The sequence below is a fragment of the Taudactylus pleione genome, unplaced genomic scaffold (genome assembly GCF_031769625.1).
Source record: "Taudactylus pleione unplaced genomic scaffold, aTauple2 ptg000244l, whole genome shotgun sequence".
Taxonomy (NCBI): Eukaryota; Metazoa; Chordata; class Amphibia; order Anura; family Myobatrachidae; genus Taudactylus; species Taudactylus pleione.
Window position 1 is genome coordinate 300,052 of NW_028284646.1, and position 144,179 is coordinate 444,230.

Below are 144,179 nucleotides of genomic sequence, written 5' to 3' on the forward strand. Positions count from 1 at the left end.
TTAGACTAAAAAAACTCTTACGATTTAAAGTCTCATTCAGATGTTTTTCCATTTTGAAGATAAAACTAGACCAATGAGAGAGTTTACTGCTAAACTCTCATCCTATTACATTTGGCCCTTTGTGTAGTGTAGGGCATTATTTGTATGATGATCACTGCTAATCAAGAACATTGCTTGAGAGAAGGGATGCCCATTTTACAAACAAGGGTGCCCATGAGTATGTGCCAGAATAGGAGAGATTGGGAGCTTTTACTGTCCTCAATTTTCTGACTCTACTAGTGTTTTTGTAATGCAGGGATTATATGCAATCACCAAACAATAACCACTTAATGGTATATTTATTAAAGTGCAGGTTGGAGATGTTGCCCACAGCAACCAATCAGATTCTAATTATCATTCATCTAACCTTCTAGAACACAGGTTCTCAAACTCAGTCCTCAGGACCCCAAACAGTGCATGTCTTCCAGATCTCCTCACAGAACCAAAAGTGAAATAATTAGCTCCACCTGTGGATCTTTTAAAATGTCAGTGAGTAATGAATACACCTTTGCACCTGCTGGGTGACCTAGAAAATGTGACCTGTGTGGGGTCCTGAGGACCGAGTTTGAGAACCACTGTTCTAGAAGATACTACCTAGAATCTGATTGGTTGCTATGGGTAACATCTCCACGTCTAACAACCCACACTTTAGTAAATATACACCTTAGAGTCTGCATCATTTAAAAGAGAGAGCTTCCCTCATTTAAATTAAGGTGGCAAAGTTTTTTTGAAGCCAGCATGAGGGAGATCATTCCCCATCCCTGGACTTCATAATTGTCAGGAATCCTCTAGCAAACAGTCAAGCAAAAACAGGAGTAGCGAAATAATAAAGGTGTTTATTGAAAAACACACAGTTGAGTTGAAACATATGGAAGTAAAAAAATAAGCAGGAATTTAATACAGCAAATGATTTCTCCAGCACACAGAAGAAAATAAACCTATAATAATAATATTAATAATATAAGATGGTAATGATGACATTGGTGCAAGGAGCTACTGTAACAAACTGCAGTAACAGATCTGGGTTTGAAGATGAGTATAAGACAATATAACAATTACAAAGCAGAAGAATCCAAATGATAACTGAACTATGCAAAAGTCTCTGGAGAATGCTTTAATGTTACAGAGTACTCAATGTAAAGTCACACAGCAGGTAAATGCAAATGGTAAGTGAAGCAAATGATCCAGGAAATAAATGAACAAGGCAAGAGTGCAGACAGCTGGCAGTGCTGAAGAATTGCACAGCAGACCGAAAAACATGAAACTATGACCAGCACATGTCATTAAGTGACAAATAGTTCAAGCACATACGCAGCAATCAGGAACTGGTGATCTAAGGAATAAAAACTTGAGAAACCTGATCAGTTTGGAAGTCATACAATCAGATGTCATCATCCCATTAGGTTGACCCAAACACTTTGCGTGTTCTGCAGGTATAATAGAAACAGAGAGTGGTAGATCAATTTTAATAAAGAATATACTTCATTGTATTAAAGTATTGGGAGAAAAGTTGTCTATGGTTTACTACTGATTTTAATATATAAAGTTGTTATGTTTCAGTTAGCAGTTAAAGTAAAAAGCAATGGGTTATAATGGTCAATTTTATTATTTATTTATTTTAAAATGTAATACAGGATGATCTGCGAAAGGTATTATTATGTAACTATGAGCCTGATTTAGCAAGGAACACAACTGCAAATGCAATAGTGATTATGCATGCAGTTCTACTGCTATAGTATGCTAATCCATTGCGATCGCAATGCCGTCGCTGCACTACACAAGGATGCCCACTTTACTTAGCACACATCCGTAATGTTTAGCAGGACTGCGAAACTATTGGTACAATCGAGTACCATCGCAGCCTCACGCACACTTGCACAAGCTCTGACCTTAGTCAGAAATTGCTAACTTCCTGCGTTTTCCAGACCACCCCCCATTACCACCCACAAATGGCACATCCTGTCAATCACTCTGCGATGGGTCTGCGTAGTCACAGAGATCACAGTGGCTAGTTCCCGCTAGCCAGTGGCAGGCTGGGCTGGGGGGCAGAGTGCCACGTGCCCCCCGGGCCGCAGCGTCATGCGGGCCGCGGGCAGTCTGTGTCACTGTGACACAGACTGCACCGCGTGTGTAGCGCTGACCGGACGGAGTTCGGTCAGCGCTACACAAGTGACAAACACACAGCCGCCGACTCCGGCAGCTGTGTGTTTGTTGTGATCAGCAGCCAATGAGAGTCTGACAGACTCTCATCAGCTGCTGCTCCCACTGCCAGAGCCGGACATCTTCCAGCTCCAGCAGTGGGTAATGGGAGTGACGCGTCAAGGGGGGGACTACTACTACTGGGGGCACTACAAGGGGGGGACTACTACTACTGGGGGCACTACAAGGGGGGGACTACTACTGGGGGCACTACAAAGGGGGTACTACTACTGGGGGGGACTACTACTAGGGGCATTGCATAGGGGGAGGGGACTACTACTAGGGGAACTACATAGGGGGGAGTGGATTACCACTGAGGGACCACTGCTGGGGGCTCTATATAAAGGGCAATAGTGGGGGTACTGCATAGGGGGAAGACTACAACTGGGGCCACTATTTAAGGGGCACTGCATAAGGGTTACCACTACTGGGGGCACTATATAAGGGGCTTACTACTGGGGTCACAAGGGGCACTGCATAGGGGGGATCACTACTGGGGGCACTACTCGAGGCCTGCATAAGGGTGTCCTCTCCTGAGGGGGGGGCGCCGGAGCACGCACGTTCTTTCGGGCACCCTGGCTACATGCTACTCCTCTGCCAGGGCCGCCTGCATGCATTTTCCCCCCAGGCTAAAAGTTGCCAGCCAGCCCCTGCCGCTAGCGCATTGCGATGCATACGCAAACGCAGTACGCAACAAATGGCCGATTGCGTGCATATTATCAACTGCGTTCCTTGCTGAATCAGGCCCTATGAGAGTTAATTAGATCATGGCATACATTAACATATCACATGTATCATTGCGCAATGCATTAATCGTTTCTATATCCAGTATTCAACAAAAAAAAATAGAATTCTTTGCAAAACCAAAACAATGAGATTCTACATAAACTAAAAAAATCAGTAAGATACCTTTAATAACTGACTTTACATTTTCACTGATTTTAATTAATTTATTGTAGTCATTAGATAAAGTTGAATTTAGCTTCAGAATTGCCAATAAACCATAGTCTTCAATTAGACACTTGCTTTTGATTATCTGATAATGAATATACCCCTAAATATAAATAATGAATAAGACCTCAAAAGCTAGGGTTTAGTGATCAGTAGCTGTATTAACTCGAAAAAAGTTAAATGAATGCATTCAATAAAATAGCCTTTTTCCCACACCGAAAAATCAGGAATGTGTTTTTTCCCTTCCTGCGAGCCCGATTTGGTGTTTTTTATGCAGATTTTACCCTACCCTCCATGGGTAAACCCTGCGGCTAATTGAATATGCCCCTTAGTGATTAGAGGGCCTGATTCAGAGCCGCTCGTTCGCTCTGAGCGATGTTCGCACATCTGCGCGAGCGTATGAGTCGTAATGCGCATGCGCCAACCAGTCATTGTGGTCGAAAATCGAGAGCTCGCAAAATAGCGAGTGTCTGCTAATTTGAGTGACAGGATGAGGCATTTGTGGGTGGTAACAGGGGAAGGTGCTTGAAAACGGGGAGTGGTAATCCGAATGCAGGCGTGCCAAACGGTCAAAACGGGCGTTTTAAGGGTGTGCATAATTAACAAAGCAGCATCATCGACCACGTCACTTGGTTGTTTCTTAGCCTGAACTGTTCGCATGATTGCAGTAGGAAACTCCTACCACAAGCACTGCGAGCAGTTCAGATGCCTTTCGATGTACTCGATTAATCAAATAAATAGCGGAGATGACGTAGGATGCGAGCGGCCAGGGGGCGTCTTTACAAAATAGCGAGCGCATGTTTCGTTCACTCGCTCAGACATAGAGGTGTCAACAGACCACAAAGAGCGAGCGCTCAATTTAAATAGCCGGCCCCTTTTTCTGAACGAGCGAGCACAAATAGCGTCCGGGTCTGAATCAGGCCCAGAGTTAGGACCACTCCTAGCAGTAACATCATGAAGTGGTGAATGTTTGCAAACAGGGCCGCCATCAGGGACAGAGAGGGGGCCCGGTGAAGGGTGACAGCGGCACCAGAAATATGGAGCCGGCCGCGAGCCAATCACATCTCGCAAAACAGCATCCAATCCGGAGCGGCTGCTGTTCCGTGAGCTGTGATTGGCTCACGCCCGGCTCCATATTTCAAATGCCGTTGCCACGCTGCGTCCGGCGCTCCTTCTCCCTGCCGCCTGTATATTCCCCACCACTGCCACCTGGGCCCCCTCTAAGAAGATGTTGGAGCCTGTGTTCAATTGTAGGAAACTACAGGTTTGCTGACTCCTGTTGTCCAGCCAGCATTTTCCTGCTGTGCCCCAAGCCCAGCCATCCTGACTTCTGCTGCCCGCGCCCCCAATCTAGTCAGCCTTCCCTTCCCCAGTCCAGCTAATCTTCCATGCACCCTACCCCTAGACCAGCCAGCATGTCTTTCCTGCCCTGCCCCAGTCCAGCCAGCCTTCCCTGTGCTCCCTCCCAGTCCAGCCAGCAAGCCCTGTGCATTACCTCTAGTTCAGCCAGCCTGTCTTCCTTGCTCAACCCCAGTCCAGCCAGCCTTCCCTGTGCCCCCCCAGTCCAGCCAGCCAGCCTTCCTTGTGCCCTGCCCCTAAACCAGCCAGCCTGTCTTCCCTTCACTGCTCCAGTCCAGCCAGCCTGTCTTCCCTGCCCTGCCCCAGTCCAGCCTGTCTTCCCTGCCTGCGCTAGTCCAGCCAGCCTTCCTTGTGCCACCCCTAGTCTGGCCAGCTTGCCTGCCCTGCCCCTAACCCAGTGCAGCCGGCCTTCCATGCCCTTTGCCCCCCCCTAGTCCAACCAGCCTTCTCTAACAACTGCCCCCACAGCCTAAACTTTGAGAATTTTTAAACTGGTTTACGCACCAATTGATGCCCCACCCCTGAAATAGCTCCACCTGCTGCAATTTTTGTGTATTTCTGTGTAATTTGAAAAACTTCCAATCTGTGTATCATTGTCTGAGATTAGTAGCTACTATGGAGTGCTGGTCCTTGTAGTGCCCACATTGGAGGCTTTTTGGATACCTTCTTGTGAGTTAATTAACAATTTATTATTTATGAACAGTTTGACGCATTCCAGTCTGGCTTCCATCCTCTCCACTCCACTGAAACTGTCCTCACAAAACTTCAGCAATGGCCTCCTTGCTGCCAAATCCAAGGGCCACTACTCTATATTTATTCTCTGTAACCTCTCTGTTGCTTTTGAGATTGTAAACCACCCTCTTCTCATGCAGATCCTACACTTCCTTGGTCTATGTGACACCACCCTCTCCTGGCTGTCCTCCTACATCTCTGACCGTTCCTTCTCTGTCTCCTCTCATGACTCCACTTCTCCACTCTCCCAAGGTTCTGTTCTTGGACCTCTCCTATTCTCCAACTATAAGTCCTCTTTAGTTGAACTCTACAGCTCTTTTGGCCTCCAATATTATCTCTTTGCTGATGCTTCAATATAATCTCTACGCTGATGATATACAGATCTACCTTTCCTACCCCTGATGTCACCCACTCTCTTCTCACTCGACTCATAGATTCAACTGTCTCTCTGCTATCTCTTTCTTAAACTGAACATGTCTAAGACTGAGATGATCCTACCCTCCTGCATATTCTCACTTCACACATTTGTTTTTATCTATTGATGGCACAACCACCTCCTCTAGCCCAAAAGGGCACTGTCTTGGAGTTATCCTTGACTTATCCCTCTCCTTCAAACCGCACATTCAGTACCTATCACAGTCCTGGCATTTCCATCTCAAAAATATTTCCAGAATCAGACTCTTTCTTACCTGGGATACTACTAATGCCCTAATACACTCACTGGTCATCTCAAGATTGGTCTACTATAACTTGCACCAACAGTATTTGGCCTTCCTGACTTCCACCTTTCTCCACTCCAAAATTTTCTCAATGTTCCTGCTCAGTTCATCTTCCTCTTCAAATGTTCTACAACTGCATCCCCTCTCCTACAAGACCTACATTGGTTCTACTTCAGAACCCAATTCATGTTACTTACACTCACTTACAAAGCCCTCTCCCACACCTGCCCACCAACTTTGCTCCACAAATGTATGTTGCCTCTCCTGCCAACTGATTACTTCCTCCCACTCTCATCTCCATGATTTTGCCTGTGCTGCTCCCCATCTTTGAAATTTTCTCTCTTAAGCTTCAAAAGGGCTCTCAAGATCCATTTCTTCATCAAAGCTTTCCACCTCCTACCCTAATCCACTGCTCTATGCGCCTTCCTCACTGTCTACCCCATCTGTGTCACCCCTGTCTTTGTGCCCCTACCCTTTAGAAAGTTAGCTCCCATAGGTAGGGCTTTACAGCCTGATACTTTGTAAATAAACTCCTTTATTCTTATAGTGTAAATTAGACACAGAATGTAAACAGGTACTATGATTCAGTTGTATCACCGAAATGCAATGCAAGTAATTAAGTTTTGCTTTTTTTATCAGTAGTTAGTAATAATATTCTTATAGGAAAGTACTCTTTAAAACATGGTGTAAGATTGGTTGAATTGGACACACTTTGATAATTTGTTTATTTGGTAGGAAATTGGAAAAACTTTCAATTTATAATCTAGAAATGTCGGTACAATGTTGGAGTGTAAGTGAATTCAATATCATTTAGAAAATGCAAAATTCAGTACTGTTGTTTTATCTTTTAATTTTTTGTTATGGCCTGTCTGTTTAGAAACAGAAACTTATTAAAAAGGAGCAAACCTTACAATTGTTAATTGGATCCCATTAGAAGGATCCCATTAGAAGATGCGGTATCAGGGTGATTCCATTTAAATTAGCGCCTAAGGTCACAGGATTTTATTTATTTGTTTGCTTGGAAAGCTGAGTGGAATTCAGACACTTTAATGAATACGATTATCACCTTTAGGGATGTTCTAGAGTGGTATTGTGTCATTCACAATAAAAACCCCAAGTACAATAGCACTGACTGGCACAACCTCATCAGAGTTAAAAACATAAGCAATTATACAATGATTTCTATCACAGTAATTAGCTCATACAAAACTATATAATAACATATCAGGTCATTTATTAAGTACATTTTTGTTTCGTTTTATTGCTTGTCTTACTGCAACCGAGAATACACTCTACCCATTATTAATGCAAAAAGTCTTGCTTTCTCATTTATCTGAATGGCTTTAAAATGGGTGTTCCCCTGAAGTCTATTATAGACAATTATAATTGTGCATTTTTAGCCCTATTAAATAAAAACTTTATTCTTGTAGACTTATATCACTGTAAATGTGTACAATATATATATATATATATATATATATGCATACACATACACCAGAAGTGTTGTAGGATTATGATTGGCACTCCGCATATTTTAGTACACAAAAAACAATTAATTCTCTCTCTCTCTCTCTCTCTCTCTCTCGTATGTGCGTGGTGCATTTTCTGTTGCTTGGAATGACAGAAAAAAAAAACTGATGTATTAAATGAAAAAAGTTAAATACTATTCTCCAACTGGTCAATTGTATACTGTTTATTAAATAATAAATGATGAAATTATTTAATAGATTAAATGGCTACACAATGAAACAACTCAAAAAGAAGATGAAATTGGATCATCCATGAAAATAATATTAATGTAACTACAGCAGGCTAGAATTTCATTTGGACATTCATATTTGTAAGGCTCTGCCTTTTCTGCCCTTTCACATCATGACACTGTCGATGTCACATGCACAATCACCTGAATGGACAGGAAAATATTTTCCACAAGATCAACACGAGCAAATACTCAGCACTCTTGTGAGCATGCTGCAGATGTTATTGGCTGAAGGTTGTTCTATATTTCAATCACTTCAAGCATGATGACATTCAGATGAACAGAAAATGAAGACTTACAATAATAAGATGCTCAAACCTGACTGAAATGCATAAAAAAGTAAATAAAAATAAATAGTTTTAGCAGCATCAATTAAAAAAATAACACATTATATTATATATATATATATACATATATGATTTACAGTATACTGTATAGTGACAGCATATTCCATTGTGCTTTACAATTGGGAACAAACTGTAATTAAATGGTAAAAACAGAAATAGAGGTATAGGCCCTGCTCACAAGCTTATATATATATATATATACAGTACCAGTCAAAAGTTTGGACACACCTTCTCATTCAATGTTTTTGGTTTATTTTAATTATTTTCAACATAGTAGATTAATACTGAAGACATCAAAACTATGAAAGAACACATATGGAATTATGTTGTAAACAAAAAAGTGTTAAATCAAAGTATGTTTTATATTTTAGATTCCTCAAAGTAGCCCCTTTTTGCTTGGATGACAGCTTTGCACACACTTGGCATTCCCCAACAGTCTTGAAGAAGTTCCCAGAGGTGCTGAGCACTTGTTGGCTGCTTTTCCTTCACTGCAGTCCAACTCATCCCAAACCAGCTCAATTGGGTTTAGGTCGGGTGATTGTGGAGGCCAGGTCATCTGATGCAGCACTCCATCACTTTCCTTCTTGGTCAAGTAGCCCATACATGGCCTTGAGGTGTGTTTGGGATCATTGTCTTGTTGAAAAACAAATGATGGTCCCAGTAAGCGCAAACCAGATGGGATGGCATGGCGCTGCAGAATGTTGTGGTAGCCATGCTGGTTAAGTGTTCCTTGAATTTTGAATAAATCACCAACAGTGTCACCAGCAAAGCACCCCCACACCATCACACCACCTCCTCCATGCTTCACAGTGGGAACCACACATGCAGAAACCATCCGCTCACCTTCTCTGCGTCTCACAAAGACATGGCGGTTGGAACCAAACGTCTCAAATTTGGACTCATCAGACCAAAGTACAGATTTCCACTGGTCTAATGTCCATTCCATGTGTTTCTTGGCCCAAACAATTCTCTTTCTCTTGTTGTTCATCCTCGGTAGTGGCTTCTTCGCAGTAATGCAACCATGAAGGCCTGATTCACACAGTCTCCTCTGAACAGTTGATGTTGAGATTTGTCATTATCAAGACACATCAGCAGTGACAAATATCCAGCATGTTGACAAAATGCCTTTTGTCAACATGCTGGATATTTGTCACTGGCGATGTGTCTTGATAATGACCCCCGGGGGTCGAAACGTTGACTATATTTATGGTGGAATACCATTATTTGAATAAATCTGATTGATTCATCAATTTTTAGTGCGGTGAGTGCCCTCATTTGGCTATTTATTTAGCCTTCCTGGATATTTACTGGAGTACCTGTGTGTTTTTTCTCCCTAGTGGAGCACCCTGCTGAATGACTATATCAATGGATGTGAGTGCTGTATTTCTCATATTTTGTAATATATATATATATATATATATATATATATATATACACTGTATATAAACAAAATTGTGAGTACTTGGTTTGAGTATTATTTTCTATTAATATGATCTGTATAATTTTTGATCTATTTAGTATGTGAGTAATCATTTTGAATAATTTCAATAACTAATAATGGCTTTGTGTATTAATATTTAAATATTTCTTAATACTAAAATATCAATGTGGCATTTAATATTTGGTTATATAACCTCAGCTGGATCCATTCATCCCTTTACATTATATAGTTTTTTTTTAATCTCTCTGTCTTCACAATACTGTTTATGTTGGGTGGTGGTTCATGGTTTGTGTAAATAGACATGCTATGCCATCAAGTTAAAAAAAAAAAAAACTTACCACTTAGAAAGTTGTAAATGATTGGATTAGCCGCACTATTTGCATACACCAACCAATGAGAAAATGTAAACCAGGCATATACCGTCTCCCTGTCATTCGTCTGGTCAAACATTCCAAAAACTCTGTAAAAGCATTACAGTATATACTTAATATAATTATTTAAAAACACATTCATAGATAATCCTAGTTCATTATATAACTTTTTATAGTGATTTAGGTCTCATCTCAGAAATATACTGTATCTGTGACACAGAGAAATTGATTTTCTCTTAATTGTATAAGTCTTATATGAAGTGCTACCACTTACTCTAAAATATGAACAAAACAAACAAAGAAGAAAAGAAAAGTTATTAAGTGGTGCACTATTGAGACCTAATATTTGTATTTACTTTATTATAACATTTTTATATCTTTATTGATATGCATTAAATATCTCCACACTATGGAAATCTTCATAAAAGGTGAAGTTTTGTTTTTATAAAAAGGATAGTATAGAAATGTATAAGAAGATAAAGAAAAGCGTATTATTAAAATTGATTCAATATATTTAGTATCTATAGTTTTGTAATTATATTAATATTTCCAATGCTGTCTTAAATGATTTCCTTGCTGTATGTAGGAATATGTGGATATATTTTAATATTCTGGATTTATTATCAGTATAACAAGATTATCAACTCACAAAGTGTCACAAATGACACTAGTGATACCCAATTCACACATAAAATGTAATTTGCTTATCAACACGGGTCATTTTTCTGTATCAATTGTGTATGTACATTTTACAGAGATGTATAAATAGCCTCATAGTATATTGTATAAATATTGTATATTCTTTGTTAATTGTAATTAAGTTTTTAGTTATTCACACCTCATCCACAATCATAATCAGACTCTGTTCAGGCTCTCTATTATAGTATTATTAACTGAGTCATATAGTATATCAACTCAGCACGCTTTATAGTTAGCCTACTCATGAGTTTTAACAAATAATCACTGATAACTCTATTATATCCTGATGCTAATCTTATAAAACGAAAAAAAAAAAATTGTTAAAACTCGCGAGCAGGCTAAATATAAGGGATGCTATATGACTCAGCTAATGATACTGTAATATAGAGGCTGCAAGTAGATGTTTCTAATGCAAGCAGGCTAATTAGAAAGGACACTGAGCTGACACATAATAAGGCTCAGCTAATAATATTGTAGCAGAGATCCTGCGTGCACATGCTTGTTGGCTGGGTTATTTACAATGTTACAAATTGTATAAAATCACAGTGTGACTAATGCTGGCCATACACTCTGCAATTATCGGGACGATCCGCCCGATATCAGCGGATCGCCGCGATAATTGCAGCGTGTATGCGGGCGACCGAGGGTTAAATATTGCTCGTCGGGCATGCTGGATTGTCCAGCATGCCCGTCCGATGCGATATTTACCCGGGAAACTGTCGGCCGCATCGGGCAGTGTATGCCCAGCGCGGCAGACAGACAGACATTTCCTGTGTTCCTTCCTACGGAAGGAACAGGGAAATGTCTCCTCCCCCGGGGGCGGAGCGCGGATGTCGGGCTATACACTGTGAGATTTCTCTCACAGTGTATGCCGGTGACATCTGCGGCTGGAAGGCAGCCAGATAAAATGTCTGTCGGTCTGACAGACATTTTATCTGGCAGTGTATGCCCAGCATAAGTTACCACTTTTTATTAAAATCAAAGCAGCAATATTTGTTGTGGTTATATAAGTTACATTGTTCACAGCTTGTATCTAGCTACCACATTGAATAAAAAAGAGCTCTCAGGAGGTAAAAAAAAAAAAACCTATTGTCCTCTGGTATACAAACCCCTAAGATAACTCATAAAGTACAATTGAGAAATACAAGTGAAAAACAAATATATGTTTAAGAGAAACAACCTAATTAAATTACTAGCTGGCAATATATGTATGTATATTCCTCACAATACGAATACCAAAAGGCACCACTTTATTTTTCTTTTGTAACAAAAGAAAAATACTTTTTTCAATGTTTCGCATTCATAAAATAATTATAATTAATACAATAATAAGCTTAAATGCACATTATGGAATTTCCCCTGAACAGAGCCTGATTATGAATGTGAATGAGGTGTGAATAGCCACTTACTTATTAAGAATTAAAAGGGAATATATACAATATACTATAAGGCTATGTGCACATCTCTAAAAATTGATACCTTTACCATGCTGATGTCATAAAGTCCAGAATATTAAAATATTCCCACATATGCAAAGGAAAAAAGAGGAAGAAGTCTATAGAAACCTAGTACCATGCAGTATATTTAATACAAGTATATTAAATAGTGACCATAGTGTATGAATTTTAATATATTTTTCTTTAGCTTCTTACACATTTCTTTACTATATTTTTTTCTATAAATGTTTTGCCTATTATTAATATTTTCAAAGTGGGCAATATGTTAATGCATATTAATAAAAATATAAAAATGTTGTAATAAAGTAAATAAAAATGACAGGGCCATAACTAGGGGTGTACAAATATTAGCCCTATTATGGTGCTAGGTCTCAATAGTGCACCACATTAAGAACATCTATTCTTCTTTATTTATAAAGTTAATGTCATTATTGCCTGTTATTAACTAGATAAATTGGTCCAACACCTTATTACAATTAAATCACAGCAAAATAAAAATAAAAATATTATTAATGTTAAAAAAGGATATTCCTCCTACATTATTTTCTCAGTGCTTTAAAAGTATGAAATACATGAAAAACAAGTACAAATACATGTAGTGTGTTCACACAGTTCCAGGAAGGCACCCTTAAAATAATATTTATCACCTTATGCAATACGTTCTAATGTAATATTTAGAATCATCATAGATAAAGAAGATGTACAGTACTATTGACAGTCCAGTTTTACAAGGAAGTGTTCACCAAATAAGGTGCTACTACTGTATGCTTCACTTAATTATTTAAAAATTATAGATCTGCAGTTATAAGATATACAGGGCCTCAAAGACACAATCTGTCAGGCCTCAGTGCTAGATAGGGGATTGGCCATGTACAGGGGAAAAAAAAATATAGACTGGTGATCGCATAAAGGAAATAAATGTGGGAAATTACAATGGTGGATTTAGATCCATTGGTACTACATACCAATGTATATTTACTTTCATTTTTTTACATACACAAGTTTTATTTCTTTAAGGTAATATAAATGATAAACCCTAAAGAAAAAGCTTTGAACCTGCACCCTATAAGTAAGCCGCTACACTAACAATTCTTATACATAAACTACATACAATTATATCTACAAATAATCTCAAAGATTAATAATTAGTCATTCTTATAGTTACAAGGAAGTCTGAACTCTACCTTTTCAAAATATTAAGGATACTAATTGGTAAATAGCAAATTGAAAAGACCAGTAGAACAACCATCAGCATACGAGCAGTTTTCCTCCTGGCACGAATCTGTTTTATTTCTGCATTAACTCTTGATTTAAATGCTTGTTGCCCTTGACCTTTAGCTTGGATTGGACATTGTAAAGGTTTCCATTTTCTCTGAACTATAGATGATGTTCCTGGGATCTGTCATGTAAAGAAGGGTTTTTTAAAGGTAAAGATATAATGTATTACTCATAAAAATAGAAGTCCTAATTGGTGTGAAAAATGGTTCATATTATTATACATATATACACCATATTCATCCAGTACACACAGTTCATAATGACATAGGACACAAAACACGCTGCTTTCCAATAGAACATACATTTCACAGCTTTTTTAATAAAATGAGAGAAACATTTTATTGCTCTAAATATATGTATATGATGTTAAACATAAAGGGCTTCATACTGTGATTTGAATGTACGCCTGTTTCATGAGCATATGATGCTTGTTTTCACACTACTCATAATCCAAAGCAAATTTAGTATGGGCAATGCACCGTCACACGCTTATCAATTGCATTTCCAATTATGACTGAGGAGGCATAACTGGGCTGTAATGGGGTGTTCTCACAAAGGAAATGTTCAGGGAGGACTTGTCCATACACTTATGCAAAGTAGGGTGGAAGTATACATATGCATGTTTTCTGATCTTTTGCACCTTGTACAGTATATAGCGGTGTAAGCATGCATTGATAACCATGATAAATATCAGACTAATCATACACATTGGGGGGGAGTGCTGCATGAGAAATGTTGTACTTGCACTTCCAAAACAACAGAAATATAAGTTTAGTTTTGCAGTCTCTCCTAACATTTCAGTCTTTGCAGGTAATTCAATTCTAGCATGGAAACATCTTTAATAGAATAACTGCATACAGAATGTTGCCAATTATTCTTCCTGAATTTGTGACATAATCTGCCTCAGAAGCAGTTAATTTCTGCTAGCTGGCTACAAAGAAGTTCTTTATGTACATTCTTGCCACATACCAAACCACATTGACCATTAAGCAGCATTTAGATTGTCATTTAATAAGGACTGTAAATCATTTACCATGTAAGATGTTGGCTATACCATCTTCAGCCGCTGCCTGTAAACTTTCTAAAAGGGCCCAACATGGGAAGCAGTAATGAGTAACGTGACACATTTTGGGTTCATAGTAAACACATAGGCCCTCATTTAGACCCGCTCACAAGCGCTATGGGCTCGCAAGCGGGTCGATGGTGGGGCACTGTGCACGTGATGCGCTTGCCGCGTGCAAGCCCCGAAGCGAGTGAGAAAATCACTCGCTGCGGGGCTCGCTACAAACTGGGTGGCTGTCAATGTTGATCCACAGCTCGCCCCGTTTTGTAGGCAGGGAGGGGGGTGGCTGGACAAACGGAGGCCTACCATTTGTGGGCGTGATGTCAGTAGTGAGCTTCCTGCTCTATTAGAGCAGGAAGCTCACTGGGGCTTGCAGCAGACGAGACCCTACCACAAGGGTCTCGTCGCAAGCCCGATGGTCGCAACCATCGTGACCATCACCTGGCCGCTCGCAAAAGCTGTGTGTGGTCACCCATAGCTTAGCGAGCGGCTAGGAGGCTGGCTAAAAGAAAAAAAGCAGCCACCCTCATTCAGAGCGAGCACTCGCTTTTTGCGAGCGGCTCTGAATTAGGTCCATAGTGTATAACTTTGCCAAAATCAATTCAATCCTGACATTGCTTGATGTGAATTTGAAAAACAAGAGTAGTGTCTAACATCAAGTTCATAAGTTCTCCATGTATCTATTTGACCTATTTCGTCTAACAATGTTTCAAATCCAATCTGGATAAGCTGCAAAAGTCCAGTTGTCAAAGGTTATTATTGAAGTTATCTATTCTGATAATGGGGGATGATGAATAATGGAAGCAACATACAGTACTTTATAAGGGCTTAAAAACTGCAAAGGTGATAGAAGGTACAATAAAATAAAATAAATATGAATATTAACAATTGACACAATAGGTAAAAAAAATATCTTACTTGGTGGTCTAGCATTTGTTAATGACCTATATGTAATACTTAAAATAAATACCCTTCAATATACATACTAAAGGAAAACCCCACCCATAGAAGTTTAAGGTATTTATGTCACCCCCTACCAGCCAGACTTTTTAACAACTGTAGAAAATTAATATTACAGTCTTTAGAAAATTTTAAATCAACTTTATTTTGTAGCTTATCACCTAACTCCCTAACTAAGCAAGGTACTATTGAATGGTACTTAATAAACACATTCCATTAAAAATGTCTTAGAAAAGCAGTTTAAATAATTTCGGCAAGTGGGTTTCCATATACTGTATGTGCTGATTCAGACTTTTCAGCCTGCTTGGATAACCAGACAAACCTAAAATTATTTATGCAGAGACACAGGGTCAAAAGAAAAAAAGAAAAATGAAATAAAAGTTTGTTTGGGGAAAGAAGCAATCATTTATCATCCAGTGCCCCTACTACTGCTATTCTGCAATAGTCTAGTTGCTTTGCAAATCATTACAAATGAGCCCAGTAACTGGCATGTATTGCAGTCCTGCATTCTCAACGCAGCTGAAGAGCCACTACTTGCTTAAGTAATATAATAGTATACAAATCAGAGTTACAAATCTCTGGGCCTGCAGCTTCGCAAACCACTTCTATCACTGACCATTGCCAGCTTCAAACAGAAGCTGAATCGTTTCCTGCTCTCAACTTCCATAAGCAGCAAGTGGCAGCAATGTGGTAGTGGGAAGGCAGATGGGCAGAGCAACCAAGGACAGCACCTGATAGCAGCAAAACTCATTACTACAGTGATGGTTTCTAATGATTTGAATCACACTGTTGGAGAAAAAAACAAGTTTAGAACCATCCTCATTAAAATACTGTAAATATTTCTAAAATTGTAGAAAGAAAATATGTAACCTATTTACCAATAAAACTGTGTAAAATTAGAGAGAGAGAGAGAGAGAGAGAGAGAGAGAGAGAAATGGTATAACAATTTATATTTCCAAAGATTTTAGTCTTCTGTAACAGTCCTTGGGGTAGATTTACAAAAGCTTCTGAAAATGAAAAGTGGAGGTGTTGCCCATAGCAACCAATCAGGTTGTAGCTGCCATTTCTCTATTGCATTCTTGAAAATGAAAATGACAGAATCTGATTAGTTGCTATTGGCAACACCTCCACTTTTCATTTTTAGAAGCTTTAGTAAATTTAGTAAAGATTGGGGAAGCGGAACAGTGGTGTAGTTGCCCATAGCAAAAAATTAGCATTGAAGTAGCATTTATCAAGTACATTCTATAAAATGATAGTTAGAAGCTGTTTGGTTGCTATTGGCAATATTTCCAGTGGTCCACTTTTCCACTCTTCTCACTGCTTGATACATCTCCCCCACAGGTTTAAGCCTTTCCTTTGACCAGTGGATTTCAGCCAGTATGTGGTGCATACAAGCAGTGTACCTGCCACTAAACTGACACATTCTGGGTGTCTACACTAAAGATGGGATCTCACCAGTTTGCATGTGTATGTAGAGCTGTAAGACATATCTGAAACCCAAAGTTGTTAATTAATATTCATTATTAATTGCTTGTTTTCATTATCAGATATTTGTATCAATTAAACTGTATTTTCACTTTTTTACATATTTTACTAATGCCCTTCAATATAAGAGTTTGAAAGAGAAGATGATGATCAACAGCTTCATAGACAGTTGGGAGGGGTGTGGTACAAGGGGAATGATGTGAAGAGATGTTGTGACAAATGTATTCTATTTTGGACGTGAGCTGCAACAGGAGGAGAAAGAGAGGAGGCTGGAGAAGATAGTTGAAGGTTGCAAAAAATTTTCGGTGGTTGGGGGAATGTTAAGAAAATGAAAGCCTCAAATTATGGGTCTTTAGAGAGTGACAGGAGAACTGTAAATGAGTATGAAGTGGCAGAAATTAGCATGAGATTGTGTCTTGCTGCAGAGGCATTCAGAGGCACATGACATAGGTATCAGGTAAGTGAGGTGAGCCATAGTTTGGGTGGGTGGAGACTGACAAAGGTTAATGGTTTGTAACAGAATTAGGAGAAGAAGAAGGGTATAGCTTTTTTTGGTGGCAAGAAATTGAGGTATTGAGCAATAGAAGAAAGTCCAGTGAAGATAACAATGTGGTAGGGTCAATTATATTCAGTTTATGTCTGGTGAGGGTAGATTATGGGGAAGAAGGAAGTAAGAGATGTGGGGAGATGGCAAAAGAAAGGATATGGATTTCACACAGAGGGAATGATCAGTTTTTGAAGGTCCATTGAATGAGACTAAGGGGTAAATTTACTAAGATTGTTTTTGGTCCCGATTTGTCCTGTTTTCCAACTCGGATAGGATAGATTAAAAACAGAATTTTTTTTTCCCTTTAAAAATCGTGAATTTACCAAGCTTCTGGTTTTGACAGGATCATTTTGTTTGATGGTGTATTTGATCGAACCTGTCCGTGTTGAAGCCCCGAGTTCCCTGCCCGACTTTCTCTCCCGAACAACCAGCCTGCACATATCAGTGAAATACTGTATGTGCTTGTTTGTTTTTTATATGTTAATGTTTAATTTTTATGAAAAATTTGACATGGGGTCCCCCCGCAAAAGCATAACCAGCCCCGGACTGGTCAGCCAGTTCTTTTTCCGAAAATTACAGGGGACAAAACGTTTGGGTTCCACCATAATTTAAGAACCAGCACCTGGCTTCAGGGTCAGTCCTGAATTTAAATATAGGGGGGTCCCCCTATATTTAAAACAAGCACCGGACCCAATCCGACCAGGGTGTAATGCCACAGCCAGGAGACCCTATTACCGGGTCTCCATGGCCAAAGCATTCACACCCCAAGCCAGTTGGGCCAAGCCGGGGATCTCAGGGGAGGTTGGGACCCCCCCAAAAAAGTGTTCCCCCCTCTCCTGAGCACCCCAGGCTTGGTCTGAAGCCCGGGGCTCTTCCCGCACCCATGGAGCAGTAGGTACAGGGGTAATAATGTGTTGAATAGTTGAAAACTATTGTATTTTACAGTGGAACTACAGGTTCCAGCATGCCTGCCCTTTGGCACTTGTGGAACTACAAGTGCCAGCAGGCAGTAGGCACCTGTACCCCCACTGAACTCTTTACTGAAGCATTGCACAGAATGGTACAAAAATAAAACTTTACATAGATTAAGATTTTAAGAAGCAACACAATAATCCATGTACAATAATCCATGTACATATTGGCCTTATATAAATAGCAAGTTTAGTTAAAAACATAATAGGCAATAAGGAAGTATAGAAAGAATTAGAAATGCACCCAGGGGCCACAAAACGAAGTTACGATTGGAAGTTATGAATGGATTACTCCACCAGAATTGGATGATCACCATCTAAAGTCCGGAATGCATACCAAGAAGTACATCTCAAACATCGATACATTCTAATTTGTAAATCCCTAAGAACAATATTAATAATCCCACTGTTAGGATCTGCGGTTAGTAGATCATCTTGGTGGCAGTTTCCAGTCATAGTTGCTACTGGGATATTGCATCTTGTCCTGATCCATTTTCTGGCTGTTGCAGGCAGCTGGATTTTTGTCTTGTCTGTGTTTAGCTCATTGCCTGTTATTCCTGTCTGTCTGTGTGTTTTGTCTCAGGTGCTCACTAATCACCATCTGTCTGTGTGCAGCTCAAGTGCACATTAACCTGTCATTAAGGAGGCTTGCAGGGTTTTCTCTGATTAGATCTGCATCTCTTAAGTTTCAGCCAGCCCTGCACTCAGTGCCGGTTATATTATCTGATGTCCAAAGTATGTTTATCCGGTGCTCAGAAGTCTGAGTTTTAGCCGGTCTACCTACAGTTCTGTTGTTTCAGTACCCAGAGCCTGTCTGTCTGATTTGGATCTGCCTGTGTGACATCCAGCCTGCATTCCTGCTGTGTCTGAGTGCTCCCGTCTGCCACATGGTTCCTGCATTTCAGCCTGCTAGGCCACATAACAGCCTGCATATCCACTGATTATCAGCCGTCACTGTTTATGTTCACCAGAGTCAATTTTGCAGTGTTCTCATCCACGCTGCTTCCAGTCAGGTGTTCCTGCCATGTCTCACTTCATCTCCTGTGTTCAAGTAATCAGTTCATCACCTATGTTCAAGTATCAAGTTCATCTCCAGTGTTCAAGTAATCAGTTCATCACCTGTGTTTAAGTTTTCAATTCCCATCAGCTCTTAAAGCTGCATCTCTGCTTAGTGCACATCAGCTCTCAAGCAGCAACTTTGCCAAGTATATCAGCTCTTAAAGCTGCACCACAGCCACCAGGCCACATCGAAGTCTGTCTTTACCATCACGGCTCACTAGATGCACTGGCTATCTAAGCCATATCACAACCTCTAAGGCCGCATTGTCCTTTGATGTTACCATTATTGCCTAGTAGCTATTTCACAGCTGTAGTGCTGCACCTTGGCCCTCAAGGCCACATGCAGTATCTTGTCCTTCTTTGTTGTGTCTGTCCTGTCTTTGTTTTGTCTTTGTCCAGTCCTTGTCTAGTCCTTGCCAGTATTGTCTTTTTGTGATATCCTGCTATACTACAGCTCAGATCACTCCTGCTCCACAGCCTGGATTAATTCTCTAGCCATTCCCTGTCTGATGACCCAGCTGCATCACAGTCCCTAGACAATCTATATCTAAGACAATTTCAATCTGTGCTAGTACCTACATTCTACATCCTCACTCCAATTAGCCCTAGTAGTAAAAGGACTGCCACTCTTCTATCATACCTTGCCCTGGTCAGCAGTCCTGCTGTCTCATCTCCGTGTGAGATCGTAACACCCACATTTCAAAAAAGGAATATACAGTAGTGTCCACCCAAGCCACAGTACATATGGAAAAGATTATCCAGGTATAATTTAAAGATACTGTAGGAGAAGTTGGCTGTATCCAATATGTAAAGTTATTTTTTTAGTAGCCAAAATAACAGCCAATAGGTGCTTATGGCAATCTCTGGCTACACTTTGGTCACATGGTGCTCACCTGGAGATCACCCAATCTGGCATAAGTGGGATAGAATTTATAAAGTGCTGTATAGCATGTGTAAATGTGTAATTACAAGAGGACATTCCCAGAAGCAGTGGGAAAAGGTGGTTTCTACATGAGCACATTTAGGAGAATTGTGAATTGCAAGAGTCCCATCAAAAAGCTTCTGCAGGGAGACAAATATGTATTGCGAAAAATATTTTAAAATAATTCTGTATATGTGTTAGCATTGAGTAAGTGACAAGAGTGATTAAAGATGTTAAGAAAGTTTGTGAGACGAAGGGCCTGATTCAGACCTGGTCGCTAAGCCACGATTGCACGCTATGGCCTATAGTCACCCATCTGCCTATGCATCGCAGTGCATGAGCCAGTCAATGCGAATGTGCTTCGTGCACTTGTAACACAAAGGCTGAGCTCTGCTTTGAGAGACAGATAGTGCCGTTTGTGATTGGTGTCAGGGGAAGCGCAACGGAATATGCTGCGCTATATAAGAAACTGTTAATAAATAAATAAATAAAGATGGGGGTGTAGATGTGAGAACACAGGCATGCCTGTGTGTTCTAATGACGTTTCATGGGTGTGCATACTTAGCATGGAGGCATCATTGTAGGTGTCATGGGGGTGTGGATTTGTGAACGCAGGCATGCCTGTGTGTTCTAATGTCGTTTCATGTGTGTGCATAATTAGCATGGAGGCGTCATTGTACACCTGGTTGTATTTCAACCTGCAGTGACTGCAGTGCTTGCGGCAGTGTAGGGTCTACCTCAAGGGCTAAGAGCAGCTCCGATGGCACTCGATGTTACTGATATTGCATACACTTCCTAGAGATGACATGTGCTGCAAAAGAAAAGGGGGTGTCTTTAGACTGGCGTGCGTTCGCTCTGCCGCCGCTCTCTAAGACATAGAGGATGTCCTTAAGCCTTGCTGTGTAATCGCTGAATTTTCTCATCCTGCCCCTGACGGCTATGAAAGTGCCTGCGTTGCATCCGGGTCTGAATGAGCTCCTAAGGGCCTGATTCAGAGATAGACGCAGTTGCGTTCCATCTTGTGTCTATTGCCGGGGTCGCGTTTGCGAGAATATGTGAATGGTACACAGGAGACCCAACTAAGCATGAAGATAAAAATAAGTAGATTTATATTAAGTGCATTGTATGTTTTTACTTTAGGACCTTAGCTACACTGCAGCTAATGCGGCCACTAGGCCCTGCTTCAAAGAACATTATGTACTATTCACAAGTTTAGTCTGTATAAAACAGAGTATGATGCTAGGACATAGTTAATTTCAAGACTGTTTTACCAGCGCAATTTCTCTTGTACGTCATAGTTTCTTAGAAACTGGGCAGTTAAATGCACCTTTAAGTAATGAGATTTTTAGTCATTTTAGCAGAAAACAAAATGTGGAATTTGTCTTCCGAAAAAGGAAAATTTGCTTTTCAATACTGTAGGCAGTTACAGTATAACATTTATTTAGGCTAAAATACTAGGAATTGTGCTAACTGTACATAATAAAAGGGGCATTCATCTAGATGGTATGTAGTCAGGAAGCTGTCGGAAATTGTACTGTTTGTTGAATTGCCTTTGTTTTTTTTGTATTCTTTATATGTGTTTTGGGCTACTCTACCACATGATTTTTTGACAGACTATTTCCTAAATTTACCTAACAGTTTTCAGCTATTAGCTACATTATGTTTGCTTTATGGGCCTAGTCCACAGGTGGCCATCTTTCTTCTGAAGAAAATAGTTTAACTTTCTATATCATTAGAGTGCACAAAACACAATATAAACTATTTTTTTTAAAGTAAGTTAAATGACAAAATTATTTTGCAACATCTTCAGCCACAGAGCAAAAAACTCAGAATGTAATATCAATATAAATTCCTGTGAGCTCTGATTTGCTTCAGATACAGTATATACTGTAGTAACATATTCCAAATTGTATACCTCCATTTCCACAGAATATATCTAAAAAAATCTGATTGGCTGGAATTTCCATACAGAGATGACTTATCACCTCTGGTTTTGTTTGATGAATTAAACTGCAATAATGGATGAGTAGTTTTATGTTTATTAAGTAGACTTATGAATACTTTATCTGAAACTAATTTAAAGTGTGAAAAAATAAATGTAAAATATTTATAATATTGACTGTTAACATAGTTCTAACAGATCTCGGGAGCAGAGAATGATTTGGTGCAAGTTTCAATAATATTGAAATCCCTACAATACTGGGGAATCAAATCACATGATAGCTTAAAAATGATGAAATATGAAATTATAAGATAAAAATAACATAGGATTGAATGCATTATAAAATTATATTAGAAGTTACCGAGGTCTGTAGCCATATAAATTCCTTCATACAGTTTCTTAGTAAATGTCTAATATCTGTCACTTTTTCATCTTAATTTCTGCCGCCCATAATACAATTAGTCCCACTGTTTCCATCAGCAAATACACAAATGTAGAGACGTACTGTACATGAAATGCTCTGCTGTACAGATGGCTCAATTCTGCTCATGAAGAGCATGTAACAGTAATATATAAATCATAAAATGATGCACAATAAACAGCACAAAAAGAATTGCTGCTAGGATTGCAAATAAAGAAGATCACATACCAGACTCCTCAGAAATAGAACAGTAAAAGGAAGTCTTTAAATGGGGATGTAGTTTATATCATGGCTGATGGCATGCTGGGGCAGGAATCCTGACAACAGTCAGAATCCCGGCACCAGCAGACCAACCGCCGGCATCCCGATGGTAAGTATTGGGGTAAGGGGGAGGGTTAGGGTTGGGCTGTGGGGGGTGGGGAAGGGATAGGTTTAGGCTGTGGAGAGGGAGGGTTAGGTGTAGGGTTAGAGTTAGGATACTTATCTGCAGGTTTCGGTATCCTAACCCTGTCAGGATTTCGGCTTTGGGTTTTTGACTGGCAGGATCCTGAGCACTGGTATCCCGTATCCAACCCCTTAAATTATGTAATCCTCATACAATTTCCATTGGTAACCAGAAGGATTCATGCAATTAGTTCATTTGTCCTCATATCTTCAGAAATGTTTAACTGTACTTTCTCCTCATGAAAGGGTCTGAAACACGTTAAGCGTTGCATTTATATGGACTCCTGATGACTAACAGTAGGGAATTTCCAATGGCTGGTGCTTCCTATGGCAGACTCTGTGTCTGGGACTGTGATCTGCTGGTTCCTAATTAACATCAAGGTAGAAGAGTGGTAGGCACTTTAGCAACCCTGTGAAGTCATACTATGGAGTATTTATATGACTGTTTACATTTTCAAATTGTGAGTGCATTTGTTTATTAAATTGATTTTATGTGCCAAAAAGTCTCTGTGCTACTATTCTGTTCTTGGGGTGTTCTCCCTATCCTATGTGTGAGCAAAGGATGAGAGGAGACATGTGTTCATTTTAGAATACTTAAAATTTAAGAGGAGAAAGTTGAGTTACCATTTCTGAAAATATCTATGAGGACAAATGAACTAATTACACCAATCCTTCTGGTTACCAAGAGAAATCCTATGAGGATTACATAATTTAAAGACTTGGTTTTTAAAAAGGGTGATTCATTCCAGATTTATTTTGTACTGTGAAAGGCACTGTGGTACATTGCATTGCTCACTTGGGTGTCTTTAGGATACGTTTCTGATTGTGTTCTAAGTTATCATTTTAATTAGATAAGGGCTGAGGTATTGCACAATATTTTATTAACCATGAAGAATATGTGTCAGTTGGAGTCAAATTAACTGTACCCAGGCGAGCATGCATTTAATTGTCATGTACTGAAGTCATACCTTTGCTCAAAATGTATTACTCACTTTGTTTAATAATTATTAAAATGACAGTAACAGTGGTGCACAAGTACATTAAATGGTATTGACGTTAATAACATTCAACATGTAGCATGGGAATCAGCAGTGTTATAAAGATCAGAATAACAGTAGTAAACGGTAATATTCATATCACTATGTATAGGCAAAAATAAATATCTATCTAAGAAATAAAGTATTTTACCCTTTTTGTTCTTCAAAATCATGACAGAAAGACTTTGATTAATGAACTTAAATAAAACCAGAATTATGCTGACGTCTAGTCTCTATACTGATTTTGGCCACACATAACACATCTTTAAATGCAATCCCAGTAGTTTACATGATAATAGTTCAACAATAAAACATAATTTAGAAATAATTAAATTAATATTGAAATAAATTATACAAAATAGATCTTACCTGGCGACACCACAATTTACGAAAAATTTGCAAATATGCTAAAATCATCAGGCACAATGGAACCATATAAGTTATGAAGAAGAAACATATGTGATATACTTTAGAGTATATGTCACCTAAAATAAAAACATAAACATTCTAATGAATTACACAATAGAATAAAGCAATAAGCAAAGACATCTGAACTTAACATACTTCAGTTGCAACATTAAAATTGTGCACATTGCATAAAACATTTTGTTGCTAATGTCCATTAGTTTATACCCTTTTACAAACATTTTCCTCCCACATAACTGTAGTAATAAATGGAGCAAGAAGGAAACAACTTTTAAAGATAAAAGGCCTGATGCACAGTTGGATGTCATTACCCAAAAAAACATACAGTAGGTGTAAATTGTGCCCATTAAAATTAGCATAGGAACCACCACTAGGCTATGTCAGCCAGGGTTGGTGGCATTTTAACAGGGAAACACACAATGTGAAGTACCCCAGCAGTAATAACAACACATTCTATGCCTGTCAGCATGTGGTTCTATTCCCAGAAGGATGAGGTCCACAAATAAAAGATGGGTCTCTCAGCCCTAGGATATCACTAGGTCTCTTCACAAACCTTAGATTGTTGGGTTTGGGAGAATTACATAAATTAAAGTTATAGTCACTGGTCCAACAAGCCCTGGTCACCTAAAAGTGGTTAGGTACTGGTGCTTGCACTACTACAATTTCCAATACACCCATGGCTATCAGGGCATGCTGGCATTTGAAGAACTACAAGTGCCAGTATCTCAATTATCAAGAGCCCATTGGCACCAGCAGTGCATCTTGGAAATGATGGAACAAAACACATACCTTGTGAAAAATAAATAAACTATAAACGCACACCGTCAAACTCTAATTTAGTTCTTAACTGATTCCTTTGGTATCTTACTTCAGAATATGTGAAATCCTCACAGCAAGGCTATCACTCCTTTGTTTGCATCGGGACTCAGCAACAAACAAGTTGATTAGCATTTTATGAGAGATTATTTTTTTAACCCCAGCAATGCCTGGTTGACCCCTGAAAAAATTAAGTCATGCCAAAGGAAATTGGAATGAAATTAATTCAAGAATGATGGTTGGGTCCACAAACAGTGCAGAGTGCAATTTGACCACTGGATCCATGCAGAAGGAAAAATAGTAAAAGCCCATATACATTGAGAACATATTTACTTATAGGTAGGAACTGTGGCCAAGAATCTGAAAATATTCTTCCAGAGCTCATAGACAAGCCTGCATTATTCTATCCATTGAGACTATTTTGAGTCTCTTTTGACAAATACTTCACAATCCAAGGGTTCTCCAGCTACTTCATTATAGAGATAGGACTATGCCTCACTTCGTAGATTATAATGAAATTGATCAATCCTACACTGCCACCTTCACCCTGACATCATCCCAATAGTAGCAAGTAGCCAACCACCATCTTCAGACATGCAGCCTTAAGTGTATGAATCTGCACATATCAGGCAAGTTTTGTAGACTATTTCTGCCAGGAAGACCTTTTCTTAGACATAAATAAATGCAAAAACAAATCACTTTCGAAAGCCATTTTGTTAAGGTGATACCGGGCTGTTCACTCAGTACACTATTTATGATTCATAACTCACACTAGACTGTACATTATCAGATCAGTTGATTTTCAGAGCCTGCATGATATTGAAACCTAGCTAACTCAACACAACTCAACTCTGTCACGATCCTGATTAATTTCTCTCATATGCTATTAGTTTGTATTGTGATTTACCTACGCCACCTGTCCTGTGTGTCAGGATATTCTGATTTGCCTGGGAATTCTGTTCAGTATGCAGGCTGCAACACCTCCCGTGTGAGCATGAGACTCTGCTATTCCTTCCAGGCTGATTATTCACCTGAGTTCTTCTGTCTGTGAAGCCTGCAGATTACTGATTAGAACAGTGTTTGCAGTCCAATTAGTAGTGCTGGTCTTGAGCTGCAAAGATTATTTAGATGCATTTGCTCTCAGTGCCTGTTATTCTCTACACTTCCACAGTTTACTAGAACTCAGACTGCACACCAGAGCTCCGTCCACAACTCAGTATGGGTGCAACCATGTTGGACTCAGTCACCTGACTCTCCATCACCATTCAGAGTGCTGCTCCCAGACCAACTGACCTCAGCAGCCTAATCCCAATGGTCCAGGAGTATATAAGGAACTTCTTGGTAGTCTGCTGGTGCCAGTGCTTTGTTTTCTGTATCCTGCAGCAGGATGTTAGATTATTTCTTCGGATTCTTCAACACAGTGACTACCAGCGTAGTTCCCATCACCAGCGCTCCTGGCCTCAGCTGTTCCGAGGCAATCCCGGTGTTCAGTATTCCAGTTCAATCCCGGTGTCTAGCATTCTGGTTCAATCCTGGTGTCCAGCATTCTGGTTCAATCCCAGTGTTCAGCATTCCTGTTCAATCCCGGTGTCCAGTATTCTGGTTCAATCCCAGTGTCCAGTATTCTGGTTCAATCCAAGTGTCCAGTATTCCGGTTCAATCCCACACTTCCTTTCTAAAATTTCCTGGCGCTTTCCTGCAAATAAAGCCCTTTATGTCAACAGAAAACACTGGAATAATTTCCACCTTCCAGCCCGACTCCTTGGAAATATATAAAGCTAGGTGTAGAAGCACACCTGATTATCACCATGCTAGATGATGGAGAGGCTGTGCAGCACCTAGGTCCTTGCTACAGGTGGGTATGAAATACCGGCGGCTGACTAGCCGCTGGAAGCCCAAAGGAGCTGAATCCTGACAGTGGCGGTAAGTAATCCCCCCTTCCCACAACCAAAACCTAACTCTCCAGGGTGCCTAACCCTAACATCCCCCCCAGTGGTGCCTAACCCTAATTTCCCCCGAATGAGTGACAGGATGCCAGCGTTTGGGGGTGGTGATGGGGGAGTGGTCAAAGAAATGCAGGCGTGTCTGTCCATTTGAACACTGTTTCCTGGACATGCATAAATTAGCCACTGCAGCGACATTCGCAGTACTCACTCCGTGCGACAAGAGTTGCAAATTCTTAGTCAGGTCAGATTTGCTGTAATTCTGCGTAAGGGTCTGATGTTACTAGATGTTACTGATGTATCCTGTGTTTGTGTCTTTCATGACTCTCTTTGCTACTCCTTAGATTTCTTGCTATTTACCATATGCTGCTGTGTATCATCACCTGTCAGTGCTGCAGCTTCCCAGCTGCATATAGACCTGCTCTAACCACGTCAGTCAGCCAGCAAGTATACCATTACCTGCTTACCATCTGCCACTGTGTATTATCACCTGTCAGCGCCACAGCATCCACACTGCATACGGATCTACTCCTAACAATTCATTCAGTCGGCAAGACTACAGTTACCTGCTTACCATCTACCCCTCTGTATCCTCACCTGTCAGCGTGACAACTACAACACTGCATACCAACTAGTTACTCCTTAGTGGAGAGCCGGCAAGTGCAGCCGCAGTCTTCATTTCATCATTCTGCTGGCACAGTGCATGCAAGTTACCAATTCAGTGGTTTCCCTGTGCTGTGCTATTGTCTTGGGCTGGTTCAGAGAAGGGTGCTGGTTCCAGGGCTATGGTTCATTTTGCAATATACAGTCTGTAAATTGAGGTATTCAGTAACCTGTATTACTTATCCTGACTCTCAGTTTCTGAGTTCCTGTTTGGGTTCCAGTTACAGATCTTGCATCAGAGCAGTACCAGAGTTACAGCTTCCTCAAGCTGTACTCTGACTACATTAGTCTCAGATTCCTGGCCTCAATTCTGAGTTCCTATCTACCAGTACTATATTGTTCTGAGTCCTGGAGTTCACCATTGTCTCAGGAGTATATAGCTGGTCTTGCTGGCCTTCGCAGGTCACTAGGCAAAGGGTTGCCCAGTGGAACTGATCTGTTCACTCCAGTTCCAGTTCGGTATCCATGCATATCACTAGCCTGTGGTTCCTACATTGTAACTAGTGTGCCTACTCTCCTGTTTATACCCATGAACCAAAGTATTATTAAGCCGCCTCATTCCTATGCACATTCGTCATACCTAAGGGTCCCTGATCGGATCTACAGAATACCAAGATGGTGACAGTATCTGTATAATATGTGCATATATTCACAGCTCAGTTGCCAATTTTTCTCTGTGGTGACTTTTTCTCACAGCCGGGGGTCTACTTAGTGGCTTCACGTTCAGGAATGCTATTGTCTTTATTTGTAATGCATTTGTAAATCAATTATTAAAGTATTTTCATATGTACTGAACTAAAAGATATTCCAATGATTTCTTTAATCCAGGGATAACTAGGTGAGTTATTTTAAATTGTCTGATACTGTATTTTACAAATATTTCAAAAACATATACAGTATATTTGTGTCTATGAAAGTACTTTTATACCTTCACATGATCTCACATATTCCCTGCAATTATATATAATTGTTGTGTATCACATAGTGATGCATCTCTGAATAATTGCTATACCTAAATTGGATCTGCTGGGGTTCCATTCTATAAAATACAGAATTATCTTAAATGCTACAGCAGCTGTTAAAACTGTTGGACTCATGCAAGGCATTGTATAAAGCAAGTGAACCTTGCAACACTGCAGGGAAAAAAGTTATAACTTTTTTAAATATACTCAACAAAAAGATTTTTATCATCCATTCTAAACAGCTAGAAGAGACAATGGGCCTGATTCAGACACACTCGCAAGCGGCTGTCCGCTCGCAAGTGGGTCGATGTTGTGCACTGCGCACGCGCACGACGGCGGGAGCTCCGTCGTGCGCATGCGCCAGACGCGACGAGCGAAGGACTTTCCTTCGCTCGTTGTGTCTGATCAAAGTGGGCGTGCTGTCGATGTTGATTGACAGCAGGCCCCCTTTGGTGGGCGTGCCGGGGGCATGCCTCCCTGACGGGGGCGTTCCCAAGGTAACGCCTACCGTCAAAAGCCGGCCCACTGATATCACTAGTGATGTCAGTGGGAGTGATTTTGCCTCTGATAGAGCCAAAATCACTCCGGGCCTTGCGGTTGAAAAACTCAACCGCAGGCTCCGGCTCGCAGTGGCGATGGTCGCGATGGTCAAGACCATCGCGGCCATCAAACTGCACGCTCGTATAGGCTGTGGGTGGAGGGCGGCCCTCATTCAGAGCGTGCGCTCTGCTCAGAGCGTACGGCTCTGAATGAGGGCCCATGTTGTCATCAGGCTACCGTATTCTTTACAGAATGGAGCTATTCTCTGAAGTGAATTAATAACTGACTTCATTGACGACAGCATGCACAGTGTGTGCCCCATTATAGATTAATGCTTAGCATTAACTCCAAATTCTTCAAGGCTAAAGAGTCATGTAGTCATGCAATTTTACAGACTGTGGGCCTGATGCAGAACTGAACGTATGCCAGTTTGTAGAGCATATAGTTTGTTTTGGTACCGCTCATTCTCCAGAATCAAGTGTTTTCAAGTATGAATGATGCAGACTCATGCGCTTCACTTGCACCTTAGGGCTGCAGCCGGTCTCTAATAGGGTCTTCTCACATAAAGTTCAAAGGACATTTTGATGCAACTGTGAGTTGATGTTTGCAGAGTTGGCTGGAGCCATAAATACTGTTTGCCTGTTTAAATGAATATCATTTTCAACAAGCATTGGCTGGTTCAAGTACACATTAGTGATGATGATGACTACCAAACCAAGGGCCTGATTCAGAGATGTTTAGGGGTCTGCGCATGTGCAGATCTCACTGAAATTTGGGGGGCAGAGTGTGAGCGTGGCTGGCCACCATTCCCTGAAACAGAGGAGTGTTGCTCCTGTTATCTGCGAGGGACAGGTGGACGCCGATTTCCTTGCCAATGGAGCAACCATTATGACCATCGGTCACAGTGGTTACGATGGTGATCCAAGGAACTCAGATTGGAAATGCAGCAAGGAGGTGTCTATTTCATACAGGCACCTACTGCTGCATTTATATTTTGTTGGACGGTATTGCACAGTCGCTGATTCTGTGCAATGCTGTCTATCTCTAAATCATGTTCCAAAAGTAGAGATAAGTGCAACTTTTCCATAAACTAATTATTTCTGTGCCTACAAAGAGGGGGCATCTATATCCGATTTGCTTTCAACTAATATTTGAATCATATATTGTGGATACTTTAGTGTATTTAGTATAAAAATAATAAAAACCTTAATTTAATTTTATTGTGGATAATTTAGCTTATATTGAATAAAATATTATGTTATCATTGTTTAACATAAAAATAAATATTTTCCTGTAAGAATGTTATACTATTTGTTTAGTTATTTCCATTAATTTAAAATACACTTTAATCAGGTGAGATGCATTTGCTGCATAGTCTGTCTTATGTGCTTTGACACCCTTGATATTTAATTGTATATTCAAGTCCATTAACTAATAATTAGCGTTAAAGTCATTGCACTTGACAAGCATTTATCTTACACATTACATTGATTTTTATATTTGGCTGCTTTTGTAAGTTTTGACTACAATTTTAATATAATACACAGCAAATAATATGCATTACCAATAGAAAAAATACTTAATGGGTGTAATGTAGGCTTTTTACTTTTGTATTCCAATACATAAAGTAACAATTGTTACTCTTTAATTTTGAAGGCAATATTTTATTTGTATGAAAGTTTAGTTAAATTTGACATTACAGATGATCTTTTGCTCACAACGCATACTGCAAATTGCAAAATGTCAAGTAAAATGTCAAATAAATGCTAACTCGCTACAATTATAACAGTTCAATATTCTTTTACAACTTTTAATTTATGTCCTTCACTTCTGTGCAAAAACTCACTTTAACATAATTATTGTTTTGTCATTTTATTGCACATCCCTAGTATAATTTAAGATTAGAAATGTATTTTTTAAGTTCACATTGCATGAGTTTTAGGAATTTTTAAAAACTGCATTGCATCTTCAGATTTTGAGAATAATTTTTCCACTGACTCCCTTCCAAGAGAATAGTTTTTAATATCAGTATACTTATAAAAGTCATTGTCTTTATCTTGACTTTTAACTACTTTTCAAAAGGCTAAATAGGTCTACATAACATGAACAATGAATGGACCCCTTCACTGCTATGTATGAGAAGGACTCATCCTTAGCACTGCAGGAATTCAAATGAGAGGGTGTGGGTTAAGTGGCCAAAAAGTCCCTCCTTTTTATTTGAAGCAGCTGAAAGTAGGAAAAGGTTGGAACTTGAGGACATAATTGTGCTGGGGTGTGATTATATAATTAAGCCCCACTCACTCCATTAACTACACTTTCAAAAGCCACAAAATGGTGAAGAGAGAGTATTAAAGTGCTCTCTCTCTTTCATGCTAGCACCCACAGACAAGGGTATGCTTTTTGAAAGAGGAAAGTCTTCTTTTTTAGAATGATGTGACCACTGAGAATCTATTCTCTTAAGACTATGTGTGCTCACCATGAGTGCCTCACCCTTGCACTGTAGAAATCATAATTTAGTCCATGGATACGGGAGCAAAAATTTAAACCTATAAAAAATGCTTTATAACTTTTATGTGCCGATTTTATTATTAAGGCGTTATGTTGTTTGGGAATAATGAATTAATTAATTTAAACAAGAACCACATATGTCTTGGTGGTGGTTAGAATAAACATGAACACATTTACTTTTAATTTGCTTTCTTGCAATGTTGATGAAAACTGGTAGATTTTCTTTGTTGCATGAAGATAAATAAGTAAACTAATGGTACAGTATTATCTGAAAAAAGTAATCTGAAAATAGTACAATTTGTGTGAGCACTGCATAAATAATTACTGTTACTGATGTTGGGGTGTGATCAGTCCAAAGCATGCCAGCATAAACTCATCAAGAAGAGGCTAAGGAGTACATGACAATTAATGAGCACACAGTTACCTATCCTCTTTGAACACTAAGTTATCATATGAAAACTGGTAGGATACCTTTATGAAACCCCAACTGTATAATAATCTCTATTTATAGATGTGTATAATCTGTATAATTTGGTTTGGTCCCCCCAAATCCTGTTTGATTCAGTAACCAGAAAATAATACTTGACCATTAGTTACTGTTCCTAGATTTGTATTCTCTTATAGGTCAACAGTTTGGCCTTCATTTCATCAGCAATTTATGGGGACAGCTACTGGTTTTTGTGTGGGATTTATGCGGTAAATGTACCTGTTTGAGGTAGAATGATATGATGTACCTGCTTCCACATTTAACTAATTATACTTTTTGTTTGATTTACACTAGCCACTTGTAGCTTCTTTATATCAAATGTATATGTCATAACTGTAGCAAAAGAATATGGTGGCAATATCCAGATGTGCCAAAGGTGGGGGGATGATGCTATAAAGTACCTGGTCCAGGACTGTCCTAGGGCTTGAGTTGCCAAGCAGGTACAACCATGCCCCCAAGATGGTGTGACTTTGCCCCTTCAGTGGGTCTCAAACACTTGACCATGCTTCCAAGTATTGGGCCCAATAGATCTTCCAGAAGCTCTGGCAGTATCATATCTGATTTAATGCAACTAAACATGGCTTCTTTGACATGCAGTACATGTGCTCATTTTTTCTGTTGCTATAATGGGTGTTTCCTACCTGCATGTATGTTGCTCCCATGAACTAATTTGAATGTGATTTCTCCCAATTCACTCATGATAAGTTACTGTAGTGACAATTTGCATCAGCTGGTTCCGCCAAATCCGTAACAAGGGAACAGCAGAGCTGCCTCTATAAATTGTCAAATTATACAGTTATTTTCTATAACTAGTCATCACCCAGCAATCCATTGTCAGAACACCTTTCTTATGTCAGCAGAGGCACACTGAGATTTAGATCCATAATGACCCACAGCAATATAGATCCATAAGAACAGTAGTATCTAAATTGAATAAAGATGCAAAAAGATCTTTCTTGCATCAATTAAGTAGCAATGTTTTAGTCAACAGCCCTTTGCCAAGCCATTATGTTACCTGGTGTTTCTTATAATAAAAATAGTTTTGCAACTTGATTGATTTCTACTAGATCTATATTGACTAGCATTCATGCTCCTTTGCAAACCAATGTAATGACAAACAAAGAGTAGTAATTTATCATCAAAACAATGCAGAAAAAAACTTTTTGTGCATTATTTCACCTTTATTGCCCATTCAAGTCCAAACATACATAGCTACCCACTGGTCTACACAAATAAACGGGATGCAGTCAGGAAGCCTATGGTAGAAATGCCGATCGCCGGCTTCCCGACTGTCAAATCCTGGCAGGGTACTAATGACAAGCGTAGAAATCCCGACGGCTGTTATTAGACCTACACCGGGAGCCCAACGCCCAGCATACCGAACGAAGGTAAGCCGGGCACAGACAGCTGCCGGGGGGGAGAGGGTTAGGTTTCAGGGCTCCTGGGGGGACTTAGGGTTAGGCAACCCCCCCAGGAGGGTTAAGCTAGGGAAAGGGGGGGTTAAGCACCCCCACGGGAGACTTAAGTTTAGGCTGTGGGGATGGGGGATAGGTTTAGGCACTTAGCAGGGGAGTTAGGGTTAGGCATGAAGGGGGGAGGTTAGGGTTAGGCACCCCTAAGAGAGGGTTAGGGTTAAGGGGGTGTAGGGATAGCGTTACTTACCTAAATCCGCTTTCAGGATCTTCACACCAGCCAGGCTTCCAGCATCGGGATTTGAACCGCCGGCCGTGCGGCCAGCAGTAATACATACTAATTCCAAATAAACACAGGCTACAATGCCCCTTTATTATTTCAAACAAAAAATATCTTAATTCAAGCTTAGATACTTACTACCATATTAATCCTTAAAAACAGGGCATGGCTCCATAACCTTGTTCACAGTAGAAAGGCAAAGAAATATTGATGGGAGTGCACCATGTACGGTATTATTTCCAGCATACAGTACTGTATGTTACAGGTTGAGTCTTCCATATCCAAATATTCCGAAATACGGAATATTCCGAATTACGGAATAATTTTGGCATGACTGAAATAATAAAACCTTTGATTTTTGATGGTTCAATGTACACAAACTTTGTCTAAGGCACAAATTATTAAAAATATGGTATAAAATTACCTTCAGGCTGTGTGTAAATGAAACATAAATTTATTTCATGTATGTACACAAACTTTGCTTGAGCCACAAAATTATTGAAAATATTGTATAAAATGAGCTGCAGGCTATGTGTATAAGGTGCATATAACACATATATACATTCTGTGTGTATATTGGGGTCCCATTCCCAAGATATTTCATTATGATATGCAATTATTCCAAAATACAGAATATTCCGTTATCCAAAATACCCCTGGTCCCAAGCATTTTGGATATGGGAGACTCAACCTGTATCATTTTGAAACTAAAGAGACATCATACAGTACCAAAACAGTACCTGCATGCATGAGCCATACCAATACACTGCTTGTATGTGTGAGCTGGTGTATGCATTCCACTAGTGGGCAATGTTTATTTCTAATATTTATTATTATTTTTGTTATAACTTATCAGTTAATAACACATATTTTAGCTATCAAATTGGATTTGCATCCTTACTCACATCTCCCCCATAATGCTAGAATGCAGTTTTAATATGAATAACAATAATTCAATTCTACAATAATGACATGAATAATATTGCAGATCACTCACCTTCCCAGCGCTCATCACAGACTGTGAATAAAATTGTTTTGTTGGCTAAATCTGGAAACACGCTGTTACACTCCATAACAATCGCCTGGGGGATCATTATAACGCAGGACACAATCCAAATAATGATAATGCTGTTTCTTGCTCTCTTGGCAGTACTTTTAAACATTAATGGATGGCAAATTGCATACCATCTATCCAAGGCTATGCAACTGAGCGTCAGCACAGAAACTGAAACTGATACAGTCTAAAAAGAGAGATACAATAAATAATTTCTCACTAAATTACTAATTGTGTATAACAACATTCAATATTCAGTATTCATTCTAACCCTACACAATATTATTATTAAAAAGTATTAAACTGTTGTATAAAAGAGAATGTTCTTACATAATCTATAAATATGATTTCGTTTTGTAAATTAAGTTTGCTTCGTACGTATGGTTACTGTCTAGATAAACTACACTTTGCGATAACGGGCAAGAGATTCCCTACTATATTCTAATGCTGCCCACACACATAATGATCTGCACACGAAGAGCCGATGTGTACGATTTCCCTTGAAACTCTCCCCGGCAGCTCTGTACACGATCTGCACACGATTTGGTGTCCAATCTTCAAACGATCTCTCCTGCAGTCAGACTTTCACAGTGCATCGCCTCCTAGTTTGTCAGCTCTACCCTACTGCATGGCAGATCTGACGATGTGATGTGCGACCAGCGGGGACACGCATCGCATCGTGATTGTGAGTGGGGACTCACGATTTACTCTAAATTTGGCCATATTTTACACGATCTGTCATTACAATGTGTTGGAATTGGCCAGATTGGGTAAAATATCACCGTGTGTGTGGCCAGCTTTATACTACTGATTATTTACAACATCCATTTTAAGTCATTGTTAAACAAACAACTAAAGTTGTAACGCGTGTTTATAAGAAGCGTGTTGTGGGGAATCGGTATGAACCGGCGGTTCGATTCCTGGCAGCCCGACAGATGAATAGATCCTGGCAGTGGCAGCCCGACAGCGCCGGAGATCCCGATCATCCTGAGGTAAGTAATAACTAACCTAACCAAACCCCCCTAACCCTCCCAAATGCGTAACCCTAATCCCCCCTGTAAGTGCCTAACCCTAACCCCCCCCTTCCCCGCTGCCTAAACCTAAGTCCCCCCCGGGGGTGCCTAACCCTAACCCTCCCTCCCCCTAGCCTAACCCTAGACCTCCTGGGGGGGTGCCTAACCCTAAGTCCCCCCCAGGTGTGCTAAACCAACCCTCCCCCACCACGGCTGTCTGCTTGCGGCGCCCGGCATCCCTTCGATCGGGATGCCGGGCGCCTGTCTCCCAGTGTCGGGAAAATGACAGGCATCTAGATATAGATGCCTGTCATTTAACCCACGCAGGGAAAAAGCAGTCAGGAAGCCAGCTGTCGGGATCACGTCAGCCGGTTTCCCGATTGCATCTCTGTTGTGGTATGTGATACAGTATGTGTTATTTGTAATGGAATTAGTGGATAGAGGAGTACTTGTTAGAAATTTGAGACAAGTGATTTAAATGTATGATTAATGACAACTGAGCATGAAGTGTGAATAGCGATTAAGACCAGTGATTAATGATGATGAATTAGAAGTAACGTAATGATATTCCCCACATTATGCTTTAATTATGTTTTAGATTTTAAATATAAGGACATAAGCCAAACAAGGGAGTTACTTGCTTCTGATAATTCCACCATAAAAAAGGCATTTCTTCATCCCTTGCTCCAGATTATGCAGAGAACAGCTATGAATTCATTAAGCATAGAAGTAAACATTTTGGAAGCTCTAACAACATAGCAGACTTTAATTCAGATGGCACTGCAGGTTAAGTGACTCATAGAAAATAAAGACAAAGCTGAAAGAGTATGTGTACTGGTTTCTGGTTTTAATTAACATTTATATGTCACCCAATACTAGTTCATGATTTACGCAGGCAACTGACAGTCTATTTTTTACAATGTAGAACCATCTTACAGGACAGGTTCAGCATGCCCTGCCATAGTTTTAGCACAGTGGTGGAGATGTACTAAGCTCTGGAAAGTGATAAATTGAAAAGTGATAACATACCAGCCACTTAGCTCCTGTCACGTTACAGGCTGTCATTGAAAAATGACAGTTAGGAGCTAATTGGTTGGTAGTTTATCACTCTTCAATTTATCACTTAGTACATATGCCCCCCTAGTATCAGTAAAACTGTATCAGGGCATGCTCAGTTGTGTAGTTCCACAGCAGCTTGAGTGCCAGAGATTGCCTACCTCTCTTTTAGAAATGTACTGTTCCTACAAGAAGGGTGAAATAGAGCACTTATTTGCTCACAGACTAACCATTCACTGACTCTTTATTCCAACAAACAATTGTTATAATTAATATACACAGTCATGGACAGAAGAGAACACGTCTAATTTCTTTGAAAGACTCTTCTGCCATGTAATTCTGTCCTCTTGTATCTTAATCTATCTTGCTATATGGTAATAAATGGGTCATATCCTCAAATTAGCAGTTTTCATTACACGGATAACCAGATCTACAATAGAATCTTCTATTAGTTTGAGTAATTATCTTCAAAAGTCAGAAACAACACTGCACTAACACACATATCTTCACTTGTTTCTAAATATCTCCCAACTTGATCATTCTGTTCTGTCTCTCTCATTTGGTCCAACTACCAATTATAGGACTTTTTAAAGGTTGCACCCATTCTGTGTTATGCTCTCCTTTGCCCAATAAGGCTTTCTTCTAGCCCAAATCATTCCCAAAACCTCATATCTTCAGACAAGCTTATCAAATTCAAAAGCTACCCCCTAACCTCTAGGCTGTCTACCCTACTTCCATCTCACATAAGACAGGTGTGTTCTCTTTCCATGCTCAAATAACCCTATAACCCCCAGACGTAACATTGCTCTGTGAATGGATCTATTAGTCCCACAAAGCACTTTTTACCCTGGCAGGACTAATGTGCATTGTGTGACACTTACCTGTATCTCCATGCATCACACTCCTACCGTACTATCCTATACATTGTGCATGACCCTCTTACTGTACCTCTGTCTGTCTGTTATTACCCAGTCTCATTTCATTAAGTTGTTTGTTTCCAATTATAAAGAACTGGAATATATGCTGATGCTGTATAAATAAATGTTAATACATAAATTGTTACATGCTATATACATCAAATACCACTCATCATTCTGACTTTTTTGGAAGTGTGTGTGGGAACATGTCATTGTCTGGAGAGACTAAGGGGTAAATATAATAGCATGTGGACTGTAGGCATCAGCGAATTCTGTGTGAGACTGCCCAATGTTTTAAAGTAGTAGTTATTTAAAAGACAAAATCAGGTTGAATTTGCCTTTTAAGTGGCTGTTACTTTAAAACATTGTGCAGTCTCGCACAAAACCCGCCGATGCCTGCAGACTGCAGGCTATTATATAAACAGCTCTTAGGAGTAAATGTATCAACCATGTGTATATTAAGAACTTTTAAAATGATAGAAATGCGACATAATTCTTTTAGGACCTAAATAAGGAAAACATTGTTTTATGTGAAAGAATAGGTATAACAAATTGATTACATTACTATTATTCATTACTAATCATTTTATTTTATTCATACATTATATATCTCATCCTCACTATCATGCACTCAACTCATCAATTGACCAACGGTGGTCGCAGTGAGGATTTGTGCGCAGAGTGAATGACAGTCTGTGTGTGTTTGTATCGTAGCTGCTTTCAATCAAGGGTATATTATGCTTAGTTAGATGTAGCTCACAAGCCAGCATTTGTCTATATGTTACCCTCGGTACCTGAGAGGTGAGGTGTATTTGCTGTACCTGCAATTTAATGGTGTTAGGGATTTATGGTAGTGTAGGAATTTAGAAAAATTTGGTGCCCTTGATGACAGGCTGCAAGCGTAAATGTTTTGATCAAAATATGAACATAATCCCAATGCAATTATTTGCTAGATATACAGTACACTAAAGTTGACACCGATAACCGATTTTAGAGCGAGTGTGGCCAGTCCATGAAGAGGGCAGAATTAGTACTCAACCAGTTTTATTGTGCGTCATACAAAGTGTACTGTGTATCATAATTTCAGCATATACAGGACCAGCGATCACAATAAGCAATTAGATGCCACAGTAGGGCCATCCTTCCTGAGCTGGATGTTTTTATTTTAGATGTGTGCACAATTCCAGATTATTGGAGGAAGTCCTGGAGCCTGGAGGAGCAGCAGAAGAACCTAGCACTGCCCTGGACATATATGTACATATTGGGCTCTATAGCAGTGCATCCCTATTAGTGCATGTTTTCCAGATCTCCTAGCTGGTGCACAGGTTATTTATTACTGTCTGATACATGTTAAAAGAGCCACAGGTGGTGCTATTTCTTTCATTTGTGATACTGAGAAGAACATGCAACACTAGCAAAATTTGGTACTTCCTCATCTTTGCGGCCCCCTGCTAGAGGCGCTGGTTACGCTACTTACGTATCTTCACTAGTCAGTGAAGATACGTAAGTAACATAAGGATGAGGAAATATCATTTGGCCCCTTGCCAAATGGCCCCCATCATTTGGCCCCCTTTGCTCGCCGTGCTGCGGGCACGGTGGCTCGCTTCGCTCGCCACAAGGATATCTTCCCCTCTATGCCCACTTGGATGGTAGGGAATGACGTTGGACACTGGCTGATCTTTACGCTACTTACGTATCTTCAATGACTAGTGAAGATATGCAAGTAGCGTAACCAGCGCCTCCAGCAAGGGGCAGCAAAAATGAGGAAGTGCCCAAAATTCTATTATATTACTATTTCTACTGTGGTGATGTGTGTGCTGGGGAGGGGGGTTTCCAGGTAGATGGAAACCCCCTCTGCGTTTGCCCATGCACAGGACTTGAGAGGACGTTCCAGGATCTAAAGACTGTTTTATGTGCCAGTTTTAGCTCACTATGTGGTAGGAGGCTGTGTATAATAGATTTTAAGGAAGAAGTCTGTAGGGGATTTTTATCTTTTAATTTTGTAAGTGTAATTCATTAAATAAGAAAACATTTTTTTTTAAATGATAATATCTAATACTGAAAATAGCTGATGGCAACATAAGGTTAGTTGCTTAAACATATTCTTGTCAAAACTTTTGATATCTGATTCATCTGCAGCTAAACATTTTTTGATACAAATGTTATAAACATAGAGAAGATTTAGCAAACCTTTGGAGATAAAGTGGAGAGAGATAAAGTACCAATAAATTAGTCAAACTGCCATTTTACTGGCTATTTAAAAAATGACAGGAGCCGATTGGTTGGTGCTTTATTTCTATTCACTTTATCTCTCTCCAGGGTTTGATAAATCCCTGTTGGGGCCTGTAGTTCCACTGTAAAGAATAATATTAATTTGATATTTTTGTGCCCACAGGGGCAATCTGCGTGTGGTGATGGAGCGTGCCCAAAAAAATTAAGGGGGCATATATCCATGTATATCAAGCAGTGACTTCACAATATAAAGTGCTGAGTGTAAAAAGTAAAGTGCTGGATGTGTAAATATAATTAATAGGAATATTAAAAAACAAAAAATATCTAAAAAATATTTCCAAATTACTTATTATTCTTTAGTAATCTAACAGTGATAAATAATAAAGTGCAATTCACAGTGTTTGTAAGAACCTTTATATATAATTGTTTTATATGTACACCAGTACATAGATTACCAATAATTATACATATGTGCAATAAAATAATAGTCTTAAAATCATATATAAAATATATGACAATTTTAATTCAAGACTAAAAGGACTGACCCCCTGCATGTAAGGCATAATGTGCATAAAATCCACAAATAAATATACATATACAAGAAAAAATATATTTTGAAAAGTGCATAAAAACAACACCAATAAATAAGGATAAAAATGGCTTATCTGGTCATAAAAAGTGGTAAGTTCATGAAAGGTAGAAATATAGGAGCCTCCAATGTGTTTCATCCCTCTCTTGGACTTCTTCAAGGGATACCCTTGCATGTGTGTATAGCATGGGTTGTTGCTGACATTTGATGAAAATTTCATTACAATAGTTCCATTACAAATATATTTACTGAGAAAAATGTTGATGTGTTCAATACTTATTTTACCCGCTGTACATATATATATATACATATATATATATATATATATATATATATATGAGGATGCCTGGGAGAGGAGCCTGCTGCCTGCTGATGGGGCACTGCCCCTAGCAGATGCAGTGTCCTCCCAATTTTCAGACTCTTACTTTCTCTGGAACTGGGATTGGGAGCCTGGCCTGCCGAGGGGCGCCATCCACAGGGGCAGCAGCTAGCAAATGCATGCTGCATTCTACTGTGAGTCCTTAGGTCTGGGACTCCTCTCCAACTGCCTGTCATTATCAAAATGAAGAGGTGACCTGCACACACTGCAGAGTGCATATTGTAAATATAGCTCACCAATTAATTAGAAAATTCAGTACATCATTTGGGGGTAGATGTACTAAGCCTTGTAGAGAAAATATCTTCACTTTATATCTCTCCAAGGCTAAGCCTCCTTTAGCCTCTATTAACAACTGTATGCTATTTACATTTAACATTACATCTATCCCCCTGGATCTTCCCCTTCTGTTTTTTCCCATATCACCAGGTCTTGTTGGCCATCTCCACTGGAATGACCCAGAAGTTCCTTACACTTATCATCTGTAAACCTGAAGTCATTGTCTTTCTACTCTTCCAATTTCAATTTGCTCCCCTCTTGTCACTTTACATTAATAATACCGCTTCTTCCTCTGTCCCCCAAGTCTACTGTTTGGGTGTCATCCTGGACTCTGCCATCTTGTTAGCCCCCCATAGAGTCACTTTCACCTACTTAACATTTCCATGATCATTTAAAGAAATTAAAACTCTCATTCAAGCATTCATCATCTCATGCCTTCCTTATTTTAACCTATTTTTCACGAACCGATATCCTACCTCGTCCCTCTTCAGTTCACCCACAATATTGCTGTCCATCTAATTTTTCTTTCTTAGCACTCCACATCTAATGCCCTTTCTGACCATCACTACACTGGCTTCTTGTCTTATAAAGAATCAATTTCAAACTCCTCTCTCATACCTGCAAAACACTCAACAATTCTTCTCCTCCTTACATCTCTAACATAATTTCTACTTACACTTTTACTGCCCAGCCAATAAAATGGATTTTGCAAGGGCTCCTGCTCAAGGGACAGAAGCAACATTTCATCAAGTCATACACTCTTTACAAAGTCAGTTAGTTGCAATGCAAAAACATAAATTATAATAATCGATGAATCACAGACAGCTCAAGCTGTTCAATGAACCATTGCACCTGCTGCTGTTCATAATGCTAAACCAAATCATGAAGTATAACCTATGGATAAATTACCAGAGAAATTTGATAGGAACTGATTACAGTACAGACAGTTTATTGCACAATGTAATCTTATATTTTCAAATGTGGCCATGGGCTTTTCATTGTCATGCTGTGAAAGCTGGAAATATGTTAACCTTATTAAAGGGGGCATTTGAAGAATTTATTTACCAATGTATTGCAACTGATTCACATTTAAACAAGAAGTGTAAAAAAATATACACTATAGGTATAAACAATCCTTGGAATGTTCCTAGTGAATTGCCAACCTTCTCCTCTGTTACAGACACTTGAACCTGAGCCCATGCGAGGTCCCTTGATTCCTCAGGAGTAACAACACCACAGAGAATTTAATTTATGTTTGTATTATACAAGTCTAAGTCAATTGAATGTCCAGCATGCAAAAAAGAAAATGAATCTATCAAATACTGCAAGGTCCCAGCTTTCTGAAGAGGCCAGATCAGTGTGAAGTTGATAATTTCTCTCATACTATTAGCACTACAAAACATATAACAGGTCTGCCTTCTGCGTATATATCATTGCCACTCAGACTGCAGTTCAAAGATGTGCTGATTTGTACTGTTGTTCTTATTTATTTTGGTACAATGGGAAATTATATTAACAGGTGTCAAGAATCGTGGTCTTAGCTGTCCATACAGGGTTAAACATTCATTCATTGCTGTGTCTAAAACCTCCAATAGACTATCCTACTGATTACTGCTCACCTGGCTGCTCACCTAGTCAGCCTGACCAATACCCTGTTACCACTCTCTATATATTTCCTTGCCTAGGAACGACTCATTACCTGAACAACTGTGTTCCTTCCTGAGGACCGTTCCAGGCTCAGTGTCTCCTGTTTTTCCAGAGCTTTCTCCTGTGGATACTCTCCTTGCTGAAACTCAACCATTACCCACTTGTACCATCGCTGTTTGCCTCTCAGCACCGCGGCTTTCATGCTGCAAACAGATAACCACCAGGACTGTTTAACATCACCGCTGTATACCATCTCAGAGCTGCGGCTTCCAAGCTACACACAGACCGCTTGCTGTTGTCTGCATTCCATCTACCACTGTATATCATCTGTCAGCGCGATGGCTTCCATGCCACACACAGACAGAGCATCATTGCCTGCATTTCATCTACCACTGTGTACCATGTATCAGCACTGTAGCTCCCATGCTGCAAACAGACCACTTCCAGCTCCTGTTCTGCAAGTGTACCTGCGGTGCAAACCATTTGCTGTTGCCACACATCTTATCACCTGCGTGGATTCCACTCTGCGTTGTTTGGGCATCATCTGGACTGTGTTGCAAGTATCACTACACACTGTGGCTATAGTGGGTTACAGAATCGGTATGTAATGCCGGCGGCTGAACAGACACCAAATCAAATATTGACAGTTAACCCTCTTCCCCTGTGGCTGGAACCTAAGACACCCGACTTACCTTTGTTCGGCATGCCAGGTGTCGGGATTTCATTGAGGGGCTAATGATAGACGTAAGGATTTTGATGCCTTTCTTTAGTCCAATGTCTGCCTTTCACTGACGGGATTTCGGCGACCGGGATAGTGGCCGCTGGTATCCTGACTACATCCCATGGGTTAATGCATAATCTAGGTTGACTATTTTGGTTATTCTGTACTGTGTGCTTTGTCAGCATTGGGGTTCCAGGTCTGGAGGGCATGAATGGATCACAGTCTTTTAGCATCAAGGTGTTCAGTACTGTGTGTGCCTAAAGTGTTTCTCTATCCTGAATTCCACTTCCAGATTATGGACCAGGTCTTTCATCAGAGCTGTACCAGGGATATAGCTTCATTAGTTGTTCCCTGGTTACATTACACCTCTGCTATCAGAGCAGTCTTAGATGGCCAGGAAGAGGATCAACCCGTGGCCAGGAGCTTTAAATTACACCACCATGGACTGGCCACCCTTAAATATAAGATTTATAGAGTTTTTCCCCCCTCTTTGAGAGGAGGCGATAGATCTAAGGAGCTTCTACGTCTGGAAGCCTTATGGATCCACACCCTGAATACAGTTGCCCCTGCTGGAGTAAATGAGTTATTGTCATTTAACTGCTTCAGTTAAGCCCTCTGTTATTGCATGCGTCTTCTACTTCATTGAGCACAGGTTGCTCAGGCATGTTTTTAACCACTTCTTTCACTAAACACATTTAGATTCCTAAGTCTTTCTTTGTTAGTATGTTGGCACCCTATCATACGGTACATAACCACTAACTTCTTCCTTTTCCCATACAGCATGCTTGTAGTAAGCATTAGTCTTCCCACACACATAGTCTGGCCTACAGAATTTTATGCAAGGTATGTGCCATGCTTGTTGTCAGTAAGTTGGTCATTTGTGCCACATTTTATTTCGCACCAATTGATGCCCCACCTGTAGCTCCATCCACATTGCCCACAGCTCCGCCCATGTTTGTCTTTGTTTCAACCCAAAGGGTTTCTGAACCTTTTTTTCTACAAAAATAGCATTGCTTAGCCTGATTATCCTCCACCACTTGGTAGGACTCAATTGATGGTCAGCCCGCTTCTGCAGGTACACCAGAATGCAGTCCCACTGAGTTACACTGCACTCAGGCTCTAATTTTCTTTTCACTGCACATTCTCTGCACTCCTAGCAGAAGCTGTAATGACCAGTTGCTCCTGCCAGTTCCATACATCCAGCTGCATTTTTACTCATCCCCATGTCTCATCTCAGTTCAACCCTTTAGATGCAGTCACTGCAGTCACTGCCAGCCTTCAGCATAGTTACTGGTCAGCTGAAATATCTGGGCTGTATAGTAACCATTATCAGGACTTGTGTCCTCTCCTCTCCCTCCTGCGATTATGGTGCCCTACAGTCTAGTGATGTCATCATTGAGAACAATAGGTACCTTTTAAGTCAATTTAGGGATTGAATATACAATTCTGGGCTTCTAGTTATGGTGACTTACAAAAGTGGGAGTTTTGGTTAGAGTTCCTTGATGGGGTGACTATGACTGTGTGCGCAGAATCTGGACCCATGCACAGTGTGACTTAAATGCATGAACATAAGAAATAAATCTAATCACTGAATCATTCGGGGAGCGCCAACTGAAGAACTTACCAGCGGTCGTGGAGGAGACTGACCGTGAGGGAATAAGTGCTACAACACCAAATCCAGAGGTAAGAGTTTAGGGACAGTTAGTATAGTGTACCCTGTATGTATCCATACACTCTGGCTTAAACAGGAACTCATCCTTATAAACTGAACACCAGATCCACAGAGTATTATACTCTATTTTGTTTATTTAATAATTGTTATTGCACAAATACACTTACAGCGCTCTGTATTTTAATTATATTTGATACAATTCATTCACGGCTGCGACATCATATGGACTGGCAATAGTGAAAATAGGCAAATGCCAGTGTTGGCATTCACCTTCTGTAACAGCCAGCAATATCATTATCTGTGCACAGTGCAAATCTGCTGGTGGTAGAGAACACTCCACTTTTGACACACCATCAGTCGCACCATCTACCCCATGCTTAGCCTATGGGTCACGCAGTGTATCCATTTTACATTCCTCAACAAATGGCCTCTATGGCTGCGGTGCTTAGAAAGAGAACACAGCGGCATGCATTTATACCCCATACCGCTACCATGACACACCCATAAGATGGCTTCTTTTTGTGTTCACTTCAGGTCACCTCCAATTCACCTCCCAGAAATTACCAAGATTTGCAGTGACCTCATGCGAATTGTGGGTTTCTCAGACTTTTTGCACATACGCAGTAACAATACTTTGCTCAACTTATCAAACATCAGCATTGCGTCCACCTCTGAATGAGGCCCTTTGTACACACAGCTTTATGCTACAGTAAATGACAATACTATGCATTAGATACAAATGGAATATATACTATGGATAGGAAATGTGAAGTTTGTTGATAAAGTTGAAATGTAAACAATACATTTACACAAGGAAATAGACACTTATCTGTAATAACATATCAGCAGGTATTGTAATGTAAAATAAACAAGTGTTACAAGCTACAGTATGACAAATAACTCTGACATCATGACAGGAATGAGTCCGAGTCACAGACTCGGGGGACAGAATAGGACGCCTGTCGGTAACTGTGTCAAACTTTTACTCATGAACAAATAAGATAAAACAAAATGATTTGCCAAAATAGATCAATTCATCAATTCATTAATATAAAGTAATTGCTGAAACAACTTCATGTACCAAGTCTGTTATAGTAAATTTCACAAAATATGTTTCTTCTTTAAGATACAATTTGTCACAGTGACTGAGTTTATATTCATTGTAGAAGGTTGTGGTGAAATCATAACATCATAAGAAACAAATAACTGTACCTGTAAGTAAGGAATTACTTTGCAGAGAACTTTTCCAAAGAACCAAGTTTCAGTAATGTCAACTACCAAAGTTGCTGGAAGACAAGTAATGGTAACAAGGACGTCTGCAAGTGACAAGTTGACTATGAAATAGTTGGTGACTGTCCTCATATGATGGTTCTTCCAAACTGCAACACAAACTAATATTACATACACATGTTAATATAAATATAGAAATTATGAAAAAACAAATAAATATGTAAAGTATATGTTACAAAATACTGTAAAACTTGTATAATAATAATTACAATAATAGGTATTCTAGTTTAATTTAAAAAAATACTGTATTTGCAAAGTGTCAGAAGTGATCCAATACTTAGATACTTGCTTGTTCAAGCTGCACAGGTGATATAAGAAAATCTATATTGGTGCTGCATTCATAGTCGTAACACATGGTACTCCCCAATAGAAAGTGCTTCTTATTTAAATGGTCCACAATCGCCGATCTACTTTCTCTAAGAAGCCGCTGTCCCCTGATAGGGAGTAGATCAGCATCCTGCCATCATTGCAGCCTACAGTATACTCTAACATGCTGCTGCTGACACCCAGTGTTCAGTGGCAGACTTCCAGTTCCAGCAATATGCACAAGACACTTTCATTTTGGACACCACTGGTGCATAATGATATTGTATGTACTCCAAAGTGGAAATAACTCTCCCCAGCACATATAGAGATATAGGGCCTGATTCTGAGTTAGACGCAGCAGCAGACATGTGTGTGTCTATTGTCAGTCGCTTGGTGCTGCTTTAGATGCCACCATTGGTCGCACCATTGAAACTTGTGTGAGTCCCATACTAGGTGCAGATTCTGGGTCTCATTCAGACCCGCTCGCGAGCGCAGGACACTCGCAAGCGGGTCGATGGTACCCAAATTCGCATGCACGCGACGGAGGGAGCTCCGTCGTGCGCATGCGCGAGACCCTCATAGCGACAGCCAAGCTGTTGCTCCGGGTCTCTCACCAAAGGGGGCGTGCTGTCGATGGTGATTGACAGCACGCCCCCTTTGGTGGGCATGCCGGGGGCGTGGCTGCCAGACGGAGGTGTTCCCATGGGAACGCCTACCGTCTGGGGCCGGCCCCACTGATATCACTAGTGATGTCAGTGGGAGTGATTTTGGCTCTGATAGAGCCAAAATCACTCCAGGGCTTGCGGCAGCGAGACCCTACCGCAGGGTCTCGTAGCAATCCCGATGGTCACGATGGTCTTGACCATCGCGACCATCATCATGGATGCTCGCATAAGCTGTGGGTGGTAACCCACAGCTATGCGAGCGTCCAAAAGGCTTCTCCAAATTTAAATTGGACGGCCCTGATTCAGAGCGAGCGCTCTGGTCAGAGCGTCCGGCTCTGAATCAGGGCCTCTGTCTGAGTATAGCCTTCAATGTGAGTGATTAAGCGTCTGTGTACGCAAATACTACAGCAACATGTTCCCATAACAAACCCATAAGATGGACCATCTCTGTGTGTGCACAGATATGACTACTACATTTTCAATACACTTCTCCACACATGCATCTGAAATTGCAACTGCAACTCTGTATAAACACAACAGTGTTGCATGTGTGGTGTGACTTAGATGCATGCACAGTAAAAAATAATTGCACAACTACATCCAGCATCAAAATTGCTTCAGGACTAGGCCCATACTGTGGGTATGTATTGTTTTTCTTGTCTGCTTTGTGAATGAGCCTTACTCCAGCTATTTCATTAACTAAACATATTTCTTTTATCTGAGAAAATAAAAATTTTTGGATTTGGCATGTAAACAGAAAGATAAATATGAATTGTATTTTCTTACCTGCCTGTAGTCACACAATATATAAAATATGGTATCTATTTAAATGTGTGGAAGTATTATGTAATGCAAACCATTAATATATTTTCTACAAAACAAAAATATTTAGTGTGTCACTTTTTATATAATAATAGTAATATATTTAAAATATTTGATTTAAAATATTTTTCTTGTTATATTCATGTTCTTGCTTGAGATATTCTTCAAGTATTGATACTTTCAAAAAATAAAATATTTTGTTTAAACAGCAAGGGCCAAATGTAATGGGGTGAGAGTTTAGAAAATGTGAGAGTTTTCTTACACTTTTTAAAATCGCCCAATGTAATAGTGTCAGAGAACAAAGCAACAGAGCAAACTCGCATGTTTTTCAGACTCCAAAAACTGTCACGATTTAATATCTCATTCAGATGTTTTCCCATTTTGCAGATAAAACTCAACCAATGTGAAAGTTTACTGCTAAACTCTCAATTTAACTAAACTCTCACCCTGTTACATTTGGCCCCAAGTGTCAAATTATAACTTGTCTCCAGGCGTCTGGGATGAACTTACACCACTGAAGAGTGGTAACTTCTTTTTTTAATCTTTATGTAAATTCCATTGGCTTTCTTTGTACCCAAAATGTGTAGTCATAGCTTTCATTAAAAAGTGGAGAATTAATTACTATTTATGCCATGAGGAATCACAGGCATCAGGTACAGTTGGAGAGAGCATGTAAGCTGTACAACCCAAAGGCTTTGAGATTCACAGGGCACTAAGGAGGGGCATAGTGTTCCTGGAGGATAACCCAAAATCTGCTATTTTTTTAATTGTCCCTGTAGGCTAAAAAAGTTAAATGATTACCATGTAACATTGGGATTAACTATGGTAACAAGGGAGATATGATACTTTATAGCATATTTCTATTTGAGAATGAATCATTACTTATTTAATTTAGAACTATTTATTAAAGCTCTATAATCCCTCCCCATCTGTCAAGCTTCCCATGCCATCAAAGAGTTTGAGTTTGATTTTATATATAGTATATACCTATACAATTCTTAACTTACCTGTAATTTGAGATGAGTGAAATAGCAGCAACATTTTATATGAATCATATTTTGTGGTAAAAGGGGGTATTTCAATGATGTGCAAAGTTTTGATGATAAAATGTTTGAGTTTCACAATTTGTAAATACTTATTGGGTGGAATATTTTGCAGGGGATGTAGTCAGTTTGCTAGTGGATGGGATACTGGCTGCTGAAATCCCGGCATCGGCAATCCCGGACTGATACTAAACATAGGCGTCGAAATGCCGATGCCAGTTTAGATATCGACGCCGGAATCCCGAACGTATAGTGGTACACCTTAGCTGATAGCCTCTGGGGGGAGGGTTAGGTTTAGACCCAACAGGGGTGTTAGGGTTAGGCTTTGGGGGGGAGGTTAGGGTTAAGCACCACTGGGGGGTGGTTAGGGTTAGGCACTAAGGGGGGATGTTTAGGTTTAGGCACCAAGGGGGAAGGGTTAGTTTTAGGCACTAACGTGAAGGGTTAGTAGGGTGTGGGGTGGGTTAGGGTGCAAGAAGGGAGGGTTAGGGGGAGAAGGGGGGAGGGTAAGCATACTTACCCAACCCCTGTTGGGATACCAAGCATTTTGACAGCTGGCATCCTGACTGCCGATATTTCATACCCAACCCCTTTGCAGAACAGTATTGAAAAAGGAGATTACTCTGTCAGTATTCTAGAGAATGACAATTACATTAAATTACTATATGGCAATACTTGCACAACTTCCAAAATTCAAGTTGCACAATTGATTGTTTCTTCTTTCTGTCTTTCGAATTACATCCATCCACCATTCCTATCATTATACAGTTTTTTTATGTTGATGCAATTTCACTATTTCAGCGATGCATTCCTGGAGATAGTTTGTTGAATGTTATTAGTACAATCATTACCACACACTTTTTTTCTCTGACCCTTTATCTTTTCTTGTTAAATGAGTGACTGAAGACTTTGTGTAAGAGTTTATCAGCAATGTACAATCACAGACTACCATTATGATGTAGGGGGAATAAAAGAACTAACAGTTTTAATGATCCTCAAAATTGTAGTTATGTGTATCTTATGTCTTAGGGCCTGATTCACTACCGATCGCAACTGCGATTCTGTATGCAATTGACCGATTGTTGCCTTCTGCGCATGCATATGCATAGTAGTGTGCGAAGACTCCACTGCGATTGGGATTGCGATCACAGTGGCTATGCAGACCCACCGCAGAGTGATTGACAGGAAGTACCATTTGGGAGTGGTGATGTGGTGGTGGTCGGCAATACGCAGGCATGCCAGTGCATTTGTACGCTGTTAAAGGGGCATGCATAAATTAGCCATTGCAATGCCTTACGCAGCTTGGATTTTCACTGTGTGCGACGAGATTAGCAATTCCTGAGTAAGGTCAGAGTTTATGCAAGTGTGCATGAGGCTGCGATGGTACTCGATGTTACCGATGGTTTGGCAAACTTGCTAAGTATTATGGATCTGTGTAAGGTAAAGGGGCTTCCTTTTGTTAGGCTACGACAGCATTGAGATTGCAATCATTAGCATATCTTTGCAATGAGACTGCGTACTTATTCGCTATTGCAAGCGCAATAGCAATCCTCACTGAATCAGGTCCTTAATCAACAGTGTAATAAAAAAATATGGCCCTGATTCAGAGCCGGATGCTCTGACCAGAGCGCTCGCTCTGAATCAGGGCCCACCTCCATTAATATGGAGCGTCCTCCTGGACGCTCGTATAGCTGTGGGTCACCACCCACAGTATATACGAGCATGCAAAATGATGGTCGCGATGGTCTTGACCATCGCAACCATCGGAACTGCGAGTAAAAGCCTGCGGTTGGGTTTCTCAACCGCAAGGCCAGGAGTGATTTTGGCTCTATCAGAGCCAAAATCACTCCCACTGACATCACTAGTGATGTCAGTGGGGCCGGCTTCAGACGGTAGGCATTCCCTTGGCCCTGGCACGCCCACCAAAGGGGGCGTGCTGTCAGTCACCATCGACAGCACGCCCCCTTTGATGAGACACTCCGAGCGAAGGAAAGTCCTTCGCTCATCGCGTCGTGCGCATGCGCAGTGGGGAACATCGACCCAATTGCGAGCATACTGCTGCTCGCGAGTTGGTCTGAATGACCCCCTATATACTTACAATTAGTTTTTTTTCCAATTGTCTATGTACAGCTAAGATAATGAACTAATGCCCTGAAAGAAAAGAGTAACTATCATAACAGCATTGGCTGCAGCTAAAGGTACCCTCAAATTCAGACAATGGGGGTCATTCAGACCCACTCACGAGTGGCAGTACGCTCGCAAGTGGGTCGATGTTCCCCACTGTGCATGCGCACGACGGAGGGAGCTCCGTCGTGCGCATGCGCGAGACCCGGCGAGCGAAGGACTTTCCTTCGCTCGGAGTGTCTCATCAAAGGGGGCGTGCTGTCGATGGTGACTGACAGCATGCCCCCTTTGGTGGGCGTGTCGGGGGCGTGCCTGCCAGACGGAGGCGTTCCCAAGGGAACGTCTACCGTCTGAAGCCGGCCCCACTGACATCACTAGTGATGTCAGTGGGAGTGATTTTGGCTCTGATAGAGCCAAAATCACTCCTGGCCTTGCGGTTGAGAAACCCAACCGCAGGCTTTCACTCGCAGTTCCGATGGTCGCGATGGTCAAGACCATCACGACCATCTTTTTGCACGCTCGTATATGCTGTGGGTGGTGACCCACAGCTATACGAGCGTCCAGGAGGACGCTCCATATTAATGGAGGTGGGTCCTGATTCAGAGCGAGCGCTCTGGTCAGAGCGTCCGGCTCTGAATCAGGGCCAAAGTCCCATTTGTATAAGTTTTTTTCAGACTTGGGCGGTACATGGGTCCCGCAAAAATAACCTTCATAAGGTGCAGATTGCCTAACAAATGGTCTAGGGCAAGATTTATTAAGTGTCAGGTTTGCTGGAGTTTTTAAAATGACAGGACTGGCCACAGATTGACAGTGGGTTCTACTCTCAAAATGTAGCATTTGCTAAAGATTTGTATGACCTTCTTAAAAGAGCTCTCCATCAATCCCTTTAGATTTCAAAACCCCTATCCTTATGGAAAGTTAACGCAAAATGGCTATAGTATTAAAGCACTGTACAGATCCATAGGCTTTGAGCAGGCTTGTCTACTGTATATTTTTAAAATGCAAAACTTTATTAAAAACTAAAAAAAAAAAAATGGCATTGCGTATATCCCAATTGATTACCGGCCCTAGGGCTTTAAGTTTAGGCTGGCAATGAAAAGATCAGAGGTAAAAATGTTCGCATCCACCAATTTTTAGCTAACCAGCACTGGAACTGTCTTCCTCAGCGAGTAGAGCCTCCAAAAAAAACATGCAAGCCCCCTCCAGGTCCCAGCAAGTACTGTTATACCCCATTTTAAGGGCTGCCCAGGGCATGCTGACACTTGGAAAACCACAAGTTCCAGCATGCACTAGCAGGGCACGTTGGCACCTGTAGTGTACCTTAAAAGGATATATATAAAAAAAGATATGACTCACACACCAAATTGAAAAATAAACAGCTGATATTTAAAGGGAAACTTCCCCAGATCTCTCATGGACCCATTTATTACTTACAAAATCATACGGGATAGGTCCTCTTTGGTCCATGTAAGCATCTAATGGTACTTGTCCAAGCAATAAATTGCTGCAATTTCTCCCTACGGATCACTCTCCGACAAACTCATAGGCACTAGGTCTGGTTATACCCATAAGAGGGAACTCCAACCCCCTGTGGAAGCCAGCCCTGGTGTCAACTGGTCTGGGGCTGGTGAAATGATGGTAAGTTGACCCCCACATGGTGGGTTCCATCTCTATGATTCTACCAGCCTGGGCATAAAGGCCTAGAACTTGTTATCAGTTGGCTTCTTATTTTTATTTTTTTTATTAGCACATTTTCATATTTTGAAAATATAAAACTTTTAAAGATCTTAGCAATACAGTATGTGCAGCACTTTTTACTAACCCAGCTGTCAGTGGCAGGTCATTTATATGGGTGGTTTGGCGACTGGTAAATCTTTGGTTTCTTTCTATAGGTTTAATGGTAAAAATATTGATGGTCACTTCAATTGTATTCCAAACTGTGGTTTCTTGGAGGTTTTGTGGCAGGTTTAAGCTCAGCAAATTTGTAGGATGCAATACCGCAAGGAAACCTCAGTAAAATCACTGAATTTCAAACCCACAGCTCTGCAAATTTCCTTCTAGTGACCTATATTTATTGGCAGCAGCCATAGACTGCTACCTGTCATCCAACCAGAAGCATAATTCACACTCTTTACCTCTGCTTAACAAGGGTATAAATGTAGCTGGGACCTAGTTATGTTAAAGTGTTTCCCTGCACAGTTCCATTGCAAAATATTAAAACATACAGTAGATACATGTTTACTGTATAAAGAAATAAGCTCTCATCCCAATACTTGCGTCAGTGTCTAACTCACATTTCAATCCAATTTATAGCCACAATCCTATAACTATTAAATCATCTGTATTAATTATTTTTAGAACTATTAATACATATTTTAAACTAAAAATAGAATTCATATGTTTGTGAATGCTTCTAAATAGAGGTGAAATAGTATATTTTTAAATATTTTTGTTAGAAGATAACTATTCATTGATTAAGTGCAAGGCAAAGGGAGGTGGACATCTAGTGGAGAAAGTAAAAATGTTTCCATATTAACTGCAATGTTCATGAACCGGTGTATAAAGTTATGTGGACCTGAGGACAGCTTATATTAATTTTATTTTCATCTCACTTTATTATGTGTGTATTATAAATAATATATTTGTTGCATGACTTAAATCTGTACAAAAAATGGTAATAAAAGTGGACCTAACTTGCTAGTACTGATTGACTATGACTCACTGATTTGTGGAGAATAATGAATGTCCAGTCTCAACAGGATTTCATGCGTGGAGGTAACAGAATTTATTGTAACTCTATTAGGTAACGGTGCTAGGTTTACCCTACTAGGCAGGAGCTGACAGGGATTGGTGACAATGACAGTGAGGTACAAATGTAGTCAAGGACAATCAGGGGTTTGAACAGGCAGCCCTTGCAACAATTGATATTAACGGGATTTAGTGAGTACAGCAACAGAAGGGATGCCAGCCATCGAAAACGCAACATCGGCAGCTCTACCGGGACTAAAGATAGGTGTTGAAATCCCGATGCCTATCTAAATCCCGATGCTGGAATCTTGACAGCTGCCATCTCGAAGGTACACCAGGGCATCTTAGTTATTAGTTTCGGGGAGGAGGTTAGGTACCACAGCGAGTTAGGCTTAGGCTTTGGGGAGTGGGAGGTTAGGCATTACTGGGGGCTTAGGGTTAGACACTAAGGGGGGATGGTTAGGTTTAGGCAACAAGGGGGGATGGTTAGGTTTAGGCATTAATGTGGAGTTTAGGATTAGGGTGCGGGGTGGGGGGGCTTAGGGTTAGGGTGCAAGAAAGGAAGGCTAGTTTGGGAAGGTGGGAGGGTTAGTATGCTTACCCGACCCTGGTCAGGATACCGAGCATCGGGATGCTGCTGTTGGCATTTTCACAGTAGGCATCCCGACTGCCGATATTTCATACCCAACCCACTATTAACATATGCCTTTCAAATAATAGATACTTTAAGAAGAGCACTGACAATTCATTTCCAATGCCTTGGAACAAATGATGGAGAGGAAGAAATTGGAATCAGAAATGTAGGCTGGGTAACAGAGAGAGAGAAAATTGTGTTGAATTTGTAATTTCATGAATATGATTATTGTGAGCAAATTCTGACCATGTGACCAAATTTTCCCAGTCCTTTAGATGTGCATAAATAAAAGTGTGAGAATAGTGCTCATGGATCTCATTCACTCTATCTATTTGTCCATTAGATTGGCAGTTATAGGCAGAAAAAACATCCAATTGTATCGTATTGGTAGCTGAATACCTCCCATTACTTTGCAAAACCTGATCAGATACTGTTTGATGAAAGGTGGTGAAGAAAGCATGATAGCTTCAATGATAAAGAGCTGCTCCAAAATAATTGCAAAATGCAGACTACAGTTATGCGAGTAATTAAATTTGACATCTTAAAATGTTCTCTGCTGCAGTTAACTCCAAAATTACTGGCACCTGTCAAAAAGAAATTGTGCAAAAGCAATAAATATATGATAATCAATTACAGATGTGTGTCAGCCCCCATGATTTGGTTTTGGATCTGTGTTAACTTTGTGTTTTGGTTCTGGCAAAACTGCCCTCACAGGTTTTGGTTTTGGATCTGTATTTTTTTTTAAAAATGATAAAACTGCAAAAATCACATATTTGAGCCTGCTTTTGTTCCTACAGTATTATTAACCTCAATAACATTGATTTCCAGTCACTTTTGACCCCCTCACACCTCACAATATTATTTTCATCCAGTTTAGGCCAAACTGGCTGACTAAGCTAAGCGACAGCAGTGCGTGGCACAAACACATGGCAGTTCAACTTCCAACATGGCACATCTCAGAAACAGAGTAACACTGCAGTGGCAGACAGAATGGCAGTTAAATAAACTATATTACCCCATATTAGAAACCAAGAATGTCTTAAATATTCAAGCACTAGCTCATAGGCCTGAGGGAAGTGGAGTATGTATGTAGTGAAGGCAGGGAAAGAAAGGATTGATTTGTTTGTAAATGTAATTTATTTTTTTCATTCCAAAGCAAATTTATGATGGAGGAGGGGAGAGCAGTTATAATTATAAGAAAAAACAGATCCGAGAAGTGGAAACAGTTGTTAAAAAGCAGGCATCTGAAATCTCAATGAATGTTGATTGATTGATTCATTATTAAAACTTGGATGAATATGTCCAATGTTTTGACCAAAAAATCAACTTGGTGGTTCATAATTTAAAAAAAAATTAAAGCGGCATGCAGGAAATGCTTTCTATGGTCCTAAAAATTTTTGGACATTTTCAGCATTCAGCAATCGCATGTTGAAGATTTCAGCAGCTGTGGCAGTTCAACTTCCAACATGGCACAACTAGGAAACAGAGTGGCACTGCAGTGGCAGACAGAGTGAAAGTTTAATACATATCTGCCCAGATTCATTGATGCTCATAGTGCAGCAAATCATGATATGTGTGGTGCGAGACAACCTCCCGCAGTCGGGGGCCCACATTAGCATCTCCATTCAATCCTATTGAGTTGCACTCCCACGAATGGGGATGCGCCATAGTGTAGCATGGCACATAGCAAGATTCCCTGGCAAGTTTGTGCTCTGATCAGCAACAATGAACCTAGGCACATCTGTATAAGCTATACAATGCTATAGAATGTTTTCATTAATCAAGAACTAGATCAGAGGCACAAGGGCAGTACAGGTAAATGGAGGTGGCGTATGTAGTGGAAGAGAGATTGATTGAGTAATTGATTGATTAAGCATTATTTTATTACTGCAATAAAAAAACAAAGCAGAGAAGAGGAAATGCTATTAAAATAACAAGCACCCAAAATGGATGAATGTGATGCAATAATTAATTGATTGATGTATTGATTAATTAATAAATGATTGATTAAGAAAATAAAATTTAAGGCCATAAAAGATTGCATTGTTAATAGATGTAGATTCCTCCAAAGAAAGATCAGCCAAAAAACTTGATAGGTGCACTGCAGAGCAGCTAACTCCAAATCAGCCTACTTACACCTGCTGTCCATACTACCCCCTACCCACCATTAGGTGACACACCCCTGTAGTACATTTTTAATTTTAAGTCCATAAAGGATTACATTGTCAGTATCCAAGGATACAAGGGCTGAAAGATTAAAGAGAAGCCAATAAACTTAATAGTTGCATTGCAGAGTAGCTAACTCCAAATCAGCCTAACAACATATATGAGGAGGCTGACCTGCTGACCGTACTATACCCCCCCTAATTGGGTAACACACCCCTGTAGTACATTTATGAGCACCAGGGAGTCTGAGTATGAGGGGTAATACACACAACATTTAAAAGACAAATCAAAACAACTGGCCACCAACTGCAACAAACTGTGCAGATATAAAGGCGGTGGGCCCTGACCTGCTGACCATTAGAGTTCCTAAACACTTCTGTATCATGGCATAAATTTTTTAGATCACACAAATTTTTTTTATTTGATTTTGATAAAAATAAGACAGATAAATAAAAACTGGCCACCAACTGCAACACACAGTGCAGATATTAAGGTGGTAGCCCTTGATCTACTGATAATTCATGTTCTTAAACACATCAGTATCACAGCCTGAAAACACAAAAAAATGTGATTTTAATAAAAGTAAGATATATAAATAAAAAACTGGCCACTAATTGCAACACACTTAGCTCACATTGTGTGGAGACACAGCGCTTATATGTACATGAGCAAAAAACGCACTTGCGGACAGCACACAGACAAAGTACAAACAATAGTAGAAAACATTTTATTTCTACTTTTTTTAATTTGCAGCTAAGCTGACACTGCATGCAGTCACAACGCTTTTATGTACATGAACAAAAACACACTGGGGACAGCGCACAGAGGAAGTACAAACAACAATAGAAGAAAGTATAAGAAAAAAACTCTTTACATTTGCAGCTCAGCTGACACTACGCAGATTCACAGTGCTGATATGTACGTGAACAAAAATGCACTGGGGGACAGCACATAGACGTAGTACAAACAATAAAATAAAATATTTATTTTTAACTTTTTAAAATTTGCAGCTCAGCTGACACTGCATGAATTCACAGTGGATATATATATACGTAAACAAAAAATGCACTGGGGGCAGTGCACAGACATAGTACAAACAAACAAGAAATGAGGTGGAAAGGATGGATACAGCACAGCAGTCACTGGAGGTGGAAAGGATGGATACAGCACAGCAGTCACTGGAGGTGGAAAGGATGGATACAGCACAGCAGCCACTGGAGGTGGAAAGGATGGATACAGCACAGCAGCCACTGGACACATTTTTGCTTCTCCGGCTAACAGCCTAAATTATATGGAACATTCAATTGCTCATTTCATACTGTGGGACTGATTATTTCAATCATTTCTGATCATTGGAGCTGTCAGGGAGCTCAGTGAACAAAGAATTATGCTGAGGGATTTCCCTTGATGTTATAAATCCTTTTTTAGGAAAACTGCTGTGGTTATCTCACTATTTTTTCTTTATTTTCACATTCAAATTTCTCTTGATGTATTATATTGAATATATGTAGAATTCTATAAAGGTTGTATTTCCTTTTTTATGTAAATTGTATTTTCATATGTTTTAGCATTATAATTGTCAGATTAATAATTTATTATCTATTAAATACTATTGTACTTTATTATATATATGGGCTCATCTATTTTCATTTACGTAATATGTTCCCTTCTCTAGTGCTGTCTATGTTTTCCATATAGTAGTTTTTCATTGGTTTGCCACCTGATTTTGACAGCTGTGTGAGGGTCATTTATTTTATTTTAATTTCACACCAATCAGCGCCATTGGCTATTTTCTCTAAACAGCCACTGGACACATGGTGTGGATGGACACAGCAGCAGCCACTGGACACAGAGAATGGAGTGGGCACAGCACAGCAACAGCCACTGCAGGTGGAGAGGATGGATACAGCACAGCAGCCACTGGACATGTTAGCACAAACTGGAGTCGGTGTGAAATGGTGTACGAATCACCGCAAGAGGGACTTATATAGAATCCAATACCCATGAGAATCCGACGCCGGGATTATGACATTTTGCCTCAAGTTGGAATCTGGGAACACACGAGCCTACACTCTGATCCACTTGGATCCATGAAGTTTGGGAGGGCTGTTTATTATATATATATATATATATATATATATAGTAATAAATTGCTTACCATTAATATAACAGACGGCGTTCCTAGAAGACTGTTTTCAAAAACATATTTGGCAAAATTATTAACACCACTAAAGAATATTTCAAACTAGCTGGGATACCTGGAGTTGCCTGGTTTGAAGACTGGACCCTGAAGTACACCTGCAGCCTTTATTTGTCCTCATTTATAACCCCATTCCATTGATCCTGAAAAGGAACCCACTGTTTGCTAATATACATGCACACAGTGGTATAATTACCGTGGGTGAAAGGGGTGTGGCTGCTATGGTGCCGAGCTGCCTCTGTGGCCCACCGCTCCCCCTGTACCCAGTCATGCACACAAGGCGGGGCACTGAAAGGGGTTCGGGTTTCAGCTGTGTGGATTTGGTGCTGGCCCACCAGCTGATAACAGCTGGTGCACCAGCAGGCATATATGCCGTTGCCGGTCGTGAGGCAATAAGAGCTCGCAGACCAGCAGCCAATCAGCAGTGGCGGCTCCTGATAGGCTCGTGACTGGCACCAGCTTCAAAATGCACCTGCATTGTCTGTCTATGTCTGCCACTGGCTGCCAGTATGCCAGCTGTAATAAGCTGGCGGCCCGGTTCCAAATCCACACCAGCTAGCTGCTGATGGCACAAAGGGGGAGGTGAGAGGCTGCTGGAGGGACATGGGGAGGTGAGTTGCTGGGGGTGCTAATGTGTAAAGGGCATTTCTGTGTGACATACTTTTATAAGGGGCATTATTGTGTAGCATAATGTGTAAGGGACACTACTATTGTGTTGTATAAAGTGTTATATGGGGCACTACTACTATGTGGTATAATCTGTAAAGGGAATTACTGTGTGGTATAATGTGTAAGGGCCATTGCTGTGTGGTATAATGTATAAGGGGCACTACTACTGCATGGCATACTGTGTATAAGGAGTACTACTGTGTGGCATAATCTGAATGAGCTCTGTGTGGCATAACATGAATGGGCTCTGTGGAGCTAGGTCTATCTATAATTGGCGTTGCCTATCATAAGCCTACGTGCTTCTTTTGAGGAGACTTCCTCAAGATGGAACTAATAGGATCCCTTCGAGGGTGCCTCATGGTTCGTGGTCATAACCCCGAAAGTATCCTCACCTCCTCACCACAAAGGACAGCTCTGGGAGAGCTGTCCTTTGCTAAAATCATCATGCATATTGGGATACTAAATGCTGGTATGCATGTGATGATTGGCAGGATGCATCGCATCCAGAATGCTATACTTGATGCTTCCCGCTCTATGTGAAGTATTGTCTGATATATCGTTCCAAGGCAGATCGGAATGATACATCATACATATCATATAGTGTGCATACATGATCATTCCTTCACAATGGTCATTCATTGTATCATCCATTGCACTGCAGATGGGATGATGCAATGAATGACGTCGTGCCTTTACATGCAGCATGTAATGATATATCGCACCATCATATATCGGATCATGCAGTGTGTACAGCGTCTGCACACACTGTTGTTGTAGAACATCACAATTCTTTTTTAATCATAACAAAATGTGAGGATTAAACCAAATAAGGAAAAAAGGACTGTCAAATGTTCAATCTACAAACTGACTTTTCGAGCTTTGTATATTCAGTGGCGGCTCTTACCCATCTTGATGAAGGCGCTGCCCACTGTGCTGCAGTCTGGACATCCGGAGTTCTAGCCTGCCCATGTTGCGCTGCCTGTCAGGTCCATTGTGCATGCACAGGTGCCAGGACCGACCGGCTTCTAAGTATTGCATTGACTGCAGGTAGGACAAATGGACAGATGGAAAGACAGGGGAGTGGTTTCCCACTGGAAGTGCTCGATCTGTTAACTGTGTTTGGAACTGGCAGTCCAGTTTCTATGTCTGTCCTGTGTGTGATTAGCAGATAGCAGATAGTGCTTCCCATAGGAAGTCACTGATAGTGCAGCCAGGTTATGGACTGCAACTGGCTCCCTAGATGTGATGGATTTTACTGGGTGTGCTGCAGCCCCTAGGTAAAATCCACCACTGCTATAATCCAGAAATATGGTAATGAAATATGGTATTTATCAAGTAGTATTTGCAGGATACATGTGTGTTTGGGGGATATCAGCAGATAGTATGTATCACTGAATATACTGTACCATGGAGGGACCACAGCAGATTTCCGACCGCAGCTGCAACCCCCATAGCTGTCAGATTTACCAAGCTCTGGAATGCAGAGCAATCCGGAGGTTGGCCCTGATAGGATAACACCATATCCAGATGGTGAGAGGGTGCAAATGCTTGGTCAGCAGAATTGCCCCAGCTCACGATATAGAAGGGAAATGATTGCTTTTGCGATCATTTCACTTCTTTACACATCACAGGGACAGGCTCCTTTCATGGCCCTTATCCTTGCATGTGATAGATTTTTGCTTATCCCTGTACTATACCTCCTTGTGGTAGATTTACTAAAGCTTCTCAAGTAGACAAGTGTTGGTGTTTCCCAAAGCAACCAATCAGATTCTGTCTATCATTTCTCCATTGCATCCTATAAAATAGTAGAATGCAATAAAGAAATAATAGCTAAACTCTGATTGGTTGTGTAAATCTATCCCCATGTGCGTAAAGTGGTGGTTGGGAATCACGGCTCAATTTAGACCCTCTATGCGATCGCATGCAGCCAAAGTATGCAAATCCCCCCATCGCATGGCAAGGCATTAGCAAGCCCACTATGTCTTGCCGTGTGATCACAGTGTGTATTTAGACGCCCACCAGCCTGTCTTAAGACACCCACTTTCCCACATCATCTCCAGGAACTGTATGCAACAATCGGTAACATTGAGTACCATGGGAAGCGAACGCAGTACTTGTGGTTGACCATACCCCACTGCAAGCACTGCGAGTGCTTCAGTGTGTAATTCAACCAAGTGACGTGTACAATGACGCTGCATCTTTATTATGTACACCTCTGAAACGTGCCTGCGTTCGCACCACCACACCTCTGTTTTCATCGACCATCCCCTGACACCTCCCATAAACGGCTTGTCCTGTCACTCCTTCTAGCTAGCTGGCTGTGCGCAGTGAGCGAATGCTTCCTGATCACATGGACTAGTTTGCGCACTGCTATACATGCGCACATTGTGAAACATCAGCAGCTACGTGCGAATGCAGCCTGGCGAGCGGGTCTGAATCGGGCCCTCAGTGCAATGCAAAATTAGGCCAAACACATTAACCAGTAAGTGGCTAGTACTTTTTCCAAATATGTCCTCAAAATAGTTGTTTTTATTATTATCAGATTTTGTAAATAACAGATATTTATACCCGATTCAGTATAACTTTAATAACCATTATGCCAATTACTTAATAAAAGGATGCAGAATCAGGGTTAAATACTGTAGCTGTTATTTACATCATTTGATCACTTAAAACTGCTCAATTTAAGGGACATCTTTTGAAAAAAAAAAAGCACTTTTATTCACACCAGAATGTCTTTATTTTTTTAAACTTTATAAAACATAATTTAGCTTACACTTCTTGCAGGACTTCACAGTCTTGCAAGTAGAGCAGCCAGCAGCAGGAGGTGGACAGTCCTGAGATTCACTTATCATTACTGCAGGCTGGGAGACAGAGAGAGAGCAGGCTGGAAGGCGAACTTATCAGGATTGCCTATTGCAGCTGCCCCCTCCCACCAACACCAGCAGTGACTGTGGCTGTGGGAGAGATTGGACATCACAGCATCCTCCCTTAGCCCTTTAAATTTGAGCTACAGGAAGACTTGCCCTTCTGTACAATGCCTGGGAGTAGGAGGCTGCCGTGGCAACTGAGGGGTAGGCGGCATGTACTGAACCCAGCCACAGCTGATGTGGCCAGGCCAGGCACCTTGTTAAGGATGTCCAAGCAAATGTGGCTCATTTAGACTTACTATATATGCTTATACAGATACACGAGTTAAAAACCCTTAGTTATGTTTTCCTCTGGTACATCACAACCAATCTGTGAGTTGTGTGTGATTACTAAGGCTGTTCTGTGTTTGCTGACTACCCTGCTTCCCTCTCTGATTTTCTTTTACTTTGCAGTTGTGGTGGAGTAGGACTGGCAGATCAAAAATACATTGGCATAGCTAGCACACTCTTTCATAGTGGCATGTTGACTCATAGCCTCTTTTCCAAATAGGTCTCCTTTAGACATAGTTATAGAGGAGATGTGTTAACTTCTGGGCTATGCACCCAGGGGTAGCTCTCTGACCCCCTTGTTACACTGTTGGTATCGCTGAGTGGCAAAGCCTTAATGGTATATCCTGGTCTATTTGCCCATTCATCTCCTGCTACCATTCTTCTCTCTAGTTTAGTTTTGTTATCAACAAATGATGACCACATTTTAAATTACATATTGTTATCTTTGTCATTATTTATTAGTATTAAGTTATGTTTATTGGTGTTTATATAAGGGTACAAGCTTTTGTATGCCATAACAGTGTGTACACACCTGAACGACTTGTAATTGGACCTATTATACATCCAATTTCCCTTGAGGCTAGAACATATGATATTGAGCATTCACACTGTCCAGTATGGCATACGACCAAACAATATATTGTATTATTTGATCACATACTATTTGTTGCTGCTCCCCTACACACTACAATGATCACTGGCAACATATGACCTCAAAATTGGCCAAATCAAACCGACATATCATCTGATCATCTGGTTGGCTGTACACGCTACACGATTCACACCTAATCGCATGCGATATCTTCTGGTTGGACTGCAACACGGCCAACCAGAAGTTGTCCCATACCACCCGCGGGAGTGCGCAATATTGCGTACACACTAGCCGATATGCACAATTTGCTGTGCCGATACAGCAAATCCCGCCAATATCGGCAAAGTGTGTAGCCAGCCTAAGTCTTCTGACACCTCACCTATGTAATTTTATTTGTTATACTGAGAAAATGGAGTACCTGTATCAAATTATATAAGATAATGTTGTGCATTTTATTTGAGTTTAACTATCTATTGTTAGGAAAAAGCAGTTAGCTCTTATGTTCTCCTTATGTGGCCAATAAAAAACAATTACCGGCTGAGTTGAAGAACTGGCAACAGACATTTCTTATAAATGTGGAAGCAGAAAAGAAAACAGGTGTTGTGTTTGGTGCAGTGCACTGAAGAAAAGTCAATATAAATATAAGAACTGTCCGTTGCCAGTTCCTCAATTCAGCTGGCAATTGTTTCTTTTTGGCCACATAAGGACAGTCTTCCATGTTGAAAGTTTTCCTATTCAGGGATAATTTTTAATGCGTTACTTGTGTGATTTTTTTTTATTAAAACAGGTGTTACACTATATGCAACCTCTCTTTTATACTGGGTACACATACAATTGTGCTGAGAATTGTGGATAAAGGGCGTGATTCATTTTAGATCACAATTGCAACAGTGTACGCAGATCGGCTGATGGTGCATACTGCGCATGAGTATGCACCGCATTGTGCAAGTGTGAAGTTAGCATTGCGATTTTACTGCGATCACTTATGCAGATACAAAGCCATCTCAGAGTGAGTAACGAGAGGTCAGCGGTTGGTGATGCGGAAGTGGTCAGAGAAATGCAGGCGTACCAGTCCGTTTGAGCGCTGTTACTTGGGCGTGCATAAATTTGCCACTGCGATGGCATACGCAACTTGAGTACTCACTGCGTGCGACGAGGTTAGCAATATCTAAGCAAGGTCAGACCTGCTGTAATTCTGCATGAGGGCCCGATGTACAGTCAGGTCCATAAATATTGGGACATTGACAGAATTTTCAGATTTTGGCCTCTATTCACCATCACAATGGCTTTGAAATGAAACAAACAAGATGTGCTTTAACTGCAGACTTTCAGATTTAATTTGAGGGTACTTACATCCAAATCGGGTAAACGGTGTAGGAATTACAACAGTTTCAATATGTGCCTCCCACTTTTTAAGGGGCCAAAAGTAATGGGACTATCAACTCAAAAGCTATTTCATGGACAGGTGTGGGCTATTCCCTCGTTATTTCATTATCAATTAAGCAGGTAAAAGGTCTGGAGTTGATTCTAGGTGTGACATTTGCATTTGGAATCAGTTGGTGTCGACTCTCAATATGAGATCCAAAGAGCTGTCACTATCAGTGAAGCAAGCCATTATTAGGCTGAAAAATCAAAACAAACCCATCAGAGAGATAGCAAAAACATTAGGTGTGGCCAAATCAACTGTTTGGAACATTGTTAAAAAGAAAGAACGCACCGGAGAGCTCAGCAACACCAAAAGACCCGGAAGACCACGGAAAACAACTGTGGTGGATGACAAAAGAATTATTTCCCTGGTGAAGAAAAACCCCTTCACAACAGTTGGCCAAATCAAGAACACTCTCCAGGAGGTAGATGTATATGTGTCAAAGTCAACAGTCAAGAGAAGACTTCACAAGAGTGAATATAGAGGGTTCACCACAAGATGCAAACCATTGGTGAGCCACAAACACAGGAAGACCAGATTAGAGTTTGCCAAACAACATCTAAAAAAGCCATAACAGTTCTGGAACAACATCCTATGGACAGAGGAGACAAAGATCAACTTGTACCAGAGTGATGGGAAGAGAAGAGAAGGAAAGGAACTGCTCATGATCCAAAACATACCACCTCATCAGTGAAGCATGGTGGTGGTAGTGTCATGGCGTGGGCATGTATTGCTGCCAATGGAACTGGTTCCCTTGTATTTATTGATGATGTGACTGCTGACAAAAGCAGCAGAATGAATTCTGAAGTGTTTCGGGCAATAGTATATGCTCATATTCAGTCAAATGCTTCAGAACTCATTTAACGGTGCTTCACAGTGCAGATGGACAATGACCCGAAGCATACTGCAAAAGCAACCAAAGAGCTTTTGAAGGCTAAAAAGTGGAATGTTATGCAATGGCCAAGTCAATCCCCTGACCTGAATCCGATTGAGCATGCATTTCACTTGATGAAGACAAAACTGAAGGGAAAATGCCCCAAGAACAAGCAGGAACTGAAGACATTTGCAGTAGAGGCCTGGCAGAGCATCACCAGGGATGAAACCCAGCGTCTGGTGATGTCTATGCATTCCAGACTTCAGGCTGTAGTTGCCTGCAAAAGATTTGCAACAAAGTATTAAAAAGTGAAAGTTAGATTGTTTAAGTTAGATTGTTGTTAGGATTGTTTAGTTTATCCCATTACTTTTGGCCCCTTGAAAAGTGGGAGGCACATATAGAAACCGTTGTAATTCCTACACCGTTCACCTGATTTGGATGTAATTACCCTCAAATTAAATCTGAAAGTCTGCAGTTAAAGCACATCTTGTTTGTTTCATTTCAAAGCCACTGTGGTGGTGAATAGAGGCCAAAATATAAAAATTCTGTCAATGTCCAAATATTTATGGACCTGACTGTATATGCAGGACTGCAAGGTATTACAGAAGTGAGATAGCGGTAGTGGCCGTCTCTATGCTGGATGTGCGGTGGCTTTGCGATTGCAATCATTAGCATATTTTCATAGCACACTTGCGTGTGTAATCACAGCTGCTATCGCCATAGCAATCGAAATAGCCCCAAAGAGAGCACTATATAGAGGGGAAAAGAGCTAACCTTACTATTTCCTAATGATAGAGGTCACAAGATTGCCTTGGATGCTATCCCCAACACACACATAAAAAGCTACCCATTGACAGTTCTTTACTTAAGTTGGTAACTGTTTCAGTTCCACTGTTTATGTATATACGTCACTATTGAATGTTATTGTAAGATCGTCATTTTGTTTTGGGTGTTACCATATTCTGCTTTGAGAACAATTGGTCACATGTGTAGGAGAAAGGAGATTTTTAGTTGCTAATGACAATGAATACAGACTGTTAAATGTGGATACAGAGGAGGAGGACCTCATTGTGTAACATCATTCTATGATGTCAGAATACTCTGACAAGGATTTCCTGCTGGGTTTTATTGGAGAAGACACATTTTCCATCCTTTTTCTTCTGCATATTTATAATATTTTTATTGTATTGTGACCTACGATGCAAACAGTCATATTTGTTGAGGCACTTCTAGGGGTTTGGGCGTCAAGATGTTATCAATTATACATCACATGATGCACATCAGCCAATAACTGTATTGGCATTATTATTATTTTTTTTAAATAATTCAGTTGCAAGCATGAGGGCAGCTAATGGACAGGTACACCTATGTGAGACTGTCTATCAGGAACACCATAAAAACCAGCGCATATGGGCTGTGCAGTCACAATTTTGGACAGTCCTGGTTATTTCAAGCTCCTTCTGCCAGTTCCAATAGTGATAGAGCTATCTTGATAGGACACAGCAGCATAGCCACAAAAGGATTAGGAGATGTATGTGCAGTATTACCTTCTAAATGTTTGACTATAAAATTTGGTGATTCCCAATACTCTTAATTTTAGCATTTTAAAAAAACAGCGATAACTTTTTGCCACCCAGTAACCCACATTCACCCCAATGTGAGAAGCAGCCAAGAGGCGAACAACTCAGAGTCACCTGTAATTGCTCTGTGTATCAGGGACGTGCAGTGAGGTCAATGGATAGGGAGGCACTGGCGAGTATCAGAGCCAGACTTACCCACACATATATGAACCTTACCCCACTTGCATAGATCTCCCCCCACTCACACAGATCCCTCCACACACCCAGATTCCCCATAGCACAGATCCCCCTCACACATATCTCTCACTAGCACAGAAGATCCCCCCCTAGCACAAAAGATTACACACACACACATACACACATCTCACCCTAGCATTCTCATTCCCAACCCTTCTCATATTTTTCTCCTTTGTGTATTTCCTCTGTCTGCACATTCTAATTTCCTTCTCTCCTCAGTGCTGCTGCTGAGCTCTGATGCCTGAGTACTTCATGTACTGGTCACCTGATCATCAGAGGTGTCCATCAGAGCTCTAGGCATACCCCGTCAGAGTGAGGCATGCCTCCATTAGCTCTTTTTCTCTGTGTTTTACTGGCTGCTTTGTGGCCCAGCCCCCAGCTCCAGGCAGTGTCTGAGCTATCAGAGGTGAGGCTGTGCTCTTATTGCTTCATCTCTCATATATTCCTGTATTTCTAGGGAGTGCTGCAATTTTGGTGAGTTTTGCCTATAAAAAACAATCAAAATAATACAAAGAAGCTATTTATAAGTTATAAGTATCTTCTTTGTATTATTCTAATCATTTTTATAGTCAAACCTCTGCAGTCTGACAGGGTGTATAACAGGGGAGGTCCACTATACATGACTTCACGTCCCTGCTGTGTATGCAGCACTGAATGCATGCACAGTCTGCTAAAAATAACATGATTCGTCCGCATTGGAAATTGCAACTCAGAATCAGGCTTGGTCCAGTATATGTTTCAGGACACAAGTTTGCACTGTGTTAATGAATTTATAATGTGCAACAATAGAGGTTAACGTTATAGGTTATATGTTGTCCTTCATACTTAAAGAATGAGTGGTAAATGTCAAAATAATGCCAAATTTATGGCATTCTGCGACTTGCAAGCTTATTATAATTTAATTAAAGGAAAATAGTGTTATCTTTAGAAATGTGTGTGCTGTAATAGGACCTCTGGCAAATACTTGTTGCATTTTGCTGTAGAACCTTCTACATTTCTGCATTAAATAAAATTCAGCTTGATTAGTAATTCAGAAAAGAAGAACACAAATGTATATGATGCAAGATAAAAAGAGATGTTGGATAAAGACACAAAAATAAAATCTAAAAGAATATACAGCTACTTTATAAACAGTGCGGGAAGAACTAGCTACAGAATGAAACATTAAAAAATAACATTATAAAATACATTTATATTGTTATATGAATAATCTTCGCTTCTTCTCCTAAGCAGCAGACAGCAAGATGGTTATGGGGCCAGCACGTGGGTACAGTACAGTATGCTGTGACCCAAATTAAATACATCATAATGGGATTTTTTGTCATTTGGAAGCAGGGTTATGTTGCTATTATTTTGATTTAAAATTCTAAGTTTAGATCTTTTAAATCTTATGGTTGATTTTTACATATTGTGCAAAATGCAAAAGAACAGACTATATTGTCTGTAAATATTAATGTTAGGAAATTTGAGTTACACATTACAGGACAGTGTATGTAGGCATAGTGGGATTCCTGTACAAATGCAGCAGTACTATACACAAATATATTTTAATGTAAGCCTGAATGATTACACAACACTAACTAGAAGTAGACAAATATATAAATTTAAGGTTGTGTGAGATATACAACTTTGTTATGAGTAGGTTGGATTGACAAATGCAGCTTATACTGTGCATCATACATCATAGTGTACATTATTTAGAATTGGTCATTTAGAATTGCCATGCTCTTTATTTAGATTTGGTTGTAATTACATCTGGCATATGCATTACATGACTGCTAATGATTTTTGATTCAGCGCATCTCAATATGCTGTGACTATAAAATAAATATGTAAATGCACTTTTTTTGCAGTAGGCATTTTACATCTGCTGTTTGGAACAGTAATGAAAGCAATGGCAGTCAAGAAACTTTTCATACATGTTGGAAATAATTTGAAAGCCCATAAAACATTGTACAGCTTTCAGACATATGGGTTATGGCCAGTTTAAAACAGCAGTTACTTTTTTAGGGTCTCAGAAAAGACCACATTTAGAATTATATATTCCAGGAATAGGACCAAAGATTGCTCAACAGTCTCATTCTCAAGTTTGGCATATAATCAATTTTCTTGTAGCCACTGCAATTGAACTGACATTTTAGCTGTGTAAGACTAAGTCTAGAGAGTGAATTAGAATATTGTTTTAGTAAACTATAAAACATCTGAACATAAACTGACTCAGGAAATGTAATTAATGAAATGTTAAAAGACCACAGGAACATTGTATGGGTGAAAAGCATTACAAGGTGTTCCAAGTGGCCAGAATACTGTATTATTATGAGATCTATTTATAGTCATTTCCCTCAGTCCCCTGTAGTTGATACAGGATTATAGATGATGGCCCATTTCTCAACAAAAAAGGGCTTCAGGGGAAGTAAAATATTTGCAAATCAAAGTTCTTTCTAAAACCTCTTTAATGTACACCTGACCTTGTGTAGGTTACAGGTAGGACCTCTAGAATGAGTGGAACCTGCAACTACTGCAGATTGATGGACCAAAGCTAATGCAACTAAATTAAGACTTTCCAAAACACTAATTTCAAAGAATTAGTATTGTTTGGTGATTAATTAATTGTTTTATAGGAATATTTATTCCTTACTCAAAGGGGGGGGGGGGGGACATGGTAGAGAACTGTATATGCCACTTTGACATATTCAGAATTTAAGTTTCCAGGCTGTAGTTCAATCTATGAACTGTATTGATCTATTATCCCCTGCAGGCCTTGAGATCTCCATTGTAGTGCATCAGCAAAGGAAAGCTCAAGGCACAGATTAGCTGTAAATATGTACAGTAGCACAGAGTGTGTAAGAACAGAATTAGCTCTTGAAGCTGCAGTACTTTCAATATCTGAGTCAGTGCAGCTAGACAGACATTCCAGAAACTGAATAATGTTTCTTGGCATCCTTCCTGTAAACTTGTTCATACAGGGGCTGATGCTCAGTTGTACGCAATGTGGCTGTAGTTGTGGGCATAGGTGGAAGCCTGAGTTACTACTTTATGCTGATGCCAGGATCAAACCATCATCATTAGTAGTGGCACTTGCACCAGCCCCATGCTAGGTGCAAGAGACCCATCAGAAACAGGCTTCCCTTCTTTATAAATCTCAGGAAAGCACAGAGGAACTCCCACAACTCACCTACTACACTCTCAGGACACAGCTCTTTTGTGTGTGTACCGATGGACACCACTCAGTTGCCACCCAGTAATGTCCATTTCACATAAATAGAGAACCGGACAAGATCCATCTGACTCAGATGGAGATACAGAAACACGTAGACTAGCTTCTGTGCATGTGCTGTATGCTAGTATGCTAAAACTCTTTATTTGCATATGTGAAAAGAGATGCATCCAATTTGCGATCAGTTCCACAGTGACTTATCAGCCAATGTAGACATAATAATTTCAGTGCGATCCATACTGTAGACTCAGCAAAAACTCAATCACAAGTAGTGAACCTACAGTACCTTGCTGCTACTCTTTAGTATTGGTTCCCCTGGGGGTTAATGTATTTACAATCTTTTTCATGAGATAAAGCTGGGGTAGACAAAGTTTTTCTCTTTGGGTGCAGGACATCCAACATTACAAGGGGAAAAAGAAAAATCCAGAGTGCCACCACCACTACAACACTTACGAAGGTAATAGATGGGTACTAAACATTTTATAGGCTTCCCTGACCTTCATTTTTTAAAGCTATTAGCTCAGGTAAGGTTGATAACTTGTCATCTGGAGACAAAGACATGCTTCAGAACTTTGTACTGTTATTCGACTGTGAGAAGGACTAACTGTAGCAGGGTTCACTCAGCCGAGGCCAAGGCATTGCTGGGTATGCAGGCCACATTGGTCCTTTGGTTTGGAGAAGGTCTAGCATTTTAAAAAACTCTCTTCTGTGAAGGAAGCAGGTGGAGTAGGAGGGGAACAATAGGCCTGATTCATATGTAGATGCAAATGCCATTGCAGTTGTGATCTCTCACGGATTGCAATTTTGAAAATATGCTATTGACTCACTCGCCATCCAGTGTTTACAGACGCCAACCTAAAGCATCTCAAATCCGCCACTTACGCAAACATCAGAAACATCAAACGCAGATCAACAATTCAATTGCTGCACATGTAGGGTGTGGCTTACATGCATGCGCAATGGCTAACAATCGCTCAATCTCTGAAAATATAGGCTTTGCATCCACATCTGAATCAGGCCCGGAGCGTATGGTAAAAGAGGGACTGACCCTATAGAGGGACACTGTAAATATCATCAAGTGCCCACCTTGTAGAACTAGTGCCAAGGCCTGAGATAAATCATATTGCTGCAGGACTTCCACAAGCTGCATACCCCAAGCTCTCCACAAAGCAATCAGTTGACAAGGGATAATTCAGGGGAAAATTAGGTACAGAAACAATGGAGTTAATGCCTGGCAAGAATTCAAGGGTCACCAGCATGCAGAAGTAGTCAGAAAGGAAGAAAGGTAGGTAATGAGTTATCAGAACTGCACATTAGACAACAGTACTAAGAAGCACAACTACTGTATACCAGTGTTTACCCTTCCAAATGGTGGCCACATGTTTGGGAAGAGGAAAAGAAGGATGAGGCACAAGATTGGAATAGGGCTGGTGATATGGACTGGATGGGCAAGGTACAGGGTGGCATCTGCCCCCTGAGTCAGTAAATATCTGCTGCCACATAGTACACATACACATATTTGGTAACCGGGAAGTACTTTAGGCTGAGGATGTTCTCTGGCCTCTCCTATTTTGTTTATAGCATTCTCTGCATTCCGATCTGGGGTCTAATTTTATTACACTTTTATTAAAAGGTATATTGGACACTGTAATAGTATTTGTTTTGTTAGATAAGGCTGGCAAGGGTTGTATATGTGTATAGCTTCTTGGCATATTTTTTTTCATATAACTCATTGGTAATTTAAATTGCACCCACATTAGACCATCCACCCCTGAATTGCTTTTGTTGTGTCCATTTTTCCATTGTAATGGGCTGGTAGAAAAGTCAGTGCCACTGAAAATATATATCAAGCCAATAGAATCTTCAAATCCCCAACATCCACCACGATAATGAATACCTACTGTATGTAACATCTTGTGATAGTACTGAGGAAAAGTAATTTTAACATTAATGCCTACAGTGTTAATGTTAAAAAAGTGACCTGCTCACTGGATGGTGCTGCTTCCTTCCAATCCCTCTAATACCCCTTTTCCACCACTTGAGAAACCCGGGTTATTGCTGTGTTATCTCGGGTCATGGCTCAGTGAAAAAGGCTCCTAGGAAAAAATCCCATGTTGTCTAACCCGGCATTTCTTCCCGGGTCTCAAGCAGGGTTTTATGCGGGTAAGGCTCAGTGTAACGGTTACCCTGAGCCGGCAGAGCTAAGATCTTACAACATCCTGAGTCAAGCCTGCGGTGGAAATGGGGTTCAAGCTACTGTGTCATGACTTGAAAGTGGTATAATACCACTTTCAGACCTACGACCCAGGAATTTTCCTGCTCAGACCCGGATTTTTCAACTCAGCAAAATCCAGGGTTTTTGTTCAAGACCCCCTTTCACACTACACCTAAGACCTGCCTGGATCTACCCTGGTATTCTAACAGGCAGGACTGACAGGCTGCTCTCATGTCACGCTCATACACACACGTACATGTCATACACACACAAACACACTCATACTCACACAAATCACAAACTCACACCACACATCCAGCCACCAGACCTCACAACAACAGGCAGTGTCTTTGTAGCTAGTGTGTCACAGCTGCTTCAACACTGTATATTAAAAATTGGCTGTGCAATCTAATAACCTATACCAATAAAATAGTCACTATGTAAAATAATCCAATATTTTATTGCCACAATCTCTAGAAAAACATTAAACATGAAGCTTCATAAAGTCTATAGAAAAGACATTGTAAAATACACATAAGATGTTTGACCCATAAGATGGTAACTGTGTCAATGCAAATGAACAATATTTTGTAAGTTTGTTACTACTGTTCCTCTACAATAGCTGTTCTCAATGCATAAGTCTTGATGTAAAAAAAGTCTTATATTAGTGAAGTAAAAATGCTCCAATGGTGGAAATCAATGCTCAATTGTTAAAGAATGTTACCGTCATCAGTGTACAATGCTGGTGGTAGTTATTAGCAACCGGATCAGCAGAGACAAATGATCACAAAGTAGCTTCACTGTTCTATTTTGTATGTGCAGGCTGCCTGTTAATTGTGTATTCACTCTGCTCCAAGGGTCTGGTACCTGGCGGCAGTTACAGTGCACTGTCGCCCAGTGTAATAGCCAGTTGTTGTAGCGGTATATAGACAGCGGCTTGTAGAAATACATGTTGCCGCTGATGTTACCAGTCAACGACCACTGCTTAGAAGGGCCAGTTGCAGTGCAGCAGGTACTAAATTCGCTATCAGGCAATCATACACCAAGTGAGGCTATCAGTCTGGCTGTCTAGAACCCTTGTTGAGTATTCCCACTGAACAACATAGAGGGGGACAGTTGGATATTAAGGTAATAGGCTCAACGCATTTCGGTGCTGTTTAGCACCTTCGTCAGGAGTATAGTGTGCCATTTGCAGGGAAGATCCTTATAAAAGCCTCCTTCTGATTGACCACAGGTGTCCCGATTTTAGTAGTTTACAAGTGTATCTTCTATTGAAGCTTATTTTAACCATGCAGTTGGATTGGTACAAATACTGAAGTATATCCAATTAGTTATACACACTGCAGCATTGACCTATACCTCTTTTTTAATCCATTGGGTACTTGGTCTTCACCCCTTGTTATAAGGGCTGTCAAACCATTGAATCTCCCCCCAGATCAAGCGCTGAAAGATTTTTCTATTGTTGGAGGACGCCCCGCACCCTCCAGGCAGCCCTGCCCCTTCCATACAGCCCTGTACGGCCAGTCAGAGGCCTCTAGGTGCGACCAGGGAGTGAAATCATGGGTCACACCATTCAGACTTAAATCGGGTTGTCTACCCTCGACTTACATCCTGAGAAAAACCCTGGTCAATAGCAGGGGCACTGACATGGGAACGTGTTCCCGGATTGGTGCCTTTCAGACATAAGCAAGACCTGGGTAGTTTGGCCAAGCCCCGGCAAAAACATGGGAATATCACTATGTTTGAAAGGAGTGTAAGTGATTTTTCTTTTTTCAAATTTTCATAGGTGTAACCTGGGGGTCTGTACTCTAATGTTTAAATTAACTAATGGATGCGCACAATTACAGACTTCTTTGGCCAGACAGGTAAGGTGTCTCCGCTTGTCACATTTAATTACTAAACAGTTAAAAATATGTATGTGTAATACCCCTTTATGGCTGCAAGGGTTTGCTTGGGCATGTAGAACCACAATAGATGGCATATCTGCTTCTCCAATGGTCCCTATATTTTACAGTTACAATAACTCCAGCACCCACAACCCAGCAGGGCAGGAACAGTGTTATTCTATATGCAGCAAGGGGGAACACACTCATTAGCTTTCTGTGGTCTTTTCAAAAGGCTCTAGAGTAGACCTATGATGAACAGGCTGGAGCTGGTTCACAATATAAACATTTCTCTGTTATAGTGATATCTGATCAAGTCTGTACAGCATAGTTCTGGGTACTGATTTGGGGGAAGGGGGATCATGTTTTGTTTTATATAAATGTCTTAGAAATTTATTTGTTTAACCACTTCACTGCAACATTGTGCTGATCCCATATTTTATGTCTGTGCTTGTCTCATTCCAACATCAAAATCAGTAAGTGTTTATCAAGTTATATTTGCTCTATTAAACTGTAAAATTACATTTATTAAAAATGGTCAAAAACTGTGTGTGTGTGTAGGGTGGGGAGGGTTACTGAAATTTCGAGAAAATGAACTATAACACCACAAAGAAATTCTGTATTATTTCACATTCCCAATATAGCAAAAATTAGGATTCACCATGCAGATTTTCATGATACCATCTGCATTATTATTTTTTTTCTTTAGCAATTATTCTCTTACAATGTGTGATTCATATAGTAGCCCAACAATTTCAGAATGGGGGAGACATGGCACAATGTCATTTTTGCATAGTATAAAGTGATATGCCTATGACACAAGGGCAATTTATGTGAAACTGTATATGTATTATTATTATTAATTATTATTATTATTATTATTATTATTATTTGCACAAAGCCAAGTTCATTTTTTCTAGTGTAAATCCGACTTATATCCAACTTTAAATCGGTCCCTAATATGATGCATAATGGCACTGGAATAATTGATTTATGACATTACCTGACTGTGATATCAGTAACAATAGATGTGCTCAGTCTCTTACAACAATGCTTCTCATTTGAGCAGCTGTAGTTAAATATGCCTTTAAGATAACCTTGGAACAAATCTACCATGAAATCTACATTTAAATTTGCATAGTAACAAAGGTCCTAAGTTTCTTAATATTGAATAAGGGCATTACTACTTTGTTATTACTGTTATTGTAAATCATATAACATTTTCATTGTGTAGTGATATATGAAAGTGCAAGCTTTTGTTTTTCAATACATACATATACTGTATATCAACAGCTACAATATTGTACCAAAGAAAGAGAAAACCGTGAAAAACCTTGTTTCATGTATATAAGAAAGCAGCATTAATTCCGCACCAAAACACTAGATGGCTCTGTGCACTCATGTAATATAAAAAGTGAAATTCTCCAGTTTAGCCTGTGTCAGTTTCACATTTTTTCCTTTGCAAAGTAATATTTAATCACATTAAAACAAATAGGAATAAAACAGAAATTATTTATTTCAAATAATAAGATAGAATAAATTACATTTTAATTGCATTAAAGCCATAACAATCATATACAATTATTTTAAAAATAAAATGGTCTTTGAATGGTTTACCTAGTTTTCTCTCACAGCAAATGAACACCTATAAATGGCACATTGTCTATTAAAATATATTTTATCACATAACTCAAATTGAGAGAAATCTGCAATAAAATCGGTACCAGAGGTTATTCTGAACTACTATCAACAGTCCATACTCCAATTACAGCATATTCAATCTTTTAGAAGGCATATACAGTTATGACCTTGTGATATGTTAATACATTATGTTTACCAAGTTTTAAGTGACTTCAAACACAAACCAGTAAAACGAGTAAAGTGTTCTAACACAAATCAGTGTAAAACAGGAATTACAGTACATATTTGAACCTGACCGTACAGAGACATCTATATTTAATAAAAACAGCTTTATTGTAGGTTTCATTCATTATAATCAGAAACGCAATGACTAGCACTTTAGTCCATTAGCATAAACAAGCTAAAAGGTGATTTATAATCCTCCAGTACATTATACAGAGGGACCTTCTATACAAAACATGATTACGCTATTTATAACCATGTTGGCAGCAAATGCACTTTAGTATACATTACTTTAGAATCGATAATACAACTTCCCTTGTGGCATACAGTAACTGATGCTAGACAGTTACTGAATTTACTCAAACCAACAACAAGCTTTAAAAACAATCAATGTACAGTGCAGTAGTTACAGAGTTGTGCTTTACCAATTACACGACACCTAGCCTCAGAGTATATAAAACAAGTTTTCATGTAAAGAAATAGCAAAGTGATGACAAATACAATAATTGTTCAGATCTAAGCGTATAACATGAGAGTGCACCTAGATACTGTAGCAGTCACTGTATCATTAGCCCGATGTGCTGAGGTTCCTGTGCACACGTATTACTGACTAGCAAGTTTCAGCACCATTGTGCCCTGGACAGAGCACTCCTCTTACTGCAGTGGCTGAGAGAATGTGCAATGGCTTGATACATATGTATATATAGTCACTTGTTCTGTTTAACGAATCAATTAAAGCCCAAAAAAATTGAATCCCGAGAAAACAATGTATTACTCATTTAGTTTTATTAAATGTAACACATTGCATATGGTATAATCAGATTAAAAACAACAACAAACAAACAAAAAAACAACAGTGGTAAATGGTGCAGAGTTACTTACCTAAAATATTTCCAATAAGAGCGATAATAAACACTGCAATATATCCTGCAATAAGCACCCATTCATATTCCTTTGGGTGTAAATATTCCCTCCAGAGATAGCGAAGAAACTCATCGTCATAATCAGAAGATGGGTTCAGAAGTGTCTCCTGCGTGACATTCAGTTCTTGTACAGACCAATTCCCATACAGAAAATCATCCAGGGTTGTTCCTGACATGCTTTTCCGGCTAGTCGCGTGGATCCTGTTGCCTTGTGATGAAATACATGCGGCACAGATAGACTCCTGTGGACAGCTCAACTTATATAAGTGCAAACAAAAGCATCCTTTTATGGATGTCATAATCCATTTCTCGTAAAGCGCTGGCAGAATTTTATACTGTAAGTTAAAGTCACACAACTTTTTCCCAATGATTCTATTTAGTACATTCGATTAAATAGCTGAACACGTTTTATTTTTCTTGATTGTAGAAAATAAAAAGAGATAACCACAGCTGGGAGGAGAGAAATATCCCTCTTTTCCTCCATTGCACTGGCTCCCATTGCAGTAGCGCCCACTTTTCCTTGTAGCCCTGCCCCTTACCATGCAATCTTCCCATTTAACAGCTATAGGGATTTGACTCCCTATTGCAGCCTGCCTAGTATAGTAGTTTATCGCCCTCTCATCACATTATAATTCAAGTATTCATTGCAACTATATTTTAGTACCGTGTTGTCATCTACTTAAACTGCCTATAATAAAAAATTCAGTTTTTCTGAGCCTTTTCTTAACAAGCACGGTTAATACATAAATAACCCCATCCCAACACTAGTATGTACTAGCTCCTGTCAAGACTCAAGAGCCCACTCTGCCACTTGAATCTTGATCTCAGTGCTGCAGACTGTTGAGGATTGGAGAAGGGAGCCTGTGACAACGTTATACTGTAATACTGGCAGTTCAGTCAGTACATGGTGTTTCTGAGTGTAGAAACATGAGTGTTAATATTTTCTGTGTTACTGTAAGTGACTTCTCCTGTTGCAATGGCCATTTATAAGTTCAGGGCTTAACAGTTAATAAAAAAAACAAAAACAAGCAGTAATTTATCTAAGGAGAGGGATATATATATATATATATATATATATATATATACATTTGGCACCTAGATACTAACAATTACTCTTAAACATGAAGTGTAGCTGTGATAAATAAAAGAAATATATATAACTATCCACAAATATAAGTGAGTGACAGTTCCAAACCATCTGCAATGGTTAGTCTCAGGTGAATTGGACAGAGAAAAGTGAGGGAAATTGAGTGCCTAATAATCAGTAGAGTGATGTGAATAACTTATATGAGTGCTAAATAAAAACTGGTTGTTAATCTTTGTATACCAAGTTGATCATTTGAGAAAACGTTTTCCATAACTCCAGCTTAAAACCAAGAAAAGAAAAAATATACAACTTAGAGTGCACTGTTTTATAGCTGCCAATTCAAATCCCGACAGCAGATGCCTGACATGAGGAGATCCCAATTTGGGGTAGGTAAGTATACTAACCCTCCCCTGTCCCCCCCCTAACACTAACCTTTAGTGGTGCCCAACCCTAACCTCCCCTTTAGTGCCTAACCCTAACCTCTCCCCAGGGGTGCCTAAACCTAACACACCCTCCCCGCACCCTAAACCTAACCCTCCCGGGGGGGTGCCTACTCCTAACCCTCCCTCTTAGGGGTGCATAAATCCTAATCTCCCTCCCCCCCAAACCTAACACTAACCCTGCTAGACTCCTTAATACTAACCTTACCGCCCCCGTGGCTAAAACACTAAGGGTGCCCCGGACTTAGCTTCTTTTGGGCTGGCGTCCTCGGCATTCCGGCATTGGAATTAACATGATCGTCAGTATTTTGACGCCTATGTTACATCCCTTGCTGGGATTCCGCTGACGGCATTGATGGCCGCCGGTCTCACCACTACATCCCATTTTAGACATAGTATATCATAATAAAATATGTATATTAATGGTTAGAACCACCTTAGGTATGTTAGGAACTGGTGCAATATATTACTCAGTCAAAATTTAGACACTCAATATATAGACACCATATCGACAGATACATTATTTAGACAACCAAAATGTCAACATGGACTATACTTCGACAATATGCAGAAAGTCAAAATTTAGGCAGGTTCATAATGTAGACATGGACATTATGTAAACCAGAGGTTCCCAAACCGTCCCATTAGTTAGCTTAATGCAGGAGAAAGATATTGTATTACTGATATCTCCTTCATTAGGCTCTTATTAAATAGTCCCAATACTTAAATAATGTTGAAACTGCAGTTACCACATGATCTATAGGTAAAAAGGGCTTAAAAAATTAACCCCTAAAGCTGTCTGTGACAGTTCGTTTATAGTGTATAAGCTGTACAAAAGGTTGCACTTAATGAAATATATAAGGGTTCCACTTGTTCGCAATATACAGCAATTGAAGCTGGCATTCCTTTACTTTCAAGGTATTTGGCAGTTGTCCCAATATTCAATTATAAGTCAGCTTCTGTATTGTATAAACTTATATGAAATATAACGAATATAATTCCATCCATTGAATTTCATCCCTAGTAACGAAAGAGTGATTGCACCTTTCTACAAAGTCAAACAATTACAGTACATTAAATTGATATCCACTGCATTTATTTTGCTAAGCAGTAAAGAGTAGAACATTCTAATATTTACTGGTTTGAGGATTTTGTCCACTAATCAAATATAAACTGATGTATATATATGAATTTTTCAGCTCTATATCTATCTATATATATATATATATATATATATATCTCAATCAAAACAATTAGCAGCGGCACTCGAACAGATAAGGACCTCTCAGCAGGTAAATATCACCAACGTTTTGATTTTAATCAATCGTCATCAGGGATTGATTGAAATCGAAACGTTGGTGATATTTACCTGCTGAGAGGTCCTTATCTGTTCGAGTGCCGCTGCTGATTGTTTTGTATTATTTGGGACTACGGTGTGGAGTGCCCTGCGGAAGGCACTGTCAACAATAAATTTTTTCAACGAGTGTGCCGCCCATCAGGTTTGTATATATATATATATATATATATCTGTAGATATTGATAAGGGCACTGTCATGCCCTTATATTAAGACTGACTCAAAAAAAACCAGAAATCTCCCACAGAGAACTCCTGGGGGGGCATGGTGTTTAAGGGACGACACCTCAAAAGCTATTGGAGGTACCGAGCTGAAATTTGTCCTGGACAGGTAGAACTGCCACTTGGTGCTGCATGCCAAATTTCAGGGCAAAAAAATAAAATGAGGATTTGGAAGTAATCTAAAATTCCAACTGTCATTTTTTTTGGACACTCTCAGTTAGAACCACTTTTTTGCTATTCTATATGGGGGATTTTTAAGAAGGCATAACTCAGGGTAGGGGGCGAATTTAGACTTGGGGTCTATTTTATTAGGTAGCTATTGTTCCAGGGTAGATGATTTTGGGGTTAAGGTAATTGAGAAAGTTAAAGTTTTTAACTATTACCTCACAAATTCCCCTTTATATAGATAGGGAGCTTTACCTACTGTTGCACAGCCTCAGTAAGTGACTTCAGCAGGTGTAATCACTGTGGCTTCACTTGGGTGCAAAAGATAGCTGTCCTTTGTGGGCGGCAGCAGCGGTGGGACCGGGGAGAAATAAGTTGCTGTTAGCTGCAGCTGGGACCCTGGGGGGGTAGCGGGCATTAGCAGCAGTGGTGTGGTCGGTGGTGAGGGCTGCAGCGGCAGCAGAAAGATGCAGCATGCATGGATCAGGGAGATGTGTGTGATAAAAATAAACACAGATTCATGGACGGATCAGTGATATCTGTCTGTGCTGCTGTACTTAAAAAAATTAAAGTGTTAAAATAAAAAAAAGCAGCATGCCCCCCCCCCCGCAACAAAAAATAAAACAACAGCCAGCACTGGGCTTTTCAGACCCAGTCCTGGTGGTTCTAAAAACAGGAGACAAACAACATAGGGGTCCCCCCGTATTAAGCACAACCAACACTGGGCTATTCAGAACCAGTCCTGTTTGACAAAATACAGGGGACAATCGATGTAGGCACCCCTCGTATTTAACGCAACCTGCACTAGACTCTGAGCTAGTCCTGGTTTTGTAAATACAGGGGAAAAAATGCATAGGGTCCCCTTGTATTATCCAGTACCAGCACTGGACTTTTTCTAGCGGGGGGATAATGCCACAGCCAGTGGAGCTCTTTCACCAGGTTCCCCAGCCAAAGCATCAACCCTGACCGCTAGTCAGACCAGGCCAGGGATCCCTGGGGAGCTGGGGACCCACCCAATGTAGGAGTCCCCCTTTTCAGGGCACCCCAGGCATATGCTTATATCCCATGTCTAGTTTTCACCTTTTGCCTGTTGACTTACCACTGCCAGCTGTCTCCAAGGATCTGTGTGTGTAATTTCCCTGGAGGATCTGTTTTGATCATGCTGCTGCAGCACTTCTCTATGCATTCCTTCCACAGTGATTGTTTCACCTGGGTCCTTTCCTGTCTGTGAACACTGCTAGCCCTGATTGGAATCGCAGGTGTGGATCTGATTCTCAGTGCTGCAGAGATGAGTACTCCCTCTGCATATTGTGCCTTCCACCACTCAGAATGCTACTGCCAGACCACCTATCCATATCCAACAATTGCAGCCTGACCCAGGGTATATACAACCACCCCTGATAGCATTCTGGGCCTGAACATCTCGTTACTTCCGTGGTGTATGGTTCGTGCTGTTCTGTGTTCTAGTGTATCCCTAACTCCTGCTGACAGCAACCCCTGGTGCAATCCAGAAAACCTGCTACAGCAACCACTGGTGCAATCCGGAAAACCTGTCAATCCAGACACCCTGCTGGCATCAGCTAATAGTGAGTTCCTGTGCTCCTGACCTTAGTCCTGTGCTCTGCTAGCCCTACTCCTGGTTGGTCCCTCGCACCCTGCAAACCTGCATCATGCTTCCTGCTATGGATCAACTCCTGCTCCTTCTACCTACTCACTCCCTCCCTGAACCTAAAATCCCAAACCTACCCATTCCTTCCTGAACCTGTTATTCCCAATAACTCTATCCAGCCTGCACCTGAGTTCCAGCCTTTGTCACACCATTTCCGGATTACCCTGTTTAGCCCTCGTCTCAACATTACCTGATTTCCCTTCAGCCATTGTCACGTTATTCCAGTACAGAGTCAAGTTCCAAGTTCTTCAGTTCAATCCACGTTATTCCAGTCCAGAGTCAAGTTCCAAGTTCATCAGTTCAATCCATGTTATTCCAGTCCAGAGTCAAGTTCCAAGTTTATCAATTCAATCCACGTTATTCCAATCCAGAGTCAAGTTCCAAGTTCACCAGTTCAATCCACGTTATTCCAGTCCAGAGTCAAGTTCCAAGTTCACCAGTTCACCTCAACAAGTCTTCCTGCCGGTCCCAGTCCGGTTCCTCCAAGGCAGTTCTCACTGCTACATAAATCTTGCAATAGAGCTATCTATGTCATCTGTGATTCCAGTCATGCTGGTCTCCGTTGAATCCCACTCATCACCTGAGACAGGTAACTCACAGTCACCATTCATGACACTAGCACTCATTGGTTGAGAGAGGCAATCCTTTTGCATCTCAGCCAATGAAATGGTCCCACCATTCACTTTAAAGATGGCCACTGGGAGCCAATCACAGCTCATGATGTCACTACCCTGCCTCCTCGGCTGACTTATATAAGCCAGTGCGAGGCAGTGGCATGGAAGTCTGTTGGCCCGGATGCAGCGTAGAAGAGCCCCCAAAGAAAGAAGATGCCTGGATGTCCTGGGGTGGCGGCAGCCCCGTAAAAGAGTTTAAAGGCTGCCGTCCCTTAGGTGACAGTGCAACTAAATAAATTATCTTAAAAAATCATTGTAGTGTATTTATTTTAATATTTTTGCTGTGGAACTACAGGTACCAGAGAGCCCTTAATGCCCCGCATGCTGGTACTTGTGGTTATCCAAGTACCAGCATGTGGGGGAGGCTTGCTGGGACCTGTAGTTCCACAGCAAAAGACAATATTTTTAACTCTTTCATTTGCACCACACACTACACAATAAACCTGGCACCCACTGCTCCAGGGGTGCTGGGGATAGCCCTGGGCTATCAGCCTAGGCCTGGGGTGCCCTGGAGAGGAGTTCCTATTTATTGGAGGGGTCCCCAGCTCCTCAGGGATCCCCAGCCTGGGCTGACTAGAGGTCAGGGGTAATGTTTTGACTGGGTTACCCGGTGAAAGGCTCCCCTGGCTGTGACATTACCCCCCTGCTAGAAAGGGTCCAGTGCTTTTTATGGTTAAATACAGGGGAACCCTATTAATTTTTTCCCCTGTATTACAAGAACCAGGACTGGCTCAGAGCCCAGTGCTGGTTGCGCATAATACAGGGGACTCCTACGTCATTTGAGCCCTGTATTTTGGCAACCAGGATTGGCTCTGCTTAGCCTGGTGCTGGTTGTGCTTATTACAGGGGACCCCTAAATTGTTTGTCCCCTGTATTTAGCACAACCAGCACTGGGGCTCCAAAGCCCAGTGCTGGTTATGCTGTGGGGGCACGTAATTTATTTTTTTATATTACACATTAATTTTTTACAGATACATGGATGGATCTCAATGATACATCCATGCATCTGTGTCTTATTGATTTGATTTTGTCAGATGCATGCCCAGCAACAATGAGTCCCTCTGTTGCCCGCTGATGCTCCTGTGCATGGCCCCGTTGCTGCCACTGCTCCACACCCCCGCTGCTGCCACTTCCCCGCACACCTGCAGCCTGCTTCCACAGCTGTCTCTCCCTCTGCACCCTCAAAACACCTCCTGTTAGCTGACTGCTACTCCACCTGTGCTAGTGTACCTATTTTGTCCTTCTGCCCTGCAGGTGGCCTGATTTGCTCCTCAAAACCCTGATGGTTACTAAATTATAAAAAAGCAATGAAATTCCATAGACAAAAACCTTATGGTTTCACATGTCCCATTAAGGATTCTTAGAGATGGGTCAGTATAAAATTAGTTTCGCACCCGCAATATAGTGCCGCCGGCTGGACTTTTCACCTACATTGCGTCTTTTGACCGCAGAAACGTATCATACATGTCCTTGTTTTCCACTATATAATGGAAAATTAGGCCAAAAATTATATACTTAAAGAACTATTGCAATAATATGTTTCTGATTTAATATACTTGCTTTATACACTGTAAGATATTAATTTTAGTCAATTTTCATTATGTACTTAAAAAAACTTTGTCAATGATATTAGACTTTTTAAATTTTATTTTTACTCAATAAACTGAGACATTAAATGTGAATTTATGTTTCAAACACATCTTTTATTAGCCGATTCCGTAATATTAACATATGATCTAGCGATTATGTAGCAAAGCATTTTTCGTACGTATGTTCTGGGTACAACTTGGTGAAATGCTCATGTACTGTATAATAAGCAAGAAAGCATGTCCGTCTGTCTGTCCGTTTGTCCTTTATCCTTTATTTACAGCCACAGTTTTGGACCTAGCTCAACAAAATTTGGCATGATGGTGTAGTTTGACCAGGATTATATCTTTGCCATAGTGGCTAGAGCAAACACAGGCTGTTGTATTTGCTCTAGTCAGTATGTCTTTAGCTATATGTATCTCTTATTATACTATGCCTTGATAAAGGTTCTAATGTGGACCAAAACGTTGGCAACTATTCCTACACATGCTAATAATGCTTATGTATTATTGTGAATAAGCAAGTCTGGAGAGTGCCTTAACCTCTGCAACCCGTGGGGGGGGGGGGGAGAAATAGAGAGAGAGAGAGAGAGAGAGAGAGAGAGAGAGAGAGAGAGAGAGAGAAAAGAATTCCCCCATTATTCTACTTAGTCTGTTTTTTTCTGTCTAGGATAACCCTCTCCATTTACCTTACAAACACCTGCAATTATGAATTGATTTGAGCAAACACCATTTTGTATGATATATATATATATATATATATATATATATATATAGTGTGTGTCTGCAACTTTACTTGCATGTATGTCAGCTATTACTCAGCAGAACTAATTTTACAAAGGCAGTAGTGGCAGCTAATGTTGGGATGTATAGTTTATATTGTAGACATTGATCACAAAATGTCTTTGTTTCCACAGTTTTCTATATTTTTATTTAAATCTCAAAATCCAGTTCAAGGGGCAATGAATCTCTCAGTCAAGTCTGAGTTCACTTTAGTCAAACAAATCTTATCTTGTATATCCCAAATCAATTGCTACTTAAACTACAGTAACACTGAAAGATTACAAGTAACATGAGCAGTGACTCTATGATATGTAGTATTTGTCTTGGTGTGCCATCTACTGGATTGACGTACTGCAATTTCATGAGTCAAGATAAGCTGCCCGATTAGTGCTTAATATATAGTTGGATTTTTCTGCAAAATAGATCTTGAGATATATATCTATGCATTTCTATATGCATACATATATAACTGTTTGCATTTGTGCAGTGCCAGATTAAGGTCTGGCCTGGAGCTGGAATGTATGAAGGGCCTATTGTGTGCAGCTGCAGGGGGTGTGACTAGTGCTGCGGCAGTGTGATTAGTAGTGTGGTCTACAGTACATAGGGGGTGTGTTCTGTGGTTAGCTCTATGGAGGGCATATCTAGCGCCTACCTTCAACTCCTTTATAGTGTAGCTATGAGCATGATTCAGAATTGTACGCAATGTCGATATTTTTGCAGGTGCGCACTTTGAGTCAAACACAGAGTACAACTAATAAACTACTTGCACCACTATCTAGCTATATCTATCTATCTTTTCTGCACCCTGATCTCAGTTCAGGGGCAAATGCTGGGGTAGTATGCAGTGGTGTATCTATAATGGGTGCAGGGGGGCCACGAGCTGCACACACTGCACCCATATTACATAAATTTACCTGATCGTGATCCCGCGTCGAGTGTCATCGCTGCTCAGAACACTGGAAAATGGCTGCCGCTGCCATTTTTCCAGTGTTCTGCGCATGTGCAGTAGACTCCGGACACACTCTAGTGCCCAGAGTCTACAAAGGCTCCAGTGGGCAGCAGTCGGCCGCCGGGGAGAGGAGGGGGCCGTGCACTGGAAGTGCACATGGGCCCCCTTCTCTCTTAAGACGCCCCTGGTAGTATGGTAAACATATATATATATATATATATATATATATACACACACACCCTGTATACTATACATGCATACATAGATACTGTACACAGGGGCCAGATATTACACTGACATGTGGGAAGGTACTCTGACCATGCATGTTGGTCACTGACCATCACTGCCAGTGACAGCTGCCTTCCATCCTGTGCCAGGAAGCTCAGCCTCTGCAATCGCAGACTAACTCTTCTTTTGAAGTCAGCGCCCGGACTGTCTGCTGTGCTCAGTCAGTTGAATGCGTGGGCCAGGCTGGGAGCTTCAAATGACACAGGGTCTTCATAAGATGGAGCTTCAGATCACCAGGGAAGCCAGTGCTGGGTGACCTAGGGGCGGGGCCTAGTGCTGAATGGAGGCAGAGCTTTGGCCGGAATGTGGGCGTGACTTTGGCTGGCAGGGGGTGGAGCTTCTGGCTGTCCTTGGGGTCAGTGCCAACGTGGCTTTAGACAGTCTATCGGTATGGGGAGTGAAAAGGCAATAGTTCAGTGCAGCAGTTGGGACTCGGGATAAAAGAGCTGGGTGGTGATATTAATTTTTTTTTTGTCAACACTACACTTCATTGGATCATATGGGCCTATATACATGGGAGGGTCTGGAGCTGTAGCTCCACCCACCCCATTGTTAATTCGGCCCTGCATTTGTGGTGTGCAATATATGTATGCATTGTATATATTTGTATACAGTACATATAGTCATTTTGGACTTGAGGAGCCTGTGCAAATTTCAATAAAAAATATTTTGTCTCCATAGTTCATAAACAGTCCCTAAAAGTATATTTGTCCCAAAAAAATTATATTTATATACATCTAGTAAATTTTGGCTTGAGGAGCTTGCACACTGCACAGTGTCAAGCATCTGTTTTTTTCTGTATTGCACATCTCCCTGATGTCACACTGAAATAATACATACTTCAGTCCTGCTCTAGGTGATTAAGCTAATCTATATTGAAAAGACAAATCAAATTCATCCAGTAGTTTTTGCGTTATGCCAGAATGAACAGACAAAATTACAACCATAACAACTTTATCATAAGTATATATATATATATATATATATATATATGTATATATATACATATATATATATATATATATACAGTCAGGTGCATAAATATTGGACCATAGACAGAATTTTCATATTTTTGCCTCTATTCACCACCACAATGGTTTTGAAATGAAAGAGACAAGATGTGCTTTAACTGCAGACTTTCAGATTTAATTTGAAGGTAATTACATCCAAATCAGGTGAATGGTGTAGGAATTACAATGGTTTCTATATGTGCCTCCCACTTTTTAAGGGGCCAAAAGTAATGGGACAAACTAAACAATCCTAAATCTAACTTCTAAGTCTGGAACACAAAGACATCACCAGACGCTGGGTTTCATCCCTGGTGATGCTCTGCCAGGCCTCTACTGCAAATGTCTTTAGTTCCTGCTTGTTCTTGGGGCATTTTCCCTTCAGTTTTGTCTTCATCAAGTGCAATGCATGCTCAATCGGATTCAGGTCAGGGGATTGACTTGGCCATGGCATAACATTCCACTTTTTAGCCTCAAAAAACTCTTTGGTTGCTTTTGCAGTATGCTTCGGGTCATTGTCCATCTGCACTGTGAAGCGCCGTCCAATGAGTTCTAAAGCATTTGACTGAATATGAGCATATAATATTGCTCAAAACACTTCAGAATTCTTTCTGCTGCTTTTGTCAGCAGTCACATCATCAAAATACAAGGGAACCAGTTCCATTGGCAGCCATACATGCCCACTCCATGACAATACCACCACCATGCTTCACTGATGAGGTGGTATGTTTTGGATCATGAGCAGTTCCTTTCCTTCTCCATACTCTTCTCTTCCCATCACTCTGGTACAAGTTGATCTTTGTCTCATCTGTCCATAGGATGTTGTTCCAGAACTGTAATGGCTTTTTTAGATGTTGTTTGGCAAACTCTAATCAGGTCTTCCTGTTTTTGTGGCTAACCAATGGTTTACATCTTGTGGTGAACCCTCTATATTCACTCTTGTGAGGTCTTCTCTTGATTGTTGACTTTGACACATATGCACCTACCTCCTGGAGAGTGTTCTTGATTTGGCAAACTGTTGTGAAGGGGTTTTTCTTCACCAGGGAAATAATTCTTCTGTCATCCACCACAGTTGTTTTCCATGGTCTTCCGGGTCTTTTGATGTTGCTGAGCTCTCCGGTGCGTTCTTTCTTTTTAAGAATGTTCCAAACAGTTGATTTGGCCACCAAAGTTAAAGCACATCTTGTTTGTTTCATTTCAAAGCCATTGTGGTGGTGAATAGAGGCCAAAATATGAAAATTCTGTCAATGTCCCAATATTTATGCACCTAACTGTATAAGGCTAGCCCTGTGGCTCCAGTCCACAGAGGAATAGAACTGTGACTTAAAAAATGGTATTGTTTGTACTGTTTGGTGCTCTTTATTCATGTGCATATATATAAATGGACAGCCCTGTGGCTCCAGTCCATGCAGGAATAGAGCTGTGCCATCAAAAATATAAATAAAATAATTGTACTGTTTGGTGTGCTTTGTTCACATGCATATATAAGGCACGCCCTGTGGCTCCAGTACATACAGGAATAGAGCTGTGATAGCAAAAAACTAAATTGTATTGTTTGTAATTTTGGTGTACTTTGTACCGGCCGAACGTGTGTCCAAGAGTGCGATGTGTGAGCCTGATCTTTCTGATACTGTTGTACTCATAGAGAAGACCCAAGACTAATGTTATTTTATAATAACAAGGAGCGTAATCATTCATATAGTCTGATATTTAATAAAAATGTACATACACACATTTAAAACATATTAAAAACAATCACAATTTGCATATAACACCATAAATCTGTTTCAAAATGCAATTGCATTGTAGAAAACCATTTAGCAAAAACACAAGTTTTTAGCAGAGAAAAAGTCCACCTTACATAGACCTCATTAGGAACAGCCAATTGAAATTCTTATCCTCAAAGAATTCACTCTAAAGTTCAAGAAATGCATTTGTCTCCGATGTATATAGCCAGGTATTAATGCTTATCTCCAACCTCCCAATCTTAATACATCCTGTGCATTAGGTTAATAGCCCATCAGGTTAAGTGGTGTAATGTTATAATAACAGTCCTGAGGAGGAGCACTTTCTCCTTCTCTGTATTCTTACTGTTCCCTGTACTCAGGCTTTGTTCTCCCCGCTCCTGACACCTATGCAGGGCAATCAGTCACATGCGGCACTGTCACTTAGATGGGAGGGAGTGCGCTGCATAGAAGAAATCCACCAGCTGGTAGATAGGTCAGGCAGATATAGAGCATACTTGCCAATTTTCACTGATTGTCAGGGAGACTCCCTGAAATAGTAGCAATCTCCCTGTCTCCCTGAAGAGTCTAATAATCTCCCTGAATGCACCTTACCCCCATTAAGAAGCTGTTTTATTTAAAAAAAAGAAACAGAGATACATTCAAATGGGATCATTAGTATAATTTCCCTGCATTGGTTATAAGGCACAATGAACCCTATGGCTACATGTATTTTCTGAGAAGTATCAGTGTGCTTTCATCAACAAGTAGATCTTACTAACTGCTTTGGGGCTCATTTACATTTGGATGTAAGTCAGTATTATGACACGCCTCTCAGATGTCATGGTACACGCCCACTTTACCGCCGCACTCATAGGTGCTGCTTACACAATCTCCCTGAAATGCTTTTTCAAAAGTAGACAACATAGAGAAGACGTCTTCCACCATTTCTGCTCCCTCTGCACAAATATAGTTGATGACATAGAAATTGAGGATGACACCGAGGAAGTGCAAGAGGATGAAGGTGATATTTGTGTAGCTGACGCCAACACAAATAAGGATGTTGAGGATGGATAAAGGCTATTACCACTGGGGGAATGCTCCGTTCCTGTAACAAATTTGTATATTTGTCCAATTCATGCTGAAAATATATTGAGCTGAGCTCTGTGTAAGACATGTATACAGTTCTATTTAAAAAGTCTTTTCATAATTTTTCTATTAATCTATTATTTATTTATTATTTTATATGTTATATTGATAATTTTTTTTAGAAATCTACCCTTGTTTCTTGGTTATAAATTTGTATTAATATTTTACATCATTATTAGAAATGTAATCCCTCTTTATCCTATGATTACTGTATATGTGCTTTCATATATCTTTATGGTTTCTATAGAACTACCCCCCATTTAAGGTAAATACAAATAAAATATTGGAATAAAAGGATAATACAGGAATATGTGATTATTTTTCAGCTGTCTTAAAGGCATTGCTGTATGAAAAATGCAACTGTAATGAAAGTGCAAAAATAGATAAGCTGTACTATGAGATGTATGCTTAAAAAATTCTTACCTTGGTAATTATATAAATAAAAATCTTCTCAGTGGGATTCATGCTTGAAGCTTTATGCTTAATACTGATATTATAAATTACCTTTTTTTTAATGAACTTGGATGTTGCAAGCCATTATACTTCATTACCCCATACTGTGGTCACATTTGCCTTTGCCACGAACAAATCATTTCTATCTATTTCACTGTATACAATCATTTAAAGTGTAACTAACATCTAAATCTCTCTCCTGAATATAAAATAACAACAGTTAGAGAGGTGGATGCACCGTATTGAGATGCCCACAGGCTGCATCATGAAACTGTTATAGTGCGTCCTTGTACCATAGGATATTGCATCTGCCTATATGACTGATGCTTTCCCTGCATCTGACTCAGAATCACCCCCACTTTGTGGAAAGAACAGATCCAGTGGTAAATATGATGATGCAGCGTTATAGAAAGCTGGCTGGTGCTACCAATATTACTCTATACAGAGTCAATGGGCATGATTCAGAGGTGGACTTAATTGGCTTCTCAGCTGCCATCCCGTGTGCAGTGTGTTGCGAAAAAATGCAAATGCTGCAGCCAACTAGCTTTGTATTGAGATGCCCAATGACTGCTTCTCAAGCACATGTAATGATAATTGAGCATCCCTAGGGTCATGGGTACTGAGATGCTGGAGCTAGTTTTACTAAGTACAGGATCACAATTGCAGTCTGTGACACTCCCCTGACATGGTTGCAACACACCTGCGTTTGAGCCGCCACTCCCACTTTACCTTCCACAAACACTCCCTGACTGTCAATCACACTTTGTCCAAAACCTTGTTGCAACCGCTGATGGTAAAGAAACTAGAAGGATGGGTAGACCACAGATAATCGTACAACTGCAAAAAACATTGGCATCGCGATCACCTCTGAATCACGCCCTATAGCTCCACCACCTTCTTTCTACCATACACCCAACTACTTGGATCCATCTCATGTTCCTCAACAAATTCACTATGGAAATATTTTTGTGCAGTTAAATGCATGTGGTACTGTACATAAGGAAATAAAGAGTTAACAAACTTTTGCCTACAGTATGTGATCCACTCTTCTGATTCTGAATTACTCTTTTCTCTTTGCAAAGTGATGCTTGAAATAATTTTATAACCTATTGATTTACTGGCTGCAAAACACAAATGTTCATATATTTATGTTAGCTCATTACAGTTGTTCCTTCAATTATCTTTTTCCACCTTCAATTCATTTCCTTCAGTTATTAACTTCAAACTAGGGGTGAGCGGGTTCGGATTTCTGAAATCCGAACCCCCACGAGCACCCCCGATCCGAGGCCGATCCGAGTCAGGCTCGACTTTTCCCGCCTGACTGGGATCTGAAATCGAGGCAAAACGTCATCATCATCCCGCCTTCCGGGTCTCGCGGGTTTTGGATCCTATATAAGGCGCCATTTTCTCACTCGGCTGTGGACAGTGAAGAGGGAGGGTGGGAGTTAGGGCTAGCTGGGCTGTGTAGTGTAGTGTAATGTAGTGTAGTGCAGTGTAGTGTTGTGCTGTGCTGTGCTGCGCTGTGCTGCTGTTGTCCATAGGGGCTGTGTCCACTCCTCCAAAGTCCATAGGGGCTGGCTGGACTGTGTTGTGCAGTCAGTTGTCCATAGGGGCTGTGTCCACTCCAAAGTCCTGTGCAGTGTCCCAGTCCTAAAGGGGTGCTGTAGTGTTGTCCAGGGGGTGCTCTGTCCATCAGGGGTGCTCCCCCCAAGTGCAAAAAAAAAAAAATTTCTGTGTTTGTGAATTGTGTGCACAGTAGCCGCACGTGCATCAACAAAGTAGTGCCAAGCGTGCACCTGTGTCATAAGTAAAGGGCCGGCTGGCTTGACCATTAAAGGGTGCTGTAACCCCCAAAGTGAACTCCAAACAAAAAATATATATATTTTCTGTGTTTGTGAATTGTGTGCACTGTAGCCGCATGTGCATCAACAAAGCAGTGCCAAGCATGCGCCTGTGTCATAAGTAAAGGGCCGTCTGGCTTGACCGTTAAAGGGTGCTGTAACCCCCAAAGTGCACTCTAAACAAAATAAAAAATATTTTCTGTGTTTGTGAACTGTGTGCACTGTGGCTGCACGTGCATCAACAAAGGAGCAGCGCCAAGCGTGCGCCTGTGTCCCATTAGTAAAGGGCCGGCTGGCTTGTCCATTAAAGGGTTCTGTAACCCCCAAAGTACACTCCAAACAAAATAAAAAAATATTTTCTCTGTTTGTGAATTGTGTGCACTGAGGCTGCACGTGCATCAACAAAGGAGCCTGTGTCCCATAAGTAAAGGGCCAGCTGGCTTGTCCGTTAAAGGGTGCTGTAACCCCCAAAGTACACTCCAAACAAAATAAAAAAATATTTTCTGTGTTTGTGAATAGTGTGCACTGTGGCTGCACGTGCATCAACAAAGGAGCAGCGCCAAGCTTACACCTGTGTCCCATTAGGAAAAGGGCCAGCTGGCTTGTCTGTTAAAGGGTGCTGTAACCCCAAAAGTACACTCCAAACAAAATAAAAAAAATATTTTCTGTGTTTGTGAATTGTGTGCACTGTGGCTGCACGAGCATCAACAAAGGAGCAGCACCAAGCGTGCGCCTGTGTCCCATAAGTAAAGGGCCGGCTGGCTCATTTCTTAAAGGGTGGTGTAACCCACAAAGTGCACTTCTCTCCAGCAAAAATAAAAAAATATTTTCTGTGTTTGTGTGCGCCTTAGCCGCACGTATATATCAATATAACATAAATGGAGGACCAAACTTTCTCCGATAAAAATAAAATAGGGAAAGATCAAGAACCACTTCCTCCTAGTGCTGTTGCTGCTGCTGGGAGTCGTTCATCATCCCAGAGAGGAAGAAGGAACACCACTACTTTTACTAAAGAATTGACCCTACAACAGTCCCTAGCGAGGAGGATGAAGTACAACAGCAGTCATCCTGAAGCAAAATGTATAACTGAGGCCTTGACTGCTATGTTGGTGTTAGACGTGCGTCCGGTATCCGCCATTAGTGCAGTGGGAATTAGACAATTGATGGAGGTAGTGTGTCCCCGGTTCCAAATCCCGTCTAGATTTCATCTGCATCCTCAAAGCAGCAGCGACAAGCGTGCATCTGTCTGTTAAAGGGCGGTGTAATCCTCAAAGTGCGCTCCACAAACAGTAAAAAAAATCTTCTTTTTTTTTCTCTTTGTGAATTGTGTGGGCTGTAGCCGCACCTGCATCCTCAAAGCAGCAGCGACAAGCATGCGTCTGTCTGTTAAAGGGTGGTGTAACCCTCAAAGTGCGCTCCACAAACAATAAAAAAATTCTTCTTTTTATTTCTGTCTTTGTGAATTGTGTGGGCTGTAGCCTCACCTGCATCCTCAAAGCAGCAGCGACAAGCGTGCATCTGTCTGTTAAAGGGTGTGTAACCCTCAAAGTGCGCTCCACAAACAATAAAAAAATTATTCTTTTTTTTCTGTCTTTGTGAATTGTGTGGGCTGTAGCCACACCTGCATTCTCAAAGCAGCAGCTACAAGCGTGTGTCTGTCTGTCAAAGGGTGGAGTAACCCCCAAAGTGCGCTCCACAAAAAATAAAAAATTCTTCAATTTTTTTCTGTCTTTGTGAAATGTGTGGGCTGTAGCCACACCTGCATCCTTAAAGCAGCAGCGACAAGCGTGCGTCTGTCTGTTAAAGGGTGGTGTAACCCCTAAAGTGCGCTCCAACCAAAATAAAATAATCTTCTTTTTTTCTGTGTTTGTGTGTGAAATGTATGCGCAGTAGCCGCACCTGCATCCTCAAAGCAGCAACGACAAGCGTGCATCTGTCTGTTAAAGGATTACATCGGTGACAGCATCCAAGTAGGCATGTCAGACAGTCCGTACATGTACTGGCAGGAAAAATAGGCAATTTGGAGGCCCCTGTACAAACTGGCTCTATTTTACCTGAGTTGCCCCCCCTCCAGTGTGCACTCCGAAAGAGTATTTAGTGCAGCTGGGAACCTTGTCAGCAAAAGGCGTAGGAGGTTGCTTCCACAAAATGTGGAGAAGATGATGTTCATAAAAATGAATTATCAACTCTTCCAGGGAGACCAGCCTCCAGAACATACAGAGGGACATGTGGTGGTGGATTCTAGTGGGGACGAATTAATACTCTGTGCGGATGAGGATGTACACAACACTGAAGAGGTTGAGGAATCAGTGAATGAGGAGGATGAAGATGACATCTTGCCTACACAGAGCCAGTTTGTGCAGGGCCAGATTAATTGCCAGCTTGTTTTGTGGGGGCCCAAACGAACCAATCATTTCAGCCACAGTCGTGTGGCAGACTCTGGCGCTGAAATGATTGGTTTGTTAAAGTGTGCATGTTCTGTTTATACAACATAAGGGTGGGTGGGAGGGCCCAAGGACAATTCCATCTTGCACCTCTTTTTTTTCTTTGCATTATGTACTGTTTGGGGCCTAGTTTTTCAAACTGCCATCCTGTCTGCCACTGCAGTGTCACTCCTAGATGGGCCATGTGTTAGTGCCGCCCACTCGTGTCGCTTAGCATAGTCATCCATCTACCTCGGTGCAACCTTTTGGACATAAAAACACTATTGTGAGGTGTGAGGTATTCAGAATAGACTGGAAATGAGTGGAAATTAAGGTTTCTGAGGTTAATAATAGCATAGGAGCAGAAAAATCAACACATTCTGTGATTTTAGCTGTTTTTATGCTTTTTTAAAAAAAAATACAGATCCAAAACACAAAACCCAGAACCCAAAACACCGAAGGGTGGTTTTGGCAAAACCAATCCAGATCCAAAACACGAAGAAAGATCCAGATCCAAAACCAAAACACGAAAAGTGGCCGGTGCACACCCCTACTTTAAACTATTTCAATCATGTCATTCTACCTGAGAAAAATCCATATTTCTGTTAAATATCCACACTTCATCCTTCACCTCTCTTCCTTTTTAACCAAAAACAGCGTTATCTGTCATTCTATGATTTTATATAAACTAATAATATTTCTTCATCTACTATCACTTGTCTGTAATTGTTGTTATAAAACACCTTTCAAATAAATGAATGCAGCTGAGGCTAAAAAAGAAATTACTTTAGGTGGAAAAATCCTGAGTATTACATTTTGTGAGGAATATAGGGCCTGATTCAGAGCCGGTCGCTATTTGCGCTCGCCCGTCCAGAAAATAGGGGTGGCTATTCAAATGAACCGTTCGCTGTTTGCGGTCTGTTCATGCCTCTAGGTCTGAACGAGCGAAAAAAACTTGCGGTCGTTTTTTGGGAAACTACGCCCCCTGGCCGCTCGCATCCTAAGTCATGTCTGCTATTTATTAGATTAATCGAGTACATCGACCAGGGTATGAGCTGCTCGCTATTCTTGTGGTTGGTTTTTGCTACCACAATTTTGCGAGCCAGTGACGTGGTCAATGACGCTGCTGTTTTAATTATGCACACCCATAAAACGCCCGTTTTGACCTTTAAGCACGCCTGCGATCGGATCTCCACTCCCCGTTTTCAAGCACCTTCCCCTGTTACCACCCACATACGCCTCATTCTATCACTCAAAATAGCAGGCATTCGCTATTTTGCGAGCACATGAATTTCGGCCGCACTGATTGGTTCGCGCATGCGTATAACGATCCGTACACATGCGCAGATGAGCGAACATCGGTCAGAACAAACGAGCGGCCGCTTACGAGTGGCTCTGAATCCGGCCCATAATCGAGATTGTTTGCAGGTTTGAACCTTTAGAAACGTAAAACAACCCCACCTGGGAGCATGAATGGTTCATGTACTCCTACGGCATTGAAAAGACACTAACATTTTGTTTTGTATTTTGGGTTTCTCAGGATAAAATAAACAGTCCCCCACACTCCGGAGTAGGTCAATATCTCAGACGCAAACCCTTTTATCAAGACAATATAGAAAGAAAATTACATACCTTAAATAGTGAATCCCCTGTGTTCCCCTTCACCATGTCACAGCTCCCGTCGGAGACCTGATGACATTACGTAGTGCTGGCATCTCGGTCATCTCCAGGGGGCGTGGCCAATGAGTGCCTATCCATCACCGTAGTGATCAAAGTAAATAACAGACACTGTATAGCAGTAAATAGACATGTCAAAAATCTAATGCTCAGCTGTAAACAACAAACCACAGAATGGTCTTGTGCAAATATAAATGCTTACATTTTGATATATGCAGCACAGATCTAGGTTGAAATCATAGCATGTTACGAAGGACCAGACGTTATAGTAAAAGCTAATAAGTAAACTCTACCTTCTGCCTGAACTTATAAACAAGGAAAGTAATATAACCCTGAGTATTTTTATGAACTAAATGCAAAAAGATGCGAGGTTAACATGAGTCCTTGAAGAAGATGTCATTGTAAACACCAGATTCTAAGAACAACAATAAAATTAAGAAAAACACTTATATAAAGCATGTAAATAATAATATTTTGTTTAAACTAGAGATGAGTGGGTTCGGATCTCTGAGATCCGAACCCACCCGAATTTAGCAGATCCGAGTTGGATCCAAGCAGGCTCGGTTTTTCCCGCCTGACTCGGATCTCAAATCGAGGCAAAACTATAGAGTCTGAAATCTCGCGGTTCACAAGCTTTCATCTCTATGATTGATGTAGTATATAAGGGACCACGCGACAGATCCCACTTCACTCTGGCTGTGGAGACTGAACAGGGATGGTGGGGTCCTGGGCTGGTGCTGATCCATTCTGGGCTGGTGCTGTGCTGTCTGCTGTGTCCATCTGGGCTGTTGCTGATCCATCTGGGCTGTCTGTGCTGTCTGCTGTTTCCTGGGCTGGTGCTGCTGATCCATTCTGGGCTGGTGCTATGCTGTCTGCTGTGTCCATCTGGGCTGGTACTGTGTCCATCTGGGCCCAAGTTAAAAAAAATATATAGTAAAAAAAAAATCAATCAAAGTGTCTTTTATATTTTTCTGTGTGTGTGCATGCGTGTTAGGCTTGCTTAACCGCAGTACCGCACAAGATCTAGCCAGCAACGTAAGTTGCAACCTAGTGCTGCCTGACTCCAGTCATGATCAATCGCTGCTCTGGGCCCAAGTTCTTGCTTATAAAATTTTTTGACATCAATATATTTTTTTTGATCTTTTGCTGTCTGTGTGTGCATGTATCCAGCCAGCAATGCAAGTTAAGTTGCAACCTAGTGCTGCCCCACTCCAGTTGTGATCAATTGCTGCCCTGGGCCCAAGTTCTTGATTATAAAAAAAAAAAAAATCAATTGTTTTTTTTTTGGATCTTTTACTGTCTGTGTGTGTGTGTGTATCCAGCCAGCAATGCAAGTTAAGTTGCAACCTAGTGCTGCCCCACTCCAGTCATGATCAATTGCTGCTCTGAGCTCAAGTTCTGGAGCTGAAATTTTTTTTCAAATAAATTGTCTTTTTTGGTCTAATATTTTAGTGTGTGTGCACGACTGCACGAGTGTGAATTTTGTAACCGCATCTTGGCTACACTATTGGTGCTTGTGACACTGTTTCAAGACCGCAGAAAAAATTGTTGGCTGTCACATGACAGGAGAGCAAGGCCAAGAACCACATGTTGTAGCTGCCGCCAGCAGTGCAAGGCTGTCAACTTCTATGAAGGCCCATGCCCCATGGCTTAAGTCGCATCATTGATATGGTAAAGCTACTTTTACCGAACTTAAGAAGAAACAATTGAAAGGAAATTTGCCTTTAGATAAACAAAAAATTGGCAATATGCCATTCACTACACAAAGTGGAAAGGAAAGGATAAGGCCTTGGTCTTTCTTTATGAAGACTACTGATTCTGACAGCCCTTCTGCTTGTAGTAGTAGTGCTAGTGGTACCATTAAACAATGTAAAGTTGTTAAAATGAGTAAGCCAGCTCCAGAAAAAACAACTGTGCGCCCTGAGAAATCAAAATCACAAATCCCCGAGGAGAGAGCAAGTGTGTCCACGGTTGCCATGTGTGAGCCAGATCTAAATATTAGTGTACTGGAGGATCCTCCAAGTTCCAACATTTGTGTGCCCTCTGTAAATGTGGGGAAGGGCAGTCAACATCTTGCAGACATAGTCATCGAGGATGCTTCTGTGGAATTGCACATGGAGGAGGAGGACATTTTGGTAGTTGAAGGTGCTAAGGATGATGAGGCTGTTGATGATGAAGATGTTGGTGATGAGTATGTTGATGCCGAGGATGTCCTTTGTTGTTGCCCATGGATTGAAAAAGACAAAGCCCATTGTTGTCATGCCGGGACAAAAGACAAAAAATCCACTTCTCACGTGTGGAAGTATTTCAGCCCAAATCTGGACAACAGTTGTCAAGCCATATGTACCCATTGCCAAGCCAGAGTAAGAAGAGGAAGGGACCTAAACCACCTAGGAACCTCCTCCTTGTTACGTCACTTGGAGCGCATTCATCAAATATCAAAGTGTATATCGCCAAGTTCCAAAACTTAGAACATAACAAGTCCAGTGTCACCTACCTGCTCCCTCTCTATGGGATCCAAGCACCTTCAATCTACAACACCGACACCTTTATCATCAACATCCTCATTCATCATCGGGAGTAGTCCTGCAGCATCCAAAGTTGTTATTCGAAGCGTGATTGACTCCTCTCCTATCCATGATTCCTCAGAAGGATCCTTAATGACTATGCCTGTTGCTGCTGCTGTTGCTGTCAGTGGATCTTCATCCAAGAAGAGGTTCAGGAGGAATACTACTTGTAGTGTAGCCTCCAAAAAACAATTAACTGTCAAACAATCATTTGCAAGGGCAAACAAGTTTGACAGCAATCACACAGTTGCATAGTGGATTACTGATGCCATAACAGCTATGCTGTTATTAGATGTGCGTCCAGTATCTGCCATTACTGCAGTGGGTTTTCATCACATAACTCAGGTCCTGTGTCCTCGCTACCAGATCCCTTCTAGATTCCACTTTGCTAGAAGGGCAATTCTAAATCTGTACAAGGACATTAAAAAAACCTTATTAATGTCCTCAGAAATGCTGTTGTACCCACTGGCCACTTGGCCACTGATATGTGGACAAGTGGTACAGGGCAAACTAATTATTACATGACTGTGACAGCTGACTGGGTAGGTGTATTGCCTACAACAGCAGCAGCAACATCTACCAAAAGACAGCTGATACAGAGGAAGGCTACTCTTTGTATAACTGGTTTCACTAAGAGGCATACTGCTGAGAACCTCTTAGAAAAACTCAGGGAAATCATTGCTAAAAGGCTTACCCCATTTGGACTCTCCTCAAGATTTGTGATTTTGGACAATGCCACCAATATTGTGAGAGCATTACATCTGGGCGAATTCCAACACATCCCATGTTTTGCTCACACAATTAATCTGGTGGTGCAACATATTTTTAAAAATGACAGAGGCGTGCAGGAGATGCTCTCCGTGGCCTGAAAAATATATGGACATTTTAAACATTCGGCAACCGCTTGCATGACCAGAAGGTACTATTAAATTTGCCCTGCCATCAGCTGAAGCAAGTGGTAGTAACTCAGTGGAATTCTACCCTCTATATGCTTCAGCAGATTGAGGAACATCAAAAGGCCATCCAGGGCTATACAACAGACTATGACATAGGCCATGGAGGGGGAATGCACCTTACTCAAGAGCAGTGGAAAATAATTTCTGTGTTGTGCAAGGTTCTCAAAACCTTTGAACTTGCCACTCGTGAAGTTAGGGTCTCATTCAGACCCGCTCGCGAGCGCAGGACGCTCGCAAGTGGGTCAATGTTGCCCCAATGCGCATGCACATGATGGAGGGAGCTCCGTCGTGCGCATGCACGAGACCCGGACAGCGACAGCCAAGCTGTTGCTCCGGGTCTCGCACCAAAGGGTGTGTGCTGTCGATGGTGACTGACAGCACGCCCCCTTTGGTGAGCGTGCCGGGAGTGTAGCTGCCAGATGGAGGTGTTCCCATGGGAACGCCTACCATCTGGGTCCGGCCCCACTGACATCACTAGTGATGTCAGTGGGAGTGATTTTGGCTCTGATAGAGCCAAAATCACTCCAGGGCTTTTGGCCATGAGACCCTACCGCAATGGTCTTGACCATCGCGACCATCATCATGGACGCACACATAAGCTGTGGGTGGTAACCCACAGCTATGCAAGCATCCAAAAGGCCGCTCCACATTTAAATAGGACGGCCCTGATTAAGAGCGAGCGCTCTGATCAGAGCGTCCGGCTCTGAATCAGGGCCTTAGTTCAGACACTGCCAGCTTGAGTCAGGTCATTCCCCTCATCAGCCTTTTGCAAAAACAGCTGGAGAAACTGAAGGAGGTGAAATGGAGCGATTGCGCAATGTATGTCGGACTGGTGGATCAAGCCCTTGATTCACTTCACCAGGATCATCAATCTATTGAAATCTGAAAAATATATTTTGGCAACCATTCTGGATCCTAGGTTTAAGTCCTACCTTATGAGTTTTTTTCCAACAGACTGAAATTTAAAACTGTGCAAAGAGATGTTGGTAAAAAAATTGTCAGCTGCAGCCGCATGTGAAACGCCATCATCTCCTCCTTCAGTTTCTGCAGCTGCCAGGAAAAGACTACATATTCCTTACAGAATGCCTGCTGGTCATGCAGATCGGTCACCAAAAAATGACATCTAGTTGTGCCTGAGAGAACTGCCTACTAGTGACATTTCTTCTACTGTGACTATGGACCTCATTCAGAGTCGGTCGAAGCGGCCGCACGGTCGTACGCGAAAAGGGGCCGTATATGCAAATGATTCCCTCGCAAGTTGCGTCCCTAAGTTCGGATCGGTAGTTGGCCGACCAAGGGGAGGAAGCGGTCGGAAGACAAAAAAATATGCCCCCTTCTCATACGCATTGCACGTCATCTCCGGGCATATAAGGATTAATCGAGACCATCAGCAACCATCAGAACTGGTCATAGAGCTTAAGGTTGACCATACCCTCTCTTAAGCTCTACGATCATGTCAGTGTAAAAACCTCCCATATCACATGTGCCAAGACGCTACTTTGTTAATTATGCACTCCCATAAACCGTATGCACTCCCACAAAACGCCGTCCGCATAATTAGGCACACCTGCGTTCGGATCTCCACTCTCCCGTTTTCAAGCACCTTCCCCTGTTACCATCCACAAACGCCTCCATCTGTCACTCAAACTACCGACCTGGCTGTGTTCAAGGAGAGAGAAATTTCTGATCGTAGTGGCTAGTTTGCACACGCGCATTGCGAACTGTACGCATGCACAGTATAGCGAACATCGGTGGCGTACGACCGTGCGGCCGCTTCGACCGACTCTGGATGAGGTCCTATGTGTGATACAGTCTCCATTCACAGAATGATGGAGGACTATTTCAGAGATAACATCCTAATAGGCATGTCAGACAGTCCCTTTTAGTACTGGCAGGAAAAAGAGGCAATTTGGAGGCCCATACACAAACTGGCTTTGCATTACTTAAGTTTCCTACCCTCCAGTGTGTACTCCGAAAGAGTTTTCAGTGCAGCTGGTAACCTTGTCTATGATTTTCGTAGGAGGTTACTTCCTCAAAATGTGGAAAAGATGATGCTTCTTTAAAATGAATTACAAATTCCTCTACCAACATTTACATAAAAAAATCACAGAGGCGCCTATGCTGGATTCCACCAGGGACAAATTAATATTGTGTGAAGAAGAGGATGTACACATTGATGGGGATGACGAGGATGATGACAACTAGTAAGGTAAGCCAGTTTGTGTATGGGATCATTTCATTTCCATGTCCATATCACATTGGCAGCTTGTTTTATGGGGGTCCAAACAAACCAATAATTTCAGCCACAATTGGCAGTCCTTCTCGCTGAAATGTTTGGTTTGTTTACCTGTCAATGTCCTGTTTTGTATACAACATAAGGGTGGATGGGAGGGCCCAAGGACAATACCATCTTGCACCTTTTTCCTTTCCACTATGTGCTGATTGGCAGTGCTTCCTGACATTTTAAATTAATGTTATGGTTGGTTTAGGAACCAATGATTTGTTTTTAAATTAATTTATTATCAATTTTACAGCCAGGGGCTGCACCAACTAGTATCAAATATCAATTCTTCAATCCTCAAGGGTATCCCAACCATCATCTTTGCACAGTCCTCAACTCTGTTAATAATTATATCAATCAGTTTTGAGCCAGCAAGCTGGATGTAACCTGTTGGCTCTTTAATAAAAAAAAATCAATATTGTGAGCTATGAGGTGGTCAAAATTGACTGGAAATAAGTGGAAATAAATGTTACTGAGGTTATTAATACTGTAGGAACAAAAAAGGCAAATTTTATGTGATTTTAGCTGTTTTTTTTATTTTTTAAGAAAAAATCCAGATCCAAAACCAAAACACGAAAACAAAACACGGAGGTGAGGGTTTGGCAAAACCAATCCAGATCCAAAACTAGGGGAGATCCAGATCCAAAACCAAAATAAAAACACGGGGGTCCGCGCACATCTCTAGTTTAAACCCTGTGGATTCACTGTTTGTAAAATGTAAATGCTTCTCTCTGTAATAAGATGCGATCTTGGTGTTGCCCCCCCCCCTCAAGCTTTAGGGGACACCCAGTCTGTCATTTTATTTCTTATTTTGGACCAAGAGTGTTTGAAATCATGAAAATGTCTAGCAACTGGATGATCCGATGGTTTCCCCTATTGGGCTGCCCTTAAGTTAGACCATGCATTCTTTTAATTGTCTAATGGTACCATCATGCATCTTTTTGGATTTAGTTCATAAATGTGCTGCTGAATGGGATACATGCACCCAGTGGGCTATCACAGTCATGTTATCTTTAGTTTCGTTTGACCAGTACGGATTTTCCCGATTTTGAGGAAGGAGGTTTCTGTTTCTGGCATTCACAATAGACATTCTAGAGAAAGAAACATCAGTAGCAGGACCACAACTTGCAAATAATGGCCATAGGACCTGATTCAGCAAGGATCGCAGTTGCTTATATGCATGCAATCGGCCGGTTGCGTATGGATTGCGGTGAGCATGTGCGTACTAGCCACGGCGATTGGGACTGCGATCGCAGAGGCTATGCAGACCCATGGCAGAGTGACTGACAGGAAGTGCCAATTGTGGGTGGTGATGGGGGGTGGTCTTCCAAACGCAGATGTGACAGTGATTTCAACACCGTTTCATGGGCATGCTTAAATTATCCACTGCGATACCATTCGCAGCCTGAGGATTGTTTTGCTATGTTGCCCAAGTATATGGATGTGAGTATGGGAAAGTGGGCGTCCTTATGTTAGGCTGTGATTGCAATGTGAATGCAAACATATACATATCACCGCTGATATTAGCAACTTCATTGCGTGCGTATAAGCAGAATAGTGATCCATGCTGAAACAGGCCCATGGTCTAAACTTTGCCTTGCTTCTGTGTGTGGTATATGGCATGTTGGCAATTTTAAGTTTTTCAGCAGTAACTTTTCCCTACATAGTAGAGTTGATGTTTCCTTATAGATTGTCAAACATTGTTTACCTTTAGAGTGCCCTTTCTTACACCTTCTTCTTACATTTTCACCTTCTTTAAAAGTAGCGGTTGAAGGAATACTATGACTGCCAGCACTAGTACTGGGATGCTCCTCTTTTCTAAGGACTGGATCATGATTGATTTTCACCGGGACAGGAATAATGATACTGTGCTTTTAACTGTCACCACACGAAGTGAACATACAATGAGAAAAGGAAATGAGGTAATTTTACCTTTATCATGCAGTTTTATTAAAATACTTGCTGTTTTTTTTAAACCAGAAAAAAAATATTTTTTTCATGTTATAATAGTTTGGGTGCAGTTGACACCCAATAAGTACAGTAATATACACTGCCTCTGAAACACACAAAATCTTCCTTTGAAATATCTAAATTGTATTAAAAGATGAGAACCTGTCAGACCCAGCTCACTCAGCATTAATCTGTCAGACTTAGCCTGTGCTCAATACGGTCTCTATCTCAGCTAGGGTCTTCAACTACCAGAGAATGATCCAGTTACTGCCTCTGCTATCTCCAATACACAAGGCGGCTTTTCAACCTGCTCCACATTCAGGGTCGGACTGGCCCACAGGGGTACAGGGGAATCCCCCGGTGAGCCCCACCTCTAGGCATCAGGTTCTAAACTCTGCACTTTAATTATACATTATACATATTTTACATTATACTGCACAGGACTATTGTGTATTTTCTACAGTGCATTGCAGGTATTTATCTGGTACATTATCATGCATGCACCAGCAGTATGTACTATGCATACTGTATAATTTAAAGGGGCCCAGATCATGCACTCTCTTGTGGTTAGCCAAACCTCTCTGGAGGCTGGCCACACCCCTAATTATGGGCCCCTATCACTGCATTTCCCCTGTGGGCCCTTCATGCCCCAGTCAGACACTGTCCACATTCTTCCTCTCATCCATTCCACTGTGAGCTTTATCAAATCGTCCAGCTTCATTCACTCTCCTGCTACATAGGCCAGGTCAGGGTTCCTGAACCGGGTAAACTAAACCCTAGTTACGTATGTCCTTCTCATTGAAAGACTTACATAAGCACTATTCACAATTTAAACATCCTCTGTTGAAATGACAGATTATTACTCCATTTGATTTTTCTTATAGATGCAACACTTGGGTCAGCATAACATACTGTAGCCAAATACATTATTTAAAATAGTTTTACCCTTCATGTTGCATCGCACATTTGACAAAAACAGTAAACAAACCCCAACTCTAAAGCTGGCCACATATATCTAAAGATTATCTGTCCAACCAGCCAACTAGTTGATTGTTTGGAATGAAAATCTGGTAAGGTATACAATCAGCAATTTGCTCCCAAATGCTGGAAAATGGACCAAAACTGTTGTTTGAACAAATGGTTTAGATCAAACATTTAACAAACTTGTCTGAACGACCATTTTCATCTGTTTTCTGGCATTTAGGAGCAAATTGCTGATCATTAGTTACTCCCATACGTTACCAGATTTTCATTCCAACCAATCAACAAGTTGGCTGGTTGGATGTAAGTTGGTCTAGTGTGTGGCCAGCTTCACACCTTTAATTCTTCTCCAACCTGAGTAGTTTTACAAACATTTACTATATATCACTTTATATGTTTCCACATGCCTCAAATAGGACTTGTGCAAATGCTAAAGTTGCATCTGGTAGTATGGATCTGGTTGATGACATCACTTTTATTGCATTTTAGATGATTATTGTCAATACTTGTCAGGCATCTGCATATGAGGGTCCTTGCATATACTCAGGGCCTGATTCAGCAGCGATCGCTAATGCGATAGCAGCTAGAATATCACACGGAACTAAGCAGCAAAAATATACTAATGCTTTCCAAAGCTCAGCCAGCATAAAGACCAGGGGCATATCTATAATGGGTGCAGGTTGTGCGGAGAACACGGGCCCCTGGGTCCAGGGGGGCCCCGCACTGCACACCCTGCACCCATTATATTACTTACCTCTCTGGAGTCCCACGTTGACGCGGGGCTACGGTGCTGTAAAATGACTGGAAAATGGCCACGGTGGCCATTTTCCCATCGTTTGTGCATGCGCAGTACAGGGAAAATGCCCGCCCGGTGACCTGTGCATTCATTATAGATTCTTAGCACACTCTAGTGCCCAGAGTCTATAACTCCGGCACTGGCCGCGCACAGCTCAGTGCGCTGCCGGCCGCCGGGCGGAGAGGAGGGGGCCCGTGTCGGAGACTGAACACGGGCCCCCTCCTCCCTAGAAATGCCCCTGATAAAGATGCCCACTACAGCTTTCTTACATCCATCCAATGTCACTCTTTTTTTAAACATCGGTACCATCGACGCACATCACACAGGTATGCAGCATTTACACCAAGTCTGACCAGCCACATTGGGCTAACAAGCTTTTGTATGTAATCGCAGTGGCTAATTTATGCATGTCCAAGCTACAGCGTTTTTCTGACCAGTCCCCATCACCACCCCCAAATGCTCACAGCCTGTCACTCTGCGATGGATTCCTCTGTGTGTGCGTAATCGCAGTGCGATCACAGTGTGGCTTATACACTTGTGCAATGGCTAACAATCGCTCGATCTGCATATGTAGCTGCAATTGCAATCGCTGCTGAAGCAGGCCCTTAGTGCGTAAATTCCATAGGATCTGCCAAAAACTATGAATTCCTATCAATGATCAAAGCTTAGGTGGATATAAGTACTAGAAACATAGGTTCCTTTTGTCATAGGTTCTCCATGTTGTGCTGTCTTTATCTCTGCATCTCCATGGAAAGCTCATGATAGATGGCAAAGGCTTTGTCCTCAATCTTTGTTTGCGATTTCATTGCTCAGAAATGACAAAATCTTATAATTATTATTGCTTTCCCAAAAAGCAAATAATATGGGATTTTGATGCCTATCTTTAGTCCCCTGTCAGAATTGCACAGTCGGAAAGCTGGAGGTCGGCATTTCGACTGTCGGCTTCCTGACTGCATACTGTTTTGTAGCCCCTGATGAAGGTATATCACTAGATATAAATGATGCCATTTCAATAGCAAATTTTCCTGTAAATAGGGCTCCTCTATCAACGCCCACCAGCCATTTTTCCATACAGCTAAATGTTTTCATATTTTCCATCCTTTCAGGGAAGCACAGATGATTCAATTTAAAGCAGTTCTCCAGGTCTTCAATTTTATTTAAGAAAGTAGAATAATTATTCTGGAAGCATATTTATTCATTGCAATTTAACCATCTTCCAGACAGGAAGCTGTCAGTTCTAATATTGTAGTGCATGACCTTATTTTATCAAGATCTTCTCTTAGCAATGTAATATCCAGCCATACAAAATCTGTTGTATATTGACAGGCAGACATGACAGCAGCATGTTGGTAAGTGAAATATATGTTTTCTGAGGCTAGATCTGAATCTGAGCTCTTCTTTTTATGATGGTGCCATCAACTTCCAGCTGTGGGTGCCTACAAGGTTTAACAAGCCTGGCACTTTCTTGACTTACTAATTTTTTTGATAATGTTATTTGCTCCCTTAACAGATTTATTTTTAAATACAGAATGGTGTGGCACAGTTATTTACATGGAATCGGTATGTTCAAATCCCGGCAGCTGCAGCCCGACAGAGGAAATCCCGATCGTCCCCAGGTAAGTATAAACTAACTTAATTTTACCACCTAACTCTAACCCTCCTTTAGGGTCCCTGTGCCTAACCCTAACCCCCCCTTCCCCGCCGCCTAAACCTAAGTCCCCCGGGGAGGTGACTAACCCCAACCTCCCCCCGCGGGTGCCTAACCCTAACCCACCACCCCTAGCCTAACCCTAAACTCCCGGGGGGTGCCTAACCTTAAGTCCCCCCGGGAGCCCTAAACCTAACCCTCCCCCCCACGGCTGTACGCGCCCGGCATCCCTTCGATCGGGATGATGGGCGCCGGTCTCCCGGCATCGGTAAAATGACAGGCGTCTAGAGTTAGACGCCTGTCATTTAACCCTCGTCGGGATTAAGTAGCCTGGAAGCCGGCGGTCAGCATTCCGTCCGCTGGCTTCATAAACATATACCATTTACATACTCTACCACCAAAAGTCATCATTCATTCAATTAATCAGTAAATTGTTTTCTTATTGCAAAACCGTCTTTATTAAATCTAAATGTATTTCATTCTTTTTGTATTTATTTAGCTTTTTTTCAAATTAATTTACGATGTTGTTGCTAAGGAACAAGTATTAGCATGTACTGTAATCCTAAATAAGACCAGAAATAATGTCCTAATATATCATTTCAAACTGAGCACTTAGAGAGTTTGTTCATATACACTCAGTGGCGGTTCTAGGGGTGGGCTAACAGGGCCGTGGCATGGAGCGCTGGCCCCTAGAGGGCGTCACTGAGTCCCCATAAGAAAATAAAAAATCCCCGCTGAGATTTGTTACCAGCGGGCACCCGGCTCCCTCCCTGCAGCAGCAGCCAAAAGCCGGAGCTCACTCCTGAGCTCTGGCTTCCAGCTCCCGCAGAGAGAGCTATGGGAGGGATGTCATGACATCATGATGTCTCTCCCATAGATTTGAGGAGCTGGAGCTCACTCCTGAGCTCCGGCTCCCGCAGAGAGCACTATGGGAGGGACGTCATGACGTCTCTCCCATAGATCCGTGGAGCCGCGGTCAGACCAGATGGCAGCGGACGCAGGAGCGGGCCTTAAGGTAAGTATTGTTTTGTATTTTAATTGTATTTTTTTTTTCAGAAGTACCAGCAATGGGGGCATATCTATAAGGGGGCATTACAACTGTGGGCACTACTAATGGGGGCATTACTATAGGGGGCATAACTACTGGGGGCACTACAACTGTGGGCACTACTAATGGGGGCATTACTACTGGGGGCACTACTAATGGGGCAATACAACTGTGGGCACTACTATAGGGGGCATTACTACTGTGGGGAGGGCACTACTACTGAGGGCATTACAACTGGGGGTATTACTACTGGGGGCATTACCAATGGGAACACTACTATAGAGGACATTACCAATGGGGGTACTACTACTAGAGGCATTACTACTGTGGGCATTACCAATGGGGGCATTACCACTGCAGGCACTACTGCATGGGGGGAACCACTGCTGTGGGCTTTGTATAAAGGGCACTACTACTGTGGGGCTTGTGTATAAGGGGCACTAATTTGGGCATTGTGTAAAAGGGGCACCACTGTGTGTCATAACATGAATAAGGGAATGCTGTGTGGCGTAATTTGAATTGGGTATAATGTATTATAAAGGGAATTACTGTGTGGCACAATGTATTAAAAAGGGCATTACTGCATGTGGCATAATGTATTATACAGGGCATTACTGCACATGGCATAATGTGTTATACAGGTTATTACTGCATGTAGCATAATGTGTTATACAGGACAATACTGCGAATGGCATCATGTGTTATACAGGGCATTACTGCGTGTGGCATATTGTTTTATACAGGGCATTACTGCAAGTGGCATAATGTGTTATACAGGGCATTACTGCATGTGGCATAATGTGTTATAAAGGGCCTTACTGTGTGTTGCATAAAGTGTTATAAAGGGCATTACTGTGTGTTGCATAATATGTTATAAAGGGTATTACTGCGTGTGGCATAATGTGTTATACAGGGCATTACTGCATGTAGCATAATGTGTTATACAGGGCATCACTGCGTGTGGCATAATGTGTTATACAGGGCTTTACTGTGTAAGACATACTGTGTAAGGTGCATTACTGCACATGGCAATTATTCGCCATGAGGGGAGAGCTTGGGGGAAGCAAAGCACCTTCGTAAGTGCTGAGCACGCCCCACAGTGTGATGAATTGGGGTATTCCGCAAGGACAAGCCCCCATCTGAAAAAAGTTATTTCTTTATTTTTTTTTGAGGGGGGGGCGCAACTGGTAACTTTCGCCCTGAGCTCCACAATGTCTAGAACCGGCCCTGTATACACTGAAGACACTCCACACAATAGCCGACTGTATCAGCAGCACCACCAATACTGTATTAATAGAGCAAACTGAATCACTCCTTTTACTGTCATACAAGTTAACTTCATGCACATATCAGCCAGGTGTGCACTATAAAAGGGAAAACTTCCCAAAGCATTTTTTTTTCTGTTTTGTTTAGTTGTTTTGTAATATATGTTGCACTGACTTGTGGCTGTCCTCATCACTGCTAAAGATGTAACAGGTTATGTAAGAGAGAGTTTTCTCTTTTGAGCGGAAACAAACTGTCATCGTCAGGCAAAAGGACACTGAGCGGTAAATGTAATAGACTGCTATCTGATGAAAAATGCAGCTTTAATAAAACCAAAATTACTAGAAAATTAGTCGCTGCAATTCATCGTTCCATGATTTTTTTAGGGTTAGGAATATATGTCACCAGATGTAAAATACGGTATGCAGTTATGAGACCGGCGGAAGCATGCCCGCCGGTCTCAATACCGACAGCATAATCCCAGCAAGGGATCTAACATAGGCATTGAAATGCCGACGCCTATGTTAATCCTGACGCTGGGAGCCCGACAGGACACCGGACCGATCGTCCAATGCCGGGGGTAAGTATGTATGATCGTCCAACGCCGGGGATGGGGGATTAGGTTTAGGGCACCCCCAGGGGACTTAGGGTTAGGCACCCTCCCGGGAAGGTTTAGGTTTAAGCTAGGGGAAGGAGGGGTTAGGCATCCCCCCCCTGGGAGGTTTAGGTTAAGGGTGCGGGGAGGGAGGGGGGGTTAGGTTTAGGCACTTATGAGGGAGGTTTAGGGTTAGGCACTAGGGGGGAGGTTAGGGTTAGGTACCCCTAAAGGAGGGTTAGGGTTAGGGGGGACGAGGGTTAGGAATACTTAACTTACCTCTGCTGTCGGGATATTGAACATTGGGTTGCCGGCGTCGGGATTTGAACCGCCGGGCTGACGTCCGGCGGTCAAACAAACCCATTCCGTAATTCAAAAAATGCTGCAAAAACATTGAAAACATTTTAAAATGATAGAAGTGGTTGCGACAAGCAGGAGAACTACAACTGCAGTAATCTTGACCATTAACAATTTCATAGAATAAAAAAATACATTTATGGCGACCATATAATTTTTTTTTATTATGGTCACTTATAATTACTATTATGCTAGATTTCTTTATTTAAAAAAATAAACAGCATAAAAACTGTAAAAAAAAATATCTTGTACATGTACAACCTCTCTATTCTTAATGCGATTGTCTTTATTGGTTGTCACATGCAGCACTCCCGACATGAATCACCATATGGTGAAATAATAATGCCGGGAAACCATCTGAAATCAGCATACATTAACATAACTTTTACAGAAGTCTACTTCCTTCCAATTAAGTAACCTGCATGAAATAAATAACAAATTATGAGCAGTAAAAACACACACACACAGGACCTCATTCAGAGTCGGTCATTGCGGCCGCACGGTCGTACGCCACCGATGTTCGCTAAACTGCGCATGCATAAAATTCGCAATGCGCGTGTGCACAAACTAGCTGTTACAATCGGAAATATCTCTCTCATTGAACTTGGCCAGGTCGTAAGTTTGAGTGACAGGATGAGGCGTTTGTGGGTGGTAACAGGGGAAGGTGCTTGTGAACGGGGGAGTGGAGATCCAAACGCAGGCGTGCCTGACTATGCAAACGGCGTTTTATGGGAGTACATAATTAACAAAGTAGTGTCATAGCACACGTGATATGGGAGGTTTTTACACTGACTTGATCGTAGAGCTTAAGAGACGGTATGGTCAACCTTAAGCTCTACGACCAGTTCTGATGGTTCCCGATGGTCTCGATTAGTCCTTATATGCCCGGAGATGACGTGTAATGCGTACGAGAAGGGGGCATATTTTTTGTTTTACGGCCGCATCCTCCCTTTGGTCGGCCAGCTTACGATCCGATCTTGCGAGTGCATCATTCCAGAGTATCAGAGACCATAAGGGTTACCTTTGTCACACAGACAAAGCTATTGCAGCAGTGTTTCAGAGTTTCTATTCTGGGCTGTATAATTTAGGTCCGACATGTTCGGGCTTGGATCCGACAGACCGAGAATTAGAAATCCAGAATTATTTAGAGGAAATAGCTTTCCCTACTCTCCCTGAAGCGACGACACAGTCTCTTGACTCCCCATTTATAGAAGCAGAACTATCCGTAGCTATTAAAACCTCCCCATCTGGGAAAAGTCCTGGCCCTGATGGGTTTACGTTGTCCTACTTTAAAACATATCAAGAAACCCTTTTGCAATTGTTATTACGGACATGTAATTCTGTATCAGCGCATACCCCTTTTTCTGATCAGTCACTCGGAGCACACATCACAGTAATTCCCAAATAGAGCAAGGATCCATCCTTGCCAGCGAGCTATCGCCCGATCTCTCTCCTGAATGTGGATGTCAAGCTATACGCCAAACTTATAGCCAATCGTCTCAAACCATTTCTCCCGACTGTCATTCACTCTGACCAAGTGGGCTTTGTCCCAGGTAGAGAGGCTAAGGACAATACCACCAAAGTCATTGATTTGATACACCATGCAGTTTCCTTGGATGTCCCCATGATATTCCTTTCCACCGATGCTGAAAAAGCTTTTGATGAGGTGGATTAGAGTTTCATGATGTCAGTACTAAGGCGGTTGGGTCTGGGCGCTAATTTTCTAAAATGTTGGCCTTATATAGAGCCCCTTCAGCCCAGACACGTGTAAACAGGACTTTATCGGATCCAGTTCATATAGCCAATGGTACTCGCCAGGGCTGCCCTTTCTCTCCACTGGTTTTTGTTCTATGTATGGAGGCCCTGGTGAGAGCAACTAGGGCCAATCCAAACATCACAGATCTTATGGTAGGTTCACAGGACTATCGCCTTACCCTCTTTGCGGATCATCTATTAGTGATAGTCACAAACCCAGTAACTTCTCTTCCCAACTTAATGAAAGAATTTCAGCGACTCGACAATCTCTCGAATTTTTTTATTAATTACAGTAAATCTGTCGCATTAAATGTCACCGCTTTGGCTGAGACCACATCTGCACTTGGCGCTTCTTTTCTATTTAAATTCCAGACTTCCTATCTTAGATATTTGGGTATACTTATACCTAGACGGTTACAGGATTTGTTTACTCTTAATCATACACCTTTGCTAAGTTCCGTTCGTAAGGAATTAGATCAGTGGCTCCTGAAAAAGTTTTCATGGTTGGGTCGTCTAAATATTGTTAAGATGAATATCCTCCCACGTCTTTTGTATCTACTACAGACAACTCCAATAGGTCTCCCTCCAGGCTTTTTGTCCAAAACACATACTTTTATACAAAACTTCATTTGGGGTGGCAGAAAACCCAGATTTAAGCATGAGGTGTTATTTAGACAGAGGGGGAGCAATTGGCCATGATATACACTTATTATCAGCCCATAGTGCTTAGTAGAGTTCTGGATTGGACTCGAGGTACATTGTATAAGCATCAGTGGGTTGATTTAGAGGCGGAATCATCCAAACTGTATTTGAGCACACTTCCGTGGTGTTCTAAAATTGCCCGCTCTTCACACCCAACAGTAGGCCCTACTTTGGAAACATGCATACTAAACCTGGGATATCTTTGGTGATATCTCCCCTTACTCCTGTCCTCCACAATCCCCTCTTCCCCCTTGGAACTTCAGGACCTTTTATCTCTAAGTGGTCGGGGTCTGGGATTGTTAGAATGAGTCACTTGCTGGCTGATGGTCGATTTATGTCATTTCCAAACCTATGTGCTAATACCTCCCTTACAGAGGAATGTTCTTGGGCCTACATTCAGGTACGATATTTTGCTTCATCCCTTGGGGGTCCTACAGTATTTGCCAGAGACATGACACCCTTTGAATCTATGTGTTCAAATCGTGTTCCTCCCACACATATTATCTCAGGTATTTATAAGATCTTGCTACATGACATGTTTACATTTGACCCTCTTTTTGTTGAGGCCTGGAACAGGGATTTTACATATAAGGGTATTCAAATTAATTGGTATAAAGTTTTCCATATCTCCAAAGTATGCTCAAATAGTCTGGAGGTCCAGGAAACACAATACAAAGTGTTGAGAAGATGGTATCGCTGTCCTGTCATCCTACATAGATGCTTCCCCTCGGTGTCCCCTCTCTGCTGGAGATGTCTTCAGGAAACAGGTACAATGATACATATTTGGTGGGATTGTACATTAATTTCTCCCTTTTGGTGTAAGATAATAGCCTTGACCTCTGAGATATTAGGCTTTACTGTACCAGCTGGTCCGGATTTCTGGTTGCTATCACATACGTCTATCTCTGTCTCTACATATAAAAAAATCACTCCTTAGACATATCAACAATGCCGCAAGGGCAGTGCTTCCAGTCCGCTGGCGCTCTCAGGTTCCCCCCTCAGTGTGCGAATGGTGTCAACATCTTGATTTCTACATGACCATGGATGATATTCTTTACTCTGCCCCTGAAAAACATTCGGAGTTTATGACTCTGTGGTTTCATTGGATTGAATTCAAATCCTCTGCTTCTTATGCAGCCCTCATTCCACAACCCTAATTTATCTATTGATGTTACTGATGCTAGGTCCCTGAAGGTGTATGCTCTGCATTGGTTGTCTGCCTCTCCTTCTCCCCCCCTCTTTCCTCAAATTATTATTATTATTCTTTTCTCTCTCTTTCTCTCTTCTCTTCTTTCTTCTAGCTTTTTGTTTTTCTGGTGTAATTTGTTGTATTTTTGTTTTAATTGAGAAATTGTGGGTTTTTTGTTTATACAATTATCTGCAGAAGATTAAATTATCTTGATATCAATTTTTTTCCTTGTGATATTCAATGTATGTTTTCTTGTTCCTGATTTCCATCTCCAAGGTTTATATGCACTAATGTTGGAACAAAGAAAAATATATAGATTATGTACCACTGTTATTTGATATAACAAAATGTTTTATTATAAATTCTGAAAGAATTTATATTAAATAAAAAACTATTAATTGGTGTTTAAAAAAACGCTTTTTAATGATGGGGAAAACATACATTTTTTATAAAGTGTGGGTATTTATGTAGCCATAAAATAATAATGCTTCCCCAACAATAAAAATTGATTTCAAAACAGCAATTAGCAATTACTTAATATTGCCCCTTTAATATATTAAATAAAAATGCTCTCCTAATACAATTAAGCAATAGTTTTTCCACTAAATTATTAATAAAATAGTATTTTCCTCATAAGAGAATTATCAATGTAACAGCTTCTGATTTCTTTTCAATATATAATAATTGCTTGCATTATAAGTGCTTACTCCTCTCCTTTTGATTGGCCAGATAGATGTGTTGGTTTTACTTTGGCTTATCATCAATTTTATGCAGAGCAGGATTAAATGCCTAGGTTGGAAAATGTTAAAGGGCCTATACTGAGAATGGGAGGAGCTGTGACCATTGCTTTGTGGGTATGGACCCTCCACTACCATCCCCACTGTCTCCCTAAATACACAAAAATAGAAAATGTTCATGATTTTGTGATTAAACTAGAAAACCTCTTTTAATAACCATGTGACCATCTAGGCATGTTTCCATGATTATAGGCCTATTTTTATGTTAAGGCCTGGAGCCATATCTCCATCCGCCCCATTGTTAAGCTGGTCCTGGGTTTTTATGTGAGTTTGGTTAAAATCCCATTGTAACATTCCCCCCCCCCCCAAAAAAAACTAACATACTGTAATACAGATGGACATCGATGGAGGTTTACAAAACCCCATCAAAACTGCTGCACAGTTAATGCAGTGGTTTGATGCTTCCATTTCCCAGCAATGTGCAGGGGTTTCAAAACCCCTAAAAAGCAGATGCTTAGCAAATTTACCCCAACAACTTAAAAGGTAGAGAAAAAACATTTTCCATACAGTTAATATGGTAGCTTTCCTAGTTTAGAAAATTGTAGGCCTTTTTGGGCTGCAATATTATACCTACACCTGGTGAACATTTAAACTGATATGGCAAAAATTTACAAAGAAGTGTAGATCTTTTTGTGTAAAAAACTACATGTAGAATCCTCCTCTGAAATCCCTAGCATGGGGGATGAAACACTTTAGTTTCTCTGCATACCTAATTTGAACACCACTGATGAAACATCATCTCATTTAACTGTGATTAAACTGTGATTAACTGTGATTTAACTGTGATTTAACTGCAGCACACTCACAGCCTCTCTGTTACAAAATGAACAAAGACACCGAACTCCTGAGTGGCTTCCACCATTCAGCTCAATGTGTGCAGCCAGGTGAGATCTGCCTATATGGATGGAGGAAGGGATGACATTGATCACCTGCCAGGATGTCCATCCTGCTCTCCATCCAAGCACATCATTATATCACTGATATTCAGACATAATATGATACAATTACAGTAAATATATATTAAATAATTTTTGTTGTGTGAATAGCTTGACTCGAGGTGAGAACTGCTTATATAGCAGCTAACAATTTACAATCAGTGGGATTGTCCCCTAAAACAGTGTTTCCCATCCTCGGGACCCCCTAACAGTAAATGTTTTCAAAATCTCCTAACTCAGATGAATACATCCTGATGTACCGATGGTTGCATACACTTCCTGGAGATGACGTGCACTAGTGGGCATCTAAAAAGAGGGCTGGTGGGCGTCTGCATACACACCGCCATCGCACGCCAAGACATAGTGGGCGTGCTTATGCCTTGCCATCAGGGGAGTAGCGAGGGTGGTTCCAGTGGAGCATGAGCTCCGGGTGGCAACATGGACAGAGGGCGCCATCCAGGGTTCCGGAATTCATGGGCGCTACTCAGTATGATGGCCACCTGTTGGTGTTATCTCGGTTTGTTTGCTTTATATCTTAAATATGTCACGGATCTGAGATCCATTTCTACATTTCATGCTCCCTCAAACTGCCCAGATTTCCTCCTCTCCGGCCCTCCCTCCTCTGTGATCATCTTCTGTCACTTCCCCTTTCCTGTCAGATTGATTACATTCACTTCTCAACTCTTTAATTCCCTCCACTCTCTACCCTGTGATCAGCTCTTTACCCCTGTCCACTCCTTTGTTATTGGCTTCTGTCACCACCCCTCTCCTTTTCTTATTGGCTTCTGTCACTGCCCCACTCTGCTTGGCTTTGCCCCTCCCCTCTCCTTTTCTTATTGGCTTCTGTCACTTACCCTTCTCTGATCAGCACTCTCCTCTCCCATTTCCTATTTGATCCCCTCCCCTCTTCTCTCCTCATTCTGTGCTTCAATTGCCTTAAAAGTGACACATCTGAGGTAAAATCCTAACCTTCAATTAGAAGGTATTATATTAAACAAAGTCGCTGCTTTGCTATGTAAAGTAATGGAGGTGTTCCCAGGCATGGCCACAAAGTGTTATTTGAAAGGTCTTTTAAAAAATATTAGGAGACCTGAAATAATATTAATGGTGGTTGACAGAACATGATTAGTAGTACTCACATTAATATAGGTGCAATGTATATTTGTGAAGTAGGAGCATAGCTGAGAAGGGAGCTTCCCATAGGTGTCCCCACTCCAGTGATAGCTGCTTGGGGCAGTAATTGCAGTAATAAGCTGTGCACCCTGTGGAATTTTCATTCTTGCACATTTATTCTGTCAATTTAAGCTAAATGATCAGAATATATAATACAATCTCCTCTATTGACTAATAACAATGATTAAAAAGAGATAAAAGTCAGGTGCTATACATAAATAAAGCAGTGCCATAGGAGCTACCCATAATGTCAAACAGTGCTTCACTGAAGCATTCCTTTCTCCCCATGGTACCTCAATGCCAAGTGTCATACTGCCACTATTTGCTCTTTTTCTCTTCACTTCAGTATTCCCCCGCAGGCTGGCCATACCCCACTGGCACAGTTCAGTACAGGGAGTGGAGAGGGGGGGGAAGGGGTTTGTGACATGCACTTTCGCCGGGCACCATGGTTCCACGCTGCTCCTCTGCTTGACGTGCGATCACATGCCTTGACGTCACTTAGCCGAATTTGCATACGCTGGGAGTGAGCATACGCGTCTAGCAAATGAGTCTGAAAAAGGCCCACTGTGTATACATGGTACATTACCTTTAAAGTGACCACCGCTGCTCAGTTCACATACTGTACATAATAATACATATTTCACATAATAATAAAATATGCCTTTTTTTGTATACATATTTTGACTATGAATTAGACAGAGTGCTGTTAATTTTTAATTTTCTTCAAATTAATATACAAAACTTATATATTTATATTATTTTTGTGATCACCATGGAGACCAAATTTCATCTATCTGTAGTGCACTCTGGTCACTCTGATGACGCACAGCTCGCAAAACCTTGATGTTACTCTGCCATGCAGGACCCCAGAATGCTGTGCCACTTCTTTTCATGCATCTGAAAGGTATTGCTATATTGATTTGAGCAGCTTCCTCTTTGTTATGTTTGCTGTTTTGAGATGCATATATGTAACCAGCTATTGGAGGGCATGCTGGTTCTTGTAGAGATAACTAGAGGTCCCCGGGATGACTCCCAGGGAATCTGTCTCTCAATTTGGATGTATTTCTGTATGTGCCTTTATCATGAGGACTTATAATAAACAATTACATGGCTCAGAATGGGCACTGTTATCATGCAGAGTAGGGACCATATGTTATCAGAGAACCCAGGAAGTTGGCCTGGTAGCTTACCATGTAGTTGCAAATGCATGCAACAAATATCTCTAAATTTCTATTTCCATATAGTTTTCAAGTATTGTTGCAGGTACAATTTAGTGTGCTGGGGACATCTCGGGGACACCCCCCCTTCTTTCTGTTTTTTTTTGTTTAGATAAAGCAATCAGCCTGTGGCTTGCTATTTCTATAAAGCTTCACACAATTTATAACTTTATGATATTGGATCATATAGTAGAACATGTTCCTATGAATGAGGAGGGGATCATTTACTTGTGCTTCTGTGGGCTGAATGTCAGTGGATCCATAGGTTGGACATCAAGGGGTCTAAATTAAAATATAGGCCTCTCATGTTTCATCTTAACATGTTCTGATTTTTTACATATTTTCAATATTTATTATCTATTTTTCATTGATATCTTTGTCATTTTTGATCCACATACCGTATTAGGGCTCTCGTTTTTGTTTGTTTTTATTTTATCATTATTTATATATATTTTAGTTTTTTTCTTGTTATTTTATTTTTGTATTGTTGTTATTTTTATGTTTCATTTTTTTCTTATTTTTATACTGTATGTAAACTTTTTTTTCAGTTTTGGTTTTAATTATTTTCTATTATTTTTTATTTTATTTTATAATTATGTTTATTATTTATTTTATGTTTCTTGGGCTCTGCATGTGGGTTTTGTTATGCATTCACATTGAATTATTGTACCCCAGTCTGAAGTGGTATATTTTCTTTATTAGGTTAGCACAGTGTATTTCTTTGGTCTACCTGGACATTTGATACCCATTATGCATATAATTACTACTTATATATCTCATTATATAAATCTTTATTTACTTTTGAGGATATTTATGTCCTTATGCCTTGCTCTATATATGTGGCATTGTTTATTTACCTTTGTTATCAGCATGGTGACCTGTTTTCACTTACTCATAGACCACTGTGGTTTTGTCTCACTCTGATATTCCACTTCTCACGGTTCCTGTGACGTTACTTTGCCATGTGGAATCCCAGAATGCTATGACATCTTTATCAGTCTATAGCAGTGTACTTAAGTTGGTAAGTTTCACAATTTGTGTCCTGACAAAAATGCTTGTGTAACATACAAATTTTGGTCATCTCTCACACTTTTAGTGGTCAACTTATTTGCACCGAGTGCTGCCACTGGAGAACTGGACAGTCAATATTGGAGAGCACCTGCTTGCACTCTCTACTATATTTTGCGGATGTGGAGTGCTGCTTGTCCCTTTGGATATATATATATATATATATATATACACAGTATTTCATTGCATTGTTCCTTGAGACTTAGGCCCTCATTCAGAGGCGCTCGCAAGAAGCGAGCGCTCATTCTGAATGAGGGCGGCCGCTTGTATTTTTAAGTGCGGCCTCCTGGTTGCTAGCTAAGCTGTGGGTTACCACCCACAGCTTTAGCAACTGACCAGGTTGATAGTCGCGATGGTCAAGACCATCGTGACCATTGGGGCTTGCAACGAGACCCTAAGGTTGGGTCTCGGCAATTGCAAGCCCCATGGAGCTTCCTGCTCTGATTGAGCAGGAAGCTCCCCACTGACATCACTGCTGATGTCAATGCGGCTGCCCTAAAAACGGCAGGCGTTCCTTAAGGAATGCCTCAGTTTGTGAAACCACCCCCCGCCTTGCCTACAAATTGGGCCGAGCTGTCGATCAACATCGACAGCCAGCCCTTTTGTAGTGAGCTCCAGAGCGAGAGAATTTCTCTCTCGCTTCAGGACTTGCGCGTGCGCAGGGCCTAAACATTGACCCGGTTGCGAGCGCTCAGCTCCTTAGTCCTTTCTTAATAATGAATTGGTCTACGTATTAATGCCATAATGGCCAACTCCCTCTAAATGTCAAAGATGCTCACAAAAATGGCATGCAAATAAGAAATTAATGGTCACTAGGCCCGATTCAGAGCTGCTCGCAAGCACTGTACGCTCGCAAGCGGCCCGATGGTTGCCCACAGCATACTAGGTATGAAGATATTGCAGAAACTACAAAAGTAACAAGACAACATTATTAGTAATAGTAACACATTTATGTAATATAACATAAGCAAAATAAATAACTGTCAAACTATTTAAATAATATAAAACACATCTAATGAAACTAGAGATATGCACAGACCCCTGTGTTTTAGTTGTCGTGTTTTTGGATTTGGCAAAAACCACCCTCACATGATTTGGTTTCGGATTTCTTTAAAACTTGATAAAAATGGCATAAATCATCTTTTTTTGGGATTGTCATTGTTCCTATAGTATTATTAACATCAATAACATTATTTTGCAATAATTTTCAGTCAACTTTGACCACTTCACTGCTCACAATATTATTTTCACCAGTTTAGGCCAAAGACTAGAATATTTTCATTAATCAAGAACTAGACCAAAAACCTGTGGACAGCACAGGAAAATGCAGATGGAGCATTTATAGTGGAATCCAAGAGGCCAGGTAAAGTATTGATTGATTGTGATAATTAGAAAGAAAATTACATCAGATAGATGTATCAAACTATTAAAAAACAAGCATCCAAATATGAGTTTTTTTAATCTAGTTGCAAACTGATCCATGCAGAAAATCACAGACCTCTTGAGTCAGGCCAATACAAAAGATTCAAATGGCCTTGTAAGAGACAGAAGTCTTTCAACATTACCCCAAAGAACAGTATTATCCAATTATTTTTATACTTTATTACATGCTGCCTGTCAAGCACACACAAGAAATGATGATAAGAAAGATGATATGGTAAAGGATGGCCTTGTTAGAGACAGAACACCATCACAATGCCCAAGTAAAGTAAAGACCATGATGAAAAGAAAAGTGGTGCACAATGGAACTGTCCTTGGGCCCTCCCACTCACTCTGTTGTATAATAAAAAGGAAATGCACAATTTAATAAACCAAGCACTTGAGTGACAGGAACTGCCTTTTTTGTGGCTTAAGTACTAGATTTGTTTGGGCCCCTACAAAAGAAAACATCTTGGTGATTTTCTTACACTAAGCTACCAATGGGCTTAAGGTGGCTAACATTGTTGTTAATCATTCATACAGTAGGAAGATGTCGTCATCCTCATCATCACCCTCTTCAATGTTGTTGTTAATATCACAATCTACAATATTAGCTCATCTTCACTAGAATTCACCATTATAGAAGTCTCCTTTTGTGGTAGTTCAGCCTCATATGCTGATAGCTCACAAGGTTCCCGGCTGTGCTAAACACTCTTTCTGAATACACACTGGAGGGTGGGCAGCTTAAGTAAAGTAAAGCTAATTTGTAAAAGGTGCGCCAAATTGCCTTTTTCATCCAGTATTCAAAGCGACTGTGTCATGCTAATTTCTACATAACAATTAAAGTAATCCTTCACCATGTTATTGATGTTTACTGTATCAGATTATGTCGTGACAGAAGTGTCAATATATGTGGGCAATTTATTTAAGCTTGACCGGGTGTCATAATGTGGTTTCACTCTAGTGAGGTGAGTTAACTCATCCTGATCACCAGTGGGTCTTCTGGCAGCAGCATTTGCTGGAGTAGCTGAAGCAGTAGCTGTCATCATGTCATGTGCCACTTAGCTGACGACTTGCTTGCAAGAAGCTCTTTGCATCTCTTAAGATCTGTGTTAGTTGAAAAGAAAGAGGTTGCATTGGACTGAATATAGAATTTGATCTACAAGTACCACATACTCAGCAGAATTGCTTGATTCATCTCCTTCAGCTTCTCCATCTGCTTTTCCATTCATTTTAGTAAGGGTATGACCTTTCTCAGACTAGCAGTGTTTGAAGTTTGAACCCACTTCATTAATTATAATTTCAAATGCTTTCAGGAGCTTACATAAAACTGATTGTATTCTCCAGTGTGCTGCACTAAGGTGGTAACCTGTCCCCCACTCTGTATGTCATGGCTTGATCTGTAGGTTTACATGGCTTGTTAGTGTTCCTCCATTTGCTGAAGCATGTAAACGGTGGAACTTCTTCTAGTTAATACCCCTTTCTTCAGTTGATGGCATGGTACATGGAACGTTTCTTGCAGCTACTGTAATGTTCTACATGTGTTTGCAGAATGCTGAAATTGCCTAGAAATTTTATGCAGATAACCTCTATTGCATGGACCTGTTATTTTTTAAGATATTCTGAACCACTACATTTATTGTGTACATAGTACTTGAAATTTACCTACTCATAATACTTGTACAATGTTACCTGCATTATCAGAAATAACACATTCTGAGAAGAGTCGTAGTGGGAGAAGCCATTTTGCTATCACATCCCTGAGTTTGTCTAACAGATTGTCACTGGTGTGCCTCTTAGTGAAGCAAGTGATGCAGAGAGTAGCATGTCTGTGAATGAGGGGGTATATTTACAAAAGTGCAGGTTTTTAGAAGTGGAGATGTTGCCCATAGCAACCAATCAGATTCTAGCTATTATCTTCTAGAAGGTGCTAGAGAAATGTTAAGTAGAATCTGATTGGTTGCTCACCAACCCTCACCCTAATCCTCCCCATTAGTTCCTACACCTAAGTGTCCCCCTTTTGTGCCTAAATCTAACCCTCCCCCCTTAGTGCCTAATCCTACCCCCCCAGTGGTGCCCAATCGTAACCCTCCCACCTAGGGGTGCCTAACCCTAACCCCCCCAAAACCTAACCCTGTTATGCAGCCTAAACCTAACACCCCCAGTGGCTAACAGCTAAGATGCCCCGGACTTACCTAGTTCGGGATGGCATCCTTTTGGATTCCAGCATTAGGATTAAGATAGGTGTCAGTATTTTAATGCCTATCTTAAGTCCCGTGTTGGGCTTCCCCCATCAGGATTTAGACCAACGGCGTCCTGGCTGCCGGACTGCTAACTTCATCCCCACCCATTCAGTGGGCTGTCACAGTAATGCAATCTTTTGTTTGACCAGTACCACTGGTCAAACAAGCTATAGTTAAGTGGAAGTTAGTACAATGGGATTTTCTAGGCAAACAATAACTATTTTAATGTCCTGCTACAGATGATGAATTGCTGTTCTGTTAAAGTGGAATTGAGATGGAATTTGGTAGTATTGGATTCATGACCTCAACAAATTGTCTAAAACCAGAAGTACTGATGGTGAATATTGGGCGCACATCTAACGCTATCATAGCCATCATGGCTTCATCGATCTGCTGTGCAACAGGATGGCAGCTGTCATGCTTGATTCCTCTTTAAAAGTATTGTTTCATTGTTATACAGTATGAAATTACTAGTCTTCTTGGTTTCCTTCTGTGATGAGGATTCACACCCAGAAGCATCAGCAGCAGATCTAGCATTCAAAGGGTCTTGAATAGGGTAGGAATCAGTTTGTTGAAAGCAGGAATACCTTTTTTCATGACTGAGAATAATGATGATGAAGGTGTTGATGGTGGAGATTGCATCTGCTGGGATCTATCCATGCTGCTAATTGCTGATGCTGGACTGATTATTATTATTTTACAGGATTTTTTTATTTTGATAAATGATTTGCATGAACTCGCTTCAAATGATGTAACAGGGAGTAGGTGTCTAGATACTGTAGGTAACACCCCTACATCTACTTACTTTGGTTCTACAAAGGAAACAGATGCCTTTTTTTTGTACACAAATGTTGTCAGGATTTGTGTACAAAAAAATCCGCATGTAACACGTGACTTTTTTGGTCCTTTGCCCAGGCATGAAAATGCACTTCTATTGCAGTGATTTCCTTGTGAATTAAGAAATCTTCAGGTTCACTTTTTAACAATCAAGAGCCTATTTGCAGCAGAACACATACTTTATAAAGGGAACTGGCTTTTAAATCTTCCACTATTTAATTTCTGTTAAAGATAGCAGTTTAGTTTTACAGAATACAAACACACCCAGACTAAAGAGTTCCGAGTGAATCTAAAGGCCCCCATACACCAGCAATCAATAAGCCACAATTGAACAATTTGAAGATTTGTTGCCCAATTTTATTATTTCCCAATCTAGTAATCTGCACTCATACATACATATCTTTTTCAGTGATTTGCAGATCATTAACGCAAATACTGATCTGCCAATCTTGAAAGGCCCATCATTTTACTAGTAACGGTCTGCAAATCTGCCGATCAACGCCATACACTAGCAATCTACAGCCCCAATTGATCTGTGAAATCCAACATGTTGGACAACCTGATTTACCAATTCCAATCACTTTTTGGTTGAAATCTGCACTCTATGAAGCCCATACATTGCAGATGTTTTTATCCAATCATCTGCAAAATGCAGAATTTAAACAATTGATTGCTGATGTATGGCGGCCTTAAGTCCTGGCTCCCTGCTGATCAGGCGACATTTCACACAGGTGTTGACTTGTTGTTCTTAAAAAAGTGCCATTAGGAAGCCATTAGGAGAACAGAGGAGTTAGTAGTAGGTAGACGGGGAGTAGACGAGTAGAATGACTGTTTGTAAGCATCGTTCTCATTGTGAGTGTGTATATGTGTATTTCAGACACAATAGCTATAGTTGCAACAACTGTAATACAGTGCACTGAAGTGTAAACAGGCTACTGTGTGTTTGTGTAGCACCTGCAATCTATGTGCTGCAAAGCAAAGAAGCTGTTGTGTTTGTGTTGTGGCAAAGACCCTATGGGGTTGAAACGCATCGGCGGCAGCAGGTGAAGGTGGTCATCTCGGTATCCCTACTATACTTATTACACCTTAACCATATATATCGGAAAGAAGGAGGCATATGAGAGAACCAATAACAACTTGCCATTTGTTTCACAATATACACTTACTGCTTCTGAAGTCCAGTAAGAAGACTTGCACTTGCTTACTGTGATTGACAGCTGTGCTTATTGTTTTAAAGTTTGTGGATTTATGGTGTGGCTATGCACCATATTTAAAACAAGTTACAATGCACTGGTTTTGCTTGTTATACATTAGTTTTTTGCATACATAATAGTTAAAAGAACATATCTGTAAAGGAGCAGAGGGATTTGTTAAACCTCATACTGTCTACATTCGGAAATACTCTTTAAAAATTCCAAACAGAGATTTGCATATCAATAGAATAAATTGTTTTTGTGTGAAATTACCTACATGCAACATACTTTAATGGTCATTTTTCAAAGTAAGTTAAATATGATGACAAAGTGAAAGAACTTAAAGAAAGATCTTTATAAACTCTTGCTATAAATATCAGAAATACACTCAGTGCTACCAATTGGCAATCTTTTGAATTGATATTGTATTTGAAAAGGATGGTCGGTTCCTCCTGATTGCTGAGGTCAGCTCTAGAGTACTTTGAAGCGCCGTTGTGGGAGAATAGATTATTTTGTCTGATATTACGTACATGCAACATACTTTTATGGTCATTTTTCAAAGCACATCAAATCTGATGATAAAGTGAAAGAACTTAAGAGAAAGAACTTTATATACGCTTACTATAAAATCAAAAACAAACTCAGCACTACTAATTGCCAAACTTTAGAATTGACATTGTGTTTAAAAAGCATAGTTCATTTTTCCTGATTGCTCTGGTCAGTTGCAGAATGCTTTGAAGCGCCTGTATGGGAGAAATCTATTCTATTTGTAAAGCATTTTGTTGCTATTGTTAAAATAACAAAACAATTCAAAGCTTTTATTAAACTAAAATGTTATTTTTTTTCAAGAGTGTGTGTTTCTTAAAGGCAACGTATATTATTATGCTTAGTGGGTGTTTGTAGAGTAGACGTGTCCCTGACAGCTGCACCCCAAAAAGTTCAGCCTCATACTGTTTGTGCAGTTTTCAACCAGCATTTTCAACCTATGCTATTCATCTGTTTTAAACGTATGTGCAACTTTTAATGAATTGCTAGTAATAGCATTACCTGTGTTTTTGATGGGGTTCAATGAAGCATAGTTTATAGTGCCATACTGCCCGTTTACTTAAATGCAATGTACAGTCAGGTGCATAAATATTGGGACATTGACAGAATTTTCATATTTTGGCTTCTATTCATCACCACAATGGCTTTGAAATGAAACAAACAAGATGTGCTTTAACTGCAGACTTTCAGATTTAACTTGAGGGTAATTACATCCAAATCAGGCGAACAGTGTAGGAATTACAACGGTTTCTATATGTGCCTCCCACTTTTTAAGGGGCCAAAAGTACTGGGACTATCAACTCAAAAGTTATTTCATGGACAGGTGTGGGCTATTCCCTCATTATTTCATTATCAATTAAGCAGGTAAAAAAGGTCTGGAGTTGATTCTAGGTGTGACATTTGCATTTGGAATCAGTTGCTGTCGACTCTCAATATGAGAGCAAGCCATCATTAGGTTGAAAAATCAAAACAAACCCATCAGAGAGATAGCAAAAAGATTAGATGTGGCCAAATCAACTGTATGGAACATTCTTAAAAAGAAAGAATGCATCAGAGAGCTCAGCAACACCAAAAGACCCGGAAGACCGCGGAAAACAACTGTGGTGGATGACCAAATAATTGTTTCCCTGGTGAAGAAAAACCCCTTCACAACAGTTGGCCAAATCAAGAACACTCTCCAGGAGGTAGGTGTATATGTGTCAAAGTCAACAATCAAGAGAAGACTTCACAAGAGTGAATATAGAGGGTTCACCAGAAGATGTAAACCATTGGTGAGCCACAAAAACAGAAAGATCAGATTAGAGTTTGCTATACAACATCTAAAAAAGCCATTACAGTTCTGGAACAACATCCTATGGACAAATGAGACAAAGATCAACTTGTACCAGATTGATGGGAAGAGAAGAGTATGGAGAAGGAAAGGAAGCATGGTGGTGGTAGTGTCATGGCATGGGCAATGGAACTGGTTCCCTGTATTTATTGATGATGTGACTGCTGATAAAAGCAGCAGAATGAATTCTGAAGCGTTTCGGGCAATATTATATGCTCATATTCAGTCAAATGCTTCAGAACTCATTGGATGGCACGTCACAGTGCAGATAGACAATTACCCGAAGCATACTGCAAAAGCAACCAAAGAGTTTTTTTAAGGCTAATAAGTGGAATGTTATCCAATGGCCAAGTCAATCCCCTGACCTGAATCCGATTGAGCATGCATTTCACTTGATGAAGACAAAACTGAAGGGAAAATGTCCCAAGAACAAGCAGGAACTGAAGATATTTGCAGTAGAGGCCTGGCAGAGCATCACCAGGGATGAAACCCAGCATCTGGTGATGTCTATGCATTCCAGACTTCAGGCTATAATTACCTGCAAAAGATTTGCAACAAAGTATTAAAAAGTGAAAGTAAGATTTATGGTGCATACACACGATCAGATTTTTTCTTCAGATATGGACGATAACGATTTAAAAATCGTTCAGTCGTTCATATCTGATGGAAAATCGTTCATATCTGACATGCCTGAACGATGGACGATCAACGATGCGCGTTCCCGTTTGTCAGATAACGATATCTGACATCTGATGGGTTTGCAGTCAGACTTGGACGATTCCATTCATTTTAATGCAGTCAAAAATCGTTCAATCGTTCAAATCGTTCAAAACTTTGGTCAAATCGTCCAAATCGTTCAAATCGTTTAATCGTTCAGTCGTTCATCTGACAAATCTGACAAGTCTGACAAATCTGACCGTGTGTACGCTCCATAAGGATTGTTTAGTTTGTCCCATTACTTTTGGCCCCTTAAAAAGTGAGAGGCACATATAGAAACCATTGTAATTCCTATACCGTTCACCTGATTTGGATATAATTACCCTCAAATTAAATCTGAAAGTCTGCAGTTAAAGAACATCTTGTTTGTTTCATTTCAAAGCCATTGTGGTGGTGAATAGAGGCCAAAATATGAAAATTCTGTCAATGTCCCAATATTTATGCACCTGACTGTATGTCCTTTGATCAATCTGCATTTCAATCAACTGGCTCAGATGTAAGCCAGTGTCTTAATCAGCCATATTATTTCTTAACAATCAGTCTTAAAGGCAGTTTGCTGAGGGTTGCAGCTTGATGTGGATATGTTCGAAGTGTGGATAAACTAAGTGTGCTTTCTGAATAGTTAAACAAACAGTTGAACAAACATCTAAGACCAGGTAATTACAACACCTTTTTTTAAAAGCATAATATAATGGTGTCTGTAGTCATTGGCATAACAAGGGGCTTGCGGTGGGTGTGGGCCGCACTGGGTTTCACCCTCCAAAGAGGTGACACCAAAATCCGATTCATCCCTGCACCCCCACTCGCCGCCACACACTACTCCCCCCCTCCCTCCATTTGCTGAGCACCTACTGAGCAAGTGTTACCAGCGGACACCTGGCTCCTTCCCCACAGCAGGAGCCCAGAGGCTGGAGCTCACTCCTGATGGACTGGTGGACTATTACTGGAGGCAATACTATAGGGGGCATTACTTCTGGGGCCAACACTATAGGGGACATTACCACTACCAATGGGGGCACTAATATAGGGGGCATTACTACTGGAGACACTACTACCACTGGAGGCACTGCAAGGGGGCACTACAACTGGGGACACTACTGTGGGGGGCATTACTACTATAAGGGGCATTACCACAGGTGGACTACTACTTTGGGCAATACTATAGGGGGCATTACTTTTGGAGGCAATACTATAGGGGCATTACCACTACCACTGGGGGCGCTATTAGGGGACACTACTATAGAGGGAATTACTTATGGGGGTACTACTACAGGGAACATTACTATTGATGGCATTACTACTAGGAGCACTACTAATGGGGGCATCACCACTGGGGGCATTACTAATGGGGGCACTTCTACTGAGGGCATTACTACTGGGGTCACTACTATAGGAGGCACTACTATAAGGGGCATTACTTCTGGGGGAAATACTATAGGGGGAATTACCACTACCACTGGGGGCACTATTAGGGGGCATTACCACTGGTGACATTGTGTAAGGGGCACTGCATAAGGGGCACCACTACTGTGGGAACTACATACGGGGCAAAACTACTGGGGGCATTATGTAAGTGTGTCTGCTGGACTGGTATAGGGGGAGAGTTCACGGAGCTGTGCATCAATTTTTTTTTTTTGGGTGGGGCGGCGGGGTGTCACCATGAGTTACAGCATCAGGTGACACCAACACTAGTGACACCTCTGTCTGTAGTCCAAATTCTCCAAATTACATGAATTGACAGTCCTCTCCACAGTGTCAGAAAAGTTGTCGCATGGAGAGAAAAATAAAACAGATTTTCATAGTATAGCAGGTTTGATTCCCTCCATGAGATAGAATGTTCCCAAGTCTTAAGCCACAAACAGATTTTCTCTACTGTGCCGATGAAGTCTCAGAATAAAAAATGGATCACCTTTAGTGAACAAATGCTTAAGGAGGTGATGCTCACTTGTATGCTTACATCGATCAGTTGATCCCAGACTTATAAAGGTATCTTTGAAATCCTTCTACATATTTTAAAGGGGCTCACATGTATGTTTACATATAGCAATTTAGTCGCACGCTCATAGTGGTTTATTTTGGCCCCTCCTGGACCTCCTTTTGTACAACACGATTCACGTTCCACTCAGAATAAATTAAGAAACATTTATTATGTTAAAATACATAACACAAAGTGCCAATTTCAACGCTACCCAGAAGATGGAAAAACCTTCAGAATATCACAAAGTGAAGAAGAAATTGAGAGAAAGAGAGACATATTTGACGTTCAAGTGAAAAATGGAATTAAATTTCCTGGAGAAAGGATACAATAGAGAGGAAATTAAGAAAACTTTAGAGGAAATGGGTAATGTAGAAAGATCAACTCTTTTGGAGTATAAAGAGAACAATTATACAAAAAGGAAACTCCCTTTTGTCACTAATTCAGCACTCAATATAAAGCTATCGAAAAGATCATCTGAAAACATTGGCACATTCTGAGGCAGGGCCACCATCAGGGGGGACTGCCGGGACTCAAGTACCGGGCACGGAGAGAGGGGGCCAGGCTGGCAGTGATGAGGAATGCATCGGGTGGCAGTGGTAAACTTAGGATTTCTGGAGAGGGGTTTCCAAATGCTGGATTTTATAGCGAGTGTGGCCAGTCCATGAAGAGGGTAGAATTAGCACTTATCCAGCTTTAATATGTGTCATACAAAGTGTATTGTGTGTCATAATTCCAGCATATACAGGACCAGCAATCACAATAAGCCATTATATGTGGCAGTAGGGCCATCCTGCCTGAGCTGAATGATTTTATTTTAGATGTGAGCACCATTCCTGAGCATTGGAGCAAGTCCGGGAGCATGGAGGAGCAGGAGAAGGACCTAGCACTGCCCTGGACATATATGTACATATTTGGCTCTATAGCATGGCATCCCTAACAGTGCATGTTTTCCAGATCTCCAAGTTGATGCACAGGTTATTTATTACTAGCTGATACATGTTAAAAGATCCACAGGTGGTGCTAATTATTTCATTTGTGATAGTGAGAAGAACATGCAGCACTTGTAAAATTCTATTATATTACTATTTCTATTGTAGTCATGGTGTGGGCTGGGGAGGGGGTTTCCAGGCAGATAGAAACCCCCCCTGCATTTGTCTATGGGTGGCAGCAGGCAGGGAGAAATAGCATCAGCGCTGTGACATTTCAACTATGGACTGGAGCTGGCCGCGAGCTGTGATTGGCTCGTGGAATGGCAGCCAATCAGGAACAACCAGGAGTGGCTGATCCTGAATGGCTGCCATTCCATGAGCTGTGATTGGCTGACGGAACGGCAGCCAATCAGGAACAGCAGCTCCTGATCAGCCATTCAGAAGCGGCTGATCCTGATTGGCTGCCATTCCATAAGCTGTGATTGGCTGACAGAACAGCAGCCAAGCAGGAACAGCAGCTCCTGATCAGTCAATCAGGAGTGGCCTCTCCTGATTGGCTGCTGTACGGCAAGGTGTGATTGGCTCGTGGTCGGCTCCATAGTTCAAATGCTGAAGCGCCGCTGATGCTTGCGGCTGGCTCGAGTCCATAGTTGAATGCCACAGCGCTGATGATCTTTATTTCTCCCTGCCTGCTGCCTGGTGCATTCCTCACCACTGCCAGCCAGGCCCCCTTCTCTCAGGACAGGAGAACAGGTAAGCAGGTACTGGTATGCTGACCCTGCCCGGTGCCCCCCCTCTCTTGCCCATATGCGCTTCACAGATTCTATCGCACTAGTAATAGAAATTAAAAAGGTAGAGGGCAACTGGAAGAAGAATAATGCAGCAACAGTATTGGCCCAGACCAAAATGAAATATATCCATAATGCTAAAACATTAGTTCCCCATGGTCTCAATGCCGATTTTGAGATCGAATGGTTTTTATGAAAGCATATTAATTTATTGATTTTATTCATGTGTTTGTCTTAAGTGACTTTGTCAATATTGTGAATATAATGGTAAAGGTCCTTTGCAATTTTTATACCATTCTTGATTTCTACATCATTTTTGATTTCTTTAATGAACAATTTTAGATTTAATGAGGCTTGAACTCCATGTGTGTAATATCATATTTATTAAGTTTTATACAGTATTATGCAGTTCTGAATTTTATTGTGTATATTTTACCATTGTTAACCTACTATGTATCAGTAGTGTTCCCTATCATTTTTAATGCAGTTATAATGTATTTTGGGAAAGTCCAGAGTCTGTAATGTTCTGAAAACTGGTAGGATTCCCTACCAGTTTTAGGACCAGTCACATGTCTGGAAATACAGAAGCCTCACACTAGAGGCCAATGGAGCGTAGACACTAGAGGCCGCATTATGTAGCCTCTTAAGTTAGGAATATCCTAATGACGGATCCCCACTTCCAGTATGGTGGTGGAACGCATACCGGAAGTTCGTAACTAACAATCACATTCCTAGTGTCCGTAGCTGAAAACTGGCAGTGATTGGAGAATAGAGCGGTCACCATGGGAACCAAACAGGAATAGCAGATACCGGAAGTGAACGTTTTTTCCAATTAAGTTCATTTTACCTATAAAAACACTGTTTAAAATCCACTTTTTGATACATAAAAGTCTCCGAAAGTGTCCAAGTGAATTGTATAGGCCATACTAAATATGGATATATATTTATCTCAGTCCCAGACATCCAGCTAGAATAAGGGGGCGGGACCTGGTCAGGTTTAAATAGTCAGCCTTCAGTGCTCACACCATCACCTTGACAAAGACCATAGAGTCAAAACGCATTGGTGGTGTGGTGTTTATGGAGCAGTGCAGAACCTACCTAGGACCAGTTTCACACAGTGAGGATATTGGGGCCCCATTGTCTTTACTTCATGATATTCTGAAAATTTTTCCATCTTCCGGGTAGTGTTGAAATTGGCACATTGTGTTATGTATTTTGACTGGAGCATGATGGTGTAATGGTTAGCATTACTGCCTCACAGCACTGAGGTCATGTGTTCGATTCCTACCATGGCCCTAACTGTGAGGAGTTTGTATATTCTCCCTGCGCTTGCGTGGGTTTCCTCCTGGTACTCCGGTTTCCTCCCACACTCCAAAAATATACTGGTAGGTTAATTGGCTCCCAACACAAAATTAACCCTAGTGTGTATGTGTGTGAGGATGTGATAGGGAATATAGATAGTAAGCTCCACTGGGGCAGGGACTGATTTCAATGGCCAAATATTCTCTTTAAAGCGCTGCGGAATATGTGTGCGCTATATAAAAAACTGGTAATAAAGAAATAATAATAAAATGTTGTACAAAAGGAGGTCCAGGAGGGGCCAAAAGAAACCGCTATGTGCGTGCGACTAAATTGCTATATGTAAGCATACATGTGAGCTGTTAATTTATTCTTAAAACACGTGGTGACCCCTTTAAAATACGTAGATGTAAGCATACAAATGAGCATCACCTTCTTAAGAAATTGTTCATTAAGAGTGATCCCTATTCTTTTCTGAGACTTCATCGGCACAGTAGAGAAAATCTGTTTGTAGTTTAAGACTTGGGCGCATTCTCTCTTATCGAAGGAATCAAAACCTACTATATTATGAAAATTTGTTTTATATCTCTTTCCATGCAACGACTTTTCAGACACTATGGAGAGGACTGTCAATTCACGTAATTTGAAGAATTTGGACTACAGACACCATTACATATTTTCATTGAATTGTGGTATTATATTCCTTCAGTGGGGCGCAGTAATTTCATTATTGTTGTGGTTATATTATTTACATGATTTTGATAACACTGGGAGAGCGCTCGCTTTGAATCAGGGCTGGCACTGTTTTTTTTAGTTGCTGCCTCCTGGCAGCTCGCATAGCTGTGGGTGACCACCCGCAGCTATTGCGAGCGGCCAGGATGATGGTCGCGACGGTCAAGACCCTTGTGGTTTGTTCTCGTGGCCGCAAACCCCAGTGAGCTTCTGGCTCAAATTGAGCCGGAAGCTCTCTCACTGACATCACTGGTGATGTCAGTGGGGCCGCCCACAAACGGCAGGCGTTCGCTTGGGAATGCCTCCATTTGTGAAGCCACCCCCCCGGCCATGCCTACAAAATGGGGTGAGCTGTCGATCAACATCGACAGCCGCCCCTTTTGTAGTGAGCCACGGAGCGAGTGCTTTTTGCGCTCGCTCCGGGGCTCACGCACGTGCAGTGCGCATGCCGCACATGCGCTCTAGGCCACCATTGACCCGCTTGCGAGCGCTATGCGCTTGCGAACGGGTTTGAATCAGGCCCATAGTTTGTTTTTTTCCAAAACATTCAAATACGGTATTTTAAAAAACACAATGTATCAAAAATTTCTATTATAATGTCACTCCATGGAATCATCTTTAATATTATTACATCCTTTACTCTCCCTGCAGCTCATCCTTCTGTATGCATTGCTGCCTCATTAATCTACTCTCCTCTTATGAACACACATGAGCTTTTAACTTATCTATACACATTGTCAATAACATCCACAACCCCTCGCCATAAAAATCTTTCATGCAAATCCCACAAATATATTTATATATCTCTCCTGCTGCTTCTATTAGCTGGTGACATATCACTAAACCCAGGCCTGACCCACATGCCACACCCACAATGGACTATAAATCAAGCTAACCTCATAAACATCGTGTGTTCACCCTACAAGTCACTAAAATGTGCCTTATGGAATGCATGCTCTGTTTGCAATAAGCTAACATCCATCCATGACCTCTTTATTTCCACTAACCTCAACCTTCTGGCGATAACAGAAACATGGCTTACTCAATCAGAAATTGTCTTCCTTGCTACACTTTCATACAGTGACCTACAGCCATGGCCAAAAGTTTTGAGAATGACACAAGTATTGGTTTTCACAAAGTTTGCTGCTTCAGTGTTTTTAGATCTTTTTGTCAATGTTACCATGGTATACTGAAGTAAAATTACAAGCATTTCATATGTGTCAAAGACTTTTATTAACAATTACATTAAGTTTATGCAGAGAGTCAATATATCTTCAGTGTTGACCCTTCTTTTTCAAGACCTCTGCAAATCGTCCTGGCATGCTGTCAATCAACTTCTGGGCCACATACTGACTGATGGCTGCCCATTCTTGCCTAATCAATGCTTGGAGCTTGTCAGAATTTGTGGGGTTTTGCTTCTCCACCCGCCTCTTGAGGATTGACCACAAGTTCTCAATAGGATTGAGGTTTGGGGAGTTTCCTGGCCTTTGACCAAAAGCTGGGGCAAAACAGTAAGGAGTCTTCTATAACCTTGCATGCAACACATTCTCACTCTACGTCTAGAAATGTCACCAATACAGTATCACAACTTCACAGATCCCTGAGGAGAATCTAAGGGATATATTTACTCAAGTGTGGGTTTTTATAAGTGGAGATGTTGCCCATATCAACCTATCAGATTCTAGCTATTATTTCCTAGAAGGTACTAGATAAATGTTAAATAGAATTTGATTGGTTGTTATTGGCAACACTTCCACTTCCAAAAACCTGCATTTTAGTAAAGATACCCCCCAAGGGTGTCCACAAGTTCAGTTTCACATTTCTGACACTCTAATTCTAGAGAAGCTTCCTAAATGTGAGGATGAATCATAGTAAATGTAAGGAGGATGACATAGAAATTGAGAATGCTACTTTGGAAGTGAAACAGGATTCAGGGGATAAATGTGTATCTGACACTAAAAAGGATTTTGATGATGAAGATGTTGAACAAGATGAGATTGATAAAATTCAGGAGGATGATGTTGATAATTTCAAAGTAAGTCAGCCACTAGTGGCAGCAGTGCTTGCCAGTGATAAGAAGATGGACATTGTCATGCCTGGACAAAAAAAAAAGCCACTTCTCTCATGCAGGATCATTTTTACCCAAATCTTGACATTTGTCAAGGTATCTGTAGCATTTGTGAAGCCAAAGCCAGTAACATAAGGGAAATTAACAATCTATGTACCTCCTCTTTGTCACTTTATGTGATTTGAATTATTTATCAAAATCTGGAAAAATATATAAAATAATAAAAAGCAGTCCAGCATCAGCTACGAGCAGCATGGATTGATCCTAGCACATACAACACCTTCATCTTCAAACATCTTTTTACTGATTAGTGTTAGTGCTGCATCCAATTTGCAAATGCAAACTGACTGCACTAACGCAATCCACAATCCCCTATAACAATTCTTGAGAGGTAGGGCTGCTGCAGCTGGTGGTGAATCTTCAACACAAAGGGGACCAAGAAGACTACCAGTTTCAAACAACAATTGACTGTGAAGCAATCGTTTGCAAGAGGAACCAAGTATGATCTACAGATTGTAAGCTTATGAGCAGGGCCTTCCTACCTAAATATCTGTCTGTTATTACTCAGTATTGTTCTATTTATGTTTCCAATTGTAAAGCGCAATAGAATATGCTGCGCTATATAAGAAACGTAATAAATAAAATAAATAAATAAATAGCTGCTATCCTGTTGCTCAGCGCATCACTAAATCCATGATAGCTATGTTAGCATTAGTTGAGGTGTTGTGGCAATGCTACCAAATGCCATCTCGATCCAATTTAACAAGAACAGCAATTCCTTGCCTTTTATAAAAGGTATTCTTTACCTAAAAATTTTAATTATCATGAAACTCCTTTTCATCTAAAGATATGCGAACAAGTGGTACTGGTCAAACTAAAGATTACATGATCGTGACTGCTCTCTTGGTGGGGGTATTGCATTCAGCAGCAGCAGCATCTAACACGACCCAACTCATTCACAGACAGGCTACTCTCTCTATTACTGGATTCATTAAGAGGCATACCAGTGCCAAACTGTTGGAAGAACTGAGGGATGTGATAGCAAAATTGTTACCCTACTAATACTTTCCTCAGGATTTGTCATATCCAAAAATACAAGCATTGTGAGTCAGTAAATTTCAACACCTACCATGTTTTGCACACAAAATAAACTTTTTGGCTCAGATTTTTTTTTAAATGACAGGACCATGCAAGAGATGCTGGCTATGGCCCATAACATTTCTGGGCATTTTCAGCATTCAGCAACCAAATAAAGAAGATTTCAGAAGCTGCAAGAATAGTTTAATTTACCTTGCCACCAGAAGTAGTAACCAGATGGAATACCACCCTTTATATGCTTAGGCAACTGGAGAAGCAGCAACAATCCATCCAAATGTACACATCAAGCCATGAAATTGGCAGATGGTGGGAGGTTGTACTTTAGTCCAGCACAGTGGAGAATCTTACTAAAACCATTTGAAATTGTAAATAGGGCAGACTAGATAGCCAAGTGGTTCTTATCTGCCATCAATTTCTATGTTTCTATGTTTAAAATTCTATGTAACCAATTAAGTGAGTTCAGACAATGACAACCTGTACCCTTAATTAAAAAATAGTTGAATAAGGAGGTGACACAAAATGATTCTACTAAGTATGTTTTAGATCAAGCTCTTTGTTTCACAAGGACTCAAGGGTTTGCCAAATTTTACAATCAGATCAGTACATTTTGGCAACCATGCTTGGTCCTAGGTTTGAGTCATATGTAAAATCTTTCTTTCCAATGGACACAGATGTTGATGCCAGGAAAAAACTGATTTTTTCCATAAAACCCACTGGTGATGATAACAAGTCAACTCCAGAGTGAAACATTATGACATCTGTTCAGGCTTTAAAGAATTGGCCACAATTATTGTGACTCAGTCTGTTATAGTAAGCATCAATGGAATGATGGAGGATTACTTTAATGATAATTAACAAAATGGCTTGTCAAACAGTCTATTCTCCCAGTTGAATACTGGGAGGAAAAATTTTATTTCCTTTTGAAAATTCTCATTGGGATTCTTGATGCTTGTTTTTTTTAACAGTTTGTTCTGTTTCCTTTTTTTTTTAGTTGTTACTGTTAATAATCAATTAATCCTTTGCCTGGCTTTTATGGAATACTCCAGGTCCATTTACCTGTGCTGGCCTCAGGCATCTAATCTAGTTCTTGATTAATTTAAACATTCTATATGGTTGTAGAGTTTATTAAACTGCCATCCTATCTGCCATGGCAGTGCCACTATGTTTCATAGATATGTAATGCACACATCTCTAATTTCTGCACAAAAGGGTTTTGCTTCTATTTATTTATATTGTATTTTATAGGTGTCACTGCTGTATTTTTGTGCCACTGCTCTGTCACTGAGTTTAGACAGCCAGCTCCAAACAACCTTTGGAATATATTGTTAAAATATTAACTAATTGAAAGTTTAAAGATGTTCATATACTATTGACTATAAATTACTATAAATGAACACTAATGATATTTATAGTAATGTAGAAACTATAAAAGCTACAATTGCAATATTTTACCTGCTTTTGGGCATTTTTAATGAAATCCAAAACCAATACTAAACCAAAACAAAGTGGTCCGTGCACATCTTTACATATATATATATATATGTATATATACACACACACACACACACACACTATGTGCATGTGTGTATACATACTCCCATCCATGAATCAGCTCAGTAGCATCATGCTTAGCATTACTAACTGAACAGGATGTCAACTAGAAAACCTCCAGGCCTATTGTATCTAAACAAAATGAAGGAGGTGCTAGTATTAAGTTTCCATACTGGAGCAGAACTACAATCTATGAAAAAGACAATGATTTAATAACTAAAATGTTTATAAGTTGTTATTTATATATAGGTAGTCAACATAGTAAAGGGAATAGTAAAATATGAAAATATATAACTGTAAAATATTATTATAAATATACCCAATATCTAAAATATGGATTTGCATAAACACTGCTCAGACTCCCATCCATGATTTAGCTCAAGGTCTAATAATATCATGCCTGAACCACTGTGTCAGCTCTAGCAGTGCAGCAGAGCACTGGTGTGTGGCACATAAGGGCAGGAAGAGAACAGAGAATGCTGCTGCCTCCATGGCCCCTCACAAGACCAGCACATATTAGCATATGCTGTGCTAGGAGGCAGGTTGTTGCCACTGAGCAGCAGCTGTCTGTGCTCCCTGTCTTCCAACATGTGCTGCACACTTGTGCTCTGCTGTGCTAATAAAGCCAAACAGAGCCAGATTAAGGGGGCTCAGGGGTTGAGTACCCCCAGGCCCCCCTCTCTCAGGGGGCCCCCCAGCTGGAGCTCCTCCTCCAAGCTCTAGCTACTTCAGCTCCCCTCCCATGACAGGGCCAGTCCAGGGATTGTGAGTAATTGGTCCTGGCCTGTGCCTGCGCCTCTGCAGTAATCAGCATTACGCAGGCATTGAGTACCAGCTGAGATCACGTGACCTGGCTGAAACAAAAAAGTTTTTTTCTCTGCATTGCACGCGTGACATAATGATGTTAGCACACTGAAGAAGACCAGAGACTGACTGTGAGGAGCTGATCCTGTCGCTGCAATGAGGAAGACTCTTGAGGAACAAGTAGAAGATTCATCATCTGTGTAAGTGAGGAAAAGGAGGATATAGAGACACGGGGGCAGTGCTGTGGCTATAGATAGAGACATGGGGAGGGCTGAGGCTATAGGGAGACACTGTGGGGCTGGGCTGTGGCTATAGATAGAGACATGGGGCTGGGATGAGGTTATAGATAGAGACACAGGGGGGCAAGGCTGCAGTTATAGAGACATGGGGAGGGCTGAGGCCACAGGGAGACACTGGGGGCACAGTTGAGGCTATAGGAAGATACTAGGAGCAGGAATGAGGATATAGGCAGCCACTAGGAGAAGAGTTTAGGCTATAGGGAGACACAATGGTTGAGCTGAAGGCTATAGAGAGACATGTTGGTAGGGTTGAGATTGCTGCAGAGACATGGCGTGAACTGAGACTGTGGACAGACAGGGGGGAAGCTGAGGCTATAGGTAAATACTGGGAGGCAGGGCTCAGGCTATAGATAGACTTGGGGGTAGGGTTGAGCTGTGGGCTATAGAGAGACATGGGGGTACAGGTAGGACTTATACTGCTGCCTCATGGAGGTCCTTACAAGAGGGATTGGGCACCCTTGTCTTAAGGGTTTAATCCAGCCCTGGAGCCAACACAGTGGTAGTGGGCAGAGGGAAGTGTTACCCAGGGGGTGGGTGATCTCCCCATTCCCTGGATCCACCACTGGTGTTAGGTATAAAGATGGGACGTAATTTAGTCATCCATCAAAGATGACAAGGAACTGGGAAATGTAACCCAATATAAATAAATACTGCATAACAAAACTTTTTTTTAGTCAGTTAATAGGCTACAGCAGGACTGGATAACATTTAGTTTTCCAGTCATTGTAAAACAATAAGCCCTAGCATGATCTAACAACTAATAGCTGGCAGGGTACACTGAGACTTGTAGTTTCACAACATCTGGTGAGACACAGCTTATCCAGGCCTTGACTAGAGACAGCAGCATACAGTTGTGGTCTGCATACCCCAATAGAAATACACCAATAAAAACCAGTATTAATATTGTCCCTAAAGGCAAATGTTATAATAAATTATAAATACTCAATCAAATTAATAAAAAAATAATTAGCATTGAAAGATAACATGAATAAAAAATATTAAAACGATAAAAGAACCATTTAAATGATGTGTATATTAATCAGAATCGGTATGATTTATCGCCAGACCCATGCCTGGCGGTTGGAATCCCGACATCGGCATCCCGGCAGAGGAGGAAATCCCAATCGTCAAAGGTATATACTAACCTATTTCTACCCCCTAACCCTCCCTTAGGGGTGCCTAACCCTAACCTTCCCCCCAGTGCCTAACCCTAATCCCCCCTCTAAGTGCCTAAACCTAATCCCCCCTTCCCTGCCGCCTAACCCTAAGTCCCCCCGGGGGTGCCTAATGCTAACCCCCCCTTCCCCTAAACCTAACCTCCCGGGGGGGTGCCTAACCTTAAGTCCCCCCTGGGAACCCTAAACCTAACCCCCCCATGCAGCTATCCGCACTCAGCACCCGGCGTCCCTTCGATCGGGATGCCAGGTGTAGGGCTCCCGGCATATTTCTAATGACAGGCTGGGATATGACAGTCAGGAATTAGGTCTGCCGTCTTCCCGACTGCATACCATATTAATCACATGTTCTAAATGCAGAGTCTTGCTGCAATACGTAAAACAGACATATATTTAAAAGTACTGCAGAATGTGCTGGTAATACATAAATAAATCTTAATCAATAAATAAATATATAGCCAACTCTTAAATTAGGTACACAAATATCATGGAAAAATTTACCACATAAGGGCTACAGTCATACCAGGAAACAGCTGTTGTATCTTTATACAGTATGTATCAAGATGTTGTTTATCATCATAGATATAAGCCAAAAGCAGCAAAAGTCCAGTGATAAATTAATCGTATGTCTATACTTCTCTTTTTGAATGTCACAGCTGAATGACTTAATAATTTGTGGCTGAGCCAGCTCAAGTAATCCTTGCCTACTGACAGTAGTGCAGGCTGACATCTTCAATGTTGAAACAATCTTCAATGAAATCCTAATAGCTTGACACGTTTCAGTGCACTTGGCACTTTCCTGAGAAACATGAGTGTACTAAAATATGTCAATTAAGATGTTTTATTATTTTGTCACCTATACATTTTAGGTATTGATTTACTTAGATTGTTTTACATTAATAAATAGGGACAATGAATGGCAGCAAAACAGAGGTAGAGCACAGACTTGTGCAAATGCAGCTTAGTCCCTCTAGGATACGGCTGCAGGGGAAGTTGAGTAAAGCTAGGCTTTAGAAATTCTAGTAGTGCACAGAAACTAAGCAGGCTATGACACAATACACAGGGTCTCCCAAACTTAAAAAAATGTGAATATACAAATAAGCAAGTGGTAATGTTCCTATGGTGCTGAGTGAAACATAACAAGTTAAATAAAAAAAAAAAGAGTATACTCTACTGTTACAGTATCACTTGAAATGCAGCAAAGATTTGAGCATGTAATAGAGAAAAAAACAGACATAAATGAACACAATTAATATCACTTGGAAACCAGTGGATAGACTAAGAACTGAAAATTTGTATATCTGTGAAAATGGGTTGAGTTTGAGATCCCGGTGGTGAGGATGCCTCTGGTCAGAATACAGACAGCAGCATCCCGACAGACAGAATCCCGACACCCATAAGGAAATAAGGTAAGACTAATCCCTATCCGTAACCCTAACTCTCCCTCCCTGGTGCCTAACTTTAACCTCCCCCTAGTGCCTAACTCCCCCTCCCCACACCCTAAACCTATCCCTCCCTCCTAGTGCCTAACCCTAACACTCCCCTAATGCCTAATCCTAACCCTGTGCCCTAACTCTAACCCTCCCCCTAATGCCCGATACTTACCTTCGAGAGGCCGGCAGTTGGGATTCTGGTGCCAGGATCCTGACACTGTTGGGATTTTGGTGCCAGTATTTTGCCCTTCTGCATCCCAGCTGGCGGGATGCTGACTTCATCCCTGTGAAAACAACTATCAAATGTATTGGTCTATATTACCAAGTGGATAAAACATAGCAGGAGGTACATAAAATAAATGTATGAACAACATGGTATGTCAGAGCAATACTGAGAAACTAAAAAAAAATGCTTAAAATAAGCCAGATAATAATTAGCTCAAAAGAGCATCCAAAGTCATGAATGGGTGAACCTGTACCAGATGGTAGACATAGGTCA

The 144,179-nt window shown here is 40.9% G+C and overlaps 1 protein-coding gene across 1 annotated transcript; it reads right to left on the reverse strand.

The window, feature by feature from the left end:
* Nucleotides 1–671: 671 nt before the first annotated feature.
* Nucleotides 672–78,771, reverse strand: HCRTR2 (hypocretin receptor 2). Its single transcript, XM_088479744.1, has 7 exons — nt 78,432–78,771; nt 47,008–47,186; nt 35,237–35,480; nt 24,572–24,687; nt 13,258–13,472; nt 9,885–10,006; nt 672–1,466 (listed from the first exon to the last, which is right to left on the reverse strand). Exons 1-7 carry the CDS (start codon nt 78,769–78,771, stop codon nt 1,339–1,341), a joined length of 1,344 nt encoding a protein of 447 aa, XP_088335870.1. The 3' UTR covers nt 672–1,338.
* Between the last annotated feature and the right edge of the window lie 65,408 nt (nt 78,772–144,179).

What these genes read in the sequence shown, in the direction of transcription:
- HCRTR2 (XM_088479744.1), bottom strand. Translation starts at nt 78,771, where the DNA reads ATGACATCCATAAAAGGATGCTTTTGTTTGCACTTATATAAGTTGAGC. An exon ending in AAGTAATTCCTTACTTACAG is followed by an intron (nt 35,481 to 47,007) that starts GTACAGTTATTT and finishes CTCTCTTTTTAG; the next exon opens with ACTGTATCAGTTTCAGTTTC. An exon ending in GTAAATTGTGGTGTCGCCAG is followed by an intron (nt 13,473 to 24,571) that starts GTAAGATCTATT and finishes TTTACATGACAG; the next exon opens with ATCCCAGGAACATCATCTAT.